Below are 144179 nucleotides of genomic sequence, written 5' to 3'. Positions count from 1 at the left end.
AAGTTTGATTCACTAAAAATTGCTAATGAATGAAGAAAGTAAAGGCTAAGGAAAAACTCAAAGTAAGATCTTTGGAGTTTGGATTGAGGTACTTATGCATGGTGTTGCCAAGGTGGATTGGTTGCAGAAGATATTTAGGTAGGAAAAAAAAAAACAAAAGTTGAGTAGAGAAGTCAGATTGGCAGGTGAATTTATGATTAAACTGATAATGATGCAACTTAGGGAGTAGTCATCCTATAAACAGGCATTAAACCCATTGCAAGTGCCTACTTAAAAAAAATGTATAGTTAACAGGTTAGGCTAATAGATGGTGATTGAATAGAGGAGGAACCATATGGGGCTCCTGGAAAGGAATAACTGATGAGGTAGGAAGAAAACCTGCAGATATGAAGTTGGAGAAGATGAGAAGGAATGATTATCTATGCTATATGTGGTGGAGTGGTGCACTGAGATGTAGATAGAGCAGTGGTCACCATGTGGGCAACATGCAAGTAATTGGTGACAATGAAAAAAGTAGTGACACTGATGTGGTGAGCACAGACGTCTTATGGATAGAGACTCACTGACTTGGTAATATCACTGGAAAAGAAAAACAGCTATTGAAATTGGCATCAATAAATTCCTGTATTTAAAATCTTGTTCATTTCCACTGGATTTTTTTCACCATGATGCTATTCAATATCTTTACTCATAATTCTATCTAATTATGGATACTTTGGTTATAAAAAACTGACATTTTTATGCAAGTCTATATTTGTAAAAAAATACAACTGAAGCTCATTTGATTTTTTAAATCAAAGTTCATTTAGTGATAATGTCCTTTTTATAATAAAATTGTAGTAAAATACAGACATTCAATAGTTTAAACAAGTATCATGTAAAAATCATGTTATATCATGTAAAATTTAATTAGAAAATTTATAGTTTTTAAGTACATATATTTTGTTGACAGCTTGAGAACATTGATTATTATAAACTTAAGATATACAACAAAATTTACAGTTATGTTTGACATTTAGTAATACAAAATTTTACATTGGACCCACTGATACTTGTGTTAATAAATTACACTTGAAATAATTGATTTAGACTACCTACCAGTGAATTGATATTTTATTATATAACCAATTTATTGGTTTTACAATATGTCTAGTAATCAGTTATTTTGCCAATAATTTAAATGACAGAAATTGAGTTGAAAACATGATTTACATATCTCATTAAAATAAAAAGAATTAGCAGCCTTGATTTATGTTTTCATGAACAGATACAAGATAAATCTGTGTTTTACAGTTAAAATTTGTACAAAATTCAAGCCCTGAAGTATGTTCCCCAAGAGAAAAATTCTAATGTTAAAACTTTGTTAAAAGAGGGAGTGGGGTGTAATGGAGAGGTAGTCTATAAAAGTATTTTTAATTAAAATGTTGAATGCTTGCACCATTTATATCATAAATGAATCAAACCTTCTGCATCTGACATTGTCTTGCCATTCAAGAGTCAAGTTTCTAAGACTCCCAGAATATTAATGCTGTAATGCCATTGCCAAGTACTGGTATATAAAGGAAGAAGAGTGAATTCAACATGCACTTTGGGTCACACAAGGCTGTGTATCCAGTGGACGGTTTAAAAGATTGAATTTTAAAAATAAAATCTCATTCACATTTACTATAAACATTTAACCAATTAGTTGAAAAATTCAAAATTGTGAAGCCAATTGTGTTTGAAAACAAATCAGATTTGGGAGGAGTTTCTTCTCATGGTTTCACTAGTTTATATATTTATATGTACAGGGAAATGTCAAATGGTTATTTTCAAAGATGCTTTGAATTCATAATATCTAGAGGGAATACATATAATTTACTACTTCAATACTAGGCAGATGGCAAATCTCAGTAAATAATTTTGCCCTTTATAAACATAATTTTTTCTTTCTATCAAGACAGTAGTTTAAATTTCCCACTTGCTATGGCTGGTTGGGTTTCTCTGCTTCCTACCGACAGAGACCATGGATAGAGCATCAACAAAATGTTCAGACATGCTCTGAGAGGCAAGTATTTATTATTTAAACTTGCCATCTTCTAATATTGAAAGGTAGAAATACTCAGGTTTCAAACTCATCACAGCAGGTGTTAAGGAGAGAAGAGAGAAAAACATCATACATTAATTCGGTCTATTGAACCCTCCTGACACAATATGGCCTGCTGTTTCAAATGTAAGTTATTTTTCTGCTTGTCATAGTCCATCTACTTAGGAACGATTCTTTAAGTACTTCAGTTGAAAAACATCAGCAATATACTTTCTGAAAGCTTCTTTTGAGTTCTTAGGAACTTTATAATGGCATTCAACATGTCTGTAAAAAGGACTTCATACACAAAAAAACCCTCATTTTCAGTCTTTGTTTTTTAAAAAATCGCAGTTTGAAGACATTTGGAGTATAGTACAACATAGCACAAAGTGTTTTAAGGAAATAAGTTGTGTAGGTGAAAACATACCCCTCCATCAAGGGGCTGATACTGCTGTCTGTATAATAGCCAAATAAAATTGCCATTCATATCTCATTTGCAAATATGTTATTTTTATGAAAGAGGGCATGTTTATAAGACACTTTGAAATAATTTTAAGAGCAAGTGTATCTTTTAAATACTGAACAATATTTCTCTTTAAAAATTTTAGTATTTACTGTTTTTCTTAATTTTTTATTCTAATTTGTTATATATGACAGCAGAATACATTACAATTTATATTACACATATAGAGCACAATTTTTCATATCTCTGGTTGTATACAAATTATATTTACACTATTTGTTTCTTCATACATGTACTAAGGGTAATGATATTCATCTCATTCCACCATCTTTTTTACCCCCATTCCCCCTCCTACCCCTTTGCCCTATCTAGAGTTTGTTTAATGAACATAGATGCAAAAATTCTCAATAAAATTTGGGCAAATTGAATACAAAAATATCTCAAAGGGATAGTGCACCATGATCAAGTGGGGTTCATCCCAGGGATGCAAAGTTGGTGCAACATATAGAAATCAATAAATGTAATTCATCACATCAATAGACTTAAATATAAGAATCATATGATCCTCTTAACAGATGCAGAGAAAGCATTTGACAAAATACAGCACCCCTTCATGTTCAAAACACTATAAAAACTAGGAATAACAGGAACATAGCTCATCATTGTAAAAGCTATCTATGCTAAGCCCCAGGCCAATGTCGTTCTAAATAGAGAAAAATTGAAAGCCTTTTCTCTAAAAACTGGAACAAGACAGGGATGCTGTCTTTCACCACTTCTATGTAAAACAGTTCTTAAAACACTGGCCAGAGCAATTAGAAGAAAGAAATTAAAGGGATATGGATAGGAAAAGAAGAACTCAAATTAGCACTATTTGCCTAAGATATGATTCTATACCTAGAAGACCCCAAAAATTCCACCAGGAAACTTCTAGAACTAGTAAATGAATTCAGCAAAGTAGCAGGATACAAAATCAACATGCTTTAAGAAATTCCTTTAAGCATGAAATTATATCATTAAACATATAATGCATATTAAAGGGTAATGCATGTGGTCTAATATTTTTCCAAGTGCATATTATATATGTAGGGATTGAAGGAGGTAGAAACTTAAACCCCTTAGGAGAAAAATGAAACTGAGGACTCTGGCCTTTCTCAATTTCTTTTATCTGCCAAAGTTGTACTGCCTACCTAAAGTATCTGACAAACTCCTCCCATGCTATGGTCCTATAAAACTTGAACCCTTATTGCAGTTGGTGGCCAGTTTCCTTTTGAAAATGTCATTCTTTGCTGCTTAATAAAGCAGCAGAAAATAGAATCTATGCTTTTAAAAGAGGAGAATGGGTTAATTCTAAAGGGTAACAGTATAAAATCAAAACTAGAACTAGTAAAGATGGATATGCAAAAGGAGTTTGAGTCTCACAATTTTCTTCTTTCCCCCATTTAATTTCTATAAATACTTTCTAAAAGGCTCATTTTGTAGAGTCCTATGCCATCTCTATGGGTTTGGTCCTACCTATGAAATTCAACAGGCAACACGGGGCAATCTCACCAGCAGAGCTGTCAGTGTTTTATTGGGACCTGTTATTCTAACAAACACCACACACGTTATGTGAAAGTTTACTAAAGAAAAGATAGAAATACAAAATACTACAAAGGCATTTTCAAGGAAATGTGACTCTCAAGGTTTCTGCTCACACTTCATGTTACTTTCATGTTTTAGTTTTTCCTAAACCTCTTACTGCTAATCTGCAGTTTTCTCCCCTGATCCTTTTCAACTAAAGTAATCCAAGGAAGTGAAATCATAAATCCTGTTTGCTTCTAAAAGAAGAAGTTCATGCACTCACACTGCTGTGTTTTTTTGAGGTATTCTATTAATAGTTGAAAAGTTATGATTAGCATGTAAGCAATGGCAAGTCATTCATGAGTTTGGTCAAAATGACTATATTGAAAATAGTAGCGAAGATGAGGGAAATTTGTGTTAAACAGAATAAGCTGGAAAACCAACAATTTTCTGATAATTTGAGTGTCTATGTGTTAAATCACATAATCTTAATTTTTACTTTATTCTTTCAAAGTGAGAAGAGTTTCTTCCTTTTGACATGCATTTACTAGTATAGTTTCAAGTTAAAATGTTGGCTTATTGTTTGTGAGTATGTTGTAGGGACAAACGAGGCAAGGCACCGAAGATAGCAGGAAACAGTTTTATTTGGCTGCAGCCAGGTTCAGAGGGTACAGCCTTTGCTGTAATCAATCAATCCCCTGAACCGCAAATACAGGTAATTTCAGAGTTTTTATACCCAGCATGTAAGGGGTGGGGTTCAGAAGTTCAGTCTGCAGAAGTTCACACAAAAGCAGCTTTTTCCTTCACACTTTTAGGCAAGTTAATACTTCAAGGACAACACCTGAGAAAGGGAGAGCTTCTTCTCCCCTTTCTTTTTTCCCCTGCCAGTTGTTACCATGCAGCCCAATTGGTATCTTCTTCTTATCTTAAAAAATGTATACACCTCTGTGAAGCCCAGCTCAAGGCCAGAAGCCTCATTAGCACATTTTTACAAACTACTATACTGGATACATTTGTGAAAAATTATTAAGGGAGTGCCCAGCACCTGGAGTGCTGGTATCTTCCTGGCCAGTGGCCAAGCTAAACAGGGCAACAGGAAAATAGGAAATTTATCCATATTGAACTTTTTCTCAGAGACTCTTTGGCTGACAGTCCCAAAATCAGCCAAGGTGAGAATTCCTGGAGAAGCCCAGTTAAGACTTTTTCTGTGGAGAGAAGGGGTGCCACTTCAAGTATGTGGTACCTAAGATACCCTGAATTAATTTTATCAATTCAGTAAAACTCTGTCATAAACAGTTTTGTGTTTTTTTCTTTGTAAGAAGAAATAATTAAATCAACTTAGATCCTAATATTCTCCAAAAGACCTGCATCTCCAACAGAAAGCATGAATGCTAGCTCAGCCTTTCCCTAAAAAATGACTGTTCAAAGCCATCCTTTTCCATGTTAGGGTGGTTTGAATATTAGGAATTTATTATGATATTTTTGCTGTCTCTGGGTAATTTTTTAGGAACTGGGAACTTAGGGTGGAACAGTTTTGCTTATGTAGTAAGGGTTCTTCACCTAACCCACTTAAAAAGCTATTATTTACTCACAACCATGTGGCTTTCTAATCTTAACAGGGCAGACTTTCAGAAAAGTGCTGTCCCTAGTATAGGAGGAAACAAAGTAACTTAACAAAACAAAACACAGTATGGTTGCCTGTCTATTTTTTGTTTTGTTTTGTTTTCATTGTTTCAACAACTGGCCTTTTGAAGAAAACATGCCAACAAAAACAACAGCAAGACTTGCCTATATAGACTTTATGGCCACAATAAACATCTTCCTCTGGTTTGATGCCATTTTAGAGTAGTTTTACTGCAAAATTTGTTACCTAAGCTGCAAGCACCATGAAAATTGATTTTTTTTTTCCCCTTTGTCAAACAAAAACATTGGTGTTCTTCATTCATTCTGAACAACTCCTGAAGTCAGCTACCACTCAACTTGTTTTCCTTAGTTTAATAACAAAGCCCTATTGTCATTCAGTTTACAAAGTATGTTCTTGTTTCACATCTACCTAGTATAATTAACCAAGTAGGTATTATTATTTTCAGTGTTCAAATAAAGACTTAACCAAAAATTTCAGACTAAATTCAATGAATTCCTCTTGCCTATTCCCCAAACACACACACACACACACACACACACACACACACACACACACACATATACAGTAATATGTGGCTTGACACCATCCATCAAAGTACAAATAAAATTCCAAGACTTTCCACTACACAAACCTGTTCAGAGAGCCCTTCATGGTTTAAACAATCTCTAGAAGGGTGGAAATCCTGTTAGAAGAAAGATACCAGTCATTTTACCTTTTATCTTACTTTATTTGTTACTATGGTCTATGTCATCTTCTAAGATTGCAGGTACATGGTGGTTCTGTGACTTGTACAACACTGAATGTGAGCTATTCTCTCCAGGTTTTTTCTGTGCTACAAGAACACCAGTTAGTACTTGGTCAAGATGGCAGTTTGGGAGAAAATACCTAACATTCTAAGCATTTGTACTAGTCAATTATGAGACTGATTTATATTTTTGATTATTGAGATGATTTTTTTTTCTATCTCTGAAAAATAAAGAGTGCTGTCAATAAGCTTACTGTGCATTATGGGATTTTCCAGACTACTCAGATGAGATATGAATGTAGACATTGTTGTTTCCTTTATATATGATCTTAGGAGAAGGTCTTATTTAGCTATTGAAAACTCTTTTTCTCTTTCTTCTTTTAATAATAAAAATGTCACATTATCAAAGCAATCTATTATATTCAGTTTGAAGAAGACCATGCATCAGGCAGATACATGGCAACCAGGAATAAGCCAAGAGCTTAGCATTATTCTCTGTGGGAAAAGAGAGCTGAGTCCAGAAGGTCAGGGAGTCACACTATTTTGATACAGGGAATGGGTTTGATCTCAGATAAGGGGGCAATAAAACAACATTTGAAGATCATTTTGTAAAATAGAGGTGATTGCCTTGTTTTGATAAAGAAAATATAATATAATTTTCATGGAAATCTAGAAAGATCTTAGAATTAATTTACTTAAAATGAGATTTATTTGAGGTTAATTAACAAGACTAGGTCTGAAAACAAAAAAATTGTAAACATGCAAATATTCACATATTTGACAACATTTAAGGGAATTTTTTCTTAGTTATTATTTTAGTTTTAGCCATATTTTTGATACTGCTTATATGAAAAATTTTTGTGGTAAATTTATTTAGAATATGATAACAAAAACTAATGTTTAAAGAAAGGCAATTAGGTATATCCAATACCAAATAAATTATTTAACAACTTCAAACAAAAGAAAGGAAAACATTCTTATAATTTTCCAAAAGAGAACTTTCAGGAAAAGTAGCCTATATAATATGGTACTTGAGTTAACAGAAAGTTTATAGTTTCACTCATTTAACTGGATGAAATAACAAGAATGTAAATTTGAAAAAAAACAATAACCAAACATTTCCAAACTTTATTGGACCAGAGATTTTTCTTCATTAATTCAACATCAAGTAGTAAGATTCAAAATCATTACAAAAGAATTATTTATAAATCAGAAAGGAAAAATAGTTTTGGTATGTTCTAGACTCTCTGTTAGATACTTCCTACTACATCATATTTAATTTCTAGATTTGTATAAAGTAGCCAGTACTAACCTCCATTTTTAGATAAGAAAGAGAACCTCAAAGAAATTAGTTTATTTCCCAAAAGATGTAGAATTTGTTAGTGGCAACATACTGGAAGCAAACCATTGGGATGTTAATTCTCTTTTTAAAAAATAAATTTGAGGGGCTGGGGTTGTGGCTCAGTGGTAGCGCACTTGCCTGGCATGCATGAGGCACTGGGTTAGATTCTCAGCACCACACACAAATAAATAAAATAAAGGTCCATCAACAACTTTAAAATATTTTTTAATGATTTTTATTGATATAAAATATTTATACATATTTATAGAGCACTTTTTATAATTCAACATATGTATACTTTTTTGTCTTTTTTTTTTTTAATTTTTTTGGTAACAGGAATTGAATTCAGTGACCTTAAGCACTGAACTACACTCCGAGCCCTTTTTATTTTTTCACTTTTAAGACAGGGTCTTGCTAGTTGCTTAGAGCTTTGTAAGCTATACCTCCTCCAATGTTTCACATTTAAAGTCTTAATATTGTTGCTATGCTAATCTTTCTTCGAAGTTTGGTTTTGACAATAATACTGTATCAATATATTGATTTTTAAAAGAAAATAATTGTGTACAATGTGTCAAAATGTGTTCTATTGTCATGTATAACTAATTACAGCAAATTAAAAAAATAAATAAATAATAAAAAAAGAGGTAAATTTTTCCTGTCACCACAATAGCTACCCAATCACAATATCAAAATGCCAAATTAATAATTATAAAATCAGTTCAGAAATGATGTTTAGGTATATTTTATCTAGGTCAATAAAAGAAAAAGGAATTATGTTTGTCGTATAGTATATGTGTCCCACAGCAGTAAAATAACCCTGGAAAAACAATGATGGAGACTGGGACTAATACACGTATAGAAAAAAAAAAAAAATGAGTGGAAACTATGATCAGATCAGCTGCTTGAAAAGGTTTATTTTTATTTTTTATTTATTTTTTTCCTGACAGTGAGAATGAATTGTTTAAGGCTATCTTGTCCTGGATTATTACAGGATTCTTTAAAATTAAAATTTATCTTCCTGATTTTAGTCATAGTTGATTGAAAAGAATGACAGAAATTATATGAGTGTATACCTGTAGACTGTAGTGGCATTTTGAGATGACCTGACTGGTAATAACGATCCCTTAACTTCACAGTCTTAAGTGTGTTTTATTTTTCCTTTTGTTAAGCAAGAAGGGAGCCTTCCTTTCTGCTTTGCTTCTGTTTCAGCACAGTCCTGACAGAGAGGATATTACACCTTCATCCCAAGTGGTCAAAATGTTCAGGTGACTTGTACATATCTGTTTTCAGTTCTATTTTCTCTGCTTCATTTATCCTGATGATGAGTTCTCAGTTTCAGTTATGTCATTCTTTGTCTCTTTTCTGGTTAACTATAGCTATTTTCAGGCAAAATGTGTCCAATAATTAAACCTACCATTTGTTCCATATGTACTAGCACAGGCTGTGATAAATGTTTTATGTACATTGGTGAATTTAATCCTCATGTTAATGCAATGATGTATATAAATGTGTAGCATTATTTTTCATTGAATTACCTTCAACATCTTTGTCAAAAATCAATTGCCCACCATAATAAGTTGCACTTTCATCCTATTGGGATAGCTATAAAAAGACCAATAAGTTTTGGTGAAGATGTGGAGAAATGTTTCTGTTTAGGAATGTAAAATAGTCTCGTTTCTTTGGAAAACAGTTCGACAATTCCTCCAAAATTAAATGCAGATTTACCATATGATGCAGCAATTTCATGATTAAATTTATACCCAGGAGAAATGAAAACAAATTTGATGTCAGCATCACAGACTTGTAAATGTATGTTCATAGCAGCATTATTTATAAATGGCCAAAAAGTGTAAACCATAGGTCTATCAGGTGCTGAAAGGACAAATAAAATGTGATATATCCAAAGGTAGAATATTAATTTGGTACTATAAAGTTCTGATATATGTCACATAATGGATGAGCCTTGAAAACATTTTGTTAAGTGAAAGAAGTCAGTCACAAAAGACAACATACTGCAACTTCTCATTTATGTGAAAGGCACAAAATAAGAAAATCTATAGAGACAGAACAAATTAGTGGTTTCTTAATGTTCAGAGGGTTGGGGAGAAGTGGAGATTTTCTATTAAAGAGTACATACTATTTTAAAAGGACAATAAAATGCCAGATGCCTGTGGTGGCACATGCCTATATTTCCAGTGTCAGGGAGACTGGGGCAGGAGGATTGCAGGTTCAAAGACAGCCTTAGCAATTTAGTGAGGCCCTAAACAATTTATTGAGAACCTGTCTCAAATAATTTTCAAAAAGGGCTGGGATTATTACTCAGTGGTTAAGTGCCCTTGGGTTCAATCCTTGGCACCAAAACAAAAAAATAAAATCTAAAATTAATTGTAATTATGGTTCCATTTTCTGTATATTTACTAAAAGCCATTGATTTATATATTCCAAATAATTGAATTTCATGGTGTGTGAATTACATCTCAATAAAAATGTTATATAAAAATAATGACCATATTGATGTGGCTCTATCCCTGGCATTTTTATTCTGTCATATTGATCAATTTCTCTATCTTGATATCATTATTAAATTATTTTGTTTTCTTCAGCTTTAAACTATGTCTTGAAATCAGATAATGGAGTCCTGTCATTTTTTCAAAATTGATTTTATTCTAGATACTTGGACTTTCCATATAATTGCTATAACCAGTTTGAAAATATTTACAAAAATATCCTTTAAGAGTTTGGAATGAGATTGGATTGAATTTATAGGTCAACAGGGGGATAACTGACAATTTAAAATTATAAATCTTAATTAATTATTTGTATTTCTGTTGATTTCTTCTAAGAGTATTTTATAGATGCAGCATATAATTTCTTTACATATTTTGTTGAATTTTTATCTGAGTATTTTATTTTAAATGGAAATTTAAAAATGTTTCAGATTTCATTGCCAGTGTACATAAAGCTAATTGAATTTTGTATATTGGTCTTATTCCCTGCAACTTCAATAAATCACTTATTAGTTATAGGAGTGAGAATAAAGAACAGTAATTTTCTAACTCTGTTACTGTATTTTCTCTTCTTGCCTTATTATATTATCTAGGAATTCCAGTATAATATTGAGTAGGGATATGCAGGAGCACATTCTTGCCTTGCTCCAAACTTAAGGGGAACAAATTATTCTTTCATTATTATAGGTGGATACCAATAACATTTTTTTTTCTACTGAAAATTTTCATCATGATTGGACATTAAATTTTTCCAAAAACCTTTGCTGCATCAATTGACCTAATTGCCTTTTTATATTATTAATACAGAAGTTTAGATTGTTAGTTTTTAAATATTATACCAGTATATCCTTGGAATATATCCCTCTTGGGTTGTGACATATTATTATTATTATATATTGTTGGATTTTACATGCTAATCTTACGGAGAATTTTTGAGTCTATATTCTTAAGGGAAGTTTGTCTATAGTATCCATGTCTTATATTATCCTTGTCTCATTTTGGTGTCCGGGTAATACTGATCTCATCTGATGAGTTTGGAAATGTCAGCACTTATTTGGTGATTTTCTGGACAAGCACTGGAATTCAAGTGACCTTGCTTCAAGATGGTAAAATAAGGGTTGAGACACTGTGGAGATTGTCCTGTAACCCTTACCTTAATCATTGTATTACACACTTTACATGTGAATAGTGTCCTCACTTTCCTTTCATATATTTTATGCAAAATAAAAAAGAACTGTGGCCTATTATTTCAGTTGTGTTATCTGGAGATAGTGGAAGGGTAACAAGGGCAAGAACAAGAGCTAGAGCAAAAGGAAATAACATAAGAAAAAAAAACAAGGAGAAAAGAATAAAAGAGGTCAAGAGATAGATCTCTGTGAATGGTCTTACATCCTTAGAAACAAGCACACTAGGGTATTGCTGGAGGAGGTGAGTCATTGGGGGCATGCTTTTGGGGTTTATATTGTGTCTGTGGTGAGGGGAGTGTCCCCCTACCCCACCTTCCTGGTGTCCATATTCTGAGCCACTTTTCTACACCACAGTCTTTTGCCATGATAATCTGCCTCACATCAAGCCCCAAGGAATGGAGTTGTCCATTTATGGATTGAGACCTCTGAAACCAGAAGCCCCCAAATAAACTTTTCTTCCTCTAATTGTTTTTGTTGCATCTTTTGTTACAGCATCAAAAAAGCTGACTAAAACATGCCATCACACTCATCTTCAAATATTCTTCGATATAAATCATTGACCAATTGTTTAGACACTGCCTTTGAATAAGGATAGATTAATACTTCAGTTCATCTTTCCTGTAAAAAAATAACAAAGTATCCGCCATAAAAACCTTTCAGTTGGGAACATATTCTTTTACTGCTGTATTTCATGACTATTCTATGAAGCTAATATTGCAACTATTAGTTTATTGCTGGCTCCACATCATCACGTGCCATCTGTATTTCTGGTTATTTACTGTGTTCTAGGGAACTCCCAGTGTTTTCCCTGTATTTTTATTTCTGTTTCTGAGAAAACTCCCCATGTAGTCATAAGGACTAATAAAGTTCACTATTGCTTTCTAGAGCAGTGAGAGTCAGATATCATATGACAGGATGCTATGCTGCACATTAAATGCTATGATTTGACACATTAGTAACACCCAGTCCAGATGGAGTGTTGAATAACACAGCTATTTGAGTCATGATCAAATATTAAGTTGCCATCACAAGGTGATTTACAAATGCAGAAAAATTGTGGGCCAAATACAGAATAACCTCATTCTAAACCTATAATTGGGACTTTTCAGAGATTCCATCCACACTGTCCATGTCATTAGGTCTGTTGGATCACTAAGCCCAGAAGTTAGGGAAGCTAGACCAAATAGTATCATAAGCATCAGAATATTCTTTTCCTTGTTTTTCTTTAAAGGTAGAAGTCTACAGATTACCTAGTGAAATGATCAAAGACATTTTCTTCCAATTGTTTTGAGATATGAGTAACACTTTATTTCAGAAAGGGCTATTGTGAATTGTGGGATTTTCTAACTTCTGGTTGATAATATCAATGTGATGTTCAATGGGGGTAAGAATAAGTTTGTATTTATTAGACTGTGTAATGATAGGAGTCAGGAAAATCAAAATCGAGGTGAGATACGACATTGAGTTTATTGCTGTCACAGACATAAGAAGATGAGATGCTTTTGAGAACCCTTACCAAGTTGAATAGAAAATAATTTCCTAGGTTAATAACTGCCCCTAAGGGGACAGAGGCTTTGGTCTATTACTCTTCTTTTTTTATTTTCTCAGCAAAAATTATAGCTCCAATTGGCATCATTACCTAATTATGATATTGATTTTTCATTTCAATATTTTAGTGGTAAAAAGATATGTTAATTGGCACCTCTACCTCCTTTGAGTCTTTGGTAATTAAATAATCTATACAATATCTGTGGGGATGTAGTATTTTTTTTCATTTACATTATCAATAATGCAGCTTAATGTTAGCATTTTGAACATCCCTCTGGTGCTTTCCACAAAAACAGCCATCACTCAATTGGTTCAGGAACTAATGCAATGTAGACACATTAATATAGACACATTTAATAACAGTGTTCTCACAGTGTTCACACTGTGAATTTTTGGTGTAGTAACTGCAGGAAAATTCTTTAGTCCTAACACACCTAATGTGTATAAGCCCCAACTCTAACCTGTGGTCCATGATGGCTTTTTGTTTTCTCTGCATATTAGAAATAGCTTTTACCCTCCCATATATATTTTTACCTTCTATATATATTTTTTATCTTTCCATAATTCTTAGTCACCTTGACAAGTAGATACAGTTTTCTCTGGAGAAAACTTATAAGAAGAGTCAAAGAATATATACTGAAGGGTTGTTCATCAAATAAACATGACGTCTTTTTCATTAGAGGGTCTTTAGGTTTGTGAACTCGTGAAAACCCTATGTGTCCCCACTACTGCATCTGAACTTAGATTTCTGCCACTGAATCTAGAATTTTTTGAACTAAGTTTTGTCAGGTAACACTGTAATAGCATAGATCATCTAGCCATTTACTTTATTCTTCATTATTAGGACACCATGATTAATAACCAGAATTCCACTGTTCATTTTTGATTACCATCCCCCCTGTAGCCTTGCACAATCCTTCTGGTTCTGATGGTATCTAATACTGTTTTCTGGTATCTACAAGTATGGAATTCTATTTTTTTTTTTGGTGTGGGGGTGCTGTGGATTGAACTCAGGGTCACTTGGCCACTGAGCCACATTGCCAGCACTAGTTTGTATTTTTATTTATTGACAAGGTCTCACTGAGTTGCTGACTGTCTGACCATTGCTGAGGCTGGCTTTGGAGTTTTGAACCTCGTGCCTCAGCCTCTGGAGCTGCTGGGATTACAGGCATGAGCCACTGTGCCTGGCTGGAATCCTATTATTTTAATTGAAATCAGAAAAATTATTCTGTGTACCATACCATTAACAATATTATCTCTACTCTGTTCCTCTAGAATATGTTTCTAAATGTTTTAGTGTGGTTAGTAGCCTATGTGTCCTCCAGGGGATTGTGTTTAGGAAATAACCCATAAGGTATATATAATGTATTTCTCTGAATCATTTTGCCCTCAGACCAGGGCAGTTCTGGCATCTCAAATGACTATGAGTACCATTGAGTCCAATTTTTAATTGATCAATTCAGTAAATCATTGACATTAGTCCAGGGACTTGTACCAACACATTAAATCCTGAATCCTAGGAGAATGTACTCATCAATTTGGTCTAGTTTAATATTTTATCCTCCTTATTTTAATACCTTAAGAATACAATGCTTTACATTTTTCCAAAATCATACACTTCCAAAGAGACCTTGCCAATCTGGTCTACTTATTTTGTCTTCAAAGAGTATACTTTTGGGCAGTGGTGGGTTCTAATTCTATTTATGGGCCTGGAGCTTGAAGTGGTAAAGGAGGCTCCTGAATTTGTAGGACTTTTAGAAACAAATTCCCTAAGGGAAACTAGTGTATGATTTTCCTTCAAATGAGGAAGGAGGAACTGCTTTTACTAGCAAGCACATTTATTTCTTTAGCATAAGAAGCATTGCAATTTAAATTGATGTCTCACCTCTGTAACTTTTCTCACTAATACCTGAATTTGATTCTAATTCATTAATGATTTGTTGTTGCTGGTATTAGTATATTCCTTTTAAGCTAATGTAGTTTTTTAAATTTTATACTTGTGCCTTGAATTTTGAATTCATGATTTTGAATATAAACTTTTCTTTGTGTACTTTCTAAAGAGCAATCAGAACAGCCAACTCATTATCACCAGAGTGGCCATATGCTACAGCAAATAAATTCAGAAATCATGATGCCAAAGTGTGCCACAGATTGCTGGTCCCAGAATTCCATTTTGATGGGTTGTATTCTCAGGCTACTTCTGGCAACAATTACATATTATTAGTTTGGAGCATATCAGGAAAGAAATGACACTCTCAAAGAGGTAGCTAGGATTAAATACAGGAACAATTTGATCAAATGATACAAATTTTCATAAGATGAATAAGTTCTGGGGATCTAATGTGTGGCATGAGTGGGTGACAGGGGTGTTAATCAATTTGATTGTGATAATCATTACACAGTGTGTGCACATATCAAATCATTGTATACCATAGATGTATACAATATTTTTTTATCAATTAAATATTTTATTTTATTTAGAGATGTATTATATTTATTTTTATTTTTTAAATTAATTTATTTTTTATATATGACAGCAGAATGCATTACAATTCTTATTAGAGCACAATTTTTCATATCTCTGGATATATACACAGTATATTCACACCAATTAGTGTCTTAATACCTGTACTTTGGATAATAATGATCATCACATTCCACCATCATTAATAACCCCATGCCCCCTCCTTTCCCCTCCAACCCCTCTGCCCTATCTAGAGTTCATCTATTCGTCCCATGCTCCTGCTCCCTATCCCACAATCCCAGAATCAGTCTCCTGATATCAAAGAAAACATTTGGTTTTGGGGGATTGGCTAGCTTTCCTTAGCATTATCTTCTCTAACTCTGTCCATTTACCTGCAAACAAAACACAGAGACAAATTATAAAGGAATAAGAAAGTTAAGGAAATAAGGGACTTCCAAGAAAACAGGATCTAATAATATCTGAAATACATTAGCAACCTTTAATTTGAAGAGCAAGTGTGGCAAGCAAGTTGTCTTCACAGAACAGTATTCAGAGGAAACATATGGTCTTAGGTAAAGAAACTCTGGTATTGTAATACCTGTTAACAGGGGGCATAGGGAACACATTATTTGACTTCACTGTGTCAGAAATGGGTGGTGAGGGGGCATCCCAAGAATAAACAATGCATCAACCACGGTGATTCTGGTCCCAGAGAAATATGGAACTATCTGCAGATGTTTTCATTCATCATAGCTGGGGAATGAGGTGTTATCCACCCAAAGTTGGGGAGACCAGGGGTGAGGCTGAACACCCTCCAATGCATAGGATGTCTCCCTACCACAAACACATCTCTAGCCCCAAATGTCACTGGCACGGAGGTCAAGAAACCCTAGTCTACACATACCTCAACACCACAGCTCATAAAATCTAAGATTTCATTGAGGATAAGACCAATTTTAGTTTCAGACATATTAAAATGTGAAAAATGTTAAATGTGCTTTTCAGACTTAATGAAGTACTATAATAGAGAAATAGATAAGAAAGGAAAAAAAAAACAAGAAAAAACCAAAAACCATTTTAGAAAGATAAAAGAAATAGAGCAGGCCCTTGAGGAAGTTATTTTTTTGAATGGTACATTAAATTTAGTATGTTTTTTGACAGTTGCAGAAAATTTATTATTATACTTTCAAAACAATAGCAGGGAAAAAAACCCCATGAGTAGTAAAAAGTTAATTGTTTGATAAAATGAGGCAAACAAATTAATCCAGACTTTTTTTTTCTTTAGGCCAGTTTCCTGAAGTATATATCCTATAAATCTCTAGTTTAAGATATAATAAATCTAGTCCTAATATGAATGAAATCCCTCAAATGGAAATTTGGGCATGGAAGCATTTTCAGTAGAAAAGGAATGACTCTAAACAAGGCTAATGAGAAAATCTTGAAGGTGACTTTTCATATTTTTATGCATTAAAGATTCTTGATTGGCTTCATTTTTAAGTCTAGCTGAAAATAAGATTGGGATTCACCTATGATTTATCACATTAACCCCAGTTTTTCTTAATTTTACTATTCTTCTATCTGCGTGGCACTTATACCAAAGCAAAAAAAAAAAAAAAAGAAAGAAAAATTATAAGAAGACTTATTTTTGCATAAGTATTTTGTAAGGTTCTTATGTTTGTAAATATTAAGTAATTTTCACTTACTTACTGAATTTGAATTAATATAATTAATGTAAGATTTATTAAGAAGTTGGAGGGGGATCTAAATGGAAATTTAGTGACGGTTAACTCCATGCCTACTGAAAAAACAGTCAAGACATTTACTTATAAAATTCTTCAGTTGTTAGAAGTGAGAGAAAATACAATTTAGAGATGAGGCACTCACACCATCAAATACTGAACAGGAAAGATGCTTCCCTATTGGGAACAAATTGCATTTTCTTTAGAGCGAAACATAAAAGCACCATTAGGAGAAACTGTGTTGAAATCAAATAGTAATTTTAAAATATAAAAAACATAACCACATTTCATCATTAGTTTTCAAAATATAATTGCAATTTATCTTTTGAATTATTGTTATTGCTTTTTTTGTTACAAAGAAATTGAGGCATAGAAAAATTGACATGCAGTAACTGCTCTTGAGGTCATTTGGAGCGGGTGAATTTTTAAAAGGAATGCTAATCTTGATGCCTGATATAATAAGAGACCCTTCAGATGGAATCTGCCTCTTCTAGACTCTCTGCTCATGATATGTATTCTCCTTCCCTCTGTATACTCTCATTAGACTGTAGTTGTATAGAAATATGAGATACCAGGGAGAATTATCTCTTAATATAGTTTATAAGATATATAAAATTGTTCCTTCATACATAAGGTACAAAAATCAAGGGAATATATAAAGAATATTAATTTTTGTAACATGTAAACATTTCATATACAGAAAAAATATATATTTTTTAAAGAGAGAGAGAGAGAGAGAATTTTTTAATATTTATGTTTTAGTTCTCGGCATACACAACATTCTCCGCTTGCATGTGGCGCTGTGGATCCAACCCGGGCCGCATTCATACCAGGTGAGCACGCCACCGCTTGAGCCACATCCCCAGCCCCAGAAAAAATATATTTAAGTTAAAATTTGATTTTAAGTGTTATCAGTCTATGTACTGATACTAAAATTTATTTTATATCCATAAATTTTCAAAGGTTGTTAATATCATATGAAAATTTTAATCTAAAATGATACATTTTAGCTTTGTTTAACTTTTTTCTGTGCTTAATTTACTAAATTCAATACTGAGATTTCATGTCTTTAAATTTTACATAACATTTTTAGCAAATAAATTTTTTGAGTCTGCAACATACTTGTTAATACAATGATCAAATAACTAGTTTATTAGAACATAAATCTACCTCAGGCACTGTTCTACATAAGGATTCTAGTAAAAGTAATCCAGTTTTACTATATGGTTAATTTTTGGATTATTGCTATCTGTGAGTCATCCTATAAGCTATCAAATATCATGGAATATTTCTCTATCATCAGTAGAGATTATTCTTTTATAAATCTATATGATTTCATGTACATCTATTCAGGATTCTCTGTTTGTATCTATGATTTCCAAAATAAATGTGCACATTATCTTGAGGATCCTAGAATATCCCTTGCTGCTCAGTTTTATGAATATGTCTTCTTATTTTTTTTTTTAAAGAGAGAGAGGAGAGAGAGAAACAATGAGAGAATTTTTTAATATTTATTTTTTAGTATTTGGTGGACACAACATCTTTGTCTGTATGTGGTGCTGAGGATCGAACCCAGGCCGCACGCATGCCAGGCGAGCACTCTACGCTTGAGCCACATCCCCAGCCCTGAATATGTCTTCTATATTCAACATGTACAATAATTCATGATGCTGATTTTCATTTATGGGGTAGTCATCAACATTTGACATTTCTAATGGAAACCAGTCTTGAAAATATGAATTTCTTTGGGAGTAAAACTATTTAGTTGATTCATATCACATTTCCTTACTCTCTTAATTTCTAAAATTTGTCTTCTGAACATCTTCATGGATTATTGATCCTTAAAATTTCAAATGATTAAACTAAAGTTCTATCTCTCGGGGATGCACAGCATTTGTATTTATCTGAATTCTCAGTCTGCTAATTTATGTCTAGGAACCTTTTGACATACAAGTATTCCTGTCAGAAGAACTACTTTCATAGTAGAATATTATATAATATCCCTCATTCATTAAACTCCTATGCTTTACCTCTTTGTAAGCTCAATTAATACTTCCATAGTTATTATGCCTGCAAACAAGAAAGTAACCCAAAACCTTCATATCCCTGTACAGCTTTTCATCACTCTTCTGAAGATAGAACCACCCATATCATCTCATACCTTACTTTATTTGTTCTCATTGCATTATTTTATGCTTTACTAAGCACTTATTTTTAATTATCAGATAAAGTTTATGTTTAGTAGCACCATTTTTAAAATGGTGACATTTGTCTCTTTATATAAATCTGAAATATTTCTTAGATCTCCAGGATTCTTGGTGTTTAAAGGTATTTCAAAAATTTTCTTCTTCCAGAGTTCCTATAAAGAAACTAATCTAAGATTGTCTTAAAATAAATATTGATTGCAGATATTTTTCACATAAATTTTCCCATCTATTATTCAAACTGTCAAACTAGTTAAAATTATGATAAACATAAATTTGTTAGCTAAACAATTGAATCTTAATTTTGTCTAAATTAAGGTTTAATCAGTTAAATATAATTTGGATAATCTATTGAGTATTTGCTGCTTTCATATTGAATGCTGGTGAAATGAAATGTGTGGCAGGATATCAAGCATCCTTTTAACTCTGTAGTAGTGCTGCTATTAAAACCATTTTTTATTATGAAAAATTTCAAATGAACACAAGCATATACAAGAAAAATGCAATAAATCCTTCATGAACACATCATCCTCTTCAGTAATTATCAATCCATGTGCAAACTTGTTTCAATTATGTGTCCACATACCCAGGCCCACGGAATTGTTTTGCAGTTTATTTCAGACATAACATTTGTTCATGTTTAAATATTTCACAAGAAGCTTTTAAAAGATAAACTCTTCTATAAGCACAATTATGATAACATTAACCATCTAGAAATAAATAATAATTTCTTAGAATAATTTAAAACCTGTCAATGTTCATATATTGTCTACATTTCTTTTTTTTCAATTTACTTTCCACCCTTGTGGCATCATTTGTCATGTTCTTCTTCTGCATTTTGCATGACCTGTACAGTGAGAGTTTTAAAATTTTATTTGGCAAAAATTGCCTTATCAGGGGCTGGGGCTGTAGCTCAATGGTAGAGTGCTTGCCTATTGGGTGAGGCACTGGGATTGATCCTCAGCACCACATAAAAATAAATAAATAAAATAAAGTTTAAAAATAATTGCCCTATCAGTGGCATGTACTTTCATTAGAAGGAACCTAATGTCTTCTTGTCCTTAATTTCATGATGTTAGAAACATTGATAATCATTCTTTATATTAATTACTTCAGGTTGGCAAAATAAGGATATTCTAGATTTATGTTTTCTTTTTCCTTTATGAAATAATGCTATGAAAATAGAAACTTCATCTTCAACTATTTGATTTGTTTACTCCAAAGTTTTATCAGTAGAGAATAGGATAAGTGCTCAATTATTTCCCTGAGTAGACTCATTTTCAATGAAATTGGTTGCTTTCCTAGCATCCTTCTAAGGAGGTCATTAAATGTATTGTTACAATAGACTCGTAAATTCATATTTAGTTTATTTCAATACACTGAAGTTCTTATTCTTATTGAGGTTCAAATAACTCCACCTTTAATTAGAGCAATCAATACTCCCCAATTTGACTCCTGAGTCCCTCTGATGGAGCAACAGAAGTTTTTGCATATTTATTATTTTCTATTATAAGAAATCCCAGAGGCCAGGCGTGGTGGCTCATGCTAGTAATTCCAGAAGCTCAAGTGGCTGAAGCAGGAGGATTATGAGTTCAAAGCCAGCCTCAGCAACAGCAAGGCACTAAGCAACCGATTGAGACTGTGTCTCTAAATAAAATACAAAATAAGGCAGGGGATATGACTTAGTGGTCTAATGCTCCTGAGTTCAATCCTCGGTACTTCCCCACCAAAAAAAAAAAAAAAAAAAAAAGAAAGAAAAAAAAAAACGGAAAAAAGAAATCCCAGACATATACATACACACACACACACACACACTCATGTATATGGGGAAAGACATTAGCTATTTGCTATTATAATTTAGGCAGTAGGGCTTCAGTGGATAGCATAAGGAAAATGAACTTTTTGAAAAAAATTAAAAGTGCAGCACATGTTAATTTCATACTGATATTTCCAATTGGAATTTTGATTATCATTTTAACTCAAATTAAATAATTTTATTTATTTCTCTTAAACTGTAAATTTTGTTTTCTCATGATACATATAAAAATATTTGTCTTAACTTTTTATATAAATGTATTTTTGATATATATTATTTATGTGTATGCATATATTATACATATATAATTTTGGTGATTATCTTCCAATTCTGCAGAAATTATTAAATTAGGACTTATTCTTCTGAAACTTCTTGCCAGAAAGAAAGAAAGAAAGAAAGAAAAATTGCTAAGAAGGGTATTGGTCTATGTAGAGCACTGAATCTTGATTGCCATCCTTGATCATATTATGGAAGTCATCATGACTTTGGACCACCAAGATGAAGAAGGCATAGCAAAGGCAGCTTTTAAGACTAGGTAGCTCGTTACTATCATGTTATATTTGCTTCCTAAGTACAAAATTTTGATTTTACCAATGGTTTGTTAAAATTACTATTTTTTGTATGTCAGCTAGTGAAGTTTATGTTTCTTCACTATTGAATCTACAAAGAGAATAAATCAACCCACAGGTAGAATGGAATCTAACCCCTTTTGCATTTGGAAAAGAGTTAGGGAAGTTTGACCTTGGTGTCCATTGGAGAATTGTCAAGGAGCCATTAATATACACACCAGTGTAATGAATTATATAATATTGAAAATCTGCTTCTGGATCAGAGATTGAAACAACTAAAATATTTCTTTAAATGTGATATTAAATATTATGGTGAAAAAAACTATAATTAAAAAAATGTGAACTAAACTTTTTTCCTGCAATTAATTCCCAATTCATAGCTTTATTTTTCAATGTGATATACATTAGAACTCACTAATCTAGGCAAGATGTTCCAATCAGGCATCCCAGGCCCATTAACTTGATGTTAAGAGATTTTTCTTTTTGGTTGGTTTTGAATTAGCAATTATACAACCAAAGAGAATGATTGCTGCTTAATCCTGGAGCCCATCATTATGAAATTAGCAATCTGTCTCGCTGCTTTACTATTGAGCATTCTGTTTTATTTCCTGAGGGTGAAAATAAAAATCATGAATGTACTAGATGGTACTTTCTCATTTTTCACATTTTGTTTTCTCTTCATGAGAAAAAACATTAAATGATTTGGTCAAACCTTACTCAGTTTTGACTTTCTGGTAATTAAACATTTAGTATTGAACTAAGAGTTTTTATTATTATGGTTTTACTATGCCTGACTGTCTTCTCAAGGCTGCAGATAAACCTTTAGAGGGACTTGTAGGAATGAGGAAGTATAAACAAAATGAATGGCTCTGTTGTTTTAATGACTTTTCTTTCAACATTACTTCCTCAAGTGAACTGAAGAAATAAGGTTACAAATTTTTCTTTGTAGAGAGATGGTTGCAACAGCTTGATAATTATATAGGTAAATAAATATATTTTGAAAAATTTATTTTGAAGGTTTGAGTAAGATATTATTTTCTTCCTAATAGTAAAACAGAAATAGTAATGTTTCAAAATTAATAAGTCACTCACATTACAAGCCCAGTCTTAAGATCACCCTGAAAGTCCCCCTCCAAATGCTCTTCTGATATTTCAGATGTCATAATTTAAAATTAATTTTTAAAGTAATTACACAGAAGCTTTATGAGAATAAATAATAATGGCACACATAGAAATAGGAAGATTTTATATTAATAAAGGGTTAAATGTCTATAAATTGTCTCAAGATGGAGCTTTCATTTGGAATTTAAGACTGTAACCTGCAGTAGGACTCTCCTGGCTTGCATATTTAGCACCAATGGAAGCTACCTATTTCTGAGACTGACTGACTTTGGGAAAATTAAACTCACTTGAATAAACATCCTGAATTTTTCATTGTTTCCCGTTGTTTACCCATTTTGATAGCATATGTTTATTAGCTTGATTTAATTATTCTACAAGGTGTACATATGTTAAAATATCATGTTCTACCCATAAACATATGCAGTTATTATTTATTGCCTACTAAAATTTAAAATTAATAAGATAAAGAACAAGGTAAAAAAAAAGAAAAGAATATTGCTTCTATCCTGGATTATGTCAGTAACTTTTAGAACTTAAAAAATTATTCTGTAGTTGGGTGTGACTAATCCATTTTACCAGAAATGTGCAATTATTAAATATTTATTTTTAAATATAGTTCATCTTTTTATTCTTCCCTAATTGATAACTTTGGGAGCTTGGAAAAGAGCTCCATTAAATAGAGGGTGAGATGTAAGAATATAGCTCAGTGGTAATTTGCGTAGCATGTCCAAGGCCCTGGGTTTGATTCCCCAGCACCACAGAAAGAGAGAAAGAGAGTGAGGGAGAAAGACTAAATTGATTATGTACATAGCCCCAAAGCATTATGAAAAATCTTTATACTCTAGTAAGGTGATTGGAGATAAAGGTACATCTAGGGAACTATGTGAAGGGTGTCAGTTTAGGGGTTTTGTAGAGCCAAGGAATGGAGTTTGAGAGAGAGTGGGGATAATTCAGTTCAATACTTGAATTTGGCTGAGTAGGGGCAGTGGAGCTCATTAGGGCTATAGGAACAGAAACAGTTGAGTGAGTGCCAGAACAAATTTGGAAGAAGTCAAATAGACAAATGGAAAATTGTATCATTGATACAAGTGATAATTTTGAGTCTCTTATTTTCAGACTGGTAAAGTGGATAAAATAGCAGGGCAGGCATGTTTATGATATACGCTTTTCCTTGTCCAGCACATCTATGAAAGGTTGGCTTCAAGAACTAATATTCTCTAAGGAAGCAAAAACCAGTGTTTGGAGTTGGAAGTGGGAACAGAAAATATCAAACTATCATCTTTCCTAGAAGTCTTCTTAGTCATCTGGAGACTATTGCTGCTCAGGTGGAAGCTAGATGTTCTTTAAACAGAAGACGACTTTGCATTTTACAATTAGAGATAAAAATTTACCATAGAAATAGAAAAATGAGAGTTAACATGGAAATAAATGAGTTTTTTTTCAAAGTGTAAGTGTATTTGAGTCTTTCCCAGCTTAACAAGGAGAGTTAGAAATTTACCTGCGCTTGGCATAGAGTTATTGAGGAGGGCAGAGGAGAAGAAAGAGTTTGCAGAGAATTATGGCTTTGCAAATTGTTTTGTGCAGTTCTACTCATTTTCCTTGATCAGTGACATTTTCAAACTATGGTTAGCACACACATATGTAAGACCAAAGCTGTTAAACTTAAAGCACTTTTCAAACTGGTAGATACTTTTAAACACATTTAATCTATACAGAAGAGATATTGGACAGTATAAGAAGAAATCATAGAATTGTTTTTAATGAATGAGGAGTTGTTCTTTGAAATTACATTTTAATGCTTGAGGAAATTGCATTTTTCCTCTTGGCTATTGTTCAAGTAAATGTGATGCCTTTTCTTTTGTTACCTGATTTTCTATCACCCACTCATCTTTATGTCCACCAAGTCTATATTCTTTAACTCTCCTATACCAAGCAAGTAATTTTCTCATATTAGAGCTTGTTATTGTATAGACCATTGATCTCTAAATTTATGCAGTTCCTAGATTCTGATAACTCAAGATTGGATAGTTTGTTCACATATGTACAGGTGCTCTGATATCTGAAAATATCTGCATTCCTAATTTTAGATGAGGGTCAGTGAGAATTTGGATAATGAAAATTTACTTGAAACTTTATTTGAAATTATATGTTTTTCTCTCAATAGATAATAAAAGTTCATTGACCGAGCATTACTTGAAGTTGTGGGGAATTCTTAGTTTCTTTGTAAAAAATCTGTCAATATTTACAGTGCATTTGCCATGGTATTATTTCAAAACATTAAGCTTAGAGAAAACACACACCCTTAGCAAATAAAAACTGAACTTTAAAAGCAAAAAAAAAAAAATGTGCTTTATACTGTTTTTTACTGCATGTATTTAGTAAATGATTGGCTATGCTCCACGTCAAAAGTTTAGCAGGATACTTTCTACATAAAACCAGACAGGACTGATTATACCTTTGGTTAAGAGTGTTAAGCACTCTTTCCAGAGGTTCTGAGAACAAGGAGAAAAATAAAAAACATCTTCCAGACAATCTACTTATTTAAAATAAATCTTAACCTATAATAATATAAACAGTAAAAATGGCAGATAGACATTTTCAAAATTGATAGTTTGCAACTAATTAGCCTCTTACCAAAAGGTGTTTTATAGGACAGATTCCAGAAGTGTAAAAAATGACCCCATAGGGAAGATCTGTGATTAAAGAAAACATTAGCAAACTATTGGGTAAAAATGAATAAATTTCAAAAGCTTTATCTTTAAACCAAAGATCAATTAAATATGATTTTTGAAGTAAGAAAAATACCTAAAATATGGTGAGTCAATATTAGAATGTTAAATTATATTGTTTAGAAGGGTAAAGAATAATTTTACCTTGCAGAATTAAATATTCTCTTAACATTTTTGGATGAACACTAAAGATGTTTTCCAAATTTTCAGAGGAAAAAAAAAATAGAAAAAGAATAAAATAGGAAGAAAAGAGATGTGTACACATTTTTTATGTTTTGTCAAATATTATGTTTCCTCTTCTTTCTTGCTGACAATCATTGTTTCAGAGAGAGAGAGAGAGAGAGAGAGAGAGAGAGAGAGAGAGAGAGAGAGAGGATGCAAGCAAGTGAGTGTGTGCCCAAGGGGTGGGGCGGGAGTGTTTGAGGAGGAAAGTTTGAATTTGAGACCTCACCAACAATTAGATAATTTTAATTGAAATCAAGATTCTGGTGCCCATGGTGGATAGTATTTACTTTAAAAGAGTTTCAAATAAATACCTTTTCTTTTCTCTGTGTGCCATCGATTATATATGCACAAAACATTTCATGTACAACTTGCTTGTGAATACACATTTTCTAAGAGGAACTTTGGTTACTGCTTACAAGGATTTCCAAGATAGACATGTGACTACACAGATATGGTTGACATGCAGTCTTTAAGAAATGTTAGAAGAAAGAACATGTACCTCCATTTCAAAAAAAAAAAAAAAAGCACTACACTCATTGGGAAACACTTTGAATTTACTGTAAATATGGTAAAGGATTATCAGTGTAGGTTTGTGTTAATAATAATACAATTAAGTCAATATACACTCGATGAGTGTTCATTACATTTCCAGATCCTGCAATCAGAGAAATGGTTAATATCTGTTACCTTCTAAGGAACACATAGTCAAAAAAAAAAAAAAAGCACCCATGTAATCACAGAATTGTAATGAAAATAATTTGAATTATGCTCAACTTTAAAAACTTAATTTATCCTCCAGATAAAAACATAAAAATCATTTAAGGAAAAGTCATCATATAACTAAGGCAAGAGCTAAGTTTTAATTTTACACCATTGTAGAATTTTTCAATAGTATCACTCTATATAGTCCAAACTCAGCACAATTTCAGAAAGAGCAAGATAAAAATGAAAAATTTGTTGTTGCAGTTATTTTCACAGTTATTTCTGTAAATGAATTTGTGCAATCTAAACTGACAATGCAAAGTAGCAAGAAAGAAAACAGAAATAGGGAACATATCTCTGCTTCTTGATGACTTCCCTTGAGTTATTTTCATGGTACAAATCAATTAAATACACTTCTAAGTATTACATACCTGTAGGGCTAGACTGAGCTAAATGAGGAATTCAATGACTATTTTGGGAGCTCTGTCTTATTATTTTTTTATCATAGTTTTCTGAAAGACAGTTTAGAAAAAAATGCATACTGTGCTGAGCTGCTTATTTCTTATTAATGATTTTCTTCCCCAATCTTTTCAACCATGTGTGGGTCCCATAGTTATTCAGAAAATTTTTTATGAAAATGATTGGAAAGGAATCTTCAATGAACTTACATTTCAGATATGTTTCTAAAATGAACACTGATCAAAGCTTTTTAAAATATGACAAATTTGGTAGTCTCTTAGACCTTGAATATTGATAATTTGAGTTTCTGTGGTGATTGCAAATGTAGAAGAGAGAAGCAGGTGTTTGAAACGTGTATACCTACATACGAAGACGACGTGGTGGAGGGGAAAGAGCTACAGACTAAGCTAAACTGGGTTAGTAACTGTCACTGTTTGTTTGAAAAATTCTTTAACAATGTTAAACCTCATAAATAAAATGGGGGAATTTATCATTTTGGGTCTCAGTGGAAATAGAAGCCACGCCTGGATTAGGTACAGAGCTGTGGTTAAGACTCAGGGAATCAACAACAGACACACATTCAGGACCTAAATACCATGTTACAGGAGAAGACCTGAAGATGCAGGGTGAAAAATTGTGCCTGGAGCTCCGTGAGAATGGAAGCCATGGAGGAGAGGGACCCCAACAGGAGCTGAAGTCACACAAGGACACAACTGTTACAAGAACTGTGGTACCGACAGTGAGGGAGCTGGGGAAGATCTTCCCCCTCCTCTGCCATCTGATTTCCTGATCATCCATACCCTTGGCTCAACTCAACTAGAAGCCAGGGGGTAAATGGGCTCAGGCGAGAGAATCTACAGAGTTCATATCCTTTGGTTAAAAATAAATAAATAAATAAAAAGAAGGGTGAAGCATGAACATTGTGAGAAGGATATTAGTGCCAACTGCTCATGTTTGGTTCAAATTTTCAGTGAGATTTTGTATGCTAAATTTATTTGTAAGAACCATAAAAGCTCTAGCAAAGTCAGAAGAGGTTCTAGGACATTTGACCAGTTTATAAACTACTCTATTATCATTAAAGAAAAGCTAGAGATTATCCTTTCCATTCTCCACACATTGTTATACCCTTTTTTACTTATTTTCTTCTTCACAGTTGATCTTGAGATTTATTTTTAAAATATTTTAACCAGATGAAAGCACTGAATGTGAGAATATAACTGATTACACTTGAATTTGTGACAGCAATCAAACCTCTACCCCAGCCCAGAAATAACCACAATATAAAGAAATACTGTTACAAAATATCCACCATCAACTATATTGTGTTTCCTTCTTCTGATGCCACCTGAAAGTACTCTTCAATATAAAATAATCTCATGACATGTTATTTATTTACAACTATTTTAGTTGTGATGTAAATCTTACAAAGCTTAATAAAGTGTTATATTTTATAAATTCAAGTGATGGCATGTAGAAAATGTTATTACTATAGACAGCTTTTAATGTCAGAATTTTCTCATGTCAATCACCGACATGCTCCATTGCTTTTCTGCCGGATGTGTCATGGCAAACCTGCTGGGCACTTGCTTGAAACCTGATTAATGTCTACTCCCATCACAGCCATGTCCTGAGCTGTCTTGTAAGCAACTTTGAGACTGACCCAGTACAGAATAGCACAAGTGACTTTTGCATGAAAAATAAATGAGTCAATAGACTTTCACATTTCATGGTGGCAAAAGAATAAGAGCTAATAATGTTTTATTTGAATTTCCAAATTTTGATTTTATTTGAGTAAAAGTATTCCAAACATAAAGTTACTAAATTTATGATAAATCTTTCTCATTTTTATGCATTCCTATCCTCCCCCCAAACAGTATCCATGAACTTAAGTTCTAGACCTTAATCTGTGACCTGAATTTCTTCCCTAATTTCTTCACCATTTTTCTAGAATCTTGATTTAGATGTTGTACTCATATCACACATACACATTAAAATGCTCCACCCAATTAATGATGGCTCAAAAACTACTATCTAAATAATATGAAATTCAGGGGAAAGTGATTTCATACTGATTCAATGATTCAGTGAACTTATTAGACCCACATGATTTCCATTTTTTCCACTTTGCAATTTGTGCAGGTGATCTCTCTCTTCATTATCACAGATGGCAACAGCAGCTTTGAGGCAAGAAAAAATGAAAGTCCCCTAGTTTCTTTTTATCAGCAAAAGAACTTTAAACTTTGAGTAGAATTTTCCTTATGTCTTGTGGGTTAAAACTGGGGATCATATGGTCATACTTATTTTAATCACTGGCAAAGGAACTGTGGGTTTTAGTGCTTGGATAAGATGAATTATAATTTATGCGAGGTTTCCCACCTTCCTTGAGCACAAGACTCCAGATTTTTGGATAAAAAAAAAATCAAGGAAGATGAGGTCAATTGCTTTTGATTGACATAAAGGAGCTAACCAGAAGTATTTTCATAGTGTTTGTTGCTCTGTGCTTTCTCATTGCCATAATTTCTTTTTAAAGAATGTCTCATTCTGAGGCTGGGGTTGTAGCTCAGTGGTAGACTACTTGCCTAGTATGCATGAGGCACTGGGTTTGATCCTCAGCACCACATTAAAATTAATTAATTAATTAATTAAAGGTATTGTGTCCATGTACAACTCGTGTGTGTGTGTGTGTGTGTGTGTGTGTGTATAACGAATGTCTCATTATTTTCTAGATAGAATAAACCAGTGTCTTTCTTCCTATCAAAGCAGTCTTTAACCTAAGGAGAGCCATCTGTGTATTGATTCTGAATGTAAATTCTTAGACCAGCATTGGAGAAGTTATTTAGGGGTTGAAGAAATACATTACCAGTTAGAAATGCCTTGGGCTCCCCCAGGTAATATCACTGAGCACATTCTTTGATAGATACCAAGTTTCTCTTTCTCTCTACCAAGTTTCCCTTTCTCTCTGTTTGTAATTCCCTTCTCCAACTCCTATATTATAGACACAGAAAAGTAAACTTTACACTTTCTTATTTCTGTGGGTGGTCTTGGGACACATTTCTGACAAGGAGAAATGAGCCCAAGTATGTGAGGGAAACTTATTACCCTGAATAAGAAGACAGGACAACAGGCTTAGGTCTTTTCCCTTTAATTTTCCCCTTGCTCTTTCATTCTGCTTAGAGACAGATGCATCATTCTGCTTAGCAGCCAGCATGCATATGTGTGAGGGTGACAGAATAGGAGAAGGGATCCCTGAAGATGTCATTGGATCTCTTTCCTAGCCTCATATTCCTGACAAGTGATTTATAAACAGAGCAATTAACAGTGAAAGATTGTGTTATTATTTAAACTATTATACAAGTATTTTAAGCAGTGGAACACAGCTCCTAATTGATGCGTTAGCAATTCAGTCTCTTTATTTATTTATTTATGTTGTACAGATTCTATTTTCAAGAAATTCTATGAAATGTGTGCTTGTATTCTTGAATGTTGACCCATTAATTCATTTTACTGGAACCAAGAACCATGGTTTCTAAGATGAAATATTTGGAGAAATCATTGGTCATTTGCTCAAAATAATTCTAAGATAAATTGGCTTCCGAGGTTTCCACCTTGTGGCCCCTGTCTAGGTGTCCAGATTTATTTCTTACTTTCTTTCTATTGTGTAATAGTCATGCCTGATTAGCCTCTAATACCCATATACACTTTTTCCCCCCAATCTCTGCTTTTCTCATTCATATTCCTTTCTCGCCTAGAATCTCTTTCAATGTCTCCTCTAATTTTTTCTTTGTTTCAGGTGACATCTTTGACAGGAGACCTTTTAATGCTTACAGGAATATTCTGCACATAGTAAGTGCTAATATGGTAAATTAGCTATGTTTTTTATTATCTCTTCTTGCCCTACCTTATGTGAAACATACATTATTTTAATAGAAATTGTTCTGTTTAAGAGCGATTACTTTCATATGCAGTTACTTCCCCCAGAAGATTTTAAACTTCTTGATATATATTATAGATGTTCAGTTGATAAATTTTGCTCTACTTAAGCTGAATTTGTATTCTAAACTCTGAGTTCTTAGGAGGATAATTGAAATTAATTCATGATATGTTAATCACAGATTGTACATGAAGAAATGAATTTTGTCCCATACTTCACAGAGGTGTATAAATATCCACATTTTAGTTTAATAACAGGGAATCTCTAGGATCAGTTTTCTTAGACTCATCAAATTACCTCTTACCCTCCTTTCAAAAGTTAATGTAGTGCACACATTGGTTTTCATTATAATGAAATTAGGTCTCTGAAATAATAGATAATTTGAGGGCAAGTTATTAACTATTGGCACTGGCAGACCACTCATAGTAAAAACAACCTAAATATGTTAATGAATTGAAAATCATATTTTGTAGATTTGTTACAATGATGATTTAGGGGGTATTAATAAGTTGTTATGAAATGATCATCAATAATATGGAATACAGACTTTGAGTATAATTTAAATAGAGATGATATGTTACCTTTGCTTTTATTTTCATTTCTATGCCTGGGTACCCAATGTACATACTTAGTGAAAGCCATTTGAAGTAAGATTGTTCATTAAAGAACTTTTTTTGTTTGTTTCATGTGGTGATGAAATTCACTCTCTTGATTTACTAATGCATTCCTTTTATATATCAAAAATTAAGATTATAGCACAACAAAAACATTTTACTCATTTTATATACTAAATGGTATACTAAACCTATATACTTTTTAATTCATGGTGTTTTCCATAAGTAGAAGGATATGACCTTTGCATTATTTATGTTCAGAAGTGGTAACGTAAAAGTTTAAGCTGAGGTATACATACATTTTGCCTAAATTTCCCTGGGACCCAACAGCATATACATGTAAAATGTGCTTGTTGTTCAGGTGGATCACGACACTAGAGCACTTTATTTATCTCTGTAAAACTTGCATTCTATTGTGAGATTGATTCAGGCCTCAATGTAATTTAGGGTTTTCTCAGAGAGCAGCAAAATGCTGTGCTCCAGAAAACTTGGCCTGCCTCATTCCCTGCAGGTTTGCCTCTGTGCTGCCCTCTGTGCACCTTTTTCATCATGGCTTGAATCTCTGCTGTAGACCTTTCTTAGAAACCATGTGGCAAGTAAAAACCCAGATATTGATGTGATGCCAAAATTAGAGAATTCCTAACTTTCCCCTCCAACGCCCTATTCCCTGAGCAGTGTTAGCATTTTTAGGAACCCTGTGCTTGCTTTTCACCTGATGTTCTGTGAAGCCCTCACATTCTTGGATTCACTGCCTCCCATGCCACCCTTTTACACACTAACAAACCTTGCTCTGATGCAAAACCATCGAGTGTGGTCCTCAGCATCTTATTAGTCCTCACTAAGGCTTGATGGCTGGTTCTATTAGTCATGCTCAGATTTTTCAGAACTGTGCCTGCCTCTCACGTGCATTGAGAGTGTTGACTAGCTTTCTGGATTCTGGTTGTTGGACCCAGTTCTCAGATTGCTTCTGAAATACTAAGGTATGGGGCCAGATAGAGAATGACACTCCTAAAGATACTTGGTATCAACACTCTCAATGCATGTGAGAGGCAGGCACAGTTCTGAAAAAGTTCTGACCACCTTTTCTCCCTTTTACATTTGTTCTGAGATTCTTCTCACCTTACTTCCCTGGGGCATGGCACTGGTGTCCCTGGATGGTGAATAGAGTCAAACATACTTGGGACATAAATTTCTTTGTTGATCTTTTTTGTTTTAAGTTGGAGTAGATATGGACAGAAAGAAATGTAGTGGGTTAATTGCTGGCACTTTAGTAAGAAACTTTGTTTTTTCTCATAGAAATAGTTGATGTTCACAAGGAAACATCAACAACACAAAGCACAAAAAAAGAAAGCAAAAACTTTCACAGAAAAAAAACACCTAAATGCACCTAAACTATATAAACCTAAACATTAGTTATACCTGTGGTAGGACCCAGTCACAATCAGATATATGTTGTACAATTGCTGTGTTGAAGGACAATTTGGAGAGCTCTAGAAGTTACCAAAGATAGACTTGGTATGTTGATTTGTGGACACCAATACTCTTGATTATTTGGACAAATATGCCTGAGCCCTCTCCAACATTGTCTAGATATTATTTTCTCACCTTTGTGGAAAGCTAAGAGTTATAAATTATGGGATGTGGATGCCTGTTGATTTTGTTGTCTTAGAAACCTTAATACCTTGTTCAGTTAAATAGAATGTTAACCAAACCTATAGATTATGTAAAAGGGCTTTGTGAGTTCTACCCCTGCGCTTACTTATAGTGTCTATTTGTATTTACTTTCCCTTTCTATACTTTTCTTTCCATTTTTCTCTTTTCTTTCCTCCTTTCCTCCCTCCCTGCTACTCCCCCTGCCCATCTCCCTTACTTTCTTTCTTCAGTTCCAAAATAAAGCAGACCAACACTCAGGCATCCATGAAAACACATCATATTAAAGATAGCATGGCAACACTTCAAATTCTGCTAATGAATTACTCTGTTCTCAGTGTCCTCATTATAACAAGATCTTCCTAAAAGTTCAGGTCATGCATTTGAGGTTGCTCTGATGAGAACAATTATTTTGATCAAGGATGATTAAGAACATGCATCTGTCTAACTTCTAGTTCTTACAAATAATATTATCATTGTGAGGGACAGATCTGCTCAGTATCTTGAAGCACTCAAATGGAGGGAAGACTCACATCATTAGTGTTCTCTTTCACATCATTCATACATGATCTCTGTAGAAAATTACCATAATTCCTGTAGATTTTTTACTATTTAGACCTCATTGCATTTCTCTATGTAGGTCTATCTCTAATTATATTGAGATTGTGATGAATGAACTTCAATTCCATGTTTTAACTAGATATTATAATATAAGCACTTTTCTGTGTTTTAAAACATTTTATAGACTTAATGTTTAAGGATTATTTTAATACATTTTCAATTTTAAATTGGAATACTTTATTTAAGCCTTTCTCTTTATTAATTCTTAAAGTTGATTCCATTAATAAGACATTACAAATAATGTTAGTCATAATTTTACATTAATACTTTATTAAATTTCTATTTTTCTCTCAAGACACATTATTTACAAGACAACTATTCCTGAAAAGCATAAACAATATAATATATTGTGGTATTTGTTGAATCATTACAGAATTGTTTTATACAAATTTATAACTTTTCTGTCACCATCTAATAGTGTATTTCAACATGTCTTCTGGAATTATTATAAGTGTCTTATTTATAATTTCTAACTCTTAAAGTTTAATTCCACTTCATCACAGGCTTCTATTATCAGAGGTTACCCTGAATGTCCACCAAATTTTGAGTGTTTTATGTCAATAATGGTAGCCAAGTCAGATCCAGAATTCTTTTTAGGATTGTTTTAGTTGTATCCTGACAGAAATTTAAAGCTGTGCTTTATAGATTTAAAAACTGTCATAGTGATAGAGTAACAGTAAATAGAAATTGAAGTTTCTCTTCTTGGCAATATATTAAATCCTACTACATAAAGGATTATCAATTTATTTTTACATTTAAACCAAATTACAAAGTTAGATGGCTGAGGAGATAGCTTATGGAAACTTTGCCCTCTGTCATGGAAGATGAAACTTTGATCAGTTTCCAATTATCCCTGTTATAGCTTATTATCGATTAACTCTGCACTACAACACTGGTTTTGTCAAGCTTTTCAATCAACTTCAGCATTAAATAGAAGCAATGATACAAAGGTTAACCAGGAATAAACTGTCAAGCTAGAGTCATTTGTTGTAGGTTCCAGAACTGCCCTTTTGGTGGAACCGTGCAAATAATGAACCTCTGTCTTCCACCAGCCCTGAGCTACTCTGTGAGATCCAAGGTGCTCACTTTTATCCTCTACTCCTAGTTAGTAAGCAGGCTGATATGAAGTTGGCTATCAATCAAAGACAAAAAACATCTAAAACGGTTTTAAATTTTTAGATGGCTTCCACAAGATATATTAATTTGTCTTTTTTTTTTTGGCCACAGTATTAGTAAAAACAAAAGAAGAAAAACTTTCTGATAATCAGTGCAAACAGAACTAATTAAGTGATGGTTACAGAAGTTTTTAACTTCAGTATTGGGATCCTTTAGTGAGTCTTGTTAAATGCTATTCTATTTGTTGAGATGACCGAATTTGGTAAAGTTTTCACAAATCTCAGATGGCTTTGACTCTCAATCCCACTTCTCTCTGAGACAAGGGCTGCACATCCAATCCTTTTCCTCCCAGCATCTTTCTCTCTTTTTCAATATATAAGCAGTGATCACTGTCTTGTATTTTACTGACCTTTGATCTGATCATTTGCCCCTTTCAAATTGTGAGGTGCCCCAGGGGAAAAATTCAGATATGATATCTCTTGAATCAGATGAAGAAAGTAACAGGGAATTTCTTCCTCATGGCTGACCCTTATTGTTCAACACAGAAATAATATCAAGAATTTTGGTGCCACTGTTTTTCCCCCTCTCTTATAAATGCACCCAACTCTCATTTTTATCTTCCCGCCACCCCTCCTGCTAAGAGTACTTGTGTATTCTTTCTCTTCTAAGAATTAAAAGTTTTTTTTCCCCTCCTGGGGGATAGATTCAGTGTGTTTTTTCACTTTGTATTATATGTTGTAGCTATAATTTAAATTTAAGCTGTCTACTTATTCTCTGTGTGTTGTCACCGTTGGTGACATAGTATCCTCAGTTGTCCATCCTACCATGCATAGAAACAGGGACAGTAATGTCAGTCTTGCATTCTTCTTATGTATATTCTGTTTGTGACTCTTTGAGAACATCTATGAGTCTTCTCTACTGTGTAATAATGAACTTTGATTATAAATGCATCTTTTGTGAAAAGCCTCAAAGGACAATCCTCACCATGCTGTGGGTAGCTCTGTGAGATTATCCATTAAGAAAGAGAATCAGTTTAACTTTCCATGGCCAGCTTCTAATTCTTTTTGCTAACTACCCCCATCCCAGCACTTTTTTTCTTCTATTAAATAAAGCAAATTTCACTATCTGGCCATGTTTGGCTATATTGTGAATAACAACTATATTTATTTTACAGCATTTTCTTAATAAAAGGAGTAGAATATTTGTAGCACTTGGCATTTTGTTCCAACTGTTTCAGGGGTTTTAAAGACTCTTGCTGGTACTACATAAGCAATAGATTTCTTAAGCTTTGACAGCCATATTAATATTCATGATGTTTTTCTATAGGAATGGGGTGAGTTTCTATTGTTGTAGCAATTCCTATTCTCAGATACTTTTCAATCACTTCCCATATGTGAAGAACAACAGTAGGGTATAACAGGGAGAAAATAAATTAAACTGAAGACTCTCTTTCTGTCTTTCTGTTTCTCTCTCTCTCTCTCTCTCTCTCTCTCCACACACACACCTACACACACACAATTATTCAGAATAAAAAGTATCAATTGACAAGATTCAAATATTCTAGGGTCTCTTCAAAGCTCTAATTAGAATCTTAAAACATAAATCGAATTTTGGAAATTGACATTCTATGGAGGGAAATGCAGGTATGATTTGACCATGAATTTCCAATTACCTGGGGTGAAAATAAAAAGTAGAGTATGATCCTCAGAGGTATACCTAAGGAAATTCTTGAGTTCCAAGGAAAACGCCTGAAATGGTAAACTTTCTCAGAGAATGACATTCCAAAGTTCCTTTTACCATGTTCATTCTGGGTCCAATAAAATGGTTGGCTGCCAGGTCATTCTTGTGACTATTTAGATATAGTGATTTGGAGAAAAAAAAATGACTTGCTGTTACTCAATATTTTCATTATATAAAGGTATAAAACATATGGAGGTCAACTAGACTTATCATTGCAGTTTACCGATGGAGCAACCCAGAAAAGTACAATGAGTTGCTTAATATCACATATCTTGAAGTGGAACTAAACCCAAACTTTCCAGACTTTTTTTCCACTTTAAAATTGAGAAGGAGGAAGAAACAAAGCATTATTTTTTAGAAATGCTGAGTTTGAGTGCTTGTGGAATTTACACATGATGTTTAGGAAATAAGTTGTTCATTATGTCTGGGCTTAAAGAAAATGGTTCTAGAGGTAAAGATTTTAGACCTGTTTGAATATGGTGGACACAAAAGATATCCCCTACTAGGAGTACTTGGGTATCTAAATCTGACTCAAAGGAGGAAATTCTACAAACCTCCTGAGTTAAGCCTTGATCAGCAGCATTATATTACCTTCTCTAAGCCCTAGTTAACCTAATTTCTGCCCCTGTGCATCTCTCCCAAATTCATATGATGAAATCCTAACCCTCAGTACCAAAGAATTTGAAATAGGGTCTTTAAAGAAGTAATTAAATTAAAATGAGGGTATTCAATATTATTAGATATTATTCTTTATCTAATGTTTGTGCCATCTCCAAATTCACATGTTGAAACTTCATCACCAATATGATGCTCTTTGGAGGTGGGGACTGTGGGGTATGATTAAGTCATGAAACAGCTCTCATGAATGTGTTTGTACCCTTATATGTAAAGAGACCCCAGACAACTACTTGTCTTTTCTACTATATGAGTACCTAGCTAGAAAGTGCTCCCTATGAACTAGAAAGTCCTCCAAATCTGCGGGTAACTTGATCTTGGATTTCTCAGTCTCTAATACTATTAGAAATAATTTTTGTTGATTATAAGCTACCTAGTTTATTGTATTTTGTTATAGCATACTGAATGAACTAAATTGCCTATCATTGTAGTAGTATACATTCCACAAAGCAGGTCATATCATTTGTCCACTCATTAATTCAACAATGTTTATTGCCATACTCTATATATTAGGAATAAAATGTTAAATAAAGTAGATAAAGTCCCTGATTTCAGATGACTGATGTTATTGGTAAGAAGAACAAAGAGTTTCTAAATAAAAAAATAAACTGACTAAGCAAATTCAGACAATGATAAGTATTCTGTAAAAAATAAAGGGGAATGAGGAGCTAGAGTTGTAGCTCAGCAGTAGAGTGCTTGCCTCTTAGTGTGAGGCACTGTGTTCAATTCCCAGCACTACATATAAATAAGCAAATAAAATAAAGGTGCAACAAAAACTAAAAGTTTAATTTTTTTTAAAAGGAATGATATAAAGAAGATTGCTTGGATTCAGGCCAACTCTGTATAGTCCCTGAAAGATAACATCAGAAGTGTCATCTGATCATGCTCCTTTGAAAGAAGCTCATTCTAAGCATAGAAATAGCAATTGAAAATACCACCAAACTAGAGGTGAATGCAAAGAATGCAAAGGATTGGAAGAACAGTGTCAGGCTGGCATTATTAGAGGAAATCAAACTGATAGAAGGGAGATGATCTTATGCGGTTCTTCACAGGCTACTATCAAGGACTTGGATATAACTCCATACACAGTGAGGAACTGTGAGTGGTTTAAAACAAGAGGATAATATAATTTGGTTTATGTTTTTCAATAGGTGTTAATGAACTCCAGGAGGCAGGTGGAAAACAAAGACATCTAAGAGTGACAGATTATGATGCTAGAGCTACAATTGTTCTGGTAGACACTGCAAGAATGTGTATAGTCTAAGTGTGCTTTGGCAGAAGAATTTATTCAACTTTGGGAGAGAGTCAAAGGTAATGAATGAGACAAGCTGAATGTTATTGCTAGAATATGATTGTAAGAAACTTGTAGATAGTAGTGCCATTTAGGAAGATGAGAAAGCTTTGTGGGGAATGTTTGGGGAAAACAAAACAAGGAGTCAAGGGTTCTGTTGGGAACATGTTACACTTGAGATAACTATTATATTATCATGTAGCGAGACCAGGTAGGCAATTTATGATCATATGAGCCTGAGAATGTGTGGGTTAGAAGCTACATTTGAGATTTCTAAGGGATGCAGTGTAGATACAAAGTAATAGGGCAAAAGACCAAATATGAGGATTTTAGGTGGAGAGTGAGAAGTTGGCCAAGCTTTCAAAGTTGAAAAAGGAAACAAAAAAGGAGACTAAGAAGATGTAATTAGTCATATCAAAAGAAACATAAATAATTAATAGGAAGACAAGCACAGAGTTTTCACATTTTTTTAAGGGGAACAATATATATTTATTTGAGTTTAGTCTACTGGCATCTTGATATAAAGAATCAGCTATATAAGATTTTCAATTTAAACAATAAGCATTGAACTCCATTAAGGGTTGAGTTGCATCTCTCCCAAATTCATGATGAAATCCTAACCTTCAGTACCAAAGAGTGTGAAATATGGTCTTTGAAGAGGTAATTAGGTTAAAATGAGGTAATTGGATATTATTAGATATTATTCCTTGTCTAATAAGTCTGTACATTCTTATAAGAAGAGTAGATGAGGACAAAGATATGCTGGTGCACAAATGAAAGATCCCTGAGGACACAATGCGAAGGTGTCTACCTGCAAGTCAGCAAGAGAGTATAACCATGTTGAATTCCAGATCTTGGACTTCCAGGTCTCCAGAACTGGGTAATAAATGTCTGCTTTTTAAATTACCTATCTATAACTTACATGGAGATTTCCTGTAACTCGGAAGTTTGGTACATGAACATACACTCCCTGTCTTCATTTTTTTCTGCAGCATCCAAAATTAACAATCCATTTAAAAATTTGTCATATTTTTACTAGCTAATATATAAATGGGGCTATAGTTAAAGATTTCTAAAATAGCAGAAGTAAGGTGAAAGTTTATTTTTCTGACACTTAGTGACTGAATGTTCTAGTCTAGTATGGTCACTCCATGGTGTCAGGGCCCCAGGTTTGATCCTAACACTTTGCTCTGCCATCTTTGGCATTTTTTTTCATTTACATGGTCCAAAATATCTCTACTCTATGTGAACATTTCAGAAGAAGAAATGGCACAATTTGTCCTTTCAGAATGACCTGAAAAATGCCACATGATTGGCTGTTACAAACCTTGGTATGGTCTTAGTCATATAGCCATGCCTACCTTTAAGGAAATCTGAAACTAGCTAAATGAGATGAACTAAAAAGTAAAGATTCTACCATTGGAGAGAAAGGAAAAATTGATTTCCCAAATAGCATTATACATAGTAGGCACTAAAAATATAAAAGTAATATATCATTTTAATTTTAAAAATTCCAATTATTATGAAATTTTAGAAAGTTCTGTTTCCTGAAATTGTCTGTCCTATAGTTTGCATTTATCTTTTTTCCTAATTATGATGTATTATAAAGCAAAGTTATTTTTGCTGTTCCATGATTTTCTCACCCATAAAAATAAAATACTTATTAAGACAATTTCTTCAAGATAAAACTTCTATGAACCTATTCTATATAACATATGTTTATGCATAAGTCATTGTGAAATTAAGTATATTCATGTGATTTTCATGTGGATAAATATTGTGATAAATATTTATTTCTAAATAACTAGTTATGTTATTGCTAAATATCTCTTTTAAAAAAGAAGAAAATATTCAAAATATTTTAACTATCTTTTTTTTAGTCTGTTCATATGTATTAATCCACAAGGTGGCAGCAGCAGAGAAATTTCTCTTTATTTTCTCAGGCTAAAAAACACCTTTTTGGAGAAATGGCATCAAATAAGTACTTTCTTCTCCTTTTTGGGGTGGTGGTGGTGGTGGTGGGGATGGTTCTTTAGTTTCTTATGTGTTTTCTTATCCTGATAAAGAAAGCGAAAAAAATATTGCTTGTGTGTATTTAAATTTTGTTGGAAAAAATAAAATCTTCTAAATTTTATTAACTTTTCAGAGTGCATAAATTAGAATATCTCAATAACATAAATAAATGCAAAGTGGATATGCTGATTCATGCAGTCATAGAGGACCCAAAATTAGAAAACTTAAAATTTCCTAAACTTTCCATACTTACGATTAAACGATAATATTTTAGGAGCTTGAAGTAGTTTCTCCACTCTTTCCAAATACAGTAATTTTATAATCAGGAATGTATTCAATTGTTAATTTACCTGCATTTGAATAGTGATTTTCATAATGTGTGTGTGTGTATATATATGATATTTATTGTATATATATGATATTTATATATATATAAATATATATATATATATATGATATTTATTGCCAGTTATAATATGTGTTTCATAAAAAAATGTAGCAACCTATTTACCCTTTCAAAAATTTATAAGCTGTGTTCTAGTTGAGGCTAAGGGTCAAAAAATAAACAAACATAGTTTCCTATTATCAAAGACAACTAAGTCATTAGAGCAGTCCTTATGAACTACTTAATCAAATAGCTACAACTCTGAGATATCAATCAATTGCAAACTTTTATGTGAAAGTTTACATTATATGCGTGGACATAAAAACCAAAGCATCCCCACATCATTAAGAATCTCATGTAAGCTGAGTTAGAGAGAGTTTATTTTCCTGAATTCTTATTGGAATTGCTCTTGAATGATAATTACCAAAAATGCAGTCCATCACCAGGGCCCCTTCACTCCCCTGTCAGTGGAGAGGTCCATAGTCAGAGCCTGTCTTGCAACATTTTATTTCCACAAATGTCCAGTCAGGCTTTGGGCTTGTGATTTCCTATTAATCCTTGGTGTTGGCAAATGTCCTCACTTTCTGTTGTGCTCTGCTCTGGCCTGGGATTGTTGACCTCTGGGCCTCAGGTGTAGCCCTGTTCTTTGGTGAACATGGTCATCTGGAAACTGTGCTGCCTGCCAGGCAGCATGGTTTTTCTCTGCTGGCCCCTCAGGCATTGCTCTGCTGTTGCTGTTCATCTGGCTACCATAGCAGCTACTCCCATGTGGTACTGCAGACAAGAAGATTCCTGTTCCTGCTTCCTGTGCTTTAGCTGATACAGCGCTCCTCTTCCTCCATCTCCCCTCTGTGTGTTATTTATCACTCCCTATTTAAGGAGCTGCCAAAATCAATGAGAAAGTATCTTGTTCTTGCTCTGTGTCAGATTCTGAGAGTCAACACTCTTCTTGAGGTAGTGGTTTTCAGTGTCAGAGTGAGCATTTATAGGTCAATCCTCTTTTCAGATACTGGCAGAAAGAACTGGTATTATTACATCTGGACTAAATTCATTTCTCCAACGTTATGTCCCCAAAGCCTCATCTGTTGGGGTGAAAAAATAACAACTGACCAAACTCAGGTTGTCTCTCTGTAGGAACTCACATGTGAAAGCCAAATACCCAATGTCCCATTTTTTTTTGGAGATATTATTCTTCTAATGACCATCATTTATATAATCCAAGGGCACCTATTTTCCATTCCTCCTAACCCACTCCATTTACTGTAGACTCACTTTTCCTCTTCACACCAACTTAAATGCAAAAGAGGGCCCTTTATTTTCCTTTACAAGAAATCTGAAAACATACTATATTGTTTTAATTATGTATTTTTTTTACACAACAAATTACCTATATTGGCTTTGTCCATTGTCAACTTGTCAAAAATGAAACTCCCTTCCCCATGTGGATCTGGGGGGTTTTAGTTAAAATCCTTTACATGAGACTGAATGGGTCAAGTGAAGCAGCAGCTATGATTGTGCTTAGAAGATTGAGTCAATTAGGTTCAGCTGTAGCTCATCTGCTGTTGCATAACCACTGCCTCATCATGTTGCAAAGAAGAAGCTGTGCAGTTTCTCTGTATCTCCTCATTCAGCTACATGACAAAGGGCATCAGGTTCTCCTCCATTCTACCCGATGTTGGAGAGGTAAAAAACAGAAACCAGATTGTCCTCCAGGTTTCCATTTCATTCTAACAATTTTTTTTTGTTCATGCTTCTCCTTCTGCTTCTTCATTCCTGTCCACCACTCACTTTATATCTTTTTTGCTGTTATATCCATTTGTTCTTCTTAACTGCCTGCCCAGCTCACTCCAGATCCTGGCTCAGATGCAGAAGCAATAGGAATGTGTTAAACCTTAATAAATTTTTACAAAACTAAAGGGCCAATACTTTTAACAAATCCACTTTTATGTTCTTTCTAATAGTTTGTTTTTTTTTTTTTTTTTTGGATCAAACCCTCATCAATAAATAAATTGGTACCAGAAGTGGAAACTAACTTTAAGTGTGAATTATCTAAATTGGTTCTTGGCATACCTGAAATTGATTATCTAATTTGGTTAAACACTTTCCTGGTAATAAAGGTAAAACTGGTGCCCCATGGCATGCAATTGAAAAACTATATATATTCAAATCATCATCTTCAGACACTTGTAATTAAGTGCATATATGTAATTGATGTTTTAATTAGGGTATTGATTTAGAAGGAGGAGGATCTTGATGATTGGAAATTGGTTATGTAATCATGTATTGATGAAGCTGATGACCCTGAACACATGTTTTTTCTTATTCTCTTTAACAGAGAAAGCAACCCTTGCTTCTGTTTGTAAGGAGGTTGGTCTCTCTTTGTTGAAGATGCTCTATTAACCTTTTCTGAGATAATCACAATTCAAGGAAACACTGATCCTCCTCATGACCACCCTAATGACTTCTCATTACATTCAAATCTGTCCAGATCCAAGTCTCAACAAGAGTCACAAAGTTGTGATGAGTGAGAAAATATAATATAAAGTCACAATACGTGATGAGTGAAAAGGTATAAGTGAAGCACAAAATATGATGAGTTAAAAATGGCATGCTCTATTCTAACTTAGTTCTATAGATTTCTGGGGAAAAAACAGAAATTACTCAAGGAATGTGGGAGCATGGTTGAAGGAATCTAAAATCCAGTCAAATGTATTGTAATTAAAGCAGTATTTCTAATTCAGCACATTATCTTTAAGAGATGGGAATTGCTCTAACAGTTGATGTAGTTGCTAGTCTGAAGCTTGGACATGGTGGTCTCCAATAACAGAGGTAAAAAGACCAGACTTTCTTATTATACTGAATAGAAAAGTATCCAAAGGCTTAGAGTCATTGTGATGGTAGAGTGGGTTAGAGCCACATGTACTTTCCCTAAATAGATCCTCCAGAAAGAGTACATTCCTAAGTTTCTGAGAAATATATTCAAAGGGGAGCTCTGTGGTTGATATTCTCTGGAGGCAAGAAATGAGAAATGTGACTGGTGTACTTAGTTTCAGTAGGAATGATGGCATCCTAGAGTGGCAAGAGCCAAGTAGCCAAAGGGTAAAAAACAATTTAGCAATAAAAATTCTAATGGTAACAATTCTAAAGCAATAATTAGAGTGATCCTGCCAGTAAATGATTTGGCTTTGTTTGTTTATGGTGTCCTAGATGTAGAACAGGTGGACAGTTTACTAAACCCTAAAATTATTTACGTAAGCATACAGGCTCTAGATTTAGTGAACAGAAGTTATAGCCCCTCAACAAATTTTCAGACTTGAGTCAATTAACAGACTCAGAAATGCATTACTTAAGGAGAGGCCAATTCTTGTCAGTGCACATCCAAGAACTCCAGGTTCCATGGGAACTGCCTGCCACTTGGGCTATATGAGCCAACAGATCCAATGGCTCCAAAATTATTTGTAAGAGATAGGGATGTGGGGCTGGAGTTTTGGCTAAGCAGTAGAGCGTTCACCTAGCGCATGTGAGACCCTGGGTACTATCCTCATCACCACATTAGAGAGAGAGAGAGAGAGAGAGAGAGAGAGAGAGAGAGAGAGAGATGGATGTGCCCATGATACATCATCCTTACCCCTCCCTCTCATCCCATGCCCTGGGAGGTATTATTTATTTATTTGGTGGTGCTGGGGATTGAACCCAGGGCTTTGTGCAAGCTAGGCAAGTAATCTATTAATTGAACTATATCCCCAGTCCCAGAAGTGTCCTTTAACCAGTTGATTGAAGAAGATGATGGTTCAGGACAGAAACCAAGCAGTAGCAGCACAATAGCCCACTCTGATGCAACTGAGAACCCTGTGGTGAAGGCTGATACTCTCAGTGGGCAGGACTGAGCAGAGCACCTGGTTCTTCATTTTTATCTTGAAGGAAAGATAGAGACATACACATATAATAATTTATGATAAGTGGTTAATAGTTTGGTCCCCAGCTATCTGGAATCTCTTCCTTTTTAGTTTTTTCTCCATCATTATTTCTCCTAACTTTTTTCCAACCTCTTCTTTCTGTTCTCTCTATCTTATTCTTTTTATTATTTTATAAAACCTCAGCATCATCTAATTTCCAGATCCTAGACTCTTTCTCTACTGTTATCAAATATTCTCTCAAGAGAGCCTGTCTCTCTCAACATAGCAATAACATCTGCTAAGGAAATACAACTTTTCTCCAGTTTAGATGCATATGAAAGTGCAAGAGGAATTTTTTTTTTTTTAATTTAGAAGGTTGATAATTCAAGTATAGTGTGGCCCTGTAGTATGGGGAGATGTACAAAACAAAGAAGACACAGCTTTCAAGTGTCTCCTCTCAGTAGAGCTATACAGCATGTGTTTAATTTCCCCAGAAATAATGTGTGACCACACACCATTGCATGTACTGTTCTGCCAACTAAGAAGTTCACTCAAGACCTGATGGCTAGGATTTTGTTGGTATCAATCACATAGTCATTCAGCATTGTGTCTGGCCTCAGTTACTCAACAGCAGCTGACAGGACATGAACAGGTTTTCACCATAAATCACATGCTAACAAAACTCCCTTATCAGTTTGGGACAGAATAACCCAGAGCCTCAGGCATACAAAAAGACATATCAGGCAGAATATTGCAAAATCTTAGAGTTCAGTAACCTAGTCTACAGGAGGCTAGTCCTAAATACAGTCATTTCCTGGGAACATAGGGATTTGAAAAACTGAGGCCAGCTGAGTAAACTCCTTTTGTATACAACTGGTATATGAACAGGGGCTTCTGGCTTGGAGGTGTTCTTATTTGTCAAGAAAATCCAGGAAAAGACAAAAGGAATTACAGGATAGCAACAAAGAGCTTTAGCTTTGATTAGATTGAGTTGTTGTGCCCCATTTGCATGTTTACAATGGAGAATTTTCTGAACTTCTCTATTGCCATTTCTCATTTAGACGGTCTGGAGTATCTACATCAAAGATTTATTGTAAGGCTTAAATAAACTAATTCACATAAAATATCAAAATGCCTACGGACACCAACTGGAAACTATACAGTCCCTTGCCCCTCATGTCTCTGCTCTACCAGGTGGGCTCAATGGAATGACAAACTGAAGACACAGGAAAGGCTGTTGTACTTTTTTTATTGTGTCCCTAAGTATGAAGGTTTTTGGAAGTCCATTTCCACAGATTAGGTGCCCTGGGAAGCCAGCACTAGGGACATTAGCATGCAGGAATTTTATTAGGGAGCGCTTTTCAGATCAATACCTATGGAAGGGAGAGAAGCCAGACTGGGAAGAGGGAGAAGTGGAGGTGTGAAGTCCGCTTTAGAGAACTATTCAGCCAACTCTTCCAGCAGCTCTGAGGCTAGGATGATACCAGAGATTTGTTCCAACTAGGGGGCAGGGAAGCAGAACTTCATGTCCCAGTGACAACGTAATTATTGAATTCTGTTTATGCTTTGAAAGGGTACAGCCCTGGATGAACCAGTTCTCATCTGCTGAACCCATCAGGTAGCCATCAGGCTGGGTAAGGGCAGGCTGGCTTTATGATGTGCAACCCTGGCAGATTCCCAGGGTTCCGATGCTCAGAAGAGCCCTGTATTTGTTTTAATGTTCTGCTGCGGCCACATTGAAATTGGTAATAATATTGAACAAAAGGCCTCACATTTTGATTTTGAACTGAACCCCACAAATTATGCAGTTGGTGCTGGCTGAGGGCTGTCTGTTGGCAGCATTCACCAGGATCATAAGCCTTCATTTCATAAAGGGAATTTGAGTATCATATTATAGCAGCAACTGTGTCTAATATAGGAATGAAGAGGAGCATTTCCAATTAAAAAAATTGAGTAAAGTAAACAAATAGGATAATTAGGCTAATTGGAGAGAAAAGTGTCATTTCATTCTATAAATCAAGTTCTGTTCCATTCCTTGGCTTCCTGAAATATCAGATCTGACCTTTGAGATTATAATATACCAATTTGAATCACAGGGTAGAGCTTAGAACTTAAGTAAGCAATGATAGAAACAATTTTATACCTCCTAGAGTCTCTGTTAGACAGTGGCCATGTGCCAATAGGCTAGCTAGAGGTCAGCTCAGTGAGAAAGCAGAGACTGCAGAATGAAGCAGACACTAGCTCTTTCTGGATAGTCAAGAGTTGCTGGGAATTATTTTACATTGTTCAATATGGGAGGAGTACTCACAAAAAGCAATTTTTCTTCCTTTCTCTTTATCAGTGAAGACAATTTTTTCCAGATTCTCAGCTTTGAATTGAGTTTGCCTTGATATTTCTTCTATTTTCCTCAGAGCATTTTTCTATAAAGTGCTGTAGATTTAAAATATTAGGGCTGGGATATGGCTCAAGCGGCAGCGCACTCACCTGGCATGCATGAGGCCCAGGTTCGATCCTCAGCACCACATACAAACAAAGATGCTGTGTCTGCCGAAAACTAAAAAATAAATATTAAAAATTCTCTCTCTCTCTCTCTCTCTCTAAAAAATAAATAAATAAATAAATAAATAAATAAATAAATAAATAAATAAAATATTAGCTATGGCCTTCAGGGGAAAAAAAAGAAAATAATAAGACATAATGAAGTCTCCTGTCTTCTTAGTAAATATATATTCTAGTATGTAGAAAATTTAACAATATTTACTAAAATGGAGATTTTTAATAAATCTACATTACTACTAAATTCTGTGTTTGCCAATTGTCTAAGCTCTTATTTTGAGAATGGTCATAACATAAATGTTTATAATAATAAAATATCACTTTTATACCTAGTTCTTTTGTGGCTGAGACAAGTTTTCTTTTCAAAACAATACTCATTACAAAAAAATTACATTAATTATTTTTTAAACATTTTTTAATTCAATGTTAAAAAAAAGTAATGCTGGTTGCTGAATATCTGCTCTGTACAATCCCACTCTTGTCAAAATAAATGTGTGCTACCTGGCTCTGTGATCCACATTTGTAATCCCTGTGGTTCTGGAGGCCCAGGCAGGAGGATCGCAAGTTCAAGGCCAGCCTCAGAAACTTAGTAAGGCCCTATCCAACCTAATGAGACCCTGCCTTAAAATAAATAGATAAATAAAAATGACTAGAGATGTATCTCAGTGGTTAAGTACCTCTGGGTTCGATCCTTAGTACCAAAGATAAAAACAAACAAAGAAATGTGTGCTGAACTTTATAAACTGAAACTGTGATACATGCGTGGGTGATTGGTGTAGTAGAATTGGAAAGATGAGTTTTTAATATCCATCTTATGATTGTCATAAATAAGATTGCATCTGAGTATGATAACCATACTTCTAAGTTTTGCCAAGATGGTTCTGGTTTGTGATTATGGTTCCCAATGTGTATTTTGGATAACACTAGCTTTGGTTCTCAATGTTGTCATTATTCTGATTTTAAAATATTCTTCTATATATCTACTACATGTACTTCCTTGTCTCTCTTTCTAGCTATCTCTACTTTTGATTTCACAAACGTGGTGAGTCCTATCCTTTCTATCCATTTATGTGTTAAATGTTTTACTTTTAAATTTCTTATTGCCTAAATTTGTTTTCATTGTACAGTTGATACATTTTTCCACCTATAAATATTATTCAGACATCCTCAGTTTGGATTAATTGTTAATTAATTAAGTTGGGATTAATTAATGTAATTATAATTTTAAAGTCATAACATATTGTATACTATTTGTCATACTATTAAAGTATATAGCAATTATATATTATGTCATAATATAACATTATTATTTCAATATATTTTATATTTTCATATTAAATATATTTTTAATTTAATAACTTTTCACTCACCAGCAGGTTTTGGGGAATGACTTAGAACTGTTAAGTGAGGTATAGACTTGTTCCTGAAAACTGGCACATGAAAGACACTCCAGATCCATTTTAAATTATTTCTAAATGAATAAATCAAAGGCTTATTTGCATCTTTTTTTTAGAGGGGGTATTGGGGATTGAACTCAAGGGTACCTGACCAATGAGCCACATTCCCAGTCTTATTTGGTATTTTATTTAGAGACAGGGACTAAATGAGTTGCTTAGCGCCTCACTTTTGCTGAGACTGGCTTTAAACTTGTTATTCTCCTGCCTCAGCCTCCCAGGAAGCTGCCAGGATTACAGATGTGCACCACCCTGTCCAATTCATATGTATCTTTACAACAAAAGTTCCAGCAGGTTTTTCTTTATTTCATATTCATGATCCTCTCGTATAGAAAGACATTACATACACATCTAATAATTACACTTGGTGCTCTGAAGTTCTGATGATATTCAAACATCACGTACCATTATAGCAGTCATTACTTCTCTGCTTCATTGAAGTTAGGTGTGACCATGTCTCCTTCTTGTAAAAATGAAATGTGCATGTGTGAGCAGAACTGTGAGTGTGCATTTGAACATATGTGTGAGCAGAACTGCAAGTGTGCATTTATACTTTTACAACAATAAAATTGGGTACTAGACAGTGGGTAATGCCTTGCTCAGTGTCACGCAAGTCGTTCATGGTAGGCATATAAGTATTGTCTAATATTCTCATCTATTTACTCAGTGTCATTTCTGCCACATTTAACTGTATCTCATATCCTTGCCAGTTCTTCAACCATAAGCCATGACATTGAAAATTTTACCAGCACACACACTGTTATATTGAAGCTGAACATAAAATTTAAACCTCTGTTAAAAGTTATGTTACAAGAGTCTACAAGATTAGCCATTGTTACTCATTCAGATTAGTAGAACTGTTCAGTGATAGTAATATACAGTGTTCAAGGGATAAAATAAGAATTAGGAACACTTGATAAAGAGAGACTGGAAATCATAGAATGGTCTAGAGAATAGGAAAAATTGGGAGTTTCCAGCAGGGTCTTTGGGAGGAGGGGCTGAGGACCCTGGGGCCTAAGAAGTGCGATCAACTGAATAGAAAGTTATGGGGCAATAAGGTGAGGAAGGGCCAGAAGACCCTACTGACAGACTAAATATGGTACTTAATTCCAAGCTTTAATAAAAATTAAATCACTTATAATTAGCTAAGTAAATTCACTAAAATTATTATTGTATGTCTGGCATTGAATTCCACTATCTTCCTTTTATTGTTATATATTCTTTTAATCAACTTTTCTTACAAATCTCTCTTTCCAACTTACAGTTAAACACTAAGTCTATTATGAGATACTTTCAGTGATTAGCAGGGGGCAAGAGGCCCCCTAAAAGGGCACATTATTTCAGTCTTCTATGTTTTTCTTTAAGTTTAAAAAACATTTTGTCAACCATGATTGACTAGACACAAAATTTGAGTGACATTAGGTATCTTAAAATGACCAACAATTTTTCTTAGTCTATTTTTTTATTTATTTATTGAATTTTCCAAGTATTTATGTTGGGAATAAAGATCCCAAAAGTCATGAGGAAATCTTAGGATATAGTTTATTACAATGATATGTATTGTGTGAAAACCTAGGATGTGGGGAAAATGCATATTGGCATACACTCCTTCTCCAACATAATTTCAAGACTACTTGAAGAGAGAAACTGGTTGTTTCATTTATGCCCCTGAAGGTGGCAGTCATGATACTAAAGCTTTCTTAATTTGTGCATTGTACCTGTAAGGGTTAATCTGAGAGAACTGGCCATTTCCTTTGATACCAGGGGACACTGTCCTATTCTCAGAGCGTGATCTGGTAGAAGGGAGTGGAATTTGTAGAAACCGGTCTGATCTGTATTATCTGTCTCTCCATCGTACCAGCTCCCATAGTTTTAATTAAACACAGTGCATAGCAATCTCTTATACTTAATAAAGCAGTTATTGCATTTCTGATTTCCTTCCAAGGATTTATAAACTTCTTCTCTAGGCTCTACTTTAGCAACAAGAATGCTGTGTAGGAGTTTTGAGAATAGGAAGCAAAATACAGTAAGTCAATGAAATGAAAAGAAAGTCAACAGAAGAAATGGCTACAACAAAATGAACCAATACTTAAACAATAGTGTGTTACCAGTAAATATGACCAATATTATAAATGCCAGGAGAAGACCAGAATAAGTCAATGCACTTCCACTAAAATGTAGGACTCTAATATACTGAAAAGTTTTGCAGTCACATGAGGCTAAGGTATAAAACTGGGCTCTCAGCATTGTTGTAGTAACTTGTGACCATAACTTTCTCTGAAAGTTGTTTTTTTTTTCCATTGTAGACCAAGATTAATGATACCTAAATAAGTAGATGAGTAAAGAGCTAAAAAAGGGACATGCCCCCGATATTTAATCTCCCTATTTAAATCTAAGAACTGACAACTTTTTCTGAAATATTTTGCCAGAAACATTCCTATTTACACAATCAATATTATTTGAAAATAAAGAGAATAATGATTAGAATCCCATCAGATGAAATTTATCTAAAAATTTCAATCACAAATACTTTCTTTCTCTTTTCAAATGTAATGAGAATAAACCTAAGAAACCACAGGGATGTTTGCCAAGGAATGAATCAATAAGTCACCACAGAATGTTGATACTGTGCTTAGCACAGTCCTTGGCACAAGCTAAGCATTCAATAATTACTTGTTGAATATGAAATTCAGTGGCTGAGTAATCACTTCTTACTTTGTCCAGTCCAAGTGGAAAAGCTGTTACAGAGCTGAGGGGCTGGTTCAAATCACTCAACTTAATGGTGTTTGGGATAGAGCTAGCTCTTAGTTCTCTCCTCTCCTCCCAGTTGCATGGTAGCTCCGTGCCATGGCTGCTGGGCACTCTGCATTATAAAAGGATGGAAGGATTTCTTTCTCTTTCCAAAGTGTTAGCATATAAAAATACGTTCATATTTTTAAGCCAATCTTTGCTTAACACAGTGTGACATTTTGGATGGGATGCAAAGGTAGTGAAAGACATCATCAACTTCAAAGTATTTTCATCCATTTGGCAAGAGAACAACAAAGAGAATAGTAGAGAAAAGTTGGGATTTTTTTCCTTTCTTTTTTTTTAAATATTGGCAGAAGCTATAAGCAAATAGTGATTTTAGTATGGGCTGTATATGATTGGAAATCATGATTTAGCTAAGGAGAAAAGGAGGCACTCTTACCCTGCCTTGTTCAGAAAGGAAGTCATACATGGTATACTTGATAATTGAAAGTACTGATCAGCTGGAGCAAATCTTATAGGATTTCCTTTGTTTATTTATTTTTCATTAGGAGCAACCATATTGGACAGCAGTAGACATCACTCAGGTAATTGCGAAAACTAATTGAGATGATGCCTGCAGAGTACTGAGAACAGTGCCTGGAATTCAAGAAAATCTCAACGAAAACTAGTTGGCATGAGTATTTTACCTTTATTGGTGGCAGAAAGGAAAAGGAAAGGCAGTGTAGTTGCTTATGATATCAAATTAGTCAAATCTAAGTCACAAGGAACATGAGCTCAATAACCTTTAAGTGCTGGGGCCTCTTTCAGCCTAATTGTTGTTACCAGTAAGAATAGATGATGGCAAGCATTCAGTATGTTTTTGGTGACTGTGACCATATCAATGGATCACTCAATAGACCAGCAAGGACCAAAAGATATTTGCCTTCAAATCATTAACATAATCAATTTTAATTTACCACCTCAGATTATCTTCCTGGAAAATTATCCTTTGCTACCTATTCAAACCATTCCTAAACTCCAATTCAGGTAATTTCAAGGCAGACCTGGTTAGACTATGATTACCTCCACCTTTAATGACTGTGCACTTTACATGCACAGGGTCATGTATCCAATCTCAAGTACATTCTCAGTGCCATTTGTTTGTACATGCTGTGCCCTTGGGTCATCTCTGTTCACGGTCAAAAGAAATAGAATCTAAAATTTTTTCCTTATTGTTTTTTCTTAAAGTTCCTATATTGTTGAAAAGTATGGGGTTCTATACTTTTTAGCTAATATATATGTAATGCTGACCTTAAATTTTCTGAAACAACATTTTCAACCTTCACTTTAAAAAAGTATTCTATTGCCTTCTTCCAGTATAATAGATTGACATTTCCATTTAATAATCCAATTGTACATGAGGGAGTTGGATTTAACCAGTTGTTGAAGCTAGGAAATGACAAAGGGGAATGATTTATGCACAGAATAATGATTGACATGAGTATAAAGTCAAAAAAACTGATGAACATAATACCTATCAGTAAAGTAGCTATCACCTAGTAGGGGTAGAAGATAACATAATTGGAAAAGCATGTTTTAAGGGAACAAAAAGTCTTTATGGAGACAAAAGGCAATGGTTTGTTACTGATGATGTGGAATAAAAAGTATACTCAGAACATTTTCAAACTAAGAGATATAAGAACTAGAAGGAACAACTCAAACTCCACTTGAGTGAGTTTCAGGAAACAATGTGTACGGGACAGTCAGGTGCCTGTTAGAGCAGAAAGATGAAAGGGATATCTTCCAAAGCATTTAAGAATAGAGGGAGCTCTTACTAATGGTTGACCTTGAGTTCTTGGATGAATTATGAAAACATTTAGATTAGTCATCAAAAAGTGAGGATAGATTGAATGGAGGTTCAGTCTGTTGAAGACTAAGGGTACCTAGCATTTCCTGGTATTGAAAATAATAAGGATGAAGGTGCAAGTTTCATCCTGAGTCAGGAGGTAAAAGATGTCTGAACACACAGGTTTCTTTATTATTTCTGTCATATAGGCCTTGAGGACAGCAGAGAAAAAGTCTAAAATAAATATATGAATTGAAATATGTCACTCTGATGAATAAAATGCTTTTAAAAATCACATATGAATATATTTATATTATCAAGATCATACCATGTATAATATTCTATTTGGCTTTTATAACTTCTACTTTGTATATCATAAGTGTGCCATTAATTATTCTTCTCAACCATGATTTTAAAAATGGCTGTGTATGTATATAGAGTAATTTATTTAAATACCTCCTTATTGTTGGAGAGTTGTTTCCATAAATATAGAAACTATAAATTTTACCCAAGCAATATGTCACTGAAAACACATTTAGAAATGGAGTTATGAACACTCGGGAAGGTGCCAGTATTTACTGTCAAATTTAAATAAGTATATTAGATTTAAGACTCTTTAGAGGCAAAAAAATTGAAATGAGATCACAGAAGTCAAACTCAGAATGGTTAGAGGTTAGTCAGTTCTCTGACTCCTTTTGGAGCCAAATTTACCTTTAGGTCTAAGGATAATTATTCCAGAGAAAATGAATCTCAAATTCTATAAAGATGATCCCAGTCATAGTGAGAGAGGCCAGAATGAATCAGCTGCCTTGAGAGTTGAAGATCCTGACTTCTCAAGTTCGCTGAGGGTCTTTGAAATGCTAACAAGTGTTATGCTGGGGGAGCATTGCTGTATCATCCCCATCTCTGGGGGCACAGAGGTTTGCTCTGGACTACTATCTGCTATTATCATTCTACAGCATGTTCTAGTTTTTGGTTTTGAAAGTGTGTTAACCCTTGAGGATATTAGGATACTATTTAATGCTTGAGAAGGAATGAGTGTCTTGCGTTCCAGTAAGCTTTTTATGAAAGCTTATCTTTAAGCCTCTACTCCTCAATCTTTAGGCTATCTTGGACAGAATTATTTAACCATACAAAAGATTATTGCAGCTAGGTAAAATTTAGTGAACACATAAGTTCCATAAATTATTTCTGCATTCGAATTAGACCCTCTTTATTTTGGTGTTAAATTAATGATATTGTGGAAAACATGTCACCTTCACATGTTATCAATAAACCACTGGTTTTTAATCAGAGGTAATTTTTTTTTCTCTCCTCCCAAGGAGACATTTGGCAATGTCTGTAGCATTATTGGTTGTTACAATTCAAGGAGGGTGCTACTTTCATCTGGTTGGTAGAGGCCAGGGCTGCTGCTGAACATGCTGAAATACTCAGGAACCCAAAATGTGCAGCCTAAAGTGTCAAAAGTGCTGCAATTGAGAAACCGTCCAATACATAGTCTTGTGTGACAGCTAGTGGTCAATCAGGTTCTACTGTCACTTTAGTTCACCAACAATATCAGGAAATCTTAAGCATTCTCAGTAGGTATTGTAATGTCATGGTCTTCATTTAAGACTTCTTATACATTAATAAATACACATTGTGCTCTTATTTGTAGTGGATTCCTTTCTCATAATCATAAGTTAGGAGATAAGTTCTGTCCTAAACTCTCCACTCTTAAAATACATTCCAGAGAGTGAGAAAAAGAAACATGTTCCTTTCCCATGGTTTCTAAAACAGACTTTTTTTTTTTCCTCTTTGAAATAGCGACATGTCTACCAGCAAAGGCTTTTTTATGACTCAAGGAAGAGCAGTCAGATTCACAGTTGGAAGCAGAAGGCTTTCCTTGGTTGGGTCTTTTCTAATAAAGTAGTGGAAACAGCTGGTCTCTGGCTGGCAGGGGAGGAGGAGAGCCCCAAACAACATTCACTTCTCAATCTTCCTGTCCCCTCTTATTTTCTTTCTTTCTGTCATCTCCTGGGGCTCTTAATGCCCAGGTTGGCTGGAAATTAGTGATGTCTTGACCAGACATATCAAAATAAAACCCAGCCTCTTTATAGACACCCCATAAAACATTTCATTATCTTGCTTCTCTCACTTCTCATCTGCACTGGGCTCCAAACACAATTCTTAAAAGCAATGACTCCCAAATTTGAGTAGACTCTGAAATAAAAATGGATGGATATTAACATAAAGATTTCTGAAACCATCTCTCCAATATTCTAACTCTGGTATAGAGTATTTGTATCTATGTATCTATCTACAAATTAACAAATTCTTTAAGTAATTCTGATACAACCCTGTGGGAATTCAAAATCCATTGCTTAAATATGGCAGAACTTTCCAAGCTTCTCTCCTTAGTGTACTCTTCTTCATTTGCCTACACTGTGCTTCTAACCTTTGTGGAATTTTCCTTGACCTTTCAGAGTAATTTAAACACTTCCATTTCTGTGTCTCTACAGCTATCACTTACATGTCTATTGTTTAAGCAAGTCATAATAATGTGCAACAATTCATTGTGCTATATTCTTCTCCTCTTAATTTTGAGCTCCTTGGGGAACAAACACTTGTTGAAAGAATCAATACAAATAATATGATTTATACTTAAATAGCACCACACTGAAATCCTGTTACAGCTAGTAACTGCAATGAATTTTTAAAGACATTCTAAAAGTAAACTAAACTTTTAGTCATTTATAAACCATTTTGTTTTTTATTGTTTTCACAAAACATAAGTAACCATTAAAATTTAGAGAGGAATTTGAATATATGAGGAAATACATAGGCAATAATGATAATAATAATAATATTAAGTCAAGCAAGTTATACTTAATAGTAATATTAAATAAAATATTAAATATTAATATAATTATTAATTATGCTGTAATAATAGTAATGATTAATAATAATAGTAATGTAAAGTAAAAATATATGAGTATGCAAAATGTCACATTCATATATGCATCTATTCCAATGACTAAATTACTAAAATTACACTGAGACTAATTAAAATTAAGATTATTTTATGTATAATAAAACAAATATAATTTTATTTATTTATTCATTTATTTTTGGTACTGGGATTGAACCCAGGGGTGTTTAAACACTAAGCACATCCCCAACCCTTTTTTTGTATTTTATTTAGAGACAGGGTCTCACTAGGTTGCTTAGGGCCTCACTAAGTTGCTTAGGGCTTCACTAAATTGCTGAAGCTGGCTTTGAACTTGCAATCCTTCTGCTTTAGCCCCCCACCAGCAGGCTGGGATTACAGGAGTGCACCATCACACATGGCAATACAAATATAATTTTAAAAGAAGAGGTTTAAGGGCTTTTTATCTCTTCCTTTTACTTAGCACTTTTACTTAGAAAGTGTGTAAGAACTTCTCATCTCTTTGAAATCGTTTTGGCCAGTAGATAAGTCTTTTGTCAATTTTGTGACCCATTAAGGTCTTTCTAAAGGACCTGGGAGCCTTTTCTTTGGAGCAAACATTAAGAGAGGTAGTGTATCTATTCCCATTTTTTTTTGTGGAAAGGTAGGAGTCTAACTTGTGATCACCTTGCTCCAAGTTGCAAAACCACATCTAGTTACATAGAGATGAGGAATTTGCTGTTACTCTGCCTTAAGCTAACTAGCTAACAAAAGGTCACACCAACAAGTCAAGTTAGGATGAATTATGTATAACAATTGGACCTGTCAAGTTCTTTTGTTAGAGTGCTAATAAAAATTTGTTCTTAAGAACAAAAATGAATGGATTGTGTCTGCATGGCTATCTGAAAGGGTGAGATTTCTTTCTGATTTTCTAATAACTTAGTAGATTCACTCTGATGCATATTGTATTTTTGTTTAGTGTTTATTTGTTAATATATATTTTTTCCTTTACTATATTTGTGGAGAGGATTTCTTGGTTGGGAAAAATTTGGCTTTAATTATATTTCCCCAACAGTATGTCTGTTTAATTCACTAATGTTCTATAGTTAATCATATATTTAAACTTAAATTTTAGAAATTTCCTTAGAATATTCTTGCCATATGCCAATTAATTTATGAACTAGAAGATATCAAGAGAAAGAAAATATGGTGGGCAAGGGGAGATAGAAACTATATGTGGGCAATGGGATGTTTGACATTTATTTAATACATTTTGTTGAGTGCTAAGTAAGTTTAATGTGTGGAAATGTGAAAATAATAATTAAAATCATGTGCTCACCTCAGTCCATCACTGCATGATGTACAATGTAATGGCATTAATTTACATGCAAAATGTCATGCAACCATCATAACATCATCTATTTTCAAAATGTTTTCATCCTTCAAACTGAAACTTCAAACCCATTAAGAAATACTTTTCATTACCTCCCTCCTTATCTTCTCCTTAATCACTACTGTATTTTCTGTGTATTAATTTACCTATTCTTTATGATTTTATATAAATAAACCAAACAGTACTTATGCTTTTGTGTCTGGTTTAATTCACTTAAACACCATGTCTTCAAGGTTTATCAATGTTGTGGCATATATTGGGATTTCATTTCTTTTTATGGCTGAATAACATTGTATGACTATACCACATTTTATTTTTCCATTCATTATTCAATGGATACTTAAGTTGCTGTCAACTTTTGAATATTGTGAATAATGGTACATTGAACATTTGAATACATGTATCTAGGCCTGTTTTTTATTCTTTTAGATATAAATCTATGAGTGGAATTGCTCGGTCATATGGTAATTCTTTGCTTAATTTTCTGAGGAACTATCAAATTGTTTTCTACAGTAGCTGAACCATTTTGCATTCCTGTAAGCAACATATGAGCATTTCAATTTTCCCAAACCCACGCCATTATTTATTTTTAGCCATTGCTTTTTTATTATATCCATCAGTGTGTGTGTGAAATGCTTAAATATCAAATCAATAGAATCAAATTGCCCTCTATGACATTTCCCAATGACTAATGATGTTGAGTTTTTTTCCCATCTGCTTTGGGTCATTTGTATATCTTCTTTGAAGGAATTTCTATCCAAGTCCTGTGTCAAATATTAAAATTGCTTTGTTCATTTCTTGTTAGGTGTAGGTGTTCCTTGTTTATTCTGTATGAAAATTCCTATCAGAAACATGATTGGCAAGCCGACCAGTGCAAAAAAATCACCATTTAGTTAATTTCTGTCTTTCCCTTCCCTCCTAGATCATGACTTGAATGCTATTTTCTTATTATATCAAAGTATCCAAAATATTATCTCTTCAATACCATAATACTTCCAAAAGTTCAACTCAGCTTCTTAGCTGCTGGCCATTCAGCTTCTTGGTTCTGTGCCACTTCCACATTGGCACAATCCTCAAGGAGAAAAACTGTGAGAGTAGCTAACTTCAGTGAGATTTTCTTCTCTTCAGTCTCTTGGCCTTTCAAGATCTTGATGCTTTGGTCATACCTGGATGTCTGCAAACACACACCCCCACCACACACACACACACACACACACACACACACACACACACACGCCTTATTTGTTATTCCTGTTATTCTCAATGGTCACCAAACCTAATACCTTATAATATGTACTTTATTTTGTTCACTTCTTTGCAACAGTCCTTTGAATTAATGATATATATTTTTTTTAACCAGGTCTGCATTGCTGAATTTATGTTTTCAAGTTTCTGTTGTTCAAACAATGTTGTGCTATTTAACCAAGTTATTTCCCAAATGTAAGTAAATTTATACCTTTGAAAAATAGCATCAAGTTGCCCTCCACTGAGCTCCTAACAATTTTACTCCTACCATCTCCAAGTGACAATGCCTGTTCCATCACTTCCTTGAACATAGAATGTGAATTCTCATTGTTTTCAATATTTATCAATCTGATGGGTAAAAATTTTGCCTCAGTACAATGACATATCTAATAAACTCTGCATATAATGTAATGTAAAATATATTCAAAGGCTACACAATATTCCCTACATGCTAGGCACATTTCTAAGTACTTTATAGTTTTTAACTTTTTAAATTTCAGGCTCATCTTTAGGCAAGCATCAGTTTATTCTTTTAGAGATGAGAAACTGAGACAAAAAGATGGAGTAACATTCCATTCTTAGGAGTAAAAGCAGAATTGAAAAACAGAAGTTTGACTTCAGTGTTTGTACTCTTATATGGTAACAGGAACTTAGTCAATAATTCCAGGTATAATTACAAGATAAGATTATTTTCTCTAAAATAAAAGTAAGGCACACATAGCAATTTATATTCACTCTTCATTTGGGAATCAAATATGTTCTTAGAACCCATAAAACACCTATATTTTATTCATTCCTAGGGCTACCATAAAACTTACCACAAGTTGGATAAGTTCAAATAATAGAAATTTGTTCCCTGGCAGTTTTAGGGGCCAGAAGTCTGAAGTCAAACTGTCCTCAGCAGGGTCACAACCTCTCTGACAGCTCTAGGGAAGAGAATGCACCAGGCTACCTTCAACTCAGATGACTGTGGGCATACTTGATTATGGTGACTAACTACAATTGCTTTCTCTGGGGTCACAAGCTTCCCCTTCTGCATGTCTCTTCCTCTGTGTGTCTCTGCTCCCTCTGCCTCTCCTTTAAAAGGAAAACTGTGATTGACTTAAAATCCAGCCAGATTATTCATGATCAGCTCCTCCTGTTGAGATCATTAACTTAATCATGTCTTCTACAACAGAAGGTACTTTCCACTCTTAGTATCAGGTGATGTTCATGTATTCTGGGGATTAGAAGAACCTGGAAATCTGAAAAAAAAATATTTTGAGAGGCCACTTTCATCCTACTGCAAACATTTTTCATTCATCTGAAGTAGATTTAACACATTCATTTCATTCATGTTCTATCCATTCTTTCAAAAGTAGTCATTAAGGGTGTGCCAGGTGGCAGACACTGGTCAGAGAAAAGGGAAACTAATAGAAAAGAACCAACTCTGTCTTCATGTGCTCATGAACCAACTCTGTGTTCATGTGCTCATGAAGGTTGAGAGAACCCCAAAATGTAGAAGTAAGTAAGCATATAGAATATCATTGGGTGATAAATGCCATGAAACAAAATAGAGCAGAGGAGGGGAGAGGAAGTGCTGTGCAGAGTGTGACTGGGATGTTGAATGTGGTAGCATGGGAAGGCCATCTAAAAATCACCATGGGTAGCAGGACAGATGTCTTCTCAAAACATCAGCTTAGTCCCCACGACTACCTTACTTGCAGTCTTTCCTGATGTGATTTAGCTATGTGTCTAGAGGTGGGGAGTTTATCCTGTGTGATCTGGGTGGGCAGGAAATGTTGTAATTAGTGTCTTTGTAATACTGAAAGATTTTATGTCAACAGAAGAGAGAACAACGTGACCATGGATTCAGAGATGGGCATGGTGCAGCCAGAAATCCAGCTTCCAACAGAAGAGGAGGAAAGATGAGAAACTGAAAGATTCCCCTTAGAGCCGCCAGAGGAGGTGTGGTCTTATTAACATCTTGATTCAGGCCCAGTGAAACATATTTCAGACTTCTTTTCTCCACAACAATGAGAAAATGACTTTCTGTTATTATAAGCCATCAAATTTGTGTCAATTTTCTATAGCTGTCACAAGAAACTACAACAATATAGCACCAGTTACTAAAGGAGATATGGAGCAATCCATGCATTTATCTGGGAAATGGGAATGCCAGGCAGAGGGGACCGTCAAAGGTGGAAGTGTATGCCTGACAGAAACATTAAGGCAGCCATTGAGACTGGGGTTTAGTGGGCAGAGAGAGTTGATAGGAGATAAATTCAGATAGATCAGAGGACTTAGGGACTCAGGGTGATGTTCATTTTTACTCCTGTGAGGTGGGAAGTCACTGAAGTGTCTCAAATAGAGGAATGATAAGATGTGACTCTTCATTTGAGCAGCTCTAAATTTCTACCAAAAGGAACCAAAGCATTCTGCCTGTGGTATTGATAATAAATTATAGGGGACTAAGGGCAGTAACAAGAAACCAATTAGGAAATTATTGATTATTAGGCCACTAGTGAGGAGTCTGAATTTTAAAAAACATGGCTGTGTTGGATAAATACTACTGAGTGTTCTAATACTGAAAAAATACTTATAAACATTTTAGAATAATAGATATAATCTTATGTATAAGTTAGTTCAACTTCTTTCATGGGACTGTTAGTTTTCTTAATAGGGAATACTTTATATAATGAGAGGTGATAGCATTTCATCAAAAGGCAACTACAAAGGTTTTAGCTATCATCAACTCTGATCAATACTAGAGGCTTTGCAAATGGATGTGAGCAGATTTTTTTTAGTAGAGAATTTAGGAGTTTTTTAAATTACTATAGTGGATAAACCCATAAATCATGTGTAAATTTAGTTGTATTCACCATATGTGCACGGATAAACTATGTTAAGACTTTCCACTATTTCTTGCACGAATTAATCAAGTCAGAAAAGATTTTTACTCCTTAGATTTCAGCCTTCCATTGAAGGCATGGTTCTAATGTAGTTTTAAGTTAGAATATTCTGAGTGGCTGCTTCAAATATTTGATTAACTGAATCCTGTCTTCAAAATATTGTTGAGTGGGAGAATCTTTTATTCAAGAATGGTTGTTTCATCATTAAAAAACAGAGCTGGGACTTTTCAAGCTGACAGGAACAGAGTGTATAAGTGTTTTGTCTCTGCTTATTAACAAGGGTAGAATATGCAGAATATGCAGAATTTAGTCTCTTTTGTTTTCATTTAGAATCTGGCAGTGTGCTTGTGACTGATTCGTATTTCTCAGTTTGGGGTTCAAAAAAGTATTTATGTGAGGGTTTCAGAGCAAAAATTCCATTGGGGAACATATATAGCCACGTTTGAATGGAAGGGGTTTATTCCCTTCAGTTCAAATATGCAGGTTCAGATTTTATTTTTTTCCCTTTGTTATGTAGATCTTAACTAATGTTTCATCTGTTATCTTAAAAGAGGATCATTCTGATCACCATCTGTTTATTTTAAGGCACATTTTGTGCAAAACTTCAACAAAAGGTAGATTGCCTCTTAATAAAACACATTCTTCATATAGTACTTTACGAAAGACAAAATTTTACAGTAGAGATAAACCTACCTCATCTTACATCAGAGATGGCAGGGGTATAAAAAGAATAAATACACCATCAACTTAAAAAAATTTGTAGAGAAAGTATAGCAAAACATTTATTCTTATTATCATATCATAAGATCAATACAGAATATTAGCTGTAATATTCCAAAACACTGATAAAATTAATTCTATAGTCCAGGTATATTGAATCACTTTGAATATTTTCAGATTCCAGAAGAGGTTACTTCTAATGCTTCTGCAATCCTTCTGGTTTTATACACTTGGATTTCAGATGTGAGGTCCATGAAAGAATGTGCAAGTATATATTCTCTGTGTTATATTCTTGACATGCAGAATGAATTCCACCAGTCTTTCTTCATTCTAGCAAGGGGTTCCTTATAAATCTATATTATTATTAGTTCTGTTTTAAATTTAGTGATATTATACATTAATAATCCTAATAGTGGACATCATTCATAGATTATTTCATTTGTCTATATAGATTGTTTAATCCATATGATTACCCCAGACTAGGTATTATTTCTATATAATGAAATTCTAGTCAAGACTGCATACCTGACTTGCTAGGCCCCCACAGCTAGAAAGTAGCTCAGGCAGAGCTTCAACTGATCCTGTTTGCCTTGTGTGTCTGTGTTCTTTTCATTAAGCTGCACTCTTAATTGAAATAACCCAGAGAAGTAGAGAAGTTTGCTATGTTAATAATTCATACATGAAGAAAGTGAGTTCTTGTCTGAAATGACAGAGGTAGTTAATAGTAGAACTGACTTTCAACTAGGCTTCTCTGAGTGGTACTCCTTCCTGGGAACCTATCAATCACCCAGTTTATGATGTATAGGTTTTCTTTTCTTACCATCTCAAAGTAAGCACCCTGAAAACTCTTCCCTTTAATTCCCACGCATGAATGCTTATAAACAAAATGACTTTCAAATCTCTGATTATATAGGATAATCTCTACAGTTCACTTTCTTCCTCATTTTTATTTTCTTAAGCTGTGCATATTTGAGAAAATCCATTAGACAAATACATCGAGTAAAGAAACTTTAATCCAGTTGCTTAAAGCAGATTTTTATTGAACAAAGAAGAACATTGGCTCTATCAAACTTTTATTTCACTTTATTGTGAATTCTCTAAAAATGTCCTTAATTTCCTTAAGGAAATTGACTTACAGATGGCCTATTTTTCTTTATATCATCATGAATAGTTAAGAAGATGCATTGGTGTCTTGTCTAGAGGGCTGTCCAACGTTAAAAGCAAACTGCATCTCACTTAGAGTATGCAAACACACAGTCTACCAAGTGTTCACTACAATACTTTCTTATAATGAAACTGCCAACCACAACCTAATTTCTCATAATCAAGATTAAGTTTATTGCTTTATGGAAATTCATATAAATTAAATTTTTTCTGGTATTTAGTTGATGAAAGAAGATGAATTAGGAAGAGAGGGAGAAGAGAGGAAAGAGAGAAAAGGACAAGTAGAGGAGAAAGAGAAGTACAAGGAAAGATAAACACTCACCCCTATACAGGTAGGCACATGTGAATATAAGCAATATTTTTAGCTAAACTAATACATGCATATACATTTTATATGTTATATAAATCTATGTGTATATCTATCTGTATGTGCCAACATAGTTTTGTGTTCTGGAAAACAAGATAACTTTAAGTCATCCATCATTATGATAGGAAAAAATCCCAAGATAATCTCTAAGATTCCTGATCTCAGTCAAACCCCCTCCCCTTGAGTGGGAATGGGATTTCTGAATATGATAGGATGTTACTGCTGTAGTTGCTTTAGTCTATAAAGCAAAGGGGAGAAGGTCAGAATGCACACTATCCTAGGTGGGACTGACTTCATGGTAAAATTACTTTAAAATGTAAGAGATACTCTCTTCTTGGTGTTAAAGAAGAAAAGCATGGTGTTGTGAAAGGGTTTATTAGGGGGACACACATGGAAATTTGCCGAGACCATCCCCTGCCAACTGCCAGCCAGAAAGCAAGATCTTAGTTCTATAATTGAATGGAATGGAACTAAATTTTGACAACACCCACTTAGTCTGGTTAGAAACTCTGAACTCCAGAAGAGAATACCATTCAGCTGGCATCTGGTTTACAATTCTCTGAGACCTTTAGCAAAGGGCTCAACTAAGCTGTGCCTAGATTCATTATCCACAGAAACATAAAAGATGTGTGTTTTTTAAATTACTACATTTGTAGTAACTTGTTACATACCATTAAAAACAGGAATGCAATAATTTAGTCAAAAGTAACATATGCCACCAATTCTTAGAACCACACACATCCTTTCTACAATCTACCTGAGGTAGATATATTTCAGAGCCTTTCAGTTCTAAAGCTCTTGGTTCATGATCTTCAGAAGCACAAAGCTCATAACCACAAATGCCTGTAGGTTTCATGTTGAAACATGAAGTGTGAAGCCTCAGGTCTTGCAGTTACACATCAGGAGCTGAACTTCTTCCATTGCTCCTCCATGGGCACACCGCCTGATTAGTTACAGTTTTTGAGACCAGTTTCAGAGATCAATTCATTTTCTAATATTTAATAAGTACTAAATTAACATGTACATAGGAGTGAGAGCTAGGTACTGTTTGTGCTAATACGTGGTTTTTCCTCTTTATTCTCTGGTCATACCCCACCCCCATTTTTTTTTTCTTGGGATACTGAAATTGAACCCAGGACATCACATGTTAGGCAATCAGTGGGCTACACATACAGCCCTTTTCATTTTATTTTGAGACAGGTTCTTACTAAGCTGCCTAGGCTGGCCTTGAACTTGGGGTTCTGCTGTCTCAGCCTCCCAATTAGCCAGAATTACAGGCATGTACCACGACACTTAGTTCCAGTATTTTATTTTACAGAATCATGTTTATATAAGTACTGGATCTGAAAGTCCTCTTAAGTTAATTAATCTGGGAGCATATTATTTATTACTCTTCCAGGAGGATGCTGGTGCATTAAAAGGCAGAGGGACCACAATTTCAATTTTTTTCCCAATAGAGTGAGACTTTAAAGTATCTATTTAGCAAATAGATTGCATTTAAAATGTTTAGAAAGATATGGTATATATGGATCTTCACTTCTTTGGTTTTTGTTGTTGTTGTTTTATTAAGGTGTACAACTCCATAGAACTTGTTCCCTGGGCTTTATTGCTCTGATAAGTGATTTTAAGCACTTCTTCTCTTTATAAAATCTTCACCACATGGTTATTAGGAACCCCAAATATATTGCATTCCTTGAATCTAACTTATCTTCCCCCTTACATCTCTTTGTCCCTGCTATTGCCCATAAGGATAAAGGATGGTGAAAGAAGATACCACAAAATAAAGAGAAAGTTTGGGAAGGATATAAATAAATACAGAAATAAACAAATAAAAACATAGAAGTATAAATATTGTTCTAAAAGAAGAAAAGAAAGAGTAATTTAGGAAACTGATGACAGAAACAGGAAATTAGATCATGCCATTTGTACCTAGGAACATATCACCCCAAGGAAGTTTTACTTCTGTGTTCTGGCTTCTGTTTAATGAGATAATATAGAGAAAAATTACTTTCTATGCATATACTGGATAGATATTTCCTGATTGTCTATGCTATGACTTAGTCCTTGAATCAAAGCTTTCCATTATATTTTGAAGAACTGGGGAGAGGAAAGGAACAGAATGATTCAGAGTCATTTAGATATCTCAGACTTATTTAAGGGGAATTCATAAAATGACCACTAAGGTAATTGTTATTCTTGACCCAGAGACCCTATCACGCTGCTGCCTCCTGAGAGGGCTTGAAGGTTGTCTCATTGTTCATTTATTCCATCACTAAACTCTCAGAGCTTGGAGGATGATCACTTGTGACTATTTCAGATTTGTGCCAAGAATTTAAGTTCTGTTGATTAGAATCTGTGAGAGGGCTGGGGATGTAGCTCAGTAGTAGAACACTTGACTAGCATATGTTAGGACAAGAGTTCAATCTCCAACGCTGCAAAAACAAAACAAATAAGAATCCCGTGGACAGCTGCTAAAAATTCATATTCCTGGGTCTCATCCAAAACCAGGTTAACCTCAGAATTTCCAGGATAAATCCAGGCCATAAGCATTTTAAAAAAACATCCCAGGTTATTTTGCTGTCTTTTCAAAACAGAGAGATTCAATTTCTCTAGGTAACTCCTGCCTTCATCCCAGGGGCAGGAAATTGAATTTACCTAGGGAAATTGAATTTCTCCATGGAAGGCCACAGCTTCTTTGTCTAGAAATTATGATCTTAGGTCCCTCATCAGAACTACTACATGGAGTGGTTCAATACAGCAAACCATTGGGAAATATTTGTTGGAAGTATGCTTTTTGGTTAAATTACTGATTGTGACAATTGAAATTATGAGAGGTTTTTTCCTTTTCTTTCTTTTTCTTTTCTTTTCTTCCCTCCTTCTTTCCTTCTTTCCTTCTTTCCTTCTTCTTTTTCTTTCCTTCCTTCCTTCCTTCCTTCCTTCCTTCCTTCCTTCCTTCCTTCCTTCCTTCTTTCTTTTCTTTTCTTTTCTTTTCTTTCATGTGTGAGGGTACCAGGGATTGAACTCAGGGCACTCAACCACTGAGACACAGTCCCAGCCCTATTTTGTATTTTATTTAGAGACCAGTTCTCACCGAGTTGCTTAGCACCTTGCCATTACTGAGGCTGGCTTTAAACTCGTGATCCTCCTGCCTCTACCTCTCAAGCCACTGGGTGCCACTGTACCCGGCTTCTTTTTCTTTCTCTCTTTTTTTTTTCCTTTTCTTTTCTGCCAAATGTTGGTCGATAATGGTGTATGCTTGAATTATGCATACTCGTAAAGACATATTGAAGAATGACAAGAATCAGCCTAGGCCATTTATGTCCTTAATTTGGTACAATAAATGTGTTTAAAACTTCTCTTCTTTCTTGGCAATGTGGCGTTGGGTCTGGGCCACTCTTACAAAAAAGTCGACTATTCATTAGAATGCGCATCAGCTTCATCTGTCTTACTCACTTACTCTGGGTAGTGTTTTCAGTTGCGTCTTTTCTATCAGCATTACAAACATGCCATTATTTCTTCCATCTTGAAACAAAGCAAAACTTTTCTTGATCTCTCAACATCTTCTCCCTGTAAGCTTCCCATTTCTCTAATCCTCTCTGTACCAAAACTTCTCCTAAAATTGTTTTTTCAACCTCCTCTTAGTTTTTGTCTCTTTTCTCCTGAACCAACTCATCCTTTTGCAACTCCACTGAAGCTGTTCTTTTAGGTCACCAATGATTTACATTGTTTATTCCAATGATCTTACTGACACGTCAGCATTCAAGACAGATTTGATCTCTGAATCTTCCTTGGAATTCTTTCTTTATCTATGATAGACCCAACCTGATCTTTTCTTAAAATTGGGAGCCATCTCGCCACAAAGCCATGAAAAGATAATTTTGGCTTTACTATAAATCACTGCAAATTCTGAACCTGCTTGAAATGCCTGCCCATGCCTTGAACTCATCCATGCCTGGCTCTCTGACCAGATAGCAGCCCTCTTTGAAACTTTAGTGATGCCTCACAAATCTTGGCCAGATAACGGCCCTCTCTGAGGCTCTAATGACCTTCATAAATTCTGATGTCAGGGCCAGCAAAAATGTAAACTATCATTAGTGTTATGCTCCTCAGAGTTTTGTTATCTGTAACCCCCCCCTTTGTGTAACTTTCTGGGCTATAAAGCAGGGCTGCAGGAAAGCTGCTGCTGCTGTCTTGTTCCCGCGGTTTTGGGTGGGAGAGGCAGCCCGGTCCGTTGAAATAATAAGCTTGCTTTAATTTGATTTTAATTGGAGTCAGTGGTCTTTTTTTGCATCCTGGTCTAACAATCTGGTTTCCAAGACCCATACTTGCACTTTTCCTCTTAACCTCCCTCATAACTATTTCCCAGGCTTCCTTGCTTGCTCCTTTTCTCTTCTTCACCCTCTGAAGGTAGATGTGCCCCAGGACTCTGTAAAGAAACTCTGCTCTTTACATGCACACTTTGGTGACTATATCTGGTGTCCTGACTTCAAACACTATTTTCATTCTGGTGATAACCACATTTATATTTATCACCTCACAGCCTGCAATGCTTCAATTCAAAATCTTGTTCTCCCTCTTCTCCCAAACCTGACTTCCCTTCAGGGTACTCGTTCTCTTTAAAAAGGCAACTACAGCCAGCCATGGTGGCACAGGTTTATAATCCCAAAGGCTGAGGCAGGAGGATTGAGAGTTCAAAGCCAGCCTCAGCAATGGCAACTAAGTGAGACCCTGTCCTTAAATAAAATACAAAATAGGACTAGGGATGTGGCTCAGTGGTTGGGTGTCCCTGAGTTCAATCCCTGCTGTACCCCCCTACCTGGTTCCCAGGTGGAAAACATGGAGTCCTCCTTGGCTCCTGTAGTTCTTTCACATTCCACATTCATTCTGTTGGTCTAAAATTTTTGATTTTATATTCCAAATAAATCCAAACTCTAATGACTTTTTAGCTGACAATTGCTAAAGTCCTGGTACAAGTCACCATATTTTCTGGACCCCACAGACTCCTAGGTATTCTTTCTCGGTCCTTCCTTCCTGCCTATTTTTAGCCTAGCAACCTAAGTGTTCTTTGACAATCTCTGTCAAACATATCTCTCCTCATTTCACTCATTGTAAAAGCCAACACCTAATAAATTTCTTACAAGGCCCCTATCTCTTCTCCCCACACTCTTTCACTCCTGTAATTTCTCCCTGACCTTGACATTTCTGATCAGAGCATTCACTGGCCTGCCTCAGGGTTTTGCCCTTGCTCTTCCCTCTGCCTGGAACGCTCTCTCACAGATGCCCTTGTTTGTCTCACCTTTCCAGTGGAACCTTGCCTGGAAACTCTATTAACTGAAAACCTCCTCTTCTCTCCAGTATTCTTTATCCTTTTCCATATTTTATTTTTCTCCACAGTAATTACCATCATCAGACATATGATTTATGTCTCTTTTCCATCTTTCTCAATTATCACATAAGCTTCATAAGGACATGGTTTATTCATCTTCTTGGTTTATTCATCTTATGTTTTTAGTACTTTGGACAGTGCCTCATACTTTCTTTTTCTTTTTTTCATTTTTAGTTTTAGGGATTAAACCCAGGGATATATTACCATGGAAATATGTTCCTGACCATTTTTAAATTTTTTATTTTTAAAAAGTTGCCTAGGCTGGCCTCAAATTGCCATCCTCCTGCTTCAGCCCCCCTGAGTGGCTAAGATTTCAGGTGTGCACCATTACATCCAGATGACTCATACTTTTAATAAATCTCTTTTAATAGAATACATCACTTATACTGCACCATCAAAAGAACCCTAGCACAACAACTTTTTCAGCCCTCATTTAATTAATCAGGGATATTATATTGATATTCATATCAGAATTTTTAAAAAATAAAATATGAGGAAATTCAGGAGCACACAGTTTTATTTTTTAAAGACACTTAGTCCACCTACTGGCAGTCCATAGAATCTCCATATTACCTTCATACCCTATTTTTAGTCACACAGAAGTGAGAAAGTTTTCACAGAAGTATGCCAACTGAAGCTTTAAAGGAGTCCACAATGTTTCCTGAAATTCATAACTCTCATTTTCTGCTATGCTTAACTTAAGGGCCAGAATTATTATTACAGTTTTAAAAGTTTTGGTAATTTTTCCTGGAGATAATATTATAACCTATTTATTTATTTATTTGTCTATTTATTTATTTATTTATTTAGTGCACGTGTGAAAAAAAAAATCTAAATCCTTTCATCAAATCATACTCCCGGGATCCTGTTTCTAAGATTATTCTACCATGCTTTCTGCTGTCAGGTAAACTTACCATCAATATAAGAAATCATTGAAATATTTCTGAGATGGTTTTTCAATTTCCCAAGGTGACTGCATTTTCCTGGTTTTATATGAAAGGGGATATGGCCATAATATGGCTTCTGAGGGCAGCAGGAATGCTGAGGAGCAAGTTGGTCAGTGTTGATTTGCCAGGTGTAAGAAAAACTGATTTGCTGCTGCTGTTATCAGCATGTTCCCTGATTATTTCATGTGAGTGAGGCTTCATTTAGGTCACAGGGATGGTTTCATTTTGCTGGTAGAGTGGAGACATTAATACCTGACTGTGTAAACTTATGTCACTTATTATTGTATTCATGGAAGTTAGTGCAAGGTAGCAAGGTTGAAGGATGGCTTTCATTACAACTCCTCTTTCAGTTGCTCAAACCCTGTTGAGAAACTGTGACTTAAAGAACTTTCAACATTTAGTTTAAATCAATAAACAGTTTATGAGTGGTAAATATGAAGAAAATTAAGTTTTTGTGATTTCTTTTTGCTTGTGAATTACTAAAAATGCTATGTAAAGAATGCTAAACTTCCCAAATTTACTTATTAAAGTGGAAGAGTTGGAGCAGCTAACTTGTGTCACTGTGCAGTATATAACTGCAACAAAGTACAGTCAGTACAAAAATTAATCACCTTCCCAGTCTTCCACTCTTAGGTTTATGAAGTGTGTGAAGGGAGCTATGAAAACAAAATTTCTTGTGAGACTCTTCTTAATTTTCTCTTGTATTGATTCTTCAATGCTTCTTAGTGTCTAAAGATATCTTTAAGGTGCTATGGCATTGCTTGAATGACAGGGTTACCATGGAAATCTAATATTTAATTCCATGTTGGTCAGAGTTTGTGAATAATAATAAACAATTTGTTTAAGATTTTTGGAATCGCTTCTCAGTAAGGTGTACTGGCTATGATGGCACATGGAGCTATGTGAAATTGCAAACTATCAGAGGAGTTTTTAACTCTGAATATTTGTTAACTGGAAGGAGCCCATTTTTGAAACTCAGTTTTAGACCAGGAGGTCAGCTAAACTAAGAATACTCATTGCTTTTAATATGTGAAGGCAAGTTTGGAAAAGTGAATAGAAATTATTGGCAGAAGCAAAAGAGAGTGGAGACCAGAGAAATTTCTGCATAAAAATGCAGGTCCAAAACTTTTTATATGTCTAATAAAACCACATTCACAAAAGAGACTCATTACTTGTTAAATTAAAACACCTTGAGAGTCAACAAAAATAAAAGATGCATGTTTATTAATATATTGACTTCACCTGGAGAATGATATTGTAGAGGAGTCAGCCATGAGAGGGAAGCTTCCAGAAATAAAATTTATAATCGCATCACAAAGGTTGTTATTAAAACTCAAAAAAGACTGTGTGGAGCTTGATACATTACCTCACAAATAAATTTTCTATGATAGCATTGATTTAAATGATTCATCACACACACGAGAACATTTTTTGTTGCATCTTCAAATTATTTATATATCATTCATGAGAAAGTCAACATCTTTTGATTTCTAGGTAGCTTTTTACATTATAACATGATTTTGGCAACTGAGTACCCTGGATTTCATCTTAATGACTTTAAGATTAATTTGGTTATCTTTACATTTCCTTCTGTAACATGGAACAGTGCATTTCCCCCTCTTTTTTAAAGACAGTATTTCATAATTTAACACGGCATGTGTTATGGTTCATTTTTAAACAGTGGCATTCCAATGATGAATAATTGGTTAAATGGAGTCTAACAGGAAAAAAACATTGTGCATTCCATTTAGGTTACACTGTTAATGCAAGAAGCAATACAGTCATCATAAAATGTTTCCTTTATTTGTAAACACTATTTTTTCACTTGTGCCAAGTCTCAGAACTTGGAGGCAATATGGACCCCTCATCTCAAGTTGCCATCTTAAATAAGCATCATCTCTTAGAAACTGGAATTTTAGTCTTTTGAGTGGTAATCATTTCTATATTTCTTCCCTTTCTTGCCTTATTCTTTTATCTCATTTTTTTCTGATCCAAAATGACTAGCCCAAATTATCTTTTTCTCCTGAATTTTTGTCTTCTTACTTTCTTATTTTAATTGGTATTATTGTTCTCTTTCTTATCTAAGTACAAAACTTGAAAGTTGCTTTAATTTGTCCTATTTCCATGATTTTCCCCTCCTATGTGTGACCAGGATGGTTGAGTGTTATTAATTGACCTATACCCAGCCTCCTGAATCTCTTGCTTTTTTCCTAATCTCTTTGGCTTCATCTTCTAGTTTGAGTTTTATGATATCATGTAACCTATTGTAATTTTCTCTAAATTGATTAGTTGTCTTAACTAGTTCCTCACCTCCAAATCTTTTTGTATCATAGGCTTAATATAGCAGTAATACCATTTTACACTATTCTCTGTATTTTTAAAAGACTGACATTTCTCAATTCTATCAGATGGTTGTGTTTTTTTTTCTTCTACAAAATAAAACATTTTTTCTAAATTCTTTACAGCTTTCAATCTTCTTGGCTTAAAATGTGAAACTTCTAAGCACTACTTGCATTCATCTTTAACTAATGAATTTAGCAAGAATGCATTTTTTTCTGCATCATTAAATTCCAAGCTATATGATAGATTGTATGCAGGATACATAATAAACACCTTTTCTGCTTCCAAGAAGCTTATAGTGCTCTGGGGAAGATTATATATCTACTTAAATGGCTGCAAAAAAATAAAAATAAAATAAATAAGTTTCAAAGAAAACACTGTAACACTCCATTCATCTATTTACCAGATACTTACTGGATCTTACTTTGTGTCAATCCCTCTTCTGTACTCTAGGGATATAATAGCAAACAAGGCAAAGGGCTACCACAAAGCATCTAATATTTTAAAGGAATTATAAAGATAATTTTAAAAACATCAACAAGTTAGTTAGTTAATAGAGAGTACTCTGCCAGACACAAATCATATGGAGACAAACAAACTACAGTAAGGGAATAAGAACAAGAAAGTCAGGGAAGATTTTAGGAAGTGATAACAGGAAAGGACTCTGGAAGATAGGAACATGAGACAGAAACCCATGTACATTAGGGAACCATTCATGGGAGAGTGTAAGAGAGAATTCTGCAAGAGGAAAAACCATGAGATGGTCCAAAGAGGCAGTGAACAAAGAACAGGAAGAAAGCAATTTCACAGAGAGATAAAGGGGTTGAAGGAGGGGTGTTCAAAGTCAAGTTTGGAAGATGAACCTGGGAGATAAGATTCTGAGATTTTATAGACTGCTCTAAAGGACTTGAGACTAGGTAGTTCTAAGCAAAGGTATCAAATTATCTACTTTAAATTTATAAAAATTAATTTTATATAATATATGTGATGTATAACATGTTTTGAAATACATGTAGATAGTGAAATACGTTACTAAAATCAGGCCACTTATCATGTCTACCATCTCACATTACTTGCTTTTGAAAAACCAAAGAAGTGAAATTTAGATTATTTGTAAGATTGTTCTTGCAGAGATTTAGGCTATAGAAAATGGTGGCTTAGAAGTGGGTGATAGAATGGTGGAAAGTTGATAGTTCCATTTAATTTGTTATGCATTCATTAGAAATTACGGCTCTTGCTCAGAGTACACTGAAAGATAACACCTTAGCTAGTCATGGTGAAGAACACCTATAGTCCCACAACTCTGGTTGCTAAGGTAGGAGAATCGCTAGTTTGAGGACAACCTCAGCAACTTAGTGAGACCCTGCCTCAAAATAAAATAAAAATCAATGCTATGGATATTGCTCAGAGACAGAGTGCCCCTGGGCTAAATATTTAGTAGCACGAAAAAAAGGGTGGGGGAATCCTTTCTTCCTGTTTTTAAAGAATAGGAAAGGATAATTTGAGAGAATGATGGTGAAAATTCTGTTTTGCCTATGTGAAATCAAGTATAAACATGATATAGATAGTTGACTACATGGATCTGGTATCACAGAGGCTTTATGTAAAAGATGCTATTTGACCTAGGTTGGATTTCTGCTGATGGGCAGAATTTTCACAGTGATGCCGGTGGGAGGGATTAGAGGCAACAAGGAATGGAAGGAGCAAAATTACATGGGTGAAAAGTGTGGAACGCATCTGACAAAGAATTATTTAGCCATCAGCCAACTTTGAGTACTTATTATTCCCTGAAAAAAAAAATAAAAACTATATATTCCCTTCCATCATTACTTTGTTTGCCATTAACAACACCATAGGTGGTAGGTAGTTCTTGATTCTCAAGTTTTATTCCTTTTCTGACCCAGGTGTTATGGTGGCAGTAATGTAAAGCCTAGAAACTATGTTATTTTATCACAGTGGACACAAGCTGCTATTTATTACCACTGACTTTTCACTTTCTAGAGAAGTTTCTTTGCTTAGCCATGAAGTGCCAGATGGCAATGATGCACCAATTATAATTCAAGAACAAGTGTATCTATAGAATAGAGCTCAGTAAAAATTCATCAAGAAACCCTAGATATTATCATAGAGGAATTTCTGCCATTGTCTGTGCTTTTATCTTCCAAATTTATAAGCAGGAGTTCTCCCAAGGTTGAATATAAATTAGGCATTATCCATGCCCTTAAGATAGCTACCCTTTACTGCAAGGGATATGTTCAGCACATATGGTAATTGTTACACAAAGCTGACTCTGCTTTCTCTGTTTTCCCCTCTAACTACTGATTTATTTCTCTTGTAATCTAAAACTTTAGTTGCTGACATCCTGTTGAGTAAGCCGGACTTACATGGGTAAACAGCCAGACCCTAAAGTCCAGTGTATTTTTGGTGACTCAGTGTGCAAATGTACTCAAAACACAGTCTTCATCTAGAGAGCCTGCCTTCATTTCTCTGTTCAGCACTGCTGTCTCCCACATTGTCTTGGTGAACACTTTCATAACACTCACAGTATCTCTGGTGAGGCTCTTTCCCCAGGACTGAACTGCTTTACACACTCTGAATTGCTGGACAGATAACTAGTCTCATATGCTAGTGACCTGGTAGATGTTAAACTTCCATCATTACATAAAATATATCCACTCATCACACTTTGATTTATGCTAAGCACAGCTGTAATATCCTGGATGATCTGTACTAATGGCTGTAAATCCACATCTCTGTCACCACCTCACCACAACTTGTCACAATGGAGTTACCATCCCTCAGGACTAGCAGTGCCTAAAGATTGGTTTTGCTTTGCCTGTCCTAGTCTTTGTTCTCTTCCTCTTTTTTTGTAGCTAGTAGTGCTGAGACTATAAGATGTCTCAATTAAAGCTCATGTATGCCTTGGCAGTAAGTTTCCTAAAAGAAGTACAAAGGTGTTTGAGTAAGAAATGACCGCCTGCATTGAGAAACCATGAAAATGTGTCCCTGTCTCTCCCCTAGTTCTAGAATTCCAAAGGCATGATGAATAGAGTCCTGCTCATTTTTCCCCCCAATTCTGGAAAGAGGAATCCTTGGGCAATGGGACTGGGGAATAAAATCTCATGGTGGTGGCAGTCCTTGGAAGCTGCCTGCCTTGTAATTCTAAGTAAGATGTTCCTCTTCCTGAGAGTGCTGGGGAACCCCACTGCTCTTTGTTACACAGAGTCTTCCAGGATGAGACACAAGCAGAGAGTGTAGATTCAGGGCCTTAGTTCACCATCTGCCTGCTTCTTTCAATAGAGAGTGCCAAGAAGGAAGCCATGAAAATAGCTCATGACAATCTTTGATGCTTACTTAATTATGCAAAATTTGAACTGGATATAAATATAACAACATTAAGGATAATTTAATTCTAACATCTAATTGCTTGCAACAATTGTGCTTCTATGAAACAATGCCAACATGCACACAGATCATTCTATTTTCAGATGTTCTCAATGCCATTAATTAGGTGATCATGATTTGCAGTGTTTCTTGGGGCTGTACTAGCCACCTGTCACTCTGACTTTACCTGTGCTTGTATTTTCACTTTGTTACCAGACAATTTGTGAAATTCATTGTCATTACTCTCATTATCTCCTCCCATTCTCACAAGTGTTTGTTCTCCACTCTTTCTTTCTAAATATTTTAATTTATTTTTAATTGACACAAAATATTTGTACATATTTATGAAGCTGATCTTATAAACTTAAGAGTAGGATAGTGGTTATCAGAGAATAGGAAGATTAAAGAGTAGGAGATTTGGGCAGACAGAGGTCAATTTATAGGAGGAATAGTTCTAGTACCCATGATTTTTAAAATTAAAAAAAATTTAAACAGATACTTGAAACATACAAAATGAACGTATTTATGAGCTACAATGTAATGTCTTGATATATGTATATTCTGTTCATATTAAATCAGGTTAAACATATTTCCTCAAACATTCAAACATTCATCATTTCTTGATGGTGAAAATATTCAAAATACTTTTTTCTAGGTTTTTGAAATATTCAGTATATTATTGCCATATATAGTCACCCTCCTGTATAGCACACATAGTATTACCCTAAATAACGATTACCTTATGTCTTTTGATAAACCTCTCCATCTCTCCTTCTCCCCTACTATCCTCAGTTCCTGGGAAACACCATTCTTTTCTCAATTTCTGTGAGATTAACTTTATTAAATTTGACACATGAATGAGATCACCTGGTGATTGTCTTTTTGTGGCTGGCTTATTTCACTTAACATAAGTGTTTCCAGCTTCATCCCTGTTATTGCAAACAAAGGATTTCATTCTTTTTATTACCAAATAATATTCCATTCCATGTGTGAACCACATCTTCTTCATCCATTCATCAGTTTATGGATACTTAGGTTGTTTCCATTTCTTAGCTATTGAAACTCGTGCTGCAGTAAACATGGCAATGCAGAACCTCTTCAGCATACTGAATTCATTTACTTTGGATATAGACCCAGGAGTGGGATTGCTAGAACATATGGTAGTTCTATTTTTAATTTATTGAGGAACTGCATGCTGTTTCCATAATGGCTATACTAATTTACATTCCTGACAATACTATGCAAGTGTTCCCTTTTTTCCTCATCCTTGACAGCACTTGTTATCTTTACTCTTTTTTTGATAGCAGCCATTTTTATTGGAAAGAGGTGCTATCTCAGTGGTTCTGATCTAATTTTCCTGATGAATAGTGATGTGTATTATTTTTTTTATATACCTGTTGGACAATTGTTCTGTCTTATTCTGAGAAAAGTCTATTTGGCTCTAACACCCATTTCTTACTTACTGATTTATTTTGTTTTACTACTGAGTTTTTGAGTCCCCCGATTATTCTGGATATTAATCCTTGTCAAGTGTAGCTTGAGAATATTTTCTGCCATTCTATAGATTGTCTTTTTATTCTGTTAATTGTTTCCTTTGCTGTGAAGAGCTTTTTAACATGATATCATTTCATTTGTCTATTTTTTGCTTTTGTTTCCATTATGTTTGATGTCTTTAAAAAAAAAAAATCCTTGTCCATTTCAATTTCCTTAAGTGGTTACCTATAGTTCCTTATAGAAGTTTCAGGCCACACATTCAAATCTTTAATCCACTTTGAATTGATTTTCATAACTGTCAAGAAACAATGGTCGAGTTTCATTTGTGTGTGTGTGTGTGTGTGTGTGTGTGTGTGTGTGTGTATGCTCACATTTATTGAAAAGATTGTCCTTTCTACAATGTTTATTCTTAGCACCTTTATTGCAAATCAGTTGGTTGTACATGCATGGGCTTACTTCCAGGCTCTCAATCATTGTCCCATGTATCCATTTTTATGTCAATATCATGCTGTTTTAATGGCTACAGCTTTGTAGAATATTTAGCATATTTTGCCATCAAGTAATATAATGTCTTTTTTGTTCCTTTTGCTTAAGATAGCTGTTTTAGTCAACTTCCTCACTGCTGTGATAAAAGATCAGACTAGAATAACTCTAGAGGAGGAAAGGTTCATTTAGGAGCTCAAGGTTTCAGAGGTCTTAATCCATAGACAGCAGTCTCCTCCATTCCTTGGGGCTTGAGGTGAGGCTGAATACCATGGCAAATGAGTGTGGTGGAGGGAACCAGCTCATATGATGATCAGGAAGCAGAGAGAGAGGTCTCCACTTGCCAGATACAAATATATACCCAAAGCCATACCTCCTCCCACCACAACCTACAACTTCAGTTACCACTCATTACTTTCCTATTGGGATTAATTCATTGATTGGGTTAAGACTCTCAGAACTAAATCATTTCTCCTCAAAACCTTCTTGCATTGTCTCACAGGTGAGCTTTTGGGGGACACCTCACATCCAAACTATAACAATGGCGTTGGGTTCTTTTTTCTTTTCTGTGTGTGTGGTTCTGTACAATCTTCAAGATTATTTTTCCTATTCCTTTGAAGAATATCATTGCTATTTTGATGGAAATGATATTGAATCTGTAGATTGTTTTGAGTAACATAGACATTTTAACAATGTTGATTTTTCTAATCCATTAACATGGGATAACTTTCCTTTTTTGTATCCCCTTCAGTTTCTTTCACGAATGTGTTATAACTTTCATTGTAAAGATCCTTGAATCCTTGATCTATTTGGTTAAATTTATCTTGCATAACTTAAATGCTATTCTCATGGAATGGCAACTTTCCATTTCCATTTCCTCAAATCCCTGGCAACTATGATTCTCTTTTATGTTCCTATGATTTTGACCATATTAGATTTCATATAAGTGAAATCATGATGCATTTGTTCTTCTGAAAAGACTCAGATACGCAAAAGGAAATCCTATCATGTGCCATATATATGAACCTTGAGCACACTGCACTAAATGAGTCTTTTGCACTAAATGTCAACTTATGTATCAAAATAGTAGAATATATAATAATTTAATATGATTTAATATTCTACACTTATAGCAATTTAAATGATGAAACAGTAAATCCAGCTGAAAGGTAATCAAAATGCAAATCAAAAGTACATGTACCCCAGCAAACTTGATTCCCACCCCCCCCCCATTAGTTATGTCTTTTAAGCAGCAAGGGCATTGACATTCAACTTTACCACACTTTAGAATTACCAAGGGAGATGTATAAATATCAAAGCAAAAGGTTGCACTCCAGAAAAGCAAACCAGTGCACCTGCAGTAGGGTGTTTTTTTTTTTCTTCTTAATTTTCACAAGCTAAATCCAGTGCATCAACATATAGGAACAAGGTAATTTCCTTGTTCTGTTGAAGGATGTAGGATGAACAGTGATTTCACATCACTGATTAGTATTGTCAGAGGATTACTCTTTCTTTCCTTTCACTGTTCTAGAAACTGGATAGCCAGATGTTCAGCCACTTCTTGTCAGAGAGAATATGCCCAGAAAATGTGCTCAGATTTAGCTCTGGGTCATCTTTTCCTGCCATTGTTGACCTTCACTTTTCTCCTGGGAAACCAGAGCAACCTAAATAAAAATATATAAAATGTTTTGAGCCTGTGATAATGTAATGCACATAAATTAGTCATTTAATCTTCTCAATACAATGACAGAAATATAATTATTGAACTAATTTTACTGAAGAGAAAACTGTGGTACAAAGAGGTGAAGGACATTTAAGGTGATGAATCAGTAATTCACACAATAATGTAGTCTATGAGCTGGAAACCACTATATTTTTAATTAAAACAATATACATCCTTCTGCTCCTCCTCTTTCTCCTCCTTTCTCTGCCTCCTCCTCCTTCTTCTTCCTCCTCCTCTTCTTCCCCGCTTCCACTTCCATCTCCTCCTTCTTCTTCTTCTTTTGCCAAATCAAGAGAATAAAGACAGTCTACTAACTCAGACCTATAGAACAAATTTTGAGTTGTTCTAAGCCACTAAATTTTTTATTTGTTATATCAGCAATAGGGAGTTCATACACTGGCCTAAGAATGGAGAATTATTGCATGTTTTATTCCTTTAAGAAATTCATGGAGTACATTATTTCCAAAATATCAATGATTAATCCTAAAACATCTAATACAATTACAAAAATTTTCCCTTAAGAGAGCAATCATTATGGAGAGAGAGAGAGAGAGAGAGAGAGAGAGAGAGAGAGAGAGAGGAGAGGAGAGAGAGCAGGAGCGAGAGCAAACACATGCTTTGGTTATGAATACTTTGTTTTTTATTGAAAACCTACTTCATGCCCAATAAATCCAAGGTCATGTGGATTAGTTCTACTAGAGGAGACTGAGATATGAGCAGTGTCTTGCATTGTACTGGCTGGATGCAGACTCTCAGTCTACCGTTCTTTCATTTACTGGATGCATTTTATTTACTGTTTCTTCTGTGTCTTCTGCTTGGACAGGATTGTAGCCCTGAAGAAAGGATCTTAGGCTTGTAACAGTATTTGTTTGGGGTGGTTGATGCTATATTTCCGATGATGTTTTTCTAACAACATTGATCACTATTTCACTTTATGACAGTGATAGTATAAAATAGAAATGCTTTTTTTTTTTTTAAAAAAGTCATGTATTATAAGAAATGCTTGATAATAAATTCTCTAATTTGTGTTTTAGGAAGAAACATGTTCTGATAGATCAATTATTATAAATTTTGAAAGTTTTCTTAACACCATTTTAGAACTTTACCAATGTAGTTTTTAAAAACTTGATTATTTTTGCATTCATTTGGCATGTATTAATTGGAGAATTATTTGAGGTAAATAAAGAAAACAAATAGAGATTTTGTATAATAATACAGAATAAGGAAAGAAATAGCATCTAGAAGATAAAGAAGATAGCTCTGACAATCCATTATTAGACTTAGAAAAACAATATGATCATCTCAACAGATGCAGAAAAGCATCTGATAAAATCCAGTACCCATTCATGGTAAAAGTACTGGAAAATCTAGGTATTGAAGGAATCACCTCAATTTTGTAAAAGCCATATACAACAGACTCAAAGCCAACATCATACTGAATGTAGAAAAATTAAAATAATTTCCTCTAAAATCAGGAAGAATATAAGGCTGTTCACTCTCACTATTCTTATCCAATATATTCCTTAAAACATTATCCATAACAATCAGGCAAGAAAAGAAAATCATAGGGATACAAATAGGAAAAGAAGTTAAATTATCTTTGCTTGCTGATGACATGATTGTGTATCTAGAAGACTCAAGAAACTACACTGGAAGACTTCTAAGCTTATAAATAATAGCAAAGTAGAGGGATACAAATCAACATCTACAAATTAATATTTCCCCATAATCCAACAATGATTCAGCCAAGGAAGAATTCAGAAAACCCACCTTATTCACAATAACCTCAAACCAGTAAACAAACTTGGGAATTAATCTAGACAAGGAGGTAAAAGAGCTCTAAAATGAAAATTATAGAACACTGAAGAAAGAAATTGAAGAAGATCTTAGATGATGGAAAGATTTCCCATGTTTCTGTATAAGCAGAATTGATATTGTCAAAATGGTCATACTATCAAAAGCAATATACAGATTCAATGCAATCCTTATCAAAATACCAATCACATTTAACACAGAATTAGGGGGAAAAACAATTCTTAAATTCATTTGGAAGAGTAAAAGACCCAGAAAAACCAGAACAATACTAAGCAAGAAAAGTGAAGCAGTAGGCATCTCAATAACTGATATGAAATTATACTACAGAGCTATAGTAAGAAATACAAAGGGTATTGGCATTAAAATAAGACATGAATACCAATGGAACAGAATAGAAGACAAAGGGACAAATCCACATACCTATAGTCATCTAATACTTATTAACAAAGGTGCCAAAAATATGATTCACAGAAAAGACCCTTTTTGTCAAATGTTGCTGGGAAAAATGAACTTAGACCCCTATTTCTCACAAAACTCAAAATCAAAGTTTTTGAGTTTTTCTCTGCAAAAAACTCAAAGTGGACCAAAGACTTAGAAATTAGTCCATCAAATTGCAACCGTTAGAAGAAAACACAAGGTCAGCACTCCATCATAAAGGTGCAGGCACTGACTTGGTAAAGAAGACTCCCACAGCAGAAGAAATAAAACTAAGAATCAATAATTGAGATGCTATTAAACTAAAAAGCTCTGCACAGCAAAGGAAAATTTAAGAATGTGAATACAGATCCTACAGAATGGGAGAAAATCTTGGCCAGCGACTCCTCCAATAGGGGATAAATATCCAGAATACAAAAAGAACTCAAAATACTTAACAACAACAACAAAAAAACCCAAATATGGGCAAAGAAACTATACAGAAATTTCTCAAAAGAGGAAACACAAATTTCCAACAAATAAATGAAAAAATATTCAACATCACAATTCTTAATACACCTTTATACCATAATTTATCATATCTCTGTTTGTATATATAAGGTATGTAATGCACTCCACTATTGTCAGATATGTAAGAAATAAATTAAAAAATATTCAACAACTCTAGCAATCAGGGAAAAGCAAATCGAAACTAAAATTTCTCTTACTCCAGTCAAAATAGCAATGATCAAGAACACAATAACAATAAATGCTGACAAGTTTGGGGGAAGTAGGTACACTTGTACATTGTTGATGAGACTGCAGACTAGTACAACCACTCTGTAAAGCTGTATGGAGATTAAAAAAAAAATTAGGCTAGAACCACCATAAAAACCAGCTATCCTACTCCTTGATATTTTTTCAAAATATCTAAAATTGGCATACTATAGCAATATAGTCACCTCAATGTTTATAGCAGCACAATTCACAATAGCTAAATAATGGAATCCACTTCCTTACCCATCAATAGATGAATGGATTAGGAAATCGTCTCACACACACACACACACACACACACACACACACACACACACACTGCAGCTCTACTCAGCAATAAAAAAGAATGAAATGATGGCGTTTGCCAGTGAATGGATGGAAATGGAGTCTATCACACTAAGTGAAATTAGCCAAACTCAGAAACTCAAAGGTTGAATGTTTTCTCTTATATGTGGAAGCTAGAATAATATAAATGAAACAGATAGGGAAGGATAGAGCAACGTAAAGGTAAAGAGATCGGTAATGTAGAAGGAGATTGAGAGACAGAGTGAAGACGTGGGTAAAGGGGGGCAATACAGAGTAAATTCTTTAAAAATCAGGCTATGTGCATATATAAATATATCAAAGTGAACTTCACCTTTACACATGAGTAAAAAGAACCAGTCATTTATAAATAAATAGGAAAGCAAAAGGAAGTCTAGTAAGTAGAGGAAGGAGAACTGAGCAGAGGATGGGGTCATGGAATTTAGGGAAAGGAAAGAATTATGAACCGAAATCAAATTCCATGCATGCATGAGTTTGTCAGGATGAATCCAACTACTATGTATAACTATAAAGCTCTGATTAAAAATAAAAGAAAAAACATGGAGGAAGCTACTTGGCATTATTGGTAGAACAGGTTCTTTGAAATAGTTGCACAAAAACAGGCTGAAATTAAGCAGTAGGATGTGTTGAAAAGGAAAGAAATAAGATGGAGAAGGAGTGTGAGAAAACTAAAAATGCAGTACTTATGAAAGCATAAGAAGTAGCGCCTAAGAAAGTGTAAGAAGTAGAAGCAATATTGCATACTATGAAACTCATATTATTGAGGAGAAACTTGAAAAGGTCTCCAAGGAAGGAAGATAAAAAGTCAAGAAGATTAAAATGATGATTGAGAACAAAGTAGACATGGGCACAAGAAATTCATTCATCTAACCATTGTTCCTAGAGGAGCAGCCAGACTAGATGAACAAAACCAGGTAATGAAAGATTTTTTGGAGCTGAAGACATTCTTTGTGTATAGATTGCAAGTACTTACTTTATCCCATTAAGTGAATTTAAATACTGTAGATACATTGTACCTGTGGAGAGATGGGACAAGCCAAATGAAATGTTCAAAAGAGGAATTTCAGAGGGACATTTCTAAGAAAACGAAAGACATAGATAGCTTTAGAAACATGTGATGTTTAAGAACTAAGTTGACCTCAATTTAGTTTAATTGTGAAAATTCATGAAATTTCACTACCTTCATGAGAGGCTGGCTCTGCGCTGGTAAACAGTAGGGCTCTTGAGGGAGCAGCAATCGTTCCTGGGTATGAGCAGGGGCAGAACAGGTGTGAGAGACATTCTGTCCTCAAGGGAGGAACAGCAGATCAAATGAAATAAACTTACTCCATTTGAAAGAGTAAACAGAAAATTATAATAATGAAAAGATGATGGGAGCCCTCTTCTAATGGTCAACAACTTAAAATATAATCTAAAATTTTTACATAAATACAAAAATCCTACACCTGACCTTCAATATACATGGAAGTGAAAATAACCATTTATTTTATATATATTTTATATATGTTTACAATTATATATTGTAAGATGTATATACATACTTATATGTATTTATATTTAAAATATTGATGAAAAAAGAGAATGAACCCAGGTTGACCCACTATGAAAAACGGTAAGCATTTTAAAGCACACTATGCTTGTCTCACTGGCTAGAACTGTTATTTATGAAAGTTGTGTGTTTTCAGGAGCCAGAGAGGAAGTGAATAAAAATAGGGAATGCCTAACTGCTGATGCAATATCTGTTAGTTTAAACGTGGATTACTGTTTTTTAAGCTTTTTGTGGGTATATTATTGCAAATATTTAAAGTTGAAAGATAAATCCATCTTTGAGATCTTCCCAGCTTGCCTCCTGCCTCTTGATGGACTTTATTCTCATCCTCTTGAGAAAATAATATTGCCTCCTTTGAATAAATTCTTGGGTCCAGTTATATCAAAATTCAGTTACCATTGAAGTCTTAGTGAAATATACATACGTAAATCACATCATAAAGATGTGGAGTAAAAGTATTTGAATATTTTCAACAAGTATAATTATTTTATGTTTTGGGGATCCTTCATATCATTCAGAAAACAAAACAAAACAAAACAAAACGAAAAAACACTCCAATGAACTTCAGAGCCTGACCTGTAAATTTTAGATGAGCAAAACCATTTACAGTTGAAGAAACATTAAAAAATAAAAAATATGTATTTATACACACACACACACACACACACACACCTGGAATTTACCTTACATATTTTTTCACATATTTCTAAATATAGAAGAATTTAATGTTTGATATTCTTCTTCCAATATTAAACAAACATGCTATTGTTTGTATTTTTCATTTTCCTATTGGATACTTTTGAAAAATCTCATTGGTTAATTAACTTTTAAACCTTTAACCATTACATTCATTAATACAATAAAATAGAAAATTGTTTCCAAAGATTTTGATGCTATCACAAATGGATCTAAATTGTATTATTGGCATTTAGGAGTAAGCTATACATTCAGACAGAGCTATTAATTCTTCAAAAGCTATTACCCGACTCAATCTAAAATGAATCTTCTGCATGACATTTTTGAGTAGGTAAATTGATTAATTTTAATATTGTAAATAGTGGACCCACCCTAGCTATAAAATATAATTGTTACTGTTAAATCATTAAATTAACAAGTATCTTAATAATTGAACTACTTTCTTATCTTTATTAATTATGGACAGAGAAGAAGTATCTGAAGATGAAAGAGAATAAAACAAAAAAAATTCAAAGCAAAATGAAAGACAAACTTTTAGGACAGAAAGTAATATGAAGGTAAGATCTAAGAAATTTGCTGCATCAATCTTTCTAAAATGTATCAGAAATAAAACAATAAAATAGGTATTAAATGACAGATGTGTCAGGACTTAGGTGACAGAAATCCAACTTGATCAGCTTAGGCAAAAAGGTTCATTCGTTTATTCTGCTATCAACACCTGGGGGTGGGGTACAGATGGGCTTCAGGAAAGCCAGGTCAAGGTCTAGGGCCCTTGGAGGCGCTCTTCTTCCACTAGCCTGCCTATCTCTCTCTCTCTCTCTCTCTCTCTCTCTCTATTGTATTTTACTCTGATTTGTTATATATGACAGCAGAATGCATTATAGTTTCTATTATACATATAGAACACTATTTTTCATATCTCTGGTTGTATACAAAGTAAATTCACACCATTTGTGTCTTCATACATGTACTTTGGATAACGATGTCCATCTCATTCCACCATCATTTCTAACCCCATGCCCCCTCCCTTCCTTTCCCACCCCCTTTTCCTATCTAGAGTATATCTAATCCTCCCATGCTCCCCTTCCGTACCCCACAATGAATCATCCTTCTTATATCAGAGAAAACATTTGGCATTTGTTTTTTTGGGATTGGATAACTTCACTTTCCAGGTAAATGGATAGAGTTGGAGAAAATAATGCTAAGTGAAGTTAGCTATTCTCTCCCTCTTTGTAGTAACAATGTAATCTCAGATGAGCTCCTCTATGAGGGAAGAAGAAAGGTTGCTGGAATCACTCAATTTCTTCAACAAAAAGGGATTAAGATTATCCTTTATTATTCCCAAATAAAAAAATCAGATTTCTTTTAGGACCAAATTGGGTCAAGGGCATACCCTTGTACTGATCTTATCTGACCACAGGGAGGGGTGCATGACTTAACTCAGCAGAGAATAGGAGCAGACTCATGAGCCATTCAATGAGGACTGAAGGGACTTCTATTGGAAACTTAAGCTCATGGTAGGTGGGAAATATTTTTCCTGAAGAAAGGAACTGAATTCATGGCTAAAAAAAATTAGAATAACAGAGGACAAATTAAAATGATAACTTAAATATTTTATATCAACATCAAAATTATATGACTATTTGAAAGCAAATACTCAATGTTATCTGAAATTAAGATTCCAGAAAACATTCAAGAATTGAATTTGAGGGGAAAAAAATCCATAGCAGATCATGAAATATCTGTTATTAAAAATTTTAGAATTTTTATATCTTATTACTTAGGCATATGTATATTTTTGTTTCAGAAAATCTTAGTGACAATAAATAGTTTTTAAAAAAAGGGAGTCCAGCTGATGTTAAATAAAAAAGAAAAATCTAGTGTTTAAATTACTCTGCAAACTTTAAAGAATAATTATAAGGTCTTTTCTGGACTTTTCTGTACCTTTAGTAAATGAAGAAAATAGCACTTCAATTTTCTGCTAAAATTTCATTTCTTTAGTCAAGCATGTCTTCATACATATGCACTTAGATATCTTCTAGATTGCCAAATTAAAGCTTATGCCCACAAACCTGTTTTGATTTATTATAGTCATCTTTCCCAAATGTCTGCATACAAGAACATTAATCTAAGCTATTGAGATAAAAGGAGACAAGAAAAATACATAAAATTACAAAAAAAAGCCTCAAATGAACTGTATGAAAATAGATTTGATAGGATATGGAGGTCAAGATTAGAGCATCTGAGAATGTAACACTGCATTATTGAAAATGTTTAAAGCTGAGAGTTTTATCTTTATTTTACATCATGAAGACCAAAATTGTGAATGACATTGACATTTGTGTTATCTAAATAATTGGCTCTTAGCTCTCCACTTTAAGAGATATCATTGAATTATAGAAATTCTCTGAACATGCTTTCCATAAGGCACTGTTTCACTTGAAAGAATTGGTACTAAGTTATCTGGAAATTTTAGTATGAGCTACATATATTTGATGGCAAACACTGAAGAAGAATTGGATGTGACCTTGACAATTGTGTGACCAGTTTTGTTCTATGTAATTGATATAAGGTCAGTTCTCCTATGATTTGAAAGAGTATTTATGAAGTTTTAGTGAATCCTGGCCAGGCATATTTTAGTGTAGAGACATACATAATGTGCTTCTGAGTGCTGTCATCTACGGTGTAGTCCACAGGTCCAAAATTGATGAAGCTTCAATTATAGTATAATTCCACTGGAAGGGACTTAATTTGATAAGCCAGGGGGAGTAGTCACTCCTACCACTATGAGGAGAAAAAAATAAATGCTTCTTTTTGACAAAAGACAGAATGTTCTAAAGACTTTCAAAAATATGAGTAACTGAAAAAAAATAGTACTAGAAAATAAAACAATATAAAGTTGATAATGACTCTTAAGTTTTACATCTGAGAAGATGGTATGATCTTATATGAGTGACACTGTCTCCCTTGATAAAATTCTAACATGCAAAAGTCATTGGACAAATTTTATCTTTCTAAATTTCTTGAACCTGCTTCTGTTGTTGTTGTTGCTTGTTTGTTTCAGTTAAGGATTTATAGGTGAAAGTGTGACATGTTTCCAAGAAAGTAAAATTTCCAATGTTTTGAACATAAAGCCAGTAGAGAGCTGATATGAATAACTTAAAAGGTTATTCATCTCTTTATGAGAATGACTATTCGGGTATCAAACTCATACACTACACAGGGGACTCTGAAGACCTTTTCTTCAATAGGAAAAGTGACCCATAGAGATTCCTCATTTGTAACTGTTATCTCAGATTTCATGGTTTAAAAAATCTTACCTGTCTAATTTAAAAATTGGACCTGATTACAGTTGTTGCAGCAGCAGGATGGATTTTTCTGGCATAATGAACCTTATGAAGCAATTGTTCCATATCTTTTACAGAAGATTATTAGACTAGTTGACCTTATTATTTCTTTAGATATGTCTGAAGCCATGTTTAATCACATTTTATCTATTTGGGAGAAGGAGGGATTTAACATTTAAGTTCCTTTTCATATATATATATATATATATATATATATATATATATATATTAAACTTTTAATATATATATATATATCTATATATTTAAATTTAATTTGAGAAGTCCATACAGAACAAATGCAAACCTAAATTTTCAAGCAGAATATACTAAATATGCACTTCATTGCTTGTAATTACTTAAACATATGAAAGCACTTTTAAAAATAACTTGTCAATATTCACAAAGACTCAGAAAAATTTGGGGGGGCATACTTCACAATGATTTTCCCACTGAGGGGGTAATAAATACGTTAGAATTTTTAAAGAAAAGGAGAAGGAAATGTATTGATTATATGGTAAATAGGTAGGTGCTAGCCAAGCATGTCAGTCAGTCCATTGGGAATTCTGTAGAGGCCAAGGGAAATCACAGAGCACATTAAAAGCATTACATAGTTAAGCATTGTTAATTTCTAAAACTCTCTTGGAGAATGTTTGGGTGATAGAACTAAATATTAACAACTTCTTTTTTTATTAAAATATTAACAATTTCAAAAGCCAAAATGTTAAAAGTTCAACTTTAGGCTATATCACAGCAGCTTTTATCACATCAGTCATCATACTGAGAATAAGAAAGACTAAAGTACTGGGAACTGAATTGGAGCAAATTTTGTTCTGTGTCATGTGTGATTATGTCAGAATGAACCTCAATATTATGTATAACTATAATGCACTAATAAAATGTAAAACACACACACACACACACACACACACAAAGATGATATTAAAAAAAACCTAAAATAAAACCATAATCTGGGAAGCCAGGGGCACAATAAGAGAAGAGTGTAACCTTTTCTACTGTGCTTTAACCTTTGTGGGTGTCCCAAGTGTGTCAGAGAAGTCAAGGAGAAACAGGCACTGAGAGGTTTTTGAAAGTCTACCAGATAAATTTTAATTAGGGAAGAAAAAGTCAGATAGGCCTTGGCAAAAAGGAAACCACAAAACAGTGATCCCAATATTCTGCAGAAGTTTGCCAAATCCTATGCCATGTTAATGTGAGGAAATGAGAATCAGATGGTGTGGGACAGTTCTCTGGGTGGCCTGGAACTCACCCAGTTTCTCTCTTTTCATGCTAGTAGTTCTCAAGTATTACTGTGGAAGGTCCTGGGAATGAAATATCTTGAGTTAAGCAGCGACTACTCAGATCAGTCCAGGCTTCATTTCTCCCTTTCCCTGAAGCAGGATGCCTTCAAGTCTTTGCCTAGTGAGCCGTATTGCCACTGAGGGACACAACCCAGAAAAAGCTGTCTTTCAGAGTCCCTCAGCTGTGGTGCAAATGGGAAACTTGGGTCATAATTCCACCTGCCTAGAGGAGCCTTAAGGAACTGGCTGACAGTGGGTCATTAAACTTTTTGTCCCTTACTGCCAATCTGTAAATAAAAAATCCATTTCATGTAATTTGCTGTATGTGTGTTCTGTCTTACTGTTCTCAGGCACAGTAATCAGCAACTGGCTTGCAGAGATGTCAGCACTGCCACAGAGCTGGGGAGACTAGAGCTGCAGTGCAGCCCCTTTCACAGGAAACAACTCAGTGAGGGTCCAAGCCAGGAGACAAAGAAGGAAACAAGGTGAATTCACAACCCACTAGGGCCACTTTCAAGCTGTAGCTCAGTTTCCAGTGCTCCTGGTGTTTACTGTTAGAAGTCTTTAAGTAGTTTCATTTTGCATTCTACCTAGAGGTTTCACTTGTTATCAAGGGGTGAGGTAGACTGCAGTTGGCATATTTCATCTCAGCTACCACAAAAATGTATTATTTTTAAAATTATAAACTGAAGTAGACTAATACAAACATACATCCGAGGGTCATTATCATTTTATATGGGTTTCCTGGATTGAGGATGTTATTTCTATATTTTAGAAAGCTCCTCTCCCCAATAAATCTCAAGAATCAAATTAAAACTCCTATTTTTAATTTCATCTATCTAATTCAACCAGTTTGAATCTCAAATGGATTTTGGCAATCTCAGAAATGTTTTAGTGCAGAGGTCAGTATAAAATAGCTTTTTATTCTAATTCTATCTCTATTATAGTGACAGAAGAGATGTTGATGAAATGATTTTGAAACTGAATAGTATCATCAAATGTCAAGAAAATATACTTAAGCTTCAATGAACCTTAAATGTTATACATCATGTATTTTTTAGATGTGAAAACAAAACCAAGTTAAAAGTATCGGTGTACTAGGAGGAAAAAGCCCCACCAATATCCTACCAGGCCCTCTAATCCCTCATTTATAATGACCCATAAAGACAAAAATTAAAGAAATTATATCGGAGGACAATGGAGAGTACTTTCCAGGTACTAAAACTTGGGGAATTTGCATTTTGTGATAGGTACACTGAGTTTACCTGCAACTCTTGTCTCCTGATAGATCATCATCTCTGTGCAGTACTGATGGAGGAAGCCCTAACAGAACCTGAGTAAAGCTTACTTCTCCCAAATTTTGGGCTACAAAGAAATGTTGAGAAAGAGGGTGGTTAATGGAGAAGATGGAAGTATACAAATATAGTTAATTTAAAAAAAATAATAGCATCAAGATATCAACCTGCCCATTGAAAGGATCCCTTGAGTATAAGAAGTTACCAGGTTCCAAGTATCTTTTAAAGTGTCTTCATATTATTTATCAAAAATATGAAAAAAGTTTAGTATAAATACAAAACAGAACAATTGAACTGGCCTCAGACTTCTAAATACTAAATGGGACACCTGGATCATAATTCCACCTACCTAGAGGAGACTTAAGGAACTGGCTGACAGTGGGTCATTAAACTTTTTGTCCCTTACTGCCAATCTGTAAATAAAAAATTCTTCTTGAGAATTTTGAAGGGAAAAGAAAACTTGTGATCTTATCATTCTCACTATAGCTAAGTTGCCCTGAACTTTGAAGGCATTATATATGTTCTCAGATATGAAGAAAATCAAAACATATATCCCAATGAAAATGGTCATAAAATTTCTTTTTAGTTATAGACGTAAATTTTAATTTGTCTTTATTTCTTAATCATCATTTTATGCTAGTGGTGAATTACGAAGAAAATGAAAATATTTTATTATGCAAGTGAAATTTTTAGAGTTTGATAAAGTTAATTTTTATTAGTTTTTAAACATAATTATTTACACTTTTTAATCCCTTGGTAAACTCTTGGTTATGGCTGATTTGTCTGCAAGGATTGCTTCCAGTTAATATTTATCATGGAAGATTTAGTGAGTCACTGGGACAGGATTTATTTTGAAGTGTTGACTTAAAAAATGACTTTGTCAGGGAATTAACAGGTGCAACAGAAGTTTGATGTGGAAATCATTTCTGTTCTTTGTTTCCAACCATTGTTTCCAAGAGTTTTTTATGTCATACTGAGGAGAGATTTCCTGAGAAAAAATAAAAGCCTTCTGATTGGGTCAGGTTTATATTATATCTTATCATTTACATCCCTTAAAGCTCAGCAAAGAGAAAGCAATTTCTATGTGTGTGGGGAGGGTGGCAGGCAAGAGAAACAGTGTATCCAGAGAGAACATGCATTTTTAATTCAGGGGCATTGGCACAGATGAGGAGTAGCCCACAGAGTCTTTTCCAGGCTCTGCTTAAACACAGAATGGTTTTATTTCCTTGTGTGCCTTTTCCCTTTTTCTGCAAGAAGAGAAAATGAAGAAAATAAAGAGAATTACATTTATTATTTTATTTTCAGCAAAACTCAAATATATATTTGAAGGAATCAGGAAAACTTATTGTCATCTTATATATACGCACTCATCCTCAGTACTTAGATCAGACAAAGCATGACTGCTTTTGCCATCAATATTTTAAAATTTTAGTGAAGCTCAGGAAGATTCCCCGACATACCTGGCTTGCAAGTGGCAGTATCTTTTTGAAGAGCAAAAAATGAATCATTATTTTCTTGGTGTGTGTGTGTGTATGTGTGTGTGTGTGTGTGTGTGTGTGATATTTTAAATTTTAAATTATTTCAACAGTACACGTATTTCACCCTTGTTGGTTCCCTCAGTGAGAGGCTGACAATACCTTTAGGATATTTCTTTCAGCGTTCTTCACTGCATCTGCATTTTATAAGTGATAACTATCCATTATAATTAAGGGAATTTTTCAATGTAAGTTCCCAAAAGACAAACTAAGAAAAGCATAGCATTTTTACAACAAAGAGACATAATCAAATATGTCATTGGTACTCTGATTAGTGGAATAGGATGTCAGAGTCTGTAATATAATAAATAGAATAACTATAAAAAACTTTTGTGGCAAGTGAAATTTGGGGCATATTAAATATTTAAATTCTTGTGAGGATCTAGGCCAATTCTTCAGGAAAGAAAGACAAAGCATAAAGATTGTCAAATGGAAATGTCTCAAAAAGAATTTGCTCTAATATTTTGCCAGTGTAATTAAATTATTTGATCCCCAAACCTTCTATCTCTGAAAAATATGTCATATACACAATTTTGATAATAATTAACCAAATATTTAACTGTTTTATATAAGCAGCTATTTGATTTAATATCATGTACCTGAAACATTTATGGTCATGGAGGGGATCAAACATTTATTAGATATAGTTCTTGTTTTTAAAATAATTGTAATCTAGAAGGGGAAACAAATTATAAAAATATATATCAAAAACTAAAAAATGGGGTCTGGGGATAGAGCTCGGTTGGTAGAGCACTTGCCTAGAATGCACAAGGCCCTGGGTTCAATCCCAGCACCACCAAAAAAGAAAAAAGAAAAACTAAAAAATGATATTAAGTTCAAGTAAGAGTTAAAATAATCCTCAAAAGAGGTGGCAATTATTAAAATCAATAACAAATATGGTAACTGTTATGGGAGAGTTCAGAAAATAAAAGAATGTCTTCTGTTTAAGCAAGATTATCCTGAGGAGATGGAATAAGAAATGTTGATAGTGAATATTTCCTTGGAGATGAGAACAGAGAAAACGTTCTAAGTGGAATATTAAAAATGAATACATGGCTTATGTCAGAGTAAGGGCCTCCAAAAATTATCTCCACAAAAGTAATACAAATGCTGAAAAAAATGGTCAGAATTAACTTTTTTAAAACCATAGAAATTAATAAAAACTTATGTCAATCCAAAGAGTATTTATTCAATAAAACAGCTGAATCTAGGTAAGAATAGTGAGCTTCATGGTCTTTTCACTTGCCCTAGCATATTTTCCTGCCCTTAGCTCCAAGTTACTGTGTGATTATTCTGGAAAGATCTGAAAAAAATCCTAAGATCTCATTTCTAGTTAAGCTCAAGGCTTCCTTGCAATTAGAAAATGAAATCTAAAACAGAGTTCAAAACAACTGGCTGAATGTTGAAGATGGACATCAATATGCATGCAGGGCTCCCTGGCAAAGACTAGGAGACATTTAAGGAAATCTCTGTTCAAATTTTTACTGAGAAATATGCTAAATTCAGTGACCAACCTCATACCATATTTAAAAAGTTAATTCAAAATGGATTAGAGAACTTGATGTTATAGCTAAACTTTTACAAATCTTTGCAAAAAACCAAACATATCATTATGGGACTGGTTAATTAACACAATGATCTTGAATATGGAAACAAAATTATAAGTGGATAAAGAAAAACCAGTTATTTATTGAAACTAAAAGCTTTTGTGCTTCTAAGGATTCTGTCAAAAAAATGCTAAGAATCTCCAGAGAATAGGACAAAATACTGCTATTCATAACCGGTAAAGAGTTAGTTTTTTAGAATACATAGAGAACTCTCTTAATTCAATAACAACAACAAAATAACCTGATGAAAAATGGACAAAGAATTTTAATAGACATATCTCCAAGGAAGATATACAAATGTCCAATAAATAAATTAAATGCTTTAATCATTAATCATTAGAAAAATACAAATCCAAACTCCAATGACATAGCACTTTAAATTCACTAAGATGTTAAATCAAAATGGATAGAAAAAAACAAGTGTTGGCATAGATTTTGGGGGAAATTAGAACCCTCATATATTACTGGTGAGAATGTAAATGCTGTAGTTATATGTTGCCAAGAGAATTTATCTACACACACACATAAAATAATTCATGAAGTTTTAGAGCATCATTAGTCACAATAGCCATATAGTGGAAACAACCCTCGTGTGTCCATCAATTAATGAATGGATAAACCAAATATGTATCTATCCAATGCAATATTATGAAGCCATACAAAGTGAAAGAAGTACTGATACATGTCACAATGTGGATGAACCTTGAAAACATTATGCTAAGAGAAATAAGCCGTACCAACTGGTTCTATGTTATTAGGAATGCCTAGAATAAGCAAATTCTTAACCATAGAAATACCTGGGACTCTGCCTACAAATATGAAATGGGTACTGACCAGGAATGGCAATGGGATTTCTTTTGGAATGATAAAGATCATCTGATATTTGATAGTGCTGATAGTTGCAAAACTTTGTTATTATCCAGAAACACAATGAGTTGTACATTTAAAATAGATGAATTTCATGGAATGTGAATTAGACCTCAAAATAATAATTTAACAATAATATTAATAAAATGAGTGCATGGAGATCACAATCTGGAGTGACTGAAGAGCTCAGCAGGACTACTTGAGTGTTATATTGATAGTGATTTTACATTCTGAAGAACAGAGAGAAAAAGAATAAAAATAAATAAAAAATAAAAATAAATAAATGTCAAAGAAATGTGAGCCACCATAAAGTATACTAATGTATGCATAACTGGAGTGCCAGAAAGAAAGAAAAACAAAATGGACAGAAAAACTAATAGAATTAATGATTGAAAAGTTTCTAAATTTGTAAAAAAAAAATGTGAATTTCATGCAGAATAAGCACAAAGAAATCTGCATTCAGCTACATTATATTTAAGATAGTAAAAGATGAAGAGAAAAATTTGCAAACAACAAGATAAAAATGAAGAATCAAGTATAATAGATCCTCAATACGATTGACAGTTGATCCAGTCAGAAGGCAACTATCAAGAAAACAAACAACAATAAGTGTTGGCAAGGATTCAGGGGGAAAGGCACACTCATACATTGCTGGTGGAACTGAAAATTGGTGCAGCCAATATGGAAAGCAGTATGGAGATTCCTTGGAAAACTTCAGATGGAACCACCATTTGATCCAGCTAGCCCACTCCTTGGTTTATACCCTAACAACTTAAAAACAGCATACTACAGGGACACAGTCTCATCAATGTTTATTGCAGCACAATGCACAATAGCTAAACTGTGGAACCAACCTAGATGCCCTTCAGTATATGGATAGGGAAACTTTGGTATATATACACAATGGAATATTACTCAGCATTAAAAGAGAATAAAATCATGGCATTTACAGGTAAATGGATGGAGCTGGAGAATATAAAGCTAAGTGAAGTAAGCCAATCCCCAAAAAACAAATTCGAAATGTTCTCTCCAACCAAAGGCCGAATGTTTTCTTTGATAAGAGAATGCTAGCTCATCAGAGCAATGGGGTTGGGGGGAGCATGGGAGGAATGGAGGAACTTAAGAGGGCAAAGGGGAGGGAAGGGAAGAGAGGGGGCATGGGGAAAAGTAGCTGTACAGCACAGAAACCCTGCAAACAATACCTCACCCAGACAATGAAGGTTAATGTAATCAGTGAAATTTCCAGCTGGTAGGATGTACCTTCAATATAATATGACAAAAAGAACAAAGTACCTCTTTCACTTCTCTCCCCAAACTCAGAATTACAATCTAATTATGAGAAAATATCCTACAAAAACGAATTCTAATTTAGAAATTCTATGGAGTATTCAGTGACCATTCTATAAAAAGTAAAGAAAATAAAAAACAACAGAAGTCTGAGAAGCAGTCACAGCAAAGAGAAACTCAAGAAGACAAACAACTAAATATACTATGGATCCTGGATGGAATTCTGAAATAGAAAAACATATTAGTGAGAAATACATGTAGACTTTAATAATAATGCATTATTATTGTCCGTTAACTGTGACAAATGTACCATAGTAATGTAAAATGCTAATAATAGTTAAAACTGTGTGTTGAATATATGGAAACTCTACTATCTTTACAAACTATCTGATTTTTATATATTATATTTCTGCACGTCTAAGTCTATAACTCTATTATAAAAGTTTTACTTTAATAGTTGAGTACAAGCAGATGATAGTCATTGTGATTTCTCCAAGATTTTTTTTTCTTTTCTTCAAGTAGATCTAGTAAAAACTTCAGTAAAATATGATTTAATCCTGAACTAAAGTGCATAAAAGTCTATCACTTTACTAAACTTTATTGACATCTGTTGGCATTCCTCTTGGTTTTATTTCACAAAATGTGCATCTGAGGATAGTGTGAATTGATGTTATATGCACAATAACACAGGTGCAGAGACATCAAGGCAAAGCAACTCCCTTATTCCTTCAACTTCATCAGATTTCCCTGTGTTACCTCTGGTTATAGATCCTTGAAAAAGAAGACATGGAAACTCACAGGATATTGGAAAAGATGAACTGTCTGTATTAGTTTTCATAAAGTAAATCCCTCCTCTGTGGCTTCTCTCATCAGCTAAAATTTGAGGAAGAGCATCTGTGTAGCTATACAAATTGCCCCAGGCAGCTCAGCACTGTGTGCTCATTACTAGTAATGGAAGCATCTCTTTTACCTGGGTCATGGGTCTTCATTGTAGTAATTGCTGGTGTCCATCACACCCTTGGAATCCCTTAGCCTCACTGTTGTGTGTCCATTGCTTCAGTTAGGATTTAGAAGAGTTATGCTAAATGACCTATGCTAAGTGTATGTAGGCATTTATCAAATAGATTAAGGTTTCTAAATCTGAATGTGGTACTAACTACCCAGAATTTCTATGTGGCCAGATGTGTATTCACTTGTACATTGTAATCATTAATTTACAAGGGTTATAAGCAGATTGTGATCCAGAAGCAAACCTCTTCCTATGGTGGAGCAATGCACTGAGTTACAGCTTCCACAGTGCTGCTCATTTACTTGGCTGGCCCACTAGAGATCTCTTGGTGGGTTCCTGAGAATGAATTTGTTACTCATGGTCTGTTTTCTAATCTTCCTAATAGACTCTGTAACCCTTTTCTTAGGTTAACTTTTTAGAAATTGTATGTCCCCTTGCACAGGTGAGTCTTTATGGGCAGCTGTATACCACCCTCTGTACCTTCTGGAATGGGAGGTTGGTTCCAAAGGGCTGATGCAGTTTCCCTGCTTGGAAGCAGCCTCAAGGAATTACACTTGGAAAAAAGATTCCTTTCTTAGGGTCTAGAATAAACATATGTGACAAACATCAAAAGGACAATAACAACAGACAGGTGTTCACACTGAGACTGTTACATGGATGAGGCCACAGATTCACTTTTCACATCATCCTTTCAGAGGAAACAGTACCAATATTCGTAATTGCCAAATGTTAAGTTAGCTATGTAGGCACTGAAATAAACAACTAAGATGTATTGTTAGCACCAATACAGTTAGCATCACAGTGAAACTATTTTAGTTAATCCTCACAACAATTTTATGAGGCAGCTGTTAACATCCCTCATTTATAGATTGAAATTAGTCGCAGCAGGGTTAAATAATGTCTATGATATCACATATGACGGGGAACATGAGAATTCAACCGAATATATTTTGATTGACTATACCTCCTAGCTCTGTTATATTAAATCAAAGAAGCAAACAAAATTAGAGAAATATTCCAGGTGTACAGACATTTTTTTTGCTTGCAAATCTTTCTTTTTTCTACATAATTGCCGACTTTGAAGGTCATAAGTAAAATCCTCAATAGAGAAGAAGGAAAGTAGAGAAAGGAAAGAATGCAAGATAAAAATAGTTTTATTTATTTATTTTTTGTAATTTGCCTAGTTTACAAGGTAACATATTAAATGCTTTGCTTTAGCTAATGTAATAAAAATTCACAAATAAAAATTATGCCAAGAGAAAAGAGTACAAGAAAGACCATTTCATACTGAGATTCTAGAGTTGAGTTCCAGGGCAAATCAGTGCCCTCTTAGGAAAATACCCAGATAACCACCAACAAAACCTGCAAAGATGGGCCAATTAAATACAAGACCCATTTAGCTACCTGCTATAGGACCAAACTAACAAGAAGAATTAAAACTATTATTGCTGAGTAGTTCAAATGACCACACAGAACAACTGTGAATTTTTATTGTAAGAAAATTAGGTTGCTGCAGAAGGCAACGAAAATTAACTGCCTGTAAAGAACTGTTTTGAAATAAATGGGTTTTTGGGGGGCTATTGAGACTGAGATGGTTGTGAAAAGGCTCTTCTCTAAGAAGGTTCTAATTTGGCTTGTTCACAGAACGTTTTAAATGGCTTTTGGACATTTGGATTCCAAATGCAATCACCCTAACCTTATAGACAATATCTAGAGTTCTCTTGGCATTAGGTATATTATTGAAATTCTCTTTTTTTCTTTTTCTTTTTTTTTTTTTAGAATTAGTTTAAAATATGGTGTGAGGTAGGGATCTAAACTTATTTTTCCTTAAATTGTTTTCAATTACCATTTACTAAATAATCTATCTGTTCTTTAATGATATTGACAATATCCTGTATTTCTATGTTTTTTGACATTGCTTTATCAATATTTTGGGGGCCAATACTACAGTTTTAATAACTACCTTTTAAAGTGCATTTTAATATCCCACAGGGGAAGCATTGTTTTCACAATTTAATTTGTCTACACTTCATAATTTCTTCTTCATGAATTTCATTTTTTTCAGTATGTAAGTAATTATTTTCTTAAGCAGTCACAGTGTTCAAAATCCAAAGATTTTAAAGGGCATACACTGAAGATTCTCCCTCTTTCCTTGTTTATCATCTTGTTTACCATGCCACTCTTCCCTGATAAATATATAAACACTAATATTCATCAGATTTCGCTTCATATATATCCTTCTTTTTATACAAAAGGATCTGCCTAACAAGATACTTTTCTCACTCAAAAATAAACGTTGAGGGATAGCCTCATTTCAATATTTGAACAATACCTTACACTTTATTATTATTTGACTGTATTTTATGAATGGATTATATATTTAACCAATTTCCTGTTGATGAACAGTTACGTTTTGCTAATCTTCTGTTCTTGCAAACAATGTTACAGTAAGAAAACTTGTATATATACAAAATATCCCACAAACAGGTGTGTCAGCAGAATAATTGACCAGAAATAGAGTTGTTGGATAAAGAACCATATGCAATTGTAATTTTGTTGCATCTTCCCAAATTTCCTTATATATAGACTGGTAAATTTACACTGTCTCCAGCAATGTGTGAGGTTATCTCTTTCCTCTCCTGTTTGAAAGTTCCAGTAGCAATGTTATGTGATAATATTAAATAACTTTATTTATTATAACCCAATTTCTGGAGTTTTGCTACTTTACAGTGAAAATTAATATCATGTTTGCATTTTCCCTTAGTGATACTAAGAACCTTTTCACATGTTTAAGAGTTGTTATATATTTTATTATGTATACTTAACAAATTATCTACTTAAAGTCCATCTACTTATAGACCATTTTCTTATTTTTCCAATTTTTAATGGAAAATTTCCCAAGATCATTTTATAATAAAGGGAAAAACAAAACCCTTTGTGATATAAGTTGAGTTGAATATATTTATCTCTATTTTTTTTCTTTTAGCTTGTTTTTTGTTTAGATTTTATAACAATTTAATCAAATTATAGTGATTTTTTTTATGCATTCTGATGTTTGAGTCATATTTATAAAAAGGTCTTCCTTTCTTTGAAGTTCTAAATAAATTTTATATTTTTGTTATTTCATTTATATATATGTATATATATATTATTTAACTTCATAAGTATACCTTTTTTCAGTATGATTTGAAGTATGAATTCAATAATTTCTCTAGTTTGTTATGAAATTGTTTTCATACTATTTTTCCACGGGTTTGATTTGATATGCCACTTTAGTCATATATTAATTTTCCACTTTTATTGAGCTCTATTTCTGGGCTTTCTTTTCCATTAGTCTGTATATTTGAAAACCTTCTCATTTCTTTAAATACTGAGGTTTTATAACACATTTGAACAACTGGTAGTTTCTTGCTCCCTATTGCACTTTTTAGAGCTTTTTTTTTTTTTTTTTAAAGAGAGAGAGAGAGAGAGAGAGAGAGAGAGAGAGAGAGAGAGAATTTTAACATTTACTTTTTAGTTTTCAGCGGACACAACATCTTTGTTTGTATGTGGTGCTGAGGATCGAACCCAGGCTGCACACACGCCAGGTGAGCGCGCTACTGCTTGAGCCCCATCCCCAGCCCTTTAGAGCTTTTTCTAGATCTTATTTTTTACGTATTTTTCTACATTCATTTAATGACAAATTATTGTTTCTAAAGAAATTCTCTTTTTTTTTTTTTTTTTTTTAATATTTTTTTTTTATTGTTGGTTGTTCAAAACATTACATAGTTCTTGATATATCATATTTCACACTTTGATTCAAGTGGGTTATGAACTCCCATTTTTACTCCGTTTACAAATTGCAGAATCACATCAGTTACACTTCCATTGATTTATATATTGCCATACTAGGGTCTGTTGTATTCTGCTGCCTTTCCTATCCGTTACTACCCCCCTCCCCTCCCCTCCCCTCCCCTCTTCTCTCTCTACCCACTCTACTGCAGTTCATATCTCCCCCTTGTATTATTTTTCCCTTTCCCCTCGTTACCTCTTGTATGTAATTTTGTATAACCCTGAGGGTCTCCTTCCATTTCCATGCAATTTCCCTTCTCCCTCCCTTTCCCTCCCACCTCTCGTCCCTGTTTAATGTTAATCTTCTTCTCATGCTCTTCGTCCCTACTCTGTTCTTAGTTACTCTCCTTATATCAAAGAAGACATTTGGCATTTGTTTTTTAGGGATTGGCTGGCTTCACTCAGCATAATCTGCTCTAATGCCATCCATTTCCCTCCAAATTCTATGATTTTGTCATTTCTTAATGCAGAGTAATATTCCATTGTGTATAAATGCCACATTTTTTTTATCCATTCGTCTATTGAAGGGCATCTAGGTTGGTTCCACAGTCTTGCTATTGTGAACTGTGCTGCTATGAACATCGATGTAGCAGTGTCCCTGTAGCATGCTCTATTTAGGTCTTTAGGGAATAGACCGAGAAGGGGAATAGTTGGGTCAAATGGTGGTTCCATTCCCAACTTTCCAAGAAATCTCCATACTGCTTTCCAGATTGGCTGCACCAATTTGCAGTCCCACCAACAATGAACAAGTGTACCCTTTTCCCCACATCCTCGCCAGCACTTGTTGTTGTTTGACTTCCTAATGGCTGCCAATCTTACTGGAGTGAGATGGTATCTTAGGGTGGTTTTGATTTGCATTTCTCTGACTGCTAGGGATGGTGAGCATTTTTTCATGTACTTGTTGATTGATTGTATGTCCTCCTCTGAGAAGTGTCTGTTCATGTCTTTGGCCCATTTGTTGATTGGGTTATTTGTTATCTTGTTGTCTAATTTTTTGAGTTCTTTGTATACTCTGGATATTAGGGCTCTATCTGAAGTGTGAGGAGTAAAGATTTGTTCCCAGGATGTAGGCTCCCTATTTACCTCTCTTGTTGTTTCTTTTGCTGAGAAAAAACTTTTTAGTTTGAGTAAGTCCCATTTGTTGATTCTAGTTATTAACTGTTGTGCTATGGGTGTCCTATTGAGGAATTTGGAGCCCGACCCCACAGTATGTAGATCATAGCCGACTTTTTCTTCTATCAGACGCCGTGTCTCTGATTTGATATCAAGCTCCTTGATCCATTTTGAGTTAACTTTAGTGCATGGCGAGAGAAAGGGATTCAGTTTCATTTTGTTGCATATGGATTTCCAGTTTTCCCAGCACCATTTGTTGAAGATGCTATCCTTCCTCCATTGCATGCTTTTAGCCCCTTTATCAAATATAAGATAGTTGTAGTTTTGTGGGTTGGTTTCTGTGTCCTCTATTCTGTACCATTGGTCCACCCGCCTGTTTTGGTACCAGTACCATGCTGTTTTTGTTACTATTGCTCTGTAGTATAGTTTGAAGTCTGGTATCGCTATACCGCCTGATTCACCCTTCCTGCTTAGCATTGTTTTTGCTATTCTGGGTCTTTTATTTTTCCATATGAATTTCATGATTACTTTCTCTATTTCTATAAGAAATGCCATTGGGATTTTGATTGGTATTGCATTAAACCTATAGAGAACTTTTGGTAATATTGTCATTTTGATGATGTTAGTTCTGCCTATCCATGAACAGGGTATATTTTTCCATCTTCTAAGATCCTCTTCTATTTCTCTCTTTAGGGTTCTGTAGTTTTCATTGTATAAGTCTTTCACCTCTTTTGTTAGGTTGATTCCTAAGTATTTTATTTTTTGGGGGGATATTGTGAATGGAGTGGTTGTCCTCATTTCCATTTCAGAGGATTTGTCGCTGATATACAGGAATGCCTTTGATTTATGTGTGTTGATTTTATATCCTGCCACTTTACTGAATTCATTTATTAGCTCTAATAGTTTCTTTGTAGACCCTTTTGGGTCTGCTAGGTATAGAATCATGTCATCTGCAAATAGTGATAATTTAAGTTCTTCTTTTCCTATTTTTATGCCTTTAATTTCTTTCGTCTGTCTAATTGCTCTGGCCAGTGATTCGATAACTATGTTGAACAGAAGTGGTGAGAGAGGGCATCCCTGTCTTGTTCCAGATTTTAGAGGGAATGCCTTCAATTTTTCTCCATTCAGAATGATGCTAGCCTGAGGTTTAGCATAGATTGCTTTTACAATGTTGAGGTAAGTTCCTGTTATCCCTAGTTTTTCTAGCGTTTTGAACATAAAGGGATGCTGTACTTTGTCGAATGCTTTTTCTGCATCTATCGAGATGATCATATGGTTCTTATTTTTAAGTCTATTGATGTGGTGAATAACATTAATTGATTTCCGTATATTGAACCAGCCTTGCATCCCAGGGATGAATCCTACTTGATCATGGTGCACAATTTTTTTGATATGTTTTTGAATCCGATTTGCCAAAATTTTATTGAGGATTTTTGCATCTAGGTTCATTAGAGATATTGGTCTGTAGTTTTCTTTCTTTGAAGTGTCTTTGTCTGGTTTAGGAATCAGGGTGATGTTGGCCTCGTAGAAAGAATTTGGAAGTTCTCCCTCTTTTTCTATTTCCTGAAATAGCTTGAAAAGTATTGGTGTTAGTTCCTCTTTAAAGGTTTTGTAAAACTCTGCTGTATACCCATCCGGTCCTGGGCTTTTCTTAGTTGGTAGTCTTTTGATGGTTTCTTCTATTTCCTCAATTGATATTGGTCTGTTTAGGTTGTCTATATCCTCCTGCCTTAATCTGGGCAGATCATATGACTTAAGAAATTTATCGATGCCTTCACTATCTTCTATTTTATTGGAGTATAAGGATTCAAAATAGTTTCTGATTATCTTCTGTATTTCTGAAGTGTCTGTTGTGATATTGCCTTTTTCATCCCGTATGCTAGTAATTTGATTTCTCTCTCTTCTTCTCTTCGTTAGCATGGCTAAGGGTCTGTCGATTTTATTTATTTTTTCAAAGAACCAACTTTTAGTTTTGTCAATCTTTTGAATTGTTTCTTTTGTTTCGATTTCATTAATTTCAGCTCTGATTTTAATAATTTCTTGCCTTCTACTTCTTTTGCTGTTGTTTTGCTCTTCTTTTTCTAGGATTTTGAGATGGAGTATGAGATCATTTATTTGTTGGTTTTTTCTTTTTTTAAGGAATGAACTCCAAGCAATGAATTTTCCTCTTAGAACTGCTTTTAATGTGTCCCATAGATTCCGATATGTTGTGTCTGTGCTTTCATTTATCTCTAAGAATTTTTTAATTTCCTCCTTGATGTCTTCTATAACCCATTGATCATTTAGTAACCAATTGTTCATTCTCCAAGTGATGCATGTTTTTTCCTTCCTTCTTTTATCGTTGATTTTCAGTTTCATTCCATTATGATCAGATAAGATGCATGGTATTATCTCCACTCCTTTATATTGTCTAAGAGTTGCCCTGTGACATAATATATGATCTATTTTTGAGAAGGATCCATGTGCTGCTGAGAAAAAAGTGTAACTGCTTGATGTTGGGTGGTATATTCTATATATATCAATTAAGTCTAGGTTATTAATTGTGTTATTGAGTTCTATAGTTTCCTTATTCAACTTTTGTTTGGAAGATCTGTCTAGTGGTGAGAGAGGTGTGTTGAAGTCTCCCATGATTATTGTATGTTGGTCTATTAGACTCTTAAACTTAAGAAGAGTTTGTTTGATGAACATAGCTGCACCATTGTTTGGGGCATATATATTTATGATAGTTATGTCTTGTTGGTGTATGGTTCCCTTGAGCAGTATGTAGTGTCCCTCTTTATCCCTTTTGATTAACTTTGGCTTGAAATCTATTTTATTTGATATGAGTATGGACACTCCTGCTTGTTTCCTAAGTCCATATGAGTGATATGATTTTTCCCAACCTTTCACCTTCAGTCTATGTATGTCTTTTCCTATCAAATGCGTCTCCTGTAGGCAGCATATTGTTGGGTCTTGTTTTGTGATCCATTCTACTAGTCTGTGTCTCTTGATTGGTGAGTTTAAGCCATTAACATTTAGGGTTATTATTGAGATATGGGTTGTTCTTCCAGCCATAATTGTTTATTTATGTTACTAAACATGGTTTGTTTTCCTTTTTTGATTATTTTCCCCCCCTTTACTGTCCTACCTCCCACTGTTGGTATTCATTGTTATTTTCCATTTCCTCTTCCTGTAATGTTTTGCCGAGGATGTTTTGAAGACATGGTTTTCTAGCTGCAAATTCTTTTAACTTTTGTTTATCGTGGAAGGTTTTAATTTCATCTTCCATCCTGAAGCTTAATTTCGCTGGATACATGATTCTTGGTTGGAACCCATTTTCTTTCAGTTTTTGAAATATGTGATTCCAGGATCTTCTAGCTTTCAGAGTCTGTGTTGAAAGATCAGCTGTTATCCTGATTGGTTTACCCCTAAATGTAATCTGCTTCCTTTCTCTTGTAGCTTTTAAAATTCTCTCCTTATTCTGTATGTTGGGCATCTTCATTATAATGTGTCTAGGTGTGGATCTCTTATGATTTTGCACATTCGGCGTCCTGTATGCTTCTAGGATTTGGGATTCTGTCTCATTCTTCAAGTCTGGGAAGTTTTCTCGTATTATTTCATTGAATAGGTGGTTCATTCCTTTGGTTTGGACCTCTATACCTTCCTGTATCCCAATGACTCTTAAGTTTGGTCTCTTTATATTATCCCATATTTCTTGGATGTTCTGCTCATGGTTTCTTAACAGTTTTGCTGAGCTATCTATGTTCTTTTCAAGTTGAAATACTTTGTCTTCATTGTCTGATGTTCTATCTTCTAAGTGTTCTACTCTGCTGGTAGTATTCTCAATTGAGTTTTTAAGTTGGTTTATTGCTTCCTGCATTTCTAGGATTTCTGTTTGTTTGTTTTTTATTACCTCTATCTCCCTGTATAGTTGATCTTTTGCTTCTTGGATTTGTTTATGTAATACATTGTCGAAGTGGTCGAAATGATCTTTCATTGTCTGATTTTGCTGTCTAATGTCTTCCTTGAGACTCCAGATCATTTGCAGCATGTATATCCTGAATTCTTTATCTGACATTCCATCTGCTGCAGCTATAACCTCTTCTAAAGTTGAGTTGACCTGCATTGCTTGTGGTCCTTTCTTTCCTTGTCTTTTCATATTGCTCGTGTTTCTTTCTGCTTAGTGAAACTATTGTGTTTTTGAAATTTTTCCCCCTATATATTTATATTGCTCTTGTATAGTTGAAAAGTCTCCCTTGCAGGGGCGGGCGGCAGCTCTGCTCCTCCTCCAATTGGGGTGATTTGTCTACCACGCTGGTGGGCCGCTGGGACTGTTCTGCCGGTCGGTCGCAGGTCTGCCTACCTTGGAGGCGCGGGCAGCGGCTCTGCTCTGCCCTTCCTCCTATTGGTGTGACGTGTCTACCACGTCACCACGTCCGTGAACCCCTGGGCCTGTTCCACCAGTTAGTCGCGGATCTGACTACCTTACAGGCGTGGGCGGCGGCTCTGCTCTGCCCCTTCTCCAATTGGGTTGTCGTGACTACCACCCCGGCAGGTCGCTGTGCCTGTTCTGGGCGCGGGCTGCGGCTCTGCTCTGCCCCTACTCCAAATGGAGTGATGTGACTGCCACGCTGGCGGGCCGCTGGGCCTGATCCAGGCTCGGGGAGCGGCTCTGCTCTGCCCCTCCCCCAAGTGGTGTGACATGTCTACCACGCCGGCAGGCCGCTGGGGCTGTTCTGCCAGACTGTCACAGGCCTGCCTACCTTGCGGACGCGGGTGGAGGATCTGCTTTCCCCCTACTCCAATTGGGGATTCTTGACAACCACGCCGGCGGGTCGCTGGGCCTATTCCGGGCTCTGGCAGCGGCTCTGTTCGGCCCCTGCTCGAGCCGGAGCGATGCGACACCACGCCGGCAGGTCTCTGGACCTGCTCCGGGCGCAGGCGGCGGCTCTGTTCGGCCCCCGCTCTAGCCGGAGAGACGAGACACCACGCCGGCGGGTCGCTGGGCCTGTTCCGGGCTCTGGCGGCGGCTCTGTTCGGCCCCCGCTCTAGCCGGAGCGACGAGACACCACGCCGGCGGGTCGCTGGACCTGTTCCGGGCACAGGCGGCGGCTCTGATCGGCCCCCGCTCCAGCCGGAGCGACGTGACACCACGCCAGCGGGTCGCTGGGTCTGCTCCGGGCCCCGGCGGCGGCTCTGTTCGGCCCCTGCTCTAGCCAGAGTGACGCGACACCACGCCGGCGGGTCGCTGTGCCTGTTCCGGGCTCTGGCGGCGGCTCTGTTCGGCCCCTGCTCTAGCCGGAGCGACGAGACACCACGCCGGCGGGTCGCTGTGCCTGTTCCGGGCTCTGGCGGCGGCTCTGTTCGGCCCCTGCTCTAGCCGGAGCCACGCGACACCACGCCGGCGGGTCGCTGTGCCTGTTCCGGGCTCTGGCGGCGGCTCTGTTCGGCCCCTGCTCTAGCCCGAGGGACGCGACACCACGCCGGCGGGTCGCTGTGCCTGTTCCGGGCTCTGGCGGCGGCTCTGTTCGGCCCCTGCTCTAGCCGGGGCGACGCGACACCACGCCGGCGGGTCACTGTGTCTGTTCCGGGCTCTGGCGGCGGCTCTGTTCGGCCCCTGCTCTAGCCGGAGCGACGCGACACCACGCCGGCGGGTCGCTGTGCCTGTTCCGGGCTCTGGCGGCGGCTCTGTTCGGCCCCTGCTCTAGCCGGGGCGACGCGACACCACGCCGGCAGGTCGCTAGGCCTGTTCCGGGCTCTGGCGGCGGCTCTGCTCCGCCCCTCTGGCCTTCACAGTATTCAGCAGGACCCGGACCGAGAGACAGTTTCCGCGGGTTCTTTATCCCTGGGCCAGAGCAGTTCCGGGAGCCAGAATTCGGCCTCTCCGGACTTGGTGCATGCTCCGACAGGAGCGGGCTCCAAGAAGCAGTTTCCGCGGGTTCTATAGCCCTGGGCCAGAGCAGCTCCGGTAGCCGGAGCTCCGCCGCTCCGGGCTCGGTGCGTGTTCTGATAGGAGCAGGCTCCAAGAAGCAGTTTCCGCGTGTTATTTAGCACTAAGTCTGAGCAATTTGTCTGCGAGACGCAGACAATTGTCAGCCTGAAATTACCTGTTCTATAGCTGAAAGAGCTGCAATCAGTCAAAAACAAGGATGGTGACGTCAGCTCTCCAAGATGGTGGCCGCTGGCTTCCTCTGTGGTCTGACCGGTGTGGAGAACCGAACTGGACCGTTTCCTTCCCCGTCTCCAACCCAGAATTCAGCTCCGAACTCAGCAAATGCCTAGCTGGCAGGAGCCCGCAGAATCAGCATCGCTGTATCTCTGCGCCACCAGCCCGTCGTTTCCCAGTGCGCTCCGCAGACTCCAGCCGCAGGGCGATCTGCCGAACAATAAGCGCTCCGTACGGACAAATCGCTCGCTTTTGAGCCCCTGAAGCTGATCCTCGTGCGATGAAAATCCTTCCACTAGGTTTTGGAGCACCCCAATTTTGCTGGAAATTCCTAACCAGATAGCTTTTAGCCGTTCTAACTCATCATTTTCCCTCACAGTGACGCAGTACTCGGAGTTACTGCACTCCCTTCGCGGCCATCTTCCCTTTCCCCCCAGAAATTCTCTTTTTTAAAAACGTTAGAATTACAACTTTATTAAGTTGTTAACATAGCTTAGGTTGTTAAAATATTTTAATGACAATGCTGCTGTTGGAATGTTCAAAAGTATTCACCTATGTACTTTAGCTGTATTTAAATTTTTCTTTTATAAAGCTTTTACACATTTATGTAAAGTTTGTTTCTTGATAATTTATGTTTTATGATGAAAATTGATCATGTTTTCTTCCTCATTAGAGTCTGATTATATAAATGACATTGATATCTGTGTACTAATTTTATGCATTGCTGCCTTACTGAGTTCTCTTAAAGCTTATCATATTACCTGCAAATAGTGATAGTTTTATCTTTTGTTCATTTTTATAGCCTTAATTTATTTTATTTTAATACCAGTACAATGTCAGATAATAATATAATTTTATTTTTCTGCATTTAATTAGGAAAACTACTAGTGTTCCTCCATTAAGGATAATGCTGGAAATATCTCTTTATCTATACACACACACACACACACACACACACACACACAATACACACACATATGTATACATACATATTTATGTTAATAATAAGTTATAACTTTATTACTGACATTTTTGAATAACAATTACAACTCTAAATAAAATTGCATCAACTTAAAACATTAGTGTAATGAAATTAAATCTTCCCATCATGAAATAGAAAACACTTTCTTATTGGCTAAGTATCTTGCATTCATCAGTAAAAATTTTGCTGTTTTCTTCATTGGAGGGTGTCACTAAGGGTGTCATCAACCTCCTTGTTATGATATCTAATGTTTGTATTTAAGTTTTTATTTAACTGGAAATCTAACCAGCTTTTGACGCTGATCTAAATTATCTCTTTTTAAATATTATTTTCTCTTTTTTTCTGAAGATGCCTCACCCTTTTCCTCTGATATCTCTGCCTATTCCTTTATATGAGTTGATTCCTAGTTTCTTTATGTTTGTTTCATTATTATAAATATGATCTTTTTCACTTTATTTTCTCAAAAATTCTTGTAAACAAGATACTAAAAGAGCTCTGATCTTACTGAAAGTTTTTTTGTATTAGTTTTAATTTTAATTATTTTTTCAGTTGCACTATATAAAACACAAAAGAATAATGTTAAACACTGGTGAATAAAATTTGCACCGTTGTTTTCCTTGTTTCAAAGTGATTAAGTGTAGGCTTTACACCAAATATAGTGATGAAGCTTGTTTTCTCAGAAAAAAAATTATGATCCAATGCCTGGGAAAATTCTTTGATGATTTCCTTTCCCAGTATTCTCTTTCTAGAAGTCTGATTCACATATTGGAATGCCTACACTGAACTTTTATAAATTATTTTTACTATATTTGTTCACTTCTGTGCTCTTAATCTGCTTCCCAGTATCTTGTCCTAATTTTCTCTAATTGTTGTATTAGTTTCCTCATTTCAGCTAATAAAGTTTTGATGTCCAAAAGTTCTTCTTTATCTAATATTTATTTATTCATCTAAGTGCCGTCTTTTTTCTTGCATGTAATATTATAGAAATCTTGCAGAATATGTTTTTCTAATTAATTTTTCTCTTTACATGTTTGCTTATATTTTTTATATCTAAGAGAAGGAACACAAATAAGCTGATTGACATTTCCTATGCATAGGTGGGCTTTGCAGACTTCCTGGTAGGCCTAGTCTTACTCAATAGGATTCTGAAGGAGAAAAATATGATATACAAAGTGTTATTGGATTATTTTGTATCTTGCTTTTCAAGAAAGATGTGTAGCTTAATATCATTCTAAACACAAAGAAGATAGGTTAATGTTTTGTGTACTGTGGAAGCCCTAGAGCTCTAGGATATTCTTCTGTGAAATTTAGATTAAGAAAGATTGCTTTGGACCCAGTACATCTTAATATGTTTGATTGATTTGTTTCTATTTTACTATTTTTGGTGTTGAGGTTGGAACTCATGGCCTCATACTGCTATGCAAGTGCTCCTATACTGAGTTACATCCCTAGCCCACCAATATATCTTCAGAACTTTTCTTGGTTTCAACAGATTTTCCAGAATATAATCTTTCAAGGAGTTTTCTGAATGGCTTAAAATGACAACATTCTAGAAGCTGTGTGCTGAAATCATTCCAGTGGGCCAACGTTTCAGTGAGTGAGGTTCGCTTAGAACTCTGTATACTGTGCTGGATTCTCATTACTAGCTGTGCCAGTGACCCAGACTAGACTTTGTTGCCTTCACTGGAGAAAATCCTTGATATGTAGCAAGAGACAAGAATGGAAGAAACCCCTACTCTTGAATTAGTTGTCTGATTCCCTAATTGCACTTTTACCCAGTCTCCATCCCCACTTGCTTAGGTTTGTTGTGCAGCCTCCACTCCTGAGGCTCCAGGAGTTTGCTCAGGTGCAGCTGGACTCACTTCAGCACCTGCTTGAGATAGTCTTCTGAAGTCTGCTAAAGTAATTGCTACTTGTCTGCTTTTAAATTTTCCAAATTTTGTTTGTATCATTTCCTTTTTTGATCTCTTTTCTGGAATTTTGAGATGAAACAAAATAAAGCATATTTTTGCTAATATTTCAAGGAGAAGAGGAAAATGAATATGTTTAATCCACCACCTACAACCAGAGCTTAATTATTTTGTCTTTAAATTACATTTTAATAGTCTACAGAGATAAAACTATCGTACTCTTCATGGTTTCAAAAAAAAAAAAAACAATATTTAAAAAAAAACTGATTTGCTTCTGTTTATCCCATCCCAATGAACTTCAAAGTAATTAAGAATATGTATCTATAGGGATATTATTTGCAAGTATATTAAATAATTTATAAATATTTATTGGGAAGAATTTTTTAAATATTATGGTTTGATTTTCAAAAAAATAAACTCGGTGCCCCACTCTTTGTGTTTTAAAACTTGTTAGAAAAACTGTTAGAGGGCTGAGGTTGTAGCTCAGCAATAGAGCACTCACCTAGCATGTGTGAGGCCCTGGGTTCAATCCCCAGCATCACATAAAAATAAATTTTAAAAACAAAGGTATTGTGTTCAAGTACAACTAAAAAAAATAAATATTAAAAAAAGAAGGACTGTTAGAGTTATTTGTATTTTCCTATATTTTTTAAAAGATGGCAATTTTAAAAAACTTGGTATATTTTTTGTAAGAAAAAAAAATTACCGTTAAATTTTCTGAGCTTTTTCTAGAACATAAGTAAGTTTTAATTTATGAATATTTATTTTGTAACTGTACTTTGTTCTAATATATTTTTCAGATATTTCTTTTATGCCTTACAATAACAGATAACACCTGTAAATAACAATTTTCTCACTCTTCAAAATGATTATTCTTATGTTTGAAACACTAAACCAATTTCATTCATTTGTTCCCTTTCCTTTCTCTATTTGCTTTTCTAGATTAACTGCTCTTTTTGCATTCTTTATAAAATGTTAATTAAGTAGTTTTTTGATTAATAATAATGCATGTTATACTTTTATATATGCATGCAAAATTGACATTATAACAAACATTTATGTAAATAATGCTATCAATTTTTAACTTTGTAAATTATCTGCAGTTATATAACTTAGATTACTTTTTTGAACTTTTGTTATTACATTTTTAAATTACTCTGTGTGGTAATTGTCTCAAACTGGTATCCTCAAGGCTACATTCAACCCACAGACATTTGTTTAGGAATTTTGTTATGTCTGTGAACCGTCTTTTAAAATGCAAACTAACTATGTAGGACTTGATTATAACTCAGTGTGTGGAATTGATTATATCTCTAGAAACTCAGCACCTATTATGTTATGCCTGACCAACTTCACTTAAACTATGCAAATAATTATCTTTTCTAGCCCTAGTTCAGAAAATACAATTCTGAAAAATTGTGATTATTTTATACTTTGACTCATGATTATTTCGTATTTATGGCATATGAAAAAAATAATAAAACTTTTTATAAATAATCAATAATCTTCAAACTTGTTCGTAAGCAGTATGATAAAAGACAAAATGAAAGTGATTATCAAAAAATAGTTAACCAAATAGTGTTTTATATATGTAAATTTTAACTAATTAAGCATGTGAAGAAAATTAAGGTAATAAATAGTCTGCCTTGCTTTTAATTGCAAGATATAGAAGTAGTTATATCAGTAGAAAATGTACCTCTGTGGTAGAGGTAACAAATATAGAGGAACAGAGCAGTTGCCACACTTTTTTGTTAAAAGGCCAGGAGATAAATATTTTCAGTTTTGTCAGTCACATGGCCTCATTACAACTACTCAACAGAGCTGCTGTTTGAAAGAAGCCACTTATTACCGTGTAAATGAACAAGAATGCCTCTGTGCCAATAAAACTTTATTGTTGTTATAAAAACAAGTGGTAGACTGGAATTGGCCCATGAGCCATAGTTTGCCAATCTTGGGGAAAGAGAAATTTATCAGGTCTCACTTCTACAGAGAGAAGTTGGGAAAACTTTAAAAATTTGGCCTGGAATCTGCTCATGGGTTTGCATGATGGCTTTATCCTTCAGCTTTCCTTTCCTGACCTAGTAGCTAAGGATGGAGGTGGGGTTCAGTCAAGACTTAGTCTTTACTGTTATATATGCATTCATTTTGTTTTTTGTGTGTGGTACTGGGGATTGAACTCAGGTGGGCTTTACCATTAAACCTTGTACACAATCATTTCTATTTTTTGAGTCAGGGTCTCACAATGTTCCTGAAGCTGGCCTTGAACTTGCTATCCTACTGCCACAGCCTCCCCAGTAGCTTGGAATTATGCCACCTCCCCAGGATGCATTCACTCTTTATATAGCCACTACACCCAGATTAATGAATTCCTTTCCTTAATTTATGCTTCCGGTAAGAGAACAGCAATTATTTTATTCTAATCTTAAATATTTCTGGGTGACTTTTAAGAGTAGTTTGAAATAATTATGATTAGAGAATAAAGTTCATATGTTTTATTTTTCCATTGGATTTTTTCTTTGTGATGGTACTGGATATCTTCCATTTGATCTGACACTTCTCAACACTTCTCAACCTTGCGCGTGGCCCATGAGACTTACTTCCATACACACGGATTATCTTCATTTGTCAAATAGGGAGTGAGCTCCTCAGGAAATCAGAGAAAAGGAAGAGAGGATAACTGAGTATTGATTCCTTCAGCTCTTTTCTATTTCTGAAGGTTGCAACTTCCTCTAGCCATTCTCCCACGGTTTTGCAGGCTCCCCCACTCTCACCTTTTCAGGGTCCCGAGAATAGCTCCTGGATGTTGTAGCCTCCCTAGTGGTATCCCTGTACTGGTCCTCTGCTTTGTGAGTGATCTCTTTTTAAACATTCATCTCAAAATAGAATTTTTTTAAAAAGTTATTGGTGTATTATAATTATGAATAATAGTTGGACTCATATTTGTTCCTTCATATGACATAATTTGGTCCATTTCATTACCCAGTACCTTACATTTTCTTCCCCTTCTCCTTCCCCTGAACCCCTTTCTTTACTTGGTTTGTTTCCCTTCTATTTTTATAAATAACCCACACTTTTTTTCTCTCCCTCTTGATTCCACTATGAGAGAAAGAAAACATACAACCCTTTGAGTTTCTGAGACTAGCTTATTTTACTTAACCTGATGCTGTCCAGTTCTATCCATTTTCCTCTGAAAGATATATTTTTTTTATGACTGAGTAACCCTCCATTGTGTGTGTGTATACACACACACACACACATACACACACACATATATATGTGTGTGGATATATATATATATATATATATATATATATATATATATATATATATATATATCACATTTTCTTTATCCATTCATCTGTTGATGGATACCTAGATGGATTTCATAATGTGGATACTGTGAATTGTGGTCCTTATAAACATGGCTATGCATGAATTACTGTAGTATGTTAACTTCAGTTCCTTTGACTTATATTTTTTTCTAAAATAAATACATATCTACCACTTTCTCATTTTTAACATAATGTGGTTTCATATCCCATAAAAGTTTAAGATAAAACAAAATTTTATCTGTGTGAAATGACTTTTCCTTTCAAATGTAATAATTTTCATCTGTAATTCTTTACTCTGATTTAAATATTACTGTTTCATTATGTGTGTTTCCATTAGTCTGGCAATATTTTGCCTCCTCTTTTACTTGTATTATGTATAAACTACTTATTCTGATTATTTAGATAACAAAATTATATAACAAATTTGAAAAAAAACTTAATAGAATAAAAGAGAAGAGATAATTCATAATCTTTATTTTTGAGTCAGCTACTATTAATTTTACATTTGATATATTTAGGATGTGTGAAATCATCAAAATAGTTGGTAATTGCAAAACCCTCATAACAGTGAAATATGTATACCTCAGTTTTATTTAACTTAAAATTTATGTACACTGAAGTCTATGTTTGATATGTTTAATATGTGGATTACTCTGTTTAATATGAGGATGCAGATGAAGATGATAATGATAATGATGGTGGTGGGTGGTGATAATGATGAGGATGATGATACTTCTCTCCTCAACACTTTTTTGTTGTCTCCTTTCACCCATGAAACTGAATACCTAAATAATATTTTCATGTGCCCTTAATAATCACCCCCATCTCCTTCTTAGAGGCCTGATTTGGGGGTCCTATATTTCAGCAATTATTATTTACTATAACTTGAGAAATATTTGGAAACTTGTAAGTTTAGTAATAATTAAAGGTGCTTTAGTTACAAGTGATCTTTATGCTACTTCTTCAAATAAATTCCCTTGATATGACCAAAAAGGCCTTTCGTGGTCTTGTCACCTGTTACTCTCTCAGAAGAATCTTCTCTATGAGGTTCACTTCATTCATACTTAGCTATTTGGAGTCTCTGGATGTTTCAAGGTTTATTTATGCCTAGTAACTCTGTTAACATTTTCTCCAAAACTTTATGTCAATACCAGTCCATTTGTTGCATATAATCACTTGTACTACTTTCTTTTAGAAATTATCACTTACTGTCAGACACACTGTGTGTGGGAAGGGTGGTCCCAGAAGCCATCTTACTGAAGCTACGTTTGTCTTACTAGAAAAAGCACCCTTCTTCTGTAAGAAACTAACAGTGCAGGGCTAGGGATATGGCTTGGTTGGTAGAGTGCTTACCTTGTATGCATAAGGCTCTGGGTTCAAAACCCAGCAACACACACACACACACACACACACACACACACACACACAAAAGAAACTATCAGTGCAAGTACCATCATGGACACATGCTCATTTAACTTAGGCCCAAGGATATTTCTGAGCATACTTTCATGCTGCTCCTTCTCTGTACTTCTTCTATTCTATCCAAATATTTCCACTGTGTCTAAGAAATGTGGATAGGTAATGAGAGCTGTGTCCTCAGCATCTTTTCTGAACATCTCTTCTACTTTCAAATCTTAAATCCATTTTAGACTCTCTTATGGAAATTAAAGGGTACTTTTAACTGAGAATGACTTTGAATTAATGGGAAAAACCAAACAAACAATCAGCAACCTTAAGCACTTGCCCTAGATAGGAGCCTCTGTGAGTTGCCTAAGCACTGACTATGTGTTTTTTTAAGTGCTGTTTTGCAAAGTCATTCCACAGCCAGATTTCTAAACATAGATCTTATAAATCAAAAGGAAAAATCCAGAAGACATTTTTGTACATTGAGGTCAGATGAAAATTTCCACTCTATAGTATTTTTGTCTCTCTTAATGATAATTGTTGAGAAGTGGTGGTAGAGGCTTAATTAAGAATTTTTAATGAAATATTTATAGAAATATTAAGTAATCAAATTATTATTATTTGTTTTGACATTTGTTTTTTCCTAACTTACATCTTTGACTCTACTCTCCCCTCCTTTTTACATGATTGAATAATGCTTCATAATGCCAAGATCAGAGAAGGCCTTTGTTTTTTCCTGGGAAAATGTCTATCTAGAAAACAGCTTGGGGTCAGGGACCAGAGTTAACTGATACATATGGTTATAGAATTTTAGGAAAAATAACAAAAGAAAAGCATGAGATTCAAGAACACATAAAGTACAGCCTTAAAAATTATACACAGTGTCATTGTTCTGTAATACAAACTGCCTCCACATTAGTCACCAAAGGGCAATATGAACAGATAATTGCTATTATCTGGCCCCAAACAAGAAATTACTTGCTGATTCCTTTAGCTACAGCATGTTCTCAGGCACACTATGCTGAAAATATATAAAGATTCTTGGTGGCCCATGTATAAAGGAAACTTACTTAAATAGTTATGTAAGCAACAGAAGAAAAGAAGAATTATACTAGCATTTATTGAATAGATAATTATAGGCTTAGAAGTATCTAGTGAAACAGTAATCAGCAAGGTTTCCTTTTATAAACAGTTTCTTGCAGAGTGACACTGAATCCCCAAACCATGACATCCTACACAGTATAGCTTAGACCTAATTATTCAATATTTCACTAGTAGAGAACATTTACTAAATAAACATATGTTTGATAACTCTAATCAACATAAAATGTTTCTTTGATTTCAGGCAAGTCAAATGATTACCGCTTTAAAAAGTTGCATCCAGATGAAAACTATGAATTATTGAATTACAAGGTATTTTAAAAAGACTAGATTTCTATTTTTCAGAAAAGGAAACATGTATGCTCTTATGTGCTAAGATATGGGTATGTATTTACTTTATATGTACATAGATAATGTAAGTTTTAAAGTATTATTTGGGTAATTCAGTGTGGGAAACATCTTATTGAACTCTCCCCTGATTGAGAAACAATTTTACCCAAGTGGTTATGTCATTTGAAAAGGGATTTTCTTCCTAAAACAAGAAAAACTGGAAAAAAAAGCCAGATTAAAAATAACACAGGTTTCAAGAAATAATGCTCTTAGGTAAAATAAATAGCTTTGAAAGAACAACCAAAGCTGATTTTGGAGACAAAATACCTTTTTTTTAAGTTGTCAATTAATTTTCATTTTTTAAATTTATTTATATATGTGATGTTAAATTTATTTATATGCTAGGCAAGTGCTCTACCATTGAGCCACATCCCAGCCCTGGAGACAAAATAACTTTTTATCCCATACCTGTCCTATCCTTGCTGAAAGACATTAGTAAAATCCCTAATTCTTTTGCAAGATAGTTTAGTGTTCCTTAAAATAGAGAGTAATACTTAAATTTGCATGGTGAAGACTTAGTTATCAACTGTGCAGGACTATCTGTTCTTATGTGTACCAACTTAGAAAAGCAAAATTTTACAGATTCATATGTTCTTCAAGTTTCAGATAGTTTTATAGTTTTAAGTACAAGGCTAACTTGAAATACTTAAACAATGAAGAAGTGTTTGCACATCATATTTGGTCAAACCTGTTAGGATAGTCTTTCTACATTCTGATGAATAACTGATGCTTCTTTGTATTACCTAATAAATAATGTCTTATAACTATATCACACTGATGAATTTGACAAAATACTGATCAAAGTCTTCCTATGTAGACTCTATGGAATGGCAGAAAAGATTCATGCAACAGGTAGGATGCATGGATGTGAGTTCGAAGTTTCATTCCTGTGTCAGACCTCGTTTATATAGTTACGTTCTTTGTGTTAGGAATATACATAATATGCATATGTAGGATTCATAATCTCTCAAAAGTAGATTAGTATATGTTAAAATGTACATTTGTGAAATTGAAAAATAATAAAGTAGGGGAAAAAACAGAACAGCTTAAAGAAAAGGATGAAATCTTGCCCTTAGAAGATTTGCAAAGGGAATTATCTATGACACCTCTGGGAATTCTGTGCAGTATCCTTTTAAAGTGATAGTACAGTCAGCCTGCTCAAAATTAAGATCTGAAAATCTTAACAGCCTTGAACTGATCTTAAAGAGAAAGGATGATTTATATATTCCTCCATTGCAGTAGAAATTTATCTCTTACATTGTATTTACTCTTTGTAAATATGCAAAAAAGTCAGCATTTATTTGCATCCTTTTAACTCAAACTACTGTTGTTTTTCCTCATCATGTTTCTTCATATTTTCTTCTTTGGTCAACATATTAGAATATGTTAATGATTATTGCCTCCCTCTCCTATCCTTTATTCTAATATTCTTATTTTGTTTTTATTATGTAATTTTAAACATGTTAACAAAAAATAGTCTCTTCAAACTATTTATATATATATTGTACTTTATTATTAGAAATTTTAACTTATGTGCCCCAAATCCAAAAAATACAAAGAAACATCAAAATATATTATTGCAAAATGAATACCTAAGTTTGCACTACCCAGGTCAAGAAACTGAATATTGCCAGTTTTCCAGAGGGCAGCTCCTTATATGCCCCTTTCAACCTATCCTTCCCCCAAATGATTTAATCATCATTCTGACTTTTGTGGTAATCACTCTCTTGCTTTTATTTATAATCCATTCAATGAAAGAGTTTCCACATTAAACTATAATTTTTCCAGTTTTGTGTAGTGTTTGGAAGTAGAATATATTATTTTGTATGCAGGCTTTTTCACTCAAGGACTACAATTCATCCATACTCCATGTATGAACACATAAAAGTTAATTTTACATTTTAATGTTAATGTTTATTAGTTGTTTCTGTTGTGTATAATTCTAGATGAGCTCTGCTATGTATAATTCTTAGTATCCTACTGTGTAAATTCCTGGAAGAGGGATTTCTTGGTCTCAGGCTATGCATAGGTTCAACTTTAGCAATACCACTAAACTGTTTTCCACAGGGGTTTTCTCACCATCAGTTTATGTAAGTTCCACAGTTTTACCAAGTGACAGTGGTTGTTATTGTTTTTTTTACCTCCCCCCACCCGCCTTAGGTGGTTAGTAGTTGCTTCTCTTTGTAGTTTTAGTGTACACTTTTTTAAAAAATTTCTGTTCAAATGATTACACTTTTCATGTTTATGAGCTATTAGTTTCCTTTTGTAAGAACTTCCTTTTCATACCGGTAAATAACTTTTATGTTATTTTCTTATCCAATTGCAATTTCATATAATTTCTGGACATAAACCCTTTGTCAGTTACATGGTTTTGGATATCAAATGATATATGGTTTACCTTTTCACTCTATCATTCCTAAAAGTTAATTGTTTCTAAAAGAAGTTCTTAATTCTAATGTGGCCAAAATGATAAGGTTTTTCCTTAATTGTTAGTGTCATTTGTGTCATGCTTATTAAATCTTCCTCCATGATGATGACATAAAAATATAGTGGAGAGGGTGGTACGCACACTCCTGTAATCTCAGAGAATGAGTGGCTAAACCAGGAGGATTGCAACTCAAAGTCAGTTTCAGCAATTTAGCAAGACACTGTCTTAAAATAAAACATACAAAGGGCTGGAATGTGGCTCAGTGTTTAAGGACCCCTGGGTTCAGTCCCTGGTAATAATAATAGTAATAATAATCATAATAATAGAAAAAAATTACTTTATTCTCTAACAGTTTTGTTATGGGTTGAGATTGAAGCTCACTGGTGGAGTACTACTATAAATGAGACTAGTTGTGATCCCCAGCAACACACACACGCACACATACACACACACACACACACACACACACACACACACGCAGAGCTTTATTGCCTTGTGTTTTACACATGGGTCTGTGATGTGCCTGCAATTTTTTTTATGACTGATGTGAGACAGAGTCCTAATGGATGTCCAAATGTCTAAGCAGGAATTTTAAATTTTGGAAAATAGTCTTGTTCTTTCTCTACTGTCTGAGTGTGCCATCCTTGCTTTGAATCAGACATGTTTTTTATGTGTGAGTGTTTTTCTTCTGTCTATTTATGAATCTATAACCATGCTTTATTACTCTAGTCTTATAAACCCTGGTATGTAATAAAGGGTGAATCTCACTTAATGCTTTTCAAACAGTCTCAAGTTTTGAATTTTTGCATGTATTTTCATACAAGTTTCAGTGTCAACATGCTGAACTCTACTGAAAATTTCAAGAAAAGGAAAACCACAAACTTGCTCAGATTTCATTTGGCACTGCTCTAATACCTTTATAATACTGAGGTTTTTGATCCATAAATATACTATATATCACCATTTATTTGTGTTCTTTAATTTTTGTCAAAAGCTCAACTTTTTTTCTTCAGAGTTTTGAATAATTTTCTGATATTCTTATTTTTTAGATAAAATATTTGTATGTTACTATAAAATACAATTTAAAAAACTTTAGATTTCTACATCTTTTTTGCTGGAATATTCAAACAACATTGACTTTTTTTTTTATAACAACCTTGCACTCAGCAAATGTGTTATTTTTAGAATTATCAATGTTAATTTTAATAACTTATCTGTGGGTTATCTTGAACTTTCTATATTCAGAAAATGTAATAGAAGTTTTATATTTTCCTTTATAAACTTTATGTTTTTCTTGCATCGGTGACTAAGAAAAACAGTAAAATGTTAAACAGACTTGGTGATAATCATTCTTATTTTGTTCTCAATCTTAAAAGAAAGCCTTGAAAATTTCACTTTTAGATTTATTAATGTAGAAGTTTTCTGTATTTGAATAAAATGTGGCACCTATTCCTAGTTTGCAGATTTCAAAACAATAACACCTGTTGCATTTTAGAATATGCTTCATATATACATATATATTCATTTATTCAGATGATCATATTTTTTTCTATAATAGGTTGACATGGTTAATACATTTAGTGATTTTTTAAAAATATCAAACCAACCCTACTTTTCTCATAGGATGAGCAACTTTGCTCATATAACTATCTTGTTTTTATATTGTAGGGTTTGAAATATTTTGTTTAAAATGTTTGCTTTCATGATCAGGAATAAAATTGAAGTATTGTTTCTAATACTTCTGGTCACATTTTAAATTCAGATTTTCTTGTCCTCATTCAAGAGTTAATAGCATACTTACTTTTTCTCTCTTAAGGGAGCTTTTTCAATATTTGGTTCATTCTGGGTTAAGTGATGTTATTATTTACTAGTGTAGTTAACAGGGTCTAGAGTTTCTTTTTAGAAAGATTATTTTAAGTGCAGTTTTAATTTCTTTAGTTATAGGATGAGTTGAATTTAATGTTCCTTTAATGTCATTGTATATCTGGTTTTATGTTTTCCTTGTAATTGAGCATGCTATTTAATTTTTCAAATTTAGTAGCATACAGTTGTTTATAATATATTCAGGGTAATATTAAAATGTTCAAAATCTTTGGTATACCCTCCTTTTAGCTAATAACATTTTTAAAAATTTATTTATTCACTGATATGTAACATAAAAATGATGCATATTAAAAGGGCACCATGTAATATTTCAATACATGCTTATACTGTGTAATGTTTAAATTAGATTAAACATATCAATAGCCTCAAACATTTATCATTTCTTTGTGGTATAGATTCAAGATCCTTTCTTCTAGCTGTTTTAAATGTATAGCATATTATCATTATCTATGGTCACCCTACTGTGCAATAGTATATATGTGTATTCCTTCTTGAAAAATCTCAAAATAAGTTTATATTTTCATTTTACTTTTCAAGAAGTATATTTTGGCTTTAGTGATTCTGTATGGTATGTTTGTTTTCTATTTACTGTCTTCTTTAATTGTCTTTTTCTTTTTTATATTTTATTTTTCTTTTTTATTAACCTTCTGGAGGTGGATATTATGATCATTAAATTGTAGGCATTCTTATTTTCTTACACATTATTTTAAAATACGTATCTCCATATGATAACATTTGTATAAAACATGAAATGAAGCCTGGCATCGTGGTGCACGCTTGTAATCCCAGCAGCTCAGGAGGCTGAGACAAGAGGATTGCAAGTTCAAAGCCAGCCTCAGCAAAAGCAAAGCACTAAGCAACTTGGTGAGACCTTGTCTCTAAATAAAAATTAAAAAAAAATACAAAATCCTGCTGGGAATATGACTCAGTGGTCAAGTGTCCCTGAATTCAATCTCCAGTACCAAAAAAAAAAAAAAAAAAAAAATGAAATGAGGTTGATAATATTATATGTGTGTACAGGTATGGCATGATGAATCCCTCTATTATGTATAATTACAATGTATTAATAAAAATAATTTTTTAAAAATTAAAACTATTTAAGAATATTTTTCTTTAGTTCAAATATTCTTCTAATTGTTATTATGATTATATTTCTGATTAATGATTAATTTTGACTTATAATTCTTAATTTCTTATACTTCTTAGTAAAAGATGGGTATCATTTTATTATTATTCAGTACTGACTTAGTTTTATTGTCATGAGGACATAAACTGTGATTTCAATTCTTTGAATATTTTCGTAGACTTACTTTTTTTTTTTTTGTACTGGGGATTGAACCCAGGGTTGCTTAACCACTGAGCTACACCCCCAGCCCTTTTTTTATTTTATTAGAGAAGGGTCTCACTGAGCTGCTAAGTGCCTCACTAAATTGCTGGGATTGGCTTTGGAATTTGTGAAACTCCTGCCTAGGCCTCCCAAGCCGCTGGGATTACAGGCATGCATCAGGGCACCTGGCTGGAGATTTACATTTTTTGTCTCAGTCTGTGTTCAACTTTCAAACATGTCTGATGTGTGTTTGAATGAAAATGTGGATTCTGAAGGCAAGACTCGGGCTCTGTGTACAGACTTCAGTTGACAGCATGGCATTGTGGTTAAAATCTCAGCCCAGGCATCTTGACTCTAACTCTGACTGCCTCTTTGAACTTCTGCAAATAACTTCATCACTCTTGTCCCTCATCTTAAAGAAGGGACAGAATTCTTTTCATTTATTAATATTTATTAAGCATTAAAAGCCATTTGACTCATTGATTTATTTGACTTAAGTATCATATGATATGGTAAACTTACTGCTATTTACTACTATGTTCCTATAAACATTTTTTAATCCTTCACTCCTTAATATTTCTCTCTTGTTCAAACTTCTCTCAGATTTTCATAACGAAATCTTTTCTTTCATGACTAAAAAAGAGCTATGAAGATGTTCTCCTGAAAATTAAGAAAAGAACGACTGTATTTTTTTCTGGTTGGTACTACACCTGCATGCATATATAATTTAACAGTTTTTTTCCCCACTGCACATAAGATCATTTAATGTAAAATAGGATCGGACAAATCAATTAAGATAATCCAAAACACTTTTTTTTTAAAGCTATGTCAGAATCATGTAAAGGGTTTTGGGAAAATAAATCCTGGGAGCAGCTCACCCACCACATTCAGATTATTAAATTTAGAATCACTTTCAAGAATCAAGTTCCATAAGTCTTGTCTCTTTTGCTAAATTAAATTCCCCTACCTTCATCCATTGCTATTTATACTGTCTTAAAATTTAGATAGTAGTTATTTGGGAAGCAAGATGCACTTTCTTCTTTTTTTATTTTTTATTTTGAAGAGGATAATGTAAGGTCGTTCTCATGCTATAATGGTTTAGTTTTTTAAACTCCCGTACTTAAAATACTTTTCAGTAGCAAAATGTGGGGAAATGTATTCTGATTTTGGTCTTATATTTAACTTAGTAGTATGAAGAAAACCTGAGTGAATTGTTTACTCCTTTCAATGCTTTAAAAACCATAAAACCCTACCAGGAATTATTGGACCAGTTTGGAATTCTATAAACTGCATTTCATCATAAAACATTTCAAATATGAAACCATCAAAGTAAGAATGTGTTCATTAAGAACTTAATGTATTTACTTGTTTAGTTTTAGCTTAATTCTACTTTTTGGTTCCTTAAAAACCTTATCAGTTTTCAAATTAGGCTTAGAGAAGCAGAGTTAAAGAACAAAAAGAAATTTATGAATTTGACTTACATTGGGCACCAATTCTATTAAAGTCAGATTACAGGCAATTTGGCAAAGTACATGTATGTGTGTATAATTTTGTTTTCATTTGAGTTAATTAACCACTTTAACTTCTTATTTATTTATTTTTGCTGACACTGAAAATGCTTCAGTGAGAGGGGAGACTGCTCACTCACTGCCCCAGACAGGGCTTCCCTGCCTACATCAGCACATGCTTTCCTATCATGTCTAACTTATCCTTCAGCTCACTCATCACAATTGAAGTTGATGTGTCTGCATAATTATCTAATCTTTCCCAAAAGACATAAAATGTTAAGAGAGTGGGGACCTACTCTTATTTTGTCATCACTTATCCCCAGGCCAGTCAAGTGCCAGGTATATAGTATATTCTCAATAAATAGTAACGTAATTATTATAAAAAGCAAGTGGTTGAAGGAATCAATAAATGCACCTGCTGTCCAACATAAGAAAATCTATATTTGGCTGAAAGAGAGCTATTAGCTGGAGTTCAGGTAAATGATTATAGAGTGTGGATGTTTCTAATTCCCTGTAGATATTTCTAACGAATAAAAGTATTCAAAGTTATCACAAACACTGGCTTTCCTGTTTATTCATTTCTCTCTCTTTTTTTAAAGTGTGTTTATGAGATCTCTAACCTTGTTAGTGTTGGTAATTGAAAAGCATAACTGTATTAAGAACAAGAATCAAAATTATTTGAGCTACAAAATCCCATCATACTATGTATTGAATAAGCATGCCAATTAAACTTATAATTAAATAAGCAGTTCAGTGACATTTCTATGCATTGTTACCCAGACATTTCCTCTATGCTGATCTCTTATTTTCTATTTATGAAGTAAAAGATGTAAATTCTGAAGCCTATAATTAGCCATTAAAAGTCAAATAATTAAATGTTGTCCTATAACAGAATTTTTCAATGGACAAAAGGCTAATGATGTTGTTCAGCATGATTAAGATTAAAGTTTAATCTAAAATATCTTGTCATTACATTTTGAGGCAATTGAATATAGCCAGTTTCATTTATTTAATTGTATTCATGTCCAAAGCAAGAGATGTTTTAGAGAATATATGCTATTCATACATATGCAGAGAGAGCACACACACATACATCCCCACATGTTTCAAACATATTTGAGGAGAGGAAAATCTACCAACCCACTAAGCTTAGTTATGCAGCAGGTGACAAAATGCTGCTTCTAAAGAACTAATGATACTTCTTGATGAAATTCTACCCTCCATGGTGAAAAGAATAATAATAGAATACATCTGTTAATGTTCCCTTTGTGCCCATCTCTGTTCTGAGTATTTTTATATGTTGACTCATGCAGTTTTCACCATCTCTCATGAAGAAGGTGTTATCATCATCTCTATTAACAACTGTGGAAGGCAGGAGTGCAGAGGGAAAATAATTTACCCATCATCTTTAGGCTAGAGTTTCCTATTTTATAATGGAGATTGCAACAGAGGTTGTGCCTCTTGAGTCCTACTTCATCCACCAACTCAGTCAGCATTCTTTTTGTTTGTTTGTTTATTTCTTTTGAGAATGTTGTCCTACACACCACATGGCCTCTCCCTTTGCCCATCCAGCCACTCCACCTGTGCCTTTTACATCACTCCTCAAGAACTCTCCCATCTTCACCATGACCAGACCGCCATCTCCGGGAATGAGAAAGCATCTCAAAATTTTTGTGCTTAAAATCCCCCATAAGTTTAAAGAAAGCAGAATAGATGGATAATAGGATATTAAAAATTTACATCTCCACTATATTTACAACTGTTTTCTTCTAAAATGTTCGATAAAATAAATACAATATTACAGATCAACAAAGGCCTTTATTTCCAACTCCACAGGCTTTTTTGTTGATTTTCTTTCCTAGAAACAAACACTCTTATGAATTTCAATTCTTTTTTTTCAATCAGTTTTTAAAGATCTTAACACACATCCATATATGCATGTGTAGACTTATAGACTATATATTGCTAAATTAACTTAAAATATATAAAATATGATGTTGCTTGGTGGACCTTTGGAAATTTTGCTTATATGTTGGTATATTCTATTAATCATTCTGTATCTTTTCACTTATAATTATTTTCTCAATGTTTTGCTGAATTAAAACATAAAAGTGCACAAAATATACTGTGCACATAGATGACTTTTTACCAAATAAATGGACCTCTAGAACTTTATGCTGATCATGATATGGGATATGACCAATACATGAAATATTCCCTAGAGTCCAACTCCAGTCATAACTCCCCAAATATAATCTCTTCTCTGACCTCTATTCCCAAGAATTAGTATTTTTAGTGCTTTAATCCTAAATAATACAATTAACTCTTATGTCAGGCTTAATTCACTTAGCATTATGTCTATGAAACTTGTCTTTTTCTTTAGAGCTGTAATTCTTATACTTTCATTGTTCTATAGCACTTCCTTGTTTGAACATAGTGCAGTTTTTTTTTTGATATGTGTTGCTTATGATATTTGGATTACTTCCAGTTTTCTACTACCCGTGGGAGTTTGTTGGTATATATTGACATAACCACTTCGAAAAACACTGGGCTGTAATATAATCTACTAAAGCAAAACATATAATACTTTCTAAACCAGCAATTTCATTTTCAGGTGTCTACCCAACAGAAACATATTTACATAAGCACCATAAATTTAGGCACAACAATGTTTAAGAGGGTATTGTTTCCAATAACTAACATGATATCTTTGCTTCTAGCCTGTTAATATGAAGAAAGTTCTCTCATTTTAACTGTTTGAGATATTTTCATTGTGTGACTATGAAGCTTTTGTTTTTGTTATTATAAAAAATAGTGCAGGGGCTGAGGTTTTGGCTTAGTGGTAGAGTGCTCACCGAGCATGAATGAGGCACTGGGTTCCATCCTCAGCACCACATAAAAATAAAATAAAGATTTTTTTTTAAAAAAATAGTGCTATGTTTCATGAAACATATATAAGAACCATATTGCATAGAATTTCTTGAAGGTATACATATATCCAGAAACAAAATTGCTTGATACTTTTAAAATCAGCATGTTTGAAATATTATTGGGTATTCACAAATCACTAATAAAAATAGTTTATGGTATCTACAAATCACTCTTCAAGACAGTTTAGCCTATTTTTTTCTCATCAGAAGCTGTCAATATTATTGCATTTCATATGTTTAATCCTGGAAATTTTCAGGATTACCTCTTGTGAATCTACTATATTTTGTGAATGGAATCAACTATTTTTTTTTAGTTTCTAATTCCCTAATTAATATTGAATTAGGAGAACTACTCATATTTCCTTACTTACAGGTAGGTAGGGGTGCAGGAGATATATCTCTATTAAGAATTACTTATCACATATCTCAATTGAGTTTTTATTTTCTTTTGGATATAAAATTTCTGTCTGTTAAATGTACCATCAAAATATTTTCTAAGAGAGGATCCAAGATGACAGGACAAAGGGAGGCAGCATTTTGTGTCGCCCCATGACCTGGGACTCAAGTAGTGAGAATACTTATTGATTCTCTGCAAGCGATATTCCTCCTCCCGTACAGGAAACATGGCCAACATGCCATCCAGGGATCCAGGCCTCAGCATCAGAGTAGGTCTCCCAACTACTCACCCATGCAGAACTGCTGGGTGCTGGAGTGAGACCATTTGCATCAGCACCCACACAGCATTTCTGGCCACTAATTTTGACCCCCATCTATCAATATGGGGCTCCCCTGGTTGTAGTTTCCTACACTTGGGAACTTCACACAGGCTCTGAAGACAGCCGAAACCACACACTGCGCACCACAGAGCAATCTCTGATCACATCATCTACATCCAATGCCATCGTCTGGCTCTTCCCTCCTGACCGGATACCCCATTACTGAAAGCAGCTGCCTCCATCTTGGGTCACCTTTATCACCATCTTTAGTGGGGACAACTCCCAGTTTGGAACTCTGGCTGGCCAGGTACCCAGTTTCTAACTACCCCCTCTCCCCAGCAGCCACTAAGCTGGCACTGTGACACCCTGGTTACCTTCACCATCTTGAGGGCAGAGATACTAGCTAACAACAGAGGACACCACCAATTGGATGAGAAAGGAAGCAGGAAAGATACCGATCTCCAACCAAAACAATCCCTGTTTTTTCCTTCAAGATTTTTTTTCCTTCCCTGTTCTCCCACCCTCACATCCCCAACATATGTGAAGCCAAGTACTTTGCATGAATTAGGATTGACTTAAAGATAAGAACCATATGATAATCTCAATACATGCAGAAAAAGCATTCCACAAAGTACAGCACCCCTTCATGTTCAAAACACTAGAAAAACTAGGGAAAAAGGGAACATATCTCAACATCGTAAACAATATCTATGCTAAGCCCCAAGGCAACATCATTCTAAACGGAGAAATATTAAAAGCATTCTCCCTAAAAACTAGAACAAGAGAGGGATGCCCTCTTCCAACAATTGTATTTAACATAGTTCTTAAAACACTGGCCAGAGCAATTAGATGAAAGAAATTAAAGGGATACAGATAGGAAAAGAAGAACTCAAATTAGCCTTATTTGCCAATGATATGATTTTGTATCTAGATGACCAAAAAAAAATTCCCCCAGCAAACTTCTAGAACTAGTAAATGAACTCAGCAAAGTAGCAGGATACAAAATCAACACCCATAAATCAAAGGTGTTTCTGTATATAAGTGAAAAAATACTATGAAAAGGAAATGAGGAAAATTACCCCATTTACAATAGCCTCAAAAAAAAAAAAAAACTTGGGAGTCAACCTAACAAAAGAGGTGAAAGACCTCTATAATATAAACTGCAGTACACTGAAGAAAGAAATTAAGAAGACTTTACAAGATGGAAAGATCTCCCTTGCTCTTAGATAGGCAGAATTAATATTGTCAAAATGACCATACTAACAAAAATACTATACAGATTTAATGTAATTCCAATCAGAATCACAATGACATTCCTCATAGAAATAGAAAAAGCCTTCATGAAATTCATCTAAAAAATGAGAGACCCAGAATAGCTAAAGCAATCCTTAGCAAGAAGAGTAAATCAGATGGCATCACTATCCCAGACCTTAAATTATACTACAGAGCAATAGTAACAAAAACAGCATGGAATTGGAACTGAAATAGACTGGTAGACCAAAGGTAAAGAATAGAGGACACAGAAACTAACCCAAATAATTACAGTTATCTTATATTAGACAAAGGCACCAAAAACATACATTGGACAAAAGATAGCCTCTTCAACAAATGATGCTGGGAAAACAGGAAATCCATATGCAACAAAATGAAATTAAACCCCTATCTCTCACCATGCACAAAACTCAACTCAAAGTGGATCAAGGACCTAGGAATTCAACCAGAGACCCTGTGTCTAATAGAAGAAAAAGTAGGCTCAAATCTCCACCATATCAGTTTAGGCCCCAACTTCTTTAACAAGACACTTATAGGGCAAGAATTAAAATTAAAAAATCAATAAATGGGATGGACTTAACTAAAAAGCTTCTTCTCAGCAAAAGAATCAGTGAGGGGAATAGTAAGTCCACATCTTAAAGCACATTTTTACCACTTGCACATTAGATAGAGTACTAATTTCTAGAGTATATAAAAAACTGAAAAACTTAATGCTAATAAAACAAATAACCCAATCAATAAATGGGCTATGGAAATAAACAGTCAGTTTTCAGAAGGTGATATACAATCAATCAACAAATATATGAAAAAAAATGTTCAACATCTCTAGCAATTAGAGAAATGCAAATCAAAAATACTCTTAAGATTTTATCTCACTCCAGTCAGAATGGCAGCTATTAAGAATACAAACAACAATAAGTGTTGGCGAGGATATGGGGAAAAAGGCACACTCATACATTGCTAATGGGACTGCAAATTGTTGCAGCCAATATGGAAAGCAGTATGGAGATTCCTTGGAAATCTGGGAATGGAACTATCATTTGACCCAGCTATACCACTCCTTGGTCTATACCCAAAGGACCTAAAACCCAAAGGACCACATCAATGTTTATAGCAGCACAATTCACAAAAGCTAAACTGTGGAACCAACATAGATGCCGGTCAGTAGATGAATGGATAAAGAAGATGTGGTATATATACACAATGAAATATTTCTCAGTAATAAAAGAGAATAAAACATGGCATTTGCAGGTAAATGAATGGCATTGGAGAATATAATGCTAAGTAAAGTTAGCCAATCCAAAAAACCAAAATGTGGAATGTTTTCTCATATACAGGGATGCTGACTCATAGTGAGGTTGGGAGGGAGATAATGGGAGGATTAGATGAACTCTAAGTAGGGCAAAGGAGTAGAAGGCGAAGGTAGGGGGCATGGAGGTAGAAAAGATGGTGGAATGAGATGGACATCATTACCCTACGTACACATATGAATTACTTTGTATACAACCAGAGATATGAGAAATTGTGCTTTATATATGTAATATGAATTGTAATGCATTCTTCTGTCATATATAACAAATTAGAATAAAAAATAAATTAAAAAAAATTTAAGACTGCCTTACTTTGGTTCATGGAAACTTTTACAAGACAGAGTTTTTTTTCTCTCTCTCTCTCTTTTTTTGTCATGTTATATATTTCAGTTAATTTTTTTCTAAGATTTGTTTTTGTATTATCCCTAAATTTTTCGTCTATCCCAATATTATGGAAAGGTTCTCATGTATGATTTCTTATGGCTTCACACTCTGCTTTCCAAATTTATGTCTTTATTCAATTTGTATTTTATTTTCTAATAATGTAATGTACGAAATCTATTTTTTTATAATTCAGTTTTCTAATATTTAGTGAATAGTCCATTTTTGTCACTTATTTCATTCAGTAATCTTGCTTATAATACCAAAATTATATACACTATATAGATTTTCTTCTTTAAAACATTGACAACTAATGAAATGTAGCAAAGGAATGCAGTGATAGCTGTAGAGAGCAAGTTGTGTCTTTCCCAAAATCTTGACGATTAACATGCTATTCAATGCTAAGCATGATATTAGAGACACACTTGTTTTAATTATTAAAAAAAATGTGTTTTTAAATACACATGACAGGAGAGTTTATTTTGACATATTATACATACATGGAGAATAACTTATTCTAATTTGTATCCCATTTTTGTGATTGTACATGATATGGAGTTTGTAAAGTTGTGAAGAGACACAACTTTAATACATGTCTCCAATGTCCAAGATGTCATCTCCTCCTACACAGGCCCCTAGCTACTTCACTCCCTAGTCTTCCCATGTGCATTTTGAATTTTTTTCTCACCCTCAGTATCCATTCTATTACAGCTATATTTTAATATCTTTCATCACATAATAAAATAAGGAAAATATAATGCCATTTTGAAGGTTGGTTAATTCAACTATTAATTAAATATATCAAACATTCAAAACTTTATTGTTGCTATTGAACACACTAGTGCTGTTTTTAAGGCTATGTGGTGACAAGATGGCAGACTTGTGATAAGGAATGCTTTAATCTGTCCTTTCCTTAGCAGTCAGAATAATTTTTAATAATTTAAACTGGTTGTTTTTCAGCTGGATGCTTGTGTCCTTAACCCATAGGGGACATTTGAAAGTGCCTGGGAACATTTTGGTTTTTGTAACTGGGCAAGGAGTTACTGGAGTCTGCTAAAGATATCAGAGGTGCTACTACACATCCTACTACACATGATGCAAAGTACAGCCTCTCTGGCAAAGAAATACCTGACTAAATGCAAACTTAATCAAATCGCATCAGCTTTTCTGCAGAGAATGTTTGGATGTTTTCCCACTGTTCATCGAAGTGAATTGTTATCACAAGAAATGGCATGACCTGGTCATTATCAGCCTCCTGCTTCCTTTGTCTTTTACTCTACTCTGCTTGATGTTTCAGAGACAAAGTCCGTTTAAATTTCTCTTCAGAGACTCCTCTCCTGACATTCTACGAACTACCCTCATTTTCCTATGTAAATCCCTTCACAGCAAATCAAAATTTGTAACTATACACTTACATGTTGGTGAATTATTTTTTTTCTATTTCAGGCCACACATCTAATTACATTTATAAATTTTAAAGTGTAACTCTCTTAGCATCACAATATAACCATTTTACTATAACCAAAGCATAGTAAATCCATGGTAATCTTTTGACGTGTGTATTCAAGCAGACACACACACATACTTGCACACCCATTATTTACATATATGCATGTACGCAAATAATTTCATAAATATGTAAAAAAATTCTGAACAGCCATAGAGTATTTATAACTTTTCTTCTTTTTGCTTATTTATAGGAATTTTCTAATTTTTCTATAATGATTGTATTAATTTGTAATAAGAGAAAACATGAAATGAAAATAATAAAATCTTAATATATGTTGACATAAAGTCTTAAATATAACAGTGCATAATGGCTATTTAGATGCCACAAACTTCAAAATGTCCTCTGATATCTTGCTGTAATTATTCCCATGTGATTTTCATAAGTAGTAGATTACAGAAATCTCGGTGGTTATTCAGTACTTACTCAGTGGGAATAGTTTTTCCTTTGGCCATGGCCAGCCTGCTGTTTTGTTGTTGTTGTTTTCATATCTCATGAAATTGTATGTTAATACTTGTCAGGGAATATTTTATAACAATAATATGATTTATGTTCTGAAATCACAAAGAACAAGACATATTTATTACATACATAATTTAATTTGTCACTAAAGATGTTTTTCATTTCAGAATCAGTTTAAAGCAGATTTTGAGAAAATTCACTGTATACTTTTATCAAATAAATTGTGTTAGCAGAAAATATTCACTAGCAATAATTTTATGTGTTCACCAAAGTGATACTTAATTTTCTCAGAATTCAATTCACATGATATGGCCAAGAAAACTATACAGAGTACAGTGTTAAGAACTGTGAGGATGCAAAGGAGAAAAGTCCAAGTGTTGGAATGGTAAAGGGACTTTCGTAGACCCATCCATATACACTTTGGATCTGGAACTTATTTAATGAGTAGGATGACAACATGGTGGCATAGTGTGAACATCGTCAGAGAAACAGTGGTGTGTAGAGTGTATAGTCTACAGAGGGCTTGTACTGAGACAATGACAATCCAGGTCCACGGTGTGAATCTCAATGTGTAGTCAATCTCCATTCAATAAATTTACTCTGAGTTCAAATCAGAATTCAGATCATTTTTATAATTGAGAAACTCAATAGGTCACATGCACTCTATAACATTCATTGGGGTCTTTATGTACAGCATCCTGTAATCAAAAGAATAAATTTATCCAGTAAAATAAATTAATATTTGTACTAAGTGGAACAAACATAGGTTATATATATTTTAAAACCAGTTCAAATCATGCTTTTCTGTCAATGAATTTAAGTCACCTAGGGTTTTGTTACAAAAGTAACCACAAAAGCAATAACAGTGTCAAACTCATAGTTTTGTAATTACAAATATGTTTTGTTGATCTCATGTAATATTTGTTGATCAATTAATGTGTGCTACATAAGTGCCTTTTTTGCTACAACTCAATTTCATTCACTTTTTTTTAAATGGAGGAATAATAGGACAGAAAGACAATACATCTACAAAGATCACATAGAGCTAGAAAGGTAGGAACACACACAGCTAGAAAGTGATGACACAAGTATTTGAATGGAGGCAATTTTTCCTATGTTGCCTCTCTTGCAGTTCTACTTATATCTTGTTCTCATCCTACTCATTCAACCATTTACCTCCAGACTGCATGCAGGATATGAATGAAGGAGAGGTTGAGAGTAAGGGCAGAGATAGAAAAGATGCAGACAACATTTTAAGGGAGAGGAGCCTCGTAGAAATTAAATATGTGGTGAGTATCTTCAATAAGATTTTTCTAATCTAGGGATTATCTAGTTCTTTCCCATTATTGTCATTTTTCAGATGCAATGAAAATATTTCCTGGAAGAAGTATTTGCAGAACAAATAAATAAGTAAGAAACACTTAACTGTTAATCCTTACTCTTTATAAATTAATTTCACTTATGTTTTGTAAATCCTAATCATTAAATGCCTAGAGGAAATCACCTTCATAGAACTAAATCTTCCCAGTTCTAAGAGCAGTTTTTGAAAATTTGGAATTCCCCTGGAGAGTCAATGTCCTTTGACAAGTATATAAGATGACCTTGGAGGCTCAAGGCCTTGGTGCTTTCCTGGGGATATTTTTCTAAACTTTAAAATCTATCTCAGCTGCCAGGAGTGGAAAGCTGCTTCAGATCTCATACTCCCTGTGTGATGATGAAAACAATCACTACTTGCCTCTAGACAGCTGTTCATTAGCTTTTTCCATACCTCCTCTGAGAAGTGGGTGCACTTGTGGTGTAATAAAAAATTATGCAAGGTGAGAGAGAGAGGGGTGGGGGGGGAGAGAGAGAGAGAGAGAGAGAGAGAGAGGGAGGGAGGGACAGAAGATCTTCTATACTGTAAATATTATAAATATAGAGGATGTTGAAATCCAGATCTTGACACTGTCAGAGATGTTACTTTCATACATTCACATCACAATTGCTACCAGGCAATGCAAAGTATCATAAAAAGGTAAAAATTATATACAGTTTCTTTCCTCATGGACATCTCCTAGTGGGAGTGTAGATGATTAAATAGCTAATGACAAAACAGTGTAATCTGTGCCTTGATGAGTTCTGTGGGAGTGAGGAGGAGGTACTTAATTCAGATTCAAAGCAAAGTTTTGTAATACAATAAAATTATTTAAAACCCGAAGCACTTTAGTCACCACTCTCTTCTATTTGAAGCAGAATAATTCACACTGGTAGAAAATTAAATTTCCTTAGTATATGATGCTCTTCTTTCTTGCAACAGAGATTGCTTAATAAACTTTGGGTAGATCTTCTGTGCTGGTAAAGACTCATCTGCAGTGGGAGATTCTTTAAACTATTAGACAATTGTGAATTGGATAGGGGGAACTAAAAATTCTGTATAAACAACATGAAAACCATTCAAATATTTAATTCCTGGAGCAGACAGATCTCTGAAAAAATATGACAAGAAATGGGAAACCATAACTTTTAAAGAAAAATGATCAAATCTTAAAGCTTAATATTCTTAATATCTTAAATGTTCATCCATTATCTCAAAAATTTTTATTGAGTTTATTCAATATATGAATGCATACAACTGAAGTCACCTGAGATGCCATAATCTGAATGTGTCCCCTAAAATTTATGTTGGAAACTTAATCCCCAGTGCAGTAGTGTTGGGAGGGGGCTTTTGGGGGGGGTGTTTAGTGTCCTCATGACTATATTAATGCTGTTATGTAAAGGGCTTCTGGGAACAGGTTTGCTTTCCCTCCTGGTCTTCTGCCATGTAAAGACACGGAAAGAATAAAACAAAACAAGACAAAAAACGGGCAAGAAGTGTGAGCCAGTTGTCAAGGTCTTGATCTTGGACCTCTCAGCTTCTAAAACTTTGAAAATGAAATCCTTGCTTTTCAATTATTCAGTGGTCAGTATTCTGTGTTAGCAACATAAACAAATACTTGGAGGAGGGGAAATTAATAAAAAGGAGCAGGCATGGAAATTTTAGGTGGGTATGGAAGAGAAAGTGACAAATAGAGGTAAGAGTTGAAAAACTATTAAATCAAGGGTTCTGCAAGGGTGGTGATTCAGGGTCAGAGGGAGGGGGTGGGCTTAAGTGCCTAGAACATCATAGGAATCTTGAGTAGGTCATTGAACTTCCTCTAGAGTGTGGGATAAGACTTGAACTAATGCCACTTAAATCTCCCGGACAAGGCAGCCCAAACTCAGGTCAGAGGTACAGTATTAGAGAGAAAAGGGTAGACAGACCAATGGTCAGTCAGACACAGACCACTCCAGAGATTGTATTCTGCCTAGTACTCGTCTTCCTTTTCTCTCTCCTGAAATGATTCACAAAGTAAGGAAAATGACTGTGTCTACAGAAAAACAAAATTCAAAGGAAAACTATGGTTTTTATTCTTCCATAAAGTTATTAGACACTCAAATTTATCCAGGATTAACATTAAAGCTTGGATATAATACCATACATGATGTTTGTTACTTGTGAATTTTACAAAGCTTACATAGGATACATGCACTTAAAGAACAATATAAGCCCAATTATGAAGGACAGAGTTTAGCCAGAGGGTCCCTCAGACACCTCAGTAGATATTACTCTATCTTTGGCCACTGTGATTGATGGACAAATAGAATTTGGGGTTTGGAGGTTGTAGGCTTCAGTTATTATTACTGACTTAATGTTTATTATGAGTTGTTTTACATTACATTTGTTTCATTTCTATATTCTAGGATTCTATTTTTTTTTCTCACAAGGTAAGAGAGAGCATGGTTAAAATAAGTTGTTTGGTGGTATGGGCTATTGTAAACTAAACAGATGGCATGGTACTGATGACAGCCTATATACACTAAGGCCCCATATTGTGGTTAAGGTACTCATATTTTCCTCTCCATCATTTTTCCTTTCTGGAGCGTAAGGTATAGGAGCACAGGCACCATGCCTATATTGCTTTTCAGTGGTGGTACTCTCAATTTGCAGTACAATGTCAGTCATATACTAGAGTTTATTTACTATCTGTATAAGAGGAAGACATATATGTGATAATGTTTATAAGCCATTTTCTAATAGACTATTAAAGAGTAAGTTTGTGATTTTAGAGTCTCCTAAGATCAGGAACTTGGAAAAGCTAATTGACCTTCCAGGAACAAAAGTCATAGAACTTGTTTCTTTAGCAGGAGACCTCAGATGTCACATAATGAAGTATTTTGAACTATAAATCAAGCCAAGTGGCAATACTGAAATAAAGTAACTGTGGTTTGCAGAATGATTGTTCAGTAATTCTTTATCAACTTCTTTGAAATTGATTCTACTATGGTTCATACCCCAAATTCAGATGACAATGAAAGTACATAGTAAGGCTGAAAGTGTAAGTATCTTCACTCCCAGTTGTAGAGAAAAAGTTACTGGTTAACCTTTTAATTTAGAGTATTAACTGTGAGGGGCTAATCTTGCTAGTTTTATCTTAAATAATTTAAAAATCATACTGATTGATTTTAATTTCAGTTTTTAAAACGTGATTTTCTTCAAGGTCCAAATGTGCATTTACATAATTTACAAATATAAATTATTAAATCATTGCTGGTTTATGGATGTCCTGCTCAACTTCAATGTACTGCTATTTGTCCTTTAGCAGCAGAGCTTCCGTGTGAGTCTTTTCACCTCCTTTTTCCCAGTAGAATTGGGTTATAAAGCACCATAGCACCAAATAAGGTCATAATGGAAAGGCATTTTGACATTTTAAAATGTGTTTTGACAGATCAGGTAGTGCTTTTGAAGTCAACTTGAGAAACTTATGAATTTTTTATGGTTAACTGCATGCAGCATGGTCTGACTATCAGAGATAAACATACTTGTAGAAAAACCTACTAGGTAGATGGGACACAAAAAATAAAATGTAAAGATATTTATAATCAGTTTAAAATGCTTTAGGCTACTCCCACTATCACTGAACAGGGACACACATAATAAAAATACTTAGAAAATTTGAAATTTCCTGGATTGTTAAATAGTAGATAATCAAATATGGCCCCAAATTGGTATCAATGCCTACATTGATTAAATGAACAAAAAAATGCTGCATAGTATCTCACTTTCTTTAATATTTGATACTGTGTCTAATAAGTTGTATATTTATAAAAATAAACAAATCTCGGTGAAACTTTGTAAATTGTGGCTCTTATGAATAGAGACCTGATGTTTCAAAAGCCTACTGGATGAGTATTATCCTTATTTCTCTGACCCTCATTCTCAAACACCTGCTGGTATCTCTTGGAAGATGACTAGAAGTCTTGATGCACAAACTGTCTTTTCTCTGTTTCCAGACTTAGCCCCACAGCAATGCATTTTTCTCAGTAGATTCTCAATTATTTTCAGCCAAGACTTGTTTTATCTGGTACACAGGGAGAACAGAGAAGTGGATTTGAGATATTGGTTTGAGACTATCTGAGACTTTAGGAATAATAGCTGTTTATAAAAATATCAAAGTGGAAACAAACAGAAAAAATATCTTATCATCTATGTTTATTACACTTACATTCTATGTGAAGTTTCTTAAAAATAAAATTTCTCCAGGAGATTTTCGTTGAGAGTAGAAATCTGGTTTTATTCAATTTGTTACACTTTGATTGCCTAGAAAAGGGTTTGTTTTTGAATATAAGCTCCATTAGTGATAAATGAGCTGGTGGGTGGACAGATGAATGAATGGATAGACTAAAGGATGGGAAAATAAATGGATAGATGAATGGATATGGGGTTCCATGCATAAAATCCTCTATTAAATGAAGCTGAGTTTCTACAAAGCAATTTGAAGCTAATCCAAATGTTTTTGTTGTTTTTTCCTCAATTGTCCTTAACGAAACAATTGCTTTTCCTTTTTCTTTACTTGTTTGGTATTTACAAACACAACCTAATGATATTAGACAAAAAAAAAAAGTCATTCTTTGTCAGTTTTCCTTTGGTACATAGTAGACCACTTTAAAACTTAGAGGTCCACAACAACACTGTATTATTATTTCTTCCAGATCTTTGAATTAGCTTTGGGTTGATGTCAACTCTGATCTGTGTTGGGATCTTACCTTCAAATGCTGTCAGATTGATGGTGTTGAGGGTTTAAATCATGTGAAATGCTTAGCTCAACGAGGCTATCCAAGATGGTTTATTCACATGGCTGGGGATGGATTTGAATTCTTACTTGTGAATTCTCCATCACTGAGGTATCTCAGTGTACAGCACCTCGAATCTGAAAGGAGACGAGAAGCTGCTTCACACTTGTTAAGGACTCTGAGTAAAACTGGATCCAGGGCTCAACTTGTCTGTTTTTAAGAAAGTAAAGTGATATACTTCCTACATCACTGTATGTTGGCCTCTGTTGGAGAACGTGTTACCTGAATTGTCCTTTTACTTATCATTAGTCTGCATAAGACTAAGCTGTTACTCACTGTTGATTTTTCTATCTCCTACTACAGTGCTAGGTATGTAAGGTAGAGGTAATAAATGATAAACTAACTAAGTTAAAATATTTATTAGGATAAAAATGTGTAATGGAAATTACACTAGATGTAGGTACTCTGATTTTCCCTTATTTCTGTCTTACATTTTCCTGCATATATTCGTAATTTTTGTAGAGTGGCTAAAAGGCATGATGAAAAGGTAAAAAGCCTACCTTCCTGGAACTTATAGTCCAATACTGGAAAGAGAAAATATTAGTGTATAAGCAAATATAGAATTTAGAATTGTTAAAAATGAAATACGCAGGGTCAGACAAATATAGAATGATGGAGAAAAGGGAGTGCATTACCCAGATAGTGTGGGCCAGAGAAAGTTCTTCCGATAAGAATATATATAAGCTGAGAGATGAAGCAGAAGGAACAAGATGCTAGAGTTTAGGTCTCGAGTGTTTCCCAAGGCCTATTTGGTAAAGACTTGGTCCATCATGAGGCACTACTGGAAGATGGTAGAACCTTTACAAACTGAGGCCTGGTGGAAATTCTCAGGTCATTGGGGGTAGAGTCTGGAAGAGGAAAGTGGGCCTCTAGACCCTTTCTTTTACTTCCTATTCATACGATGAGTTAGTCTGTTCTGCCACATAGTCCCACCATGATGTGACACTATGGGCCTAAAGCAACAGGACCAATTGATCATGGACTAAAACCTTTAAAACCTTGGACCAAAATAAACCTTTTTTCTTACAAGTTGATTATCTCAAAGCTGACTAACACACCAGGCAGGCAGAGACTCAGAAGTATATGTATCAATCTCAAAGTACATGAGAAACAAGATAAAATTGATGGTTCCAAGAAATTAAAAAGGTCAATATAGCTGCAAGAATGTTTATTTAAGTACAGAAAAAGAAAGAAGATAACCATACCAAGATCACATTGTGTCATGCTTAGTCTGATGATGAGAAATGTGACTTTATACTAAATGCAATTGGAAGTCAATTAACTAAAACTATTAAATAAGCTTGATATTTGCTTTTAAAATACTCTTCTAAGTGCTTTGTGGAAACTGGTTTGGAGGAGGCCAGAGGAAAGGTAATGAGAAGAGTTACAACACTGTGGTAGTTGCCTAGGGAGAAATGAGGGTGAGTTGGGTGGAAGGAATGGGAAAGAGAACACAGGTATATTTTGGAGGTGCATTATAAAGGGCTTGAGAATGAATTTGGGAGAAATGACATGAATCCTATGTTTTTATTTATAAAATAAGACAGAACAATGTCTTTTACTAAGGTGGGAGATACTTAGAGATGAGTGTATGGGAGAATCTCAAGGGTGCTATTAATATAAAGTGGTTATGCGACAGCCTAGAGAAGATGCTGGTGGTCAGATGGACTTACAAACCTGGGACTTGTGAAAGAGAAAACAGAGGGAATCCACAGCACACAGTTGATATTTAATTTCATCCATATGGATGAGAAATTAATATGAATGTTTTCATATGGATTAGATGTTCTACGCTCCATAAAAACAAATAGGGTACAGGCTAAAAGCTTTGAGGCATCTAAAACTTAGAAATCTGGACAAAAAGGGGAAGCTAAAAGAAACAGAATTGATAAGGAGAGACTAGAAACAGGATCAAATCAGAATAATGTGGTGGCAAGAATGCTGTGTAAGGGAAGAAGTTCAAGAGGAAATTGAGTCTTATTTGGCTAAGTGTTGTTGAAAGAGAGCTTCTGCAGAATACAGTGAGAGAAGCATGTGAAATCTCTGGAAAAAGAAAGGTATCTTTGACAGTGTATTCAAGGATGCATTGGGAATGGACTGTTAAGAAGACGGAAGGGAGGAAGTAAATGCTGATGTGTAAGCATCCTATAGGTTATTTTTTATTTTCTTCCAGAGACTCTACATGCATAGACAAAGGTGCTCAATAAACAACCTAACTTCTCTTCTTTTATATCAACAGCATTTGCATCTGGATTATTTATAGGTATCAATATATCTTGAAACTTTCCATATCAGTTATTACAAAGTTCCCTTTTTCCCTCCCACAGCTGCATGGCATAGCATTCTATTGTATAATTCTTCAATTTTTGTTAGTTAGCAGGACACACCATGTGTATTTGTAAGGTTTGCTTAGAAGGTAGGGAAGGAGTCTTCCTTAGTGATTTAGGTTTCACAGGGACACATAGCTCTGAATTCAACCATAAGTGAATTATGTTCATAAGGCAAGGCCATCAGCAGAAAGGCCAATTTATATTTCAATGACAATAAAGAAAAAAAATGTTCATTTGTTTAAAGACTTGTTTTCTTTTAATACTATACACTTTTTCTTTATTATATATTTGCTTCCTGTTACTACAGGTATAAAAGCATATAAAGCAAAATGATAATTTGAAATCACAAATCATTTCCATTTATGGCCTCTTTCCCTATAATTTTCTCAATTTTTTGTTTGTTGTTTATGCGTGGATATTCATACATAATATTTCAGTCAAAACGAGCAACAATAAGTAGACAAACCAGCCAATGAACTGAATAAATCAAATATGAAAAACCCCTCTCCTACACTGACAAACATCTAACCCTTCAACATGAAATGATTTCCTAGTAACTTCCTTGCCCTTCAGATTCAGTTAAGAAACTATTCATTCATGTTTACTTCTAATGGAAAAAGAATGAAGAAAGATAGGACTTGCCAATTAGAGCATATATGGAATCCAACTTATCTCAAATAGCCACTTGTGACTTCTCTATTTTTTCTTTTCTCACTCATCCTGTCCTTATAAAAGAAATGCTACTTAAAATTATTTTTCCAATTTGTAAAAGTGTTTTTGTTGCCAAGATTTCTGGGCATATGTCTAGTTCAAATCCATCAAAAACACAATGCTAACTAGCAACCTATCTTATTCATAGCATTAAATCAACTAATCTTATAACCAAACCTCTATGTACTCAACAAGAGTAGACAAGCCCCTTTCCTCTTCTCACTAAAGATTGACATTTCTCCAGGGAAACATCATCACAGAGTTATCTCAGTGTGAGCCAATTGTTCCAAAGGTCACCCCCCCCCCAAAGCCAAAGCCTAAGTGCCACAGCAGGGGAAAATATAGATTTCCCAGGGTATATTAGGTCTCGAATTCTCTAATCCAAGGGGTGAGACCATGAATACTTTCAGGGGAGCAGCAGTAAACGAAACAAAAAGGCAATGCAAGGGTTTCTCACATTTATTTGTGATGTGGTTTAAGAACCTGACATTAAATATTCTATGTATTTTCCAAAATCCCAAATTAACCAGAGGGACAAGAACAATTCCAGATTATTCAAAATGGTGAAATATTTAATTTTCTTGGAAATCTCCTTCATATTGAATTTCAAATCATGTTGTGTGTTATAAGACATTGTACTGCTTAGAGTATATATGGGCTTTGACTCTTGGTTTATCTCCATTTGATACTAGCTAGAGACACCAATATCTGCAGTAGATGTATATGACACAAACTTCCAAGAGCTGTTCTTTCTCTTAAAATTTCTAAAGTAAACATTCTCCCTCAGTCCAGGATAAATTAGGCACTCCCCAAATGACTATGTGTAAGAAATTATGTCTGCAAAAATGTCTTTTGCTTGCATTGGATGTTGATATTGGGCAATAGATTGATAAAAGACACTTTTCTAAAATAAAAAATCACTTTGCTATTTAGAAAAAAAGGCACCTAATTTATTATTGCTGACTTCAAATAATAATTTTGTGACAAATCTTTGCTTGTTTTATAAGTGATTTCTTTTGCACTCACTATTTACAACTACAACCTTAAACTGAGGATATTAGCAGCATGTTGATCACTATAGAAATTTGGAATTATTGGTGGCAGTTCATGGTCTTGAGCTTAAAATTTTAAAATTTAAAATT

The sequence above is a fragment of the Callospermophilus lateralis genome, chromosome 1, assembly GCF_048772815.1.
Source record: "Callospermophilus lateralis isolate mCalLat2 chromosome 1, mCalLat2.hap1, whole genome shotgun sequence".
Classification (NCBI taxonomy): Eukaryota; Metazoa; Chordata; class Mammalia; order Rodentia; family Sciuridae; genus Callospermophilus; species Callospermophilus lateralis.
The sequence above is the reverse complement of the archived record's forward strand: the minus strand, read 5'-3'. Positions refer to the sequence as shown.